At 44.5% G+C, this 132,531-nt stretch overlaps 2 protein-coding genes and 1 non-coding gene across 3 annotated transcripts; 2 read left to right on the top strand and 1 right to left on the bottom strand.

Annotated features, from left to right (window-relative positions):
• Nucleotides 1-2,320: 2,320 nt before the first annotated feature.
• Nucleotides 2,321-2,436, top strand: trnal-uaa (transfer RNA leucine (anticodon UAA)). Its single transcript has 2 exons — nt 2,321-2,358; nt 2,391-2,436. It is a non-coding gene; the product is annotated as a tRNA-Leu (tRNA).
• A 14,849-nt stretch (nt 2,437-17,285) lies between these two features.
• On the bottom strand, nt 17,286-33,095 carry LOC140722943 (uncharacterized). The gene is made up of 4 exons (XM_073037569.1): nt 32,743-33,095; nt 23,492-24,446; nt 20,314-23,059; nt 17,286-18,786 (listed from the first exon to the last, which is right to left on the bottom strand). Exons 2-3 carry the CDS (start codon nt 24,078-24,080, stop codon nt 22,572-22,574), a joined length of 1,077 nt encoding a protein of 358 aa, XP_072893670.1. The 5' UTR covers nt 24,081-24,446; nt 32,743-33,095; the 3' UTR covers nt 17,286-18,786; nt 20,314-22,571.
• A 7,976-nt stretch (nt 33,096-41,071) lies between these two features.
• LOC140722944 (NACHT, LRR and PYD domains-containing protein 3-like) lies at nt 41,072-98,128 on the top strand. Its single transcript, XM_073037570.1, has 13 exons — nt 41,072-41,192; nt 45,675-45,844; nt 52,380-52,598; nt 58,361-58,455; nt 60,691-61,050; nt 61,618-61,784; nt 73,800-73,971; nt 74,073-74,138; nt 80,887-82,624; nt 96,530-96,616; nt 96,770-96,940; nt 97,080-97,247; nt 97,394-98,128. Exons 3-13 carry the CDS (start codon nt 52,585-52,587, stop codon nt 97,506-97,508), a joined length of 3,153 nt encoding a protein of 1,050 aa, XP_072893671.1. The 5' UTR covers nt 41,072-41,192; nt 45,675-45,844; nt 52,380-52,584; the 3' UTR covers nt 97,509-98,128.
• Nucleotides 98,129-132,531: the final 34,403 nt, after the last annotated feature.

Below are 132,531 nucleotides of genomic sequence, written 5' to 3'. Positions count from 1 at the left end.
TTGAACGTGGTGGTGCGTGTCCTGAGGCTCTTGTACCATCTACCCGATGGCAGCAGCGCAAAAAGAGCATGGCAGGATGGAGATGACCTCTGACGGTGGATGCTGTTTTCCGATCACATCTTTTTATGTGGATCTGCTTAATGTTTGGGAGTGCATTTCCCGTGATGAACTGGGCCGAATTCACTAACTTTTTAAAGATTTTCCTTCAAAGGTACGGTATTTCCGTACCACGTCTTGTTGCGGACAGACAATATACTCTCTACGACACAACTATAGAAGCTCATCAAGGTTTTTGATGTCATGCTGAATAAAGCAGAGGAAAGAGTCATACCAACAATTTAAAGTTACTGACGCGCCCCGCCTCTGATCCTCCAAGGAGAACTGGCTCAAGGACCTCTGGTTTTCCCTCTGCTGAGGACAACAATCAGTCCTTGGTCTTGCCGACATAGAGTGGTAGGGTGTTGGCACATCTTGTTTATAACGATCCCTTCTTAGTTGAAATGTATGCCTAAGAGGGGATCGTTTAAAGACATGCAAACCCTGGAATGGAGATAACTTCTGCGTCCTCTACCATTATCTATGCTTCAAAATCTAAGAAACGTCTATTAGATTACCCCACACCTTTGATGATCCAGAGAAAAATAACAAGTTTGCCCAAACTTTCGCTATGGCCACAAATCAAATCTGAGGCCACAAACCAGGCACGCCCGGGATCCTCTTCAGTTTGCGTATAAGGAGAAGGTGGGAGTGGAGGATGCTATCACGTATTTGCTGCACAAATCACTCTCTCACCTAGATGGGGTCAGTGGTGCTGTGAGGATTACATTCCTGGACTTCTCTAGTGCCTTTAACACCATCCAGCCCAAGATCTTAAGGCACAAACTAACGGAGATGGGAGTAGACTCTCACATGGTGGATTGGATAGTGGAGTACTTGACAGATAGACCTCAGTATGTGCGGTTGGGAGACTGTAGGTCTGACACGGTGGTCAGCAGCACAGGAGCGCCGCAGGGGACCGTGCTCTCTCCGGTCCTGTTCACCCTGTACACATCAGACTTCCAATATAACTCGGAAGCCTGCCATGTGCAGAAGTTCGCTGATGACACGGCTATAGTGGGATGTGTCAGGAATGGACAGGAGGAACAGTATAGGAAACTGATACAGGACTTTGTGATATGGTGCAACTCAAACTACCTGCGTCTCAATATCACCAAGACCAAGGAGATGGTGGTGGACTTTAGGAGATCTAGGCCTCATATGGAGCCAGTGATCATTAATGGAGAATGTGTGGAGCAGGTTAAGACCTACAAGTATCTGGGAGTACAGTTAGACGAGAAGCTAGACTGGACTGCCAACACAGATGCCTTGTGCAGGAAGGCACAGAGTCGACTGTACTTCCTTAGACGGTTGGCGTCATTCAATGTCTGTAGTGAGAGGCTGAAGATGTTCTATAGGTCAGTTGTGGAGAGCGCCCTCTTCTTCGTGGTGGCGTGTTGGGGAGGCAGCATTAAGAAGAGGGACGCCTCACGTCTTAATAAGCTGGTAAGGAAGGAGGGCTCTGTCGTGGGCAAAGTACTGGAGAGTATAACATCGGTAGCAGAGCGAAGGGCGCTGAATAGGCTACGGTCAATTATGGAAAACCCTGAACGTCCTCTACATAGCACCATCCAGAGACAGAAAAGCAGTTTCAGCGACAGGTTGCTATCGATGCAATGCTCCTCAGACAGGATGAAGAGATCAATACTCCCCAATGCCATTCGGCTTTACAATTCAACCGCCAGGAGTAAGATATGTTAAAGTGCCGGGGTTAGGACTCAATGTATTTAAGTAAACTACTTAAGAACTTTTTAAAAGCTATTATTAATGCTTTTTAAGAGACTGATTTAGATGCATATCATATTTTTACTGAGTTAAGTATTGGTTGTAATTAGTTTTGCTACAATAAGTGTATGGGACATTGGAAAAAAATGTTGAATTTCCCCATGGGGATGAATAAAGTATCTATCTATCTATCTATTGCACAAACCGTCTAATTCAGGTAGCACCTTGGTGATGCTCTTCTGCACACTCTCCGAATCCGCGTCATCCTTTCTCTGGAGGATGGCCTGAACGGAGTGCAGCACAATTCCAGTGCTGTGATGCTGTACGCTCTGATTCCGCACATGCTCGGCAATCTGAGAAAATGCATCCCGTCCATATTCATTTAAAATCCCAGGATATAGAGTGTGTTTGTATGTATACCCGCTCAACAAAACAGTCATTCAGACTATTCCGAAATACAGCTGTTTATCTGGCATGTGGAGAGAGTACAACAGGGGCTGTCAGGGTGGCCGAGTGGTCTGAGGCGCCAGACTTAAGGCGAGTAAGTCGCTTCCTAGTAAACGCGAGTGTTCTGGTCTCCACCTGGAGGCGTGGGTTCGAACCCCACTCCTGACAAATACTCTGTTTTTCACGTGCTGTTATTTATAATGTAACCACTGTAATTTTACTGCAGCGATCAAAGCGTGGTCTGTTTGGGAGTATGAGAAAGACACAATTAAGATAAAGATTTTGTTTTATTCACAACAGAGAGCAGGACAACGGGTTACATGGGATTCAGGCTGCAGAGTTTGATGAGAAAGAGGCCTCGTTGGAGAGTGTCTGTGTCACCTTCTTAACCGTGGCTGTTGTTTGGACAGAATGACATTGGGGCCATTCAAACACGTTGTTGGTCTCTGTATTGAAACGACATTTTACATTGTTGTTCTTAAGCGTACATCTGCCGCAGAGCTCCGTAACGTGTGTTTAACACCTTTCTGGATTTGGGAATATCGGATTGATCATTCCGGACTAGATTATATTGAATTTCCGTTGTTTAACAGGCCACTCGTCCTTGTTTTGCAAAGCAGATATTTTAAATCGTACGGCATGGAAAATGGCCTTCGGCCCAATTGGTTCAAAGTTCAAAGCAGAAAGTAAATGTTGCATCACAGCATATCTATATACATATATCACCATTTGCAGCAATGGGATTGACATTCCTGCGGGCATCCAAGAAACACAATAAAATCCATGAAGGGCCGCACTAACAGGACGGTCAAAACACTCAATGTGTACAATACAGCAATCTGTGCAAAGTCAAGTGAAAGAATAATGATAATAGCAATATTAATCGTTATTTTACGCAATAATCCAGGGCGACTATGAAGCTCACTGGAGTTTGTTTAGATTTAACCTCTCTCAGAGACAACCAGATGAATTACACATTGACAGGATCGAATATGCACGATTTGAAATTATTCATGTAAAGCTGAAATACTTAATACAGATAGTAAATATGATTTCAAAAGTTATAAAAATAAAATCTGGACAAAATAAGTGTATTAGATTAAACGTAAAGAGAGTTGCAATTGATGTAGCATAATATGTAACAGAACTGCAGGATACAGTACAACTGATGGATGAATACTCTCATTTTATATGTTAATGACTTGGATGCTGGAATTGATGATCAGACGGACAGGTTTGCGGTCCAGATGAAGATAGGTGGAGGTGCAGGAAATCTGGAGGAAGTAGAAAGTCTACAAAATGACAGAGGAAGTGGAGGAAAATGGGCAAAGAAGTGGCAGACATAAAATACAGGCACGAAATGTATGGTGCTGCACTTGAGCAGAAGAAATAAAATGGAAGACTATTTTCTAATCGTAGAGAAAATTGGAAAATCTGAGGTGCAAAAGGACTCAACGTTGTTCGTCCAGCATTCCCTGAAGGTGAATATGCATGCTGCGAAAGTGGTGAGGAAGGCCAATGGGATGTTCGCGATCATTTCCAGAGGAATGGGGTATGGATGCAGCGATGGGATTTTCAGGTTTTAAAATGCACTGATGAGGCCTTACCTTGAGTACTGTGAGAAGTTTGGAGCCCCTTGTCTGAGACAGGTTGTGCTGTCACTGAAGACGGTTCAGAGGTGGTTTAGAAAATTATTCCCGGGTTGAAAGCTTTGTCATGCGAGAAGCATGTGTTGGTTCTGGGTCTCTGCTCAGGGGAATTCAGGAGAGTGAGTGGTTCGCGCATCAAATCACCCCTTGGACAGTCTCTAACACTCGTGTCACCCAGTTGACTACGGGACCGTCTCTCCCCGTGTCTATCACTCGTGTCACCCAGCTGACTACTGGACCATCTCTCCCCGTGTCTATCACTCGTGTCTCCCGGCGACTTAGGCGCTCCTGCTCCATGACTAAACTTAGCCTCCCTTAGTTTCATCAGCTGCGGATGAAAGTCAGGAACCCCCGCTGGAACCAGTCGGCGAGACCTCTCTCGGAAAGGGATGCCCTCGGTTCCTCTAATACTGTGGCAAGTACTCTTGGAGAAATCAAACTCAGAACTGCCAGTGGAAAAGGCGTCTTCGCGTTCCAACACGCTATCAGTTAATCTCCATTTCCATTCCTCGAACATTTCAGCAAATGTAGGGTTTCCGGTCGCTCTAGCTGCTCCCAGAATGTAACATGACAGGTTTAGACGGGATGCACCTCACAGTTCCTCCTTTCCGCTCATCATCCTACTTAGCAGAATCTTGCACCTTCTTAAAAGCAGCTCTGAACACATGGTCAATGGACAAGGTGTTCAAAAAGTTCTCTCTACTTCTCTCTGCTTGCTCCTTGGAACCTTCTCACAAGAATAAAAAGTTCCATCCGTTTCAATAGTCTCAGTTACTCCAACATCTGCTTCCATAAATGCCAGCTTCAACGAAAAGTAGCCATTGTATGGGTACTTATCAGTACTAAGCCCCGGAATTCCAAGGGCACTAACAGGCACCAATGGCAAGTACGTGGACACCGATTGTAAATGACACTAGCAGACACTAGACAACAGGATATGACAGCACAATACAGACCCTTCGCGCTCGATTTTGAGCCAAACCATATATTTCTTCAATCCATTTGCCTGTGCAAGAGGCTCTTAAATACCCCTAATGTTTTAGCCTCCACCACAATTCCTGGCAAGTCATTCCAGGCACTCACAACCCTCTGCGTAAAAAAAATTACCCCTGATGTCTCCCATAAACTTCTCTCCCTTAACTTAACTGTGTATGTATGCCCTCTGGTGTTTGCTATTCGTGCCCTGGGAAACAGGTACTGGCTAGCACCTTATCTATGCCTCTCATAATCATGTAGACCTCTATAAAGACCCCTCTCGTCCTTCTATGCTCCAAAGAAAAAAGTCCCAGCTCTGCTAACCATGCCTCATAACACTTGTTTTCCAATCCAGGCAATGTCCCTGTGAATCTCCTCTGCACCCTCTCCATAGCTTCCACATCCTTCCTATAATGAGGTGACCAGAATGGAAAACAATACCCTAAGTGTAGTCTCACCAAAGTTTAGTAGAGTTGCAACATGACCTCTCTACTCTTGAAATCAATCCCCCTATTAAAGAAGCCTGGCATCCCATAAGCCTTCTTAATTATTCTATTAATCTGTGCAGCGACCGTGAGGGATGAATGGATTTGAACCCCAATGTCCCTCTGTTCATACACACTCTTAAGTAACCGACCATTAACCCTGTACTCAGCCTTCTGGTTTGTCCTTCTGAAATGCATCACCGCACACTTAATCGGATTGAACTCCATCTGCCACTATTCTGGCCAACTCTGCATCTTGTACATACCCTCTTGTAACCTTCGACAACCTACAGCTCCATCCATAACTCCTCCAATCTTCGTGTTATTCCCAAACTTACTCACCCGTCCTCCTGCGTCTTCATCCAGGTCATTTATAAACATCACAAAGAGCAAGGGTCCCAGGACTAATCCTTGCAGCACTCCACTAGTCACCGACCTCCAGGCGGAATACGTTCCTTCCACAACTAACCCCTGCTTTCCTCCAGTAAACATTTTTTTATCCAAACAGCAAGGATCCACTGATCCCATGCCTCATGACTTTCTGAATGAGTCTCTCGCGGGGTACCTTCTCAAATGCCTTGTTAAAATCGATGTAGACGACATCTACCTCCCTACCCTCATCAATTTATTTTGTTACCTCTTCAAAAAACTCAATTGGGCCCGTGAGGCACGATCTTCCCTTCATAAAGCCATGTTGACTATCCTTGAGTAGACTGTACTTCTCCAAATGCTCGTAGATCCTATCCTTAAGAATCCTTTCCAATGGTTTGCAGACCACCAACGTAAGACTCACCGGTCTATACCAGGTTTCTTTGTTACCTTTTTTAACAAGGAAACTACATTAGCCGTTTTCCAATCCTCCGGCACCTCCCCTGCAGCCAAAGAGGATTCAAAGATCATAGCTACTGCTCCAGCGATCTCTTCTCTCACTTGCCACAGGAACCTGGGGTATATCTCGCCTGGACCTGGGGATTTGTGGTTTTTAAGAAGATCCAACACTTCTTCTTCCTTAATCTCCACATTCTCCAGCACACAGGCCTGTTCTATTTCGACCTCACCCTGATCAAGATCCTTTTCACTTATGAATACTGAAGCAAAGTATCCATTTAGTAACTCTCCAACCTCCTGCGCCTCCAGGCACATGTTGACCTCTTTATCCTTTTGCGGCCCCATCTTCATTCTTGTCATCATTGCTCTTCACATACGCATAGAACACCCTGGGGTTTTCCTTAATCCTAGATGCCAAGGCCTTTTTATGCCCCCTTCAAGCTCTCATAAATCCTTTCTTAAGCTCCTTCCTAGCTATCCTATATTTCTCATGAGCCTCTCCTGCTTCCTGCTTCTTCTTTCTAACATATGCTTTCTTCTTTCTCTTGACGAGTTGCCTCACATGTTTTGGCAGCCACGGTTCCCTTTTCCTACCACTTTTTCCTTGGCTCAGTGGGACAAACCTATCCTGAACCCAGCACAAGTGTTCCTTAAACTTTCTTCACATTACTTCTGTGCTTTCACCTTTGAAAATCTGTTTCCAATTTAATCCCGCTAGTTCCTGCCTCATCCCTTCAGTTAGCCATTCCCCAGTTACGCACTTTCCCATTGCCTGTTTTTATCCTTTTCCATAGCAATGCTGAAGCCAAGGGAGTTGAGGTCACTCTCACCAAAATGCTCTGCCACCTGATCAGGTTCATTACCTAGAACTCGATCCAGTATGGCTTCTCCTCTCATCAGCCGGTCCACATACTGTATCGGGAATCCTTCTTGAACACACCTGACAAATTCAGCCCCATCTATCCCCCTTGCAGTCAGGTGGTGTCAGTCAATATGAGGGAAGTTGAAATCACCCATAACTACAACCCTGTATTTCCTGCACCATTCTAAAATCTGCTATCTGCTCCTCGGTGTCCCGAGGGCTATTTGGGGGCATATAGACTACTCCCAGCACACGTGATTGTTCCTTTCCTATTTTGACTTCCACCCTGACCGACTCAATGAACACGTCCTCCCTTTCTATAGACGTGAAACTATCCCTGACCAGTAATGCTACTTCCCCCCGTCCACCCTCCCCTTTTCTACCTCCCATCCTATTCCTTTGAAAACACCTCAACCTCGGTACCTCCATCAGCCAATGCTGTCCTTCCTCCAGCCAGGTTTCAGTAACGGTCATAACAGTAAGTGTCATAACTCCACATACTGATCCATGCTGAGTTCATCCCCTTTATTCTGAATACTCCTAGCGTTGAAATAGACACATTTCAACCCCTCTGTGGCTACATTTATGTTTTATCACCTGCCTGTCCTTCCTCACTAACTCAGAACACATAGCATCATGCCCCTGTCCTTGTACCCTAATCTCTGCACTCACATTCTGATTCCCACCCCCTGCCAAACTAATTTAAACCCTCTCCAACAGCTCTAACAAACCTGGCCGCCAGGTCCCTTTCCAGTTCATGTGCAGCCGGTCCACTTTGTGCAGGTCAGACCTTTCCCAGAAGAGATCCCAATGTTCCAGAAGTCTGAACCCCTGTCCCCTGCACCAACTCTTCAGCCACCCATTCAACTGCCATGACTTCCAGTTCCTCCCCTCTCTGCCTCGTGGCACAGGCAGCAATCCTGAGATTACCACCCTTGCTTTTTAACTTTTATATTAACTCTCTATATTCCTTCTTCAGGACCTCATCCCTACTCCTATCTATGTCATTGGTCCCCACTTGGACCACAGCTGACTGCTCACCCTCTTTCCTGAGAATACCGAGAACTCGATCCAAGATATCACGGACCCTGGCACCAGGGAGGCAACACACCATCCAGGATTCTCGATCTTTCCCACAGAACCTCTTATCTGTCCCCCTAACTATCGAATCCCCAATCACTACTGCTCTCCTCTTTTCCCTCCTTCCTTTCTCAGCAAAGGGGCCAGTCACTGTGCCAGAGACACGACCACTACAACTTGTCCCTGGTAGGTCATCCCCACGAACAATATCCAAAACAGTAAACTTATTGTTGATGGGAACGGCCACAGGGGTGCTCTGCTCTCTCTATCAATTCCCCCTCCCTCTCCGGACAGTCACCCAGTTAGTTACCTGTCTCCTGACTTTTAGGGGAGACTGTCTCCCTGAAACTTTGATCTATTACTGCCTCTGCCTCCAGAATGATCCGAAGTTCATCCAGCTCCAGTTCCCTAACTCAGTTTGACAAGAGCTGAAGCAGGATGCTTCTCTTGCTGGTGTAGTCATCAGAGACAATTGTGCTGTCCCTGACTCCTACATCCTACAATCGGAGCACTGGACTGCCCTATCTACTGCTTCCATCACCAACTCCTAAGTTAATTAGATTAATTAAAGGACCTTAGCCGGCCTTACCCACTGGGAGCAAGTTTGTCCTCCGCCTCTGCTAGCCAAAACCTCTCGAGTCAAAGCCTCAAAGCTCCACTGCTGCTCTGGCCCCACTCACTCACTGGCCGCTCCGCTTGAGCTACCCCTCTTTTTATTTGTTTGTTGAGCTATTCAATTTACGATTACCCAATCAGACTGCTTGGTCACCTGACCTCGATTGCCCAATCAGCAATCGTTTTCTGTTTTCTGAATCTGTTTTCTGCTGAGTCTGATCTATTCAAATCTTTTCATTATTATTGTCCAAAATAACAAGAGTACATCGAAGTAAATAACACTTACAATGTGTCAAGTGTTACGTACACGTGACACGTGACAGTGGTACTTGTCACGTGACTGGGGTTGAAGTTATACTGGACATGAGGTAATGGTTTTGTGATGGTGGAGTGATGTCATTTTCCCGCCAGTAGAGGTCATGTGACAGGTTTTTTCTACAGGGTATAAAAGGGAGACCCACCCTGTCAGGTGGGGCAGTTCGTGGCTGGATTTGCCAAGATGACTTCATATCACTGTGTGATTTAATGTGATGACGCAGTTTAGTTAAAAATGAAGTTTTATATAATGCCTAAAGTTTAAAAGGTCAGAGCCAACGGTTTCTTTGCTAAGGGAGAGTGAAGTTTGGAAAATGGAGATCGAGGAAAATCGATTTTCGATGGATTGACTTCGACCTTGTGTGATCCTCATTCGGAAGGATTTCGTTTACTATTCTCATGATAGTCTCCGCTGTAAAAAGCGGGAGATTGAGAATATTGTGGAAGGAAGGTCAGTCACTTTAAGTTGTTATATTTAATAAAATTCGACGTGGGAGTTCGACGCTGGGAATCGAAGGACATCGACGTGGAAGAGAATTTACATCGCTTTAAAAAGTCTCTCCTTTTAAAAGTACCGTGAGCTTTTGAACTGTCGGCATATCGCTTTAAAGAACTGAGTTCTTTTCAATACTGCTTTAAAGACTGTTTGGGACTGCAACGCTATTAAGGACTGTTTGAGCAGCTGAGCTCGGATCATTGTTTGGGTTTGTTTACATTTGAAGGGGGTTTGTTATCAGTGTTTAATAAACGTGTTATTTGTTATAAAACCCTTCGTCTAACTCATCTATAATTATTGTTGCCTGAATACGTAACATTAATATGGGGGCTCGTCCGGGATTGAATTGTTTGAGTTTAATAAGCTTTTTGAATTTTGAATCGGTGTTTTGGTAACGGGGATTGCTCGATTTTTTTTGTTTGATTGGCTTGTGAGTGGTATTCGGCAACGATGAATATTGATGAGTTTCTGGATTCGCCAGTCGCGGATTTGTTAGCGAAGGCGAAAAAAACTGAAGTCTCTGAAATTGCTAATCGGTTGCATCTTAAAGGGATTTTGTCGACTACATCAAAAGCTGTAATACAGAGGAAAATCGCGTCTCACTATGTGGCTTCGGGTGCTTTTGAAGAATCGATTTTAGAATCGTTTCCAATAAGTAATCTGGAGATGCAGTTGCAAATCGAACAAATGATGTTAGAAAGGTGTAAATTGGAAGCTGAGCAAAAGCAAAGAGATTTTGAATATGCAATGGCGAAGTTAAGGTCTGTAGAACAGTCTGCTGATTCTAAAAAACCGTTTGTTGCTAGCCAAGAAATTAAATTGGTCCCTCCATTTAGTGAAACAGAAGTGGAGAGATATTTTCAACATTTTGAAACTATTGCTCAGATGTCAGAGTGGCCGAAAGATAAATGGTCAGTGTTATTACAGAGTGTAATCAAAGGCAAGGCACAACAGGTTTACACAGCTTTAACTGCTGCACAAGCATTAGATTATGATATTGTGAAAGAAAATATTCTTTTAAACGTACGAATTAGTCCCAGAAGCTTATAGGGAAAGATTCAGGAGTTTGAAAAAGTCCGTGGAAAAGACTTATGTGGAATTTGCCTATGATAAAGCTATGTGTTTTGAGAGATGGGTTTCTTCTAAAAATGTAAATGAGGACTATGAGACTTTGAAAGAGCTGATTTTGATGGAGGAATTTAAAAGAAGCATTCCTGTTGAAGTAAGGACCTACTTAAATGAGAGGGATACTGATAAATTGCGGGACTGTGCTAGATTAGCTGATGAGTATGTTTTAATCCATAAGAATAAATTTCCTCAGGGTAGAATTTTTAAGAGGAAAAATAATATGGAGACTCAAGGTAAATCAGAAATTAAATTAGAGGTTAATGAGAAAGGTAAGGAGGAAGGAAAACCTGTGAAGGAAAGACAGTTTGGTCTTATTTGTAACTATTGTAAGAAGCCTGGCCATGTAATAGCTAACTGTTTCAAATTGAAAAAGAAAGAGAAGGAAGCAGTTCCGGATGCTTGTGTGCAACATACTAAAGCACCTGTAAAGTTACAGGGTTTGGTAAACACAAATGAGGATTTGTTAGAGTCTGATAAAGTTAGAAAGGGATATGATCATTTTATAACTGAAGGGTTTGTATCCTTGAAAGAAGGATCTACTCTGGTGCCAATAAAAATTCTTAGGGATACTGGAGCTTCTCAATCACTGATGTTAGATAGTGTGTTGAAGTTTAATGAAGAGAGTGATACTGGTGAGGTAAATTACATAAGAGGTGTTGGAACTGATTTTATGCCTGTACATTTACATGAAGTAAATTTAAAGTCAGGGTTAGTTACAGGATTTGTTAAAGTAGGACTACAGCATAGCTTACCTGTGAAGGGTATTTCTTTATTGTTAGGTAATGACTTGGCAGGTGGACAAGTTTTTCCTGAAGTGCATTTGACAATGGAGTCAGAGGAACCAGAGGTGAATTCTAACACAGATTCTTCCTGTGTTGTGACTAGAGCTATGGCTAAAAAAAATTGATGTGCAGAATGAGGTTGTTACTCATGACTGTTCAACTCAGGATTTGAGTTTTGAGGATGTGTCAGAGATTTTCTTACCTTCGTTGTTTGAACAAGATTCTGGGAGTAAGTCTGACTATGAAGATTTATCTCTGTCTCGGAAGGAGATGATAGCAGAGCAGAATAGAGATCCTGAGATTGTAAAATTAAGGGAACAAGCTTTACTAGGTAGTGACATTGAGAAGGTGTCAGTAGGATATTATTTGGAAAAAGGAGTGTTGATGAGGAAGTGGAGGTCGCCTACAATTCCTGCAAGTGAGGAATGGAATGTTGTTTATCAGGTAGTTGTTCCTAAAGTTTATCGGAATGAGATTTTGACTTTAGCTCATAGTGTGCCTTTAGGTGGACATCAAGGGGTAAGGAAAACTGTGGACAAGATTTTAAAACATTTTTACTGGCCTGGTTTAAGAAAAGATGTGGCGATGTTTTGTAAGACGTGCCATACTTGTCAAATTGTAGGTAAACCAAATCAGGTTACACCAGTAGCTCCATTACAACCTATTCCAGCATTTGGTGAACCGTTTTCTAAAGTTATTGTAGATTGTGTTGGTCCATTACCAAAGACAAAAACTGGTTATCAGTATTTGTTGACTATCATGAGTACTTCGTCTAGGTTTCCAGAGGCAGTACCACTTAGGAATATAAAAGCTAAAACTGTGACGAAGGCTCTTATAAAATTCTTTACTTATTTTGGATTGCCTAAGGAAATACAAACTGATCAAGGTAGTAATTTTATGTCTGGATTGTTTCAACAGATAGTTTATAAATTGGGAGCTAAGCAAATTACTTCGTCTGCGTACCATCCAGAATCGCAAGGTGCCTTGGAGAGGTTTCATTCTACTCTCAAGAATATGATTAGGACATATTGTGTGGAGAATGAAGGTGACTGGGATGAGAGTATAAACTTATTTTTATTTGCAGTAAGGGAATCGGTACAGGATCTTTAGGTTTTAGTCCATTTGAACTTGTGTTTGGACATAGAGTTAGAGGACCTTTAGCTTTATTGAAGGAACAATGGATTAGTAAGGAAGTGCATACTAATTTGTTGGATTATGTTTTGAAATTTAAGGACAGGTTACATAAAGTTTGTAGTTTAGCCAAGGAAAATTTAAAGTTGGCTCAGGAGAAAATGGAAACTTGGTATGATAAGGAAGCTAGGATGAGGATGTTTAAGCCTGGAGATAAGGTGTTGGTTCTTTTCCCAGTGCAGACAAATCCTTTACAAGCTAGATTTCATGGACCTTATGAAATTGTGTCTAGAGTCAATGATGTGGATTATGTAATAAAAACTCCAGATCGCAGAAGGTCAACACAACTTTGCCACATAAATATGATTAAACCATATTTTGAGAAACAATCTGATACTGTGACTGTTGTGGTTAGTGAGAATGAGTTGGATTTAACTGGGAACATGATAGATGATTCATCTGACTTTCATTCTAAATCTAACATTGTTTCTGTTAGGTTACCTAATTCGATCATTTTGGAAAATATGGATGAGAAATTAGCACATTTACAGCTAGAGCAGAAACAACAGATGAAGGAATTGATTTTTAAGTATAAGGATTTGTTTCCAGATGTTCCGAGAAGGACTACTATAGCTTCACATGATGTAGATGTTGGAGATGCCAAACCTATTAAACAACATCCATATAGGATGAACATGGAAAAATGTGAACTTGCTGAGAAAGAAATTGAATACATGTTAGAGAATGATATTATTAGACATTCTAACTCGAATTGGAGTTCGCCATGTGTTATGGTGCCAAAACCTGATGGTAGTATTAGGTTTTGTACGGACTATAGAAAGGTGAATGCTGTAACGAAGACAGATGCATATCCAATTCCTAGAGTAGATGATTGTGTAGATAAAGTTGGGAAAGCAAAGTTCCTTACAAAGATTGATTTATTGAAAGGGTATTGGTGTGTTCCATTAACGGACAGAGGTAGAGAGATTTCTGCATTTGTAACTCCATCTGGGTTATATGAGTATAATGTTCTTCCATTTGGGATGAAGAATGCCCCAGGTACTTTTCAGAGGATGATTAATTCTGTGATTCAGGGTTTGAAAGATACTGATGCTTATATTGATGATTTAGTGACAGGAAATGATACTTGGGAAGCACACATTATTGCGGTGGAGAAATTGTTTGAAAAGCTTTCAAAAGCTAACTTGACTATTAATTTAGCCAAGAGTGAATTTGGACATGCTACTGTGACTTACCTTGGTTATGTTGTGGGTCAAGGTAAGGTAGCTCCTGTTCAGGCAAAAGTTCAGGCAATTTTAGAGATTCCCACTCCGACGGGGAAAAAAACTCTCAGAAGATTTTTGGGAATGGTAGGATATTATAGAAAATTTTGTAAGAATTTTGCTAATGTTGCCCTTCCATTAACTAACCTTCTGCAGAAGAATGTGAAGTTTGTGTGGACAGTGTTTTGTCAGGAAGCATTTGAAAAATTGAAAACAATGATATGTGAACAACCTGTGCTTAAGGCACCTGACTTTGAAAAACCTTTTTCATTAGCTGTGGATGCTAGTGATGAAGCTGCGGGAGCAGTATTGATGCAAAGGAATGAGGGTGATGAGGTTGATCATCCGGTAGCATACTTTTCTAAGAAATTTAATAAGCATCAAAGAAACTATTCAACAATAGAGAAAGAATTGTTATCTCTTGTTTTGGCTTTGGAATATTTTGAGGTATATGTTGGTACAACTCAAAAACCACTTATTGTTTACACTGATCATAATCCGTTAGTTTTTCTCAGTAAGATGAAAAACAAAAACAGAAGATTGTTAAATTGGAGTTTGATGTTACAAGAGTACAATATTGTGATAACTCATATTAAAGGTAAAGATAATGTGGTTGCTGATTGTCTATCTTGATGTTGAATGTACAATGTTTTTTTTGGAGTGGTTTTTTTTATTGTAACACTCCTACTGTATTGTATATTGTGTATGTTATATAATTTATACATTTGTTTTTTTTGTAAGTAATTGTTAAAATTTTTGTTCTTGTCAGACCAAAAATTTTTTTTTGGAGGGAGGTGTTACGTACACGTGACACGTGACAGTGGTACCCTTGTCACGTGACTGGGGTTGAAGTTATACTGGACATGAGGTAATGGTTTTGTGATGGTGGAGTGATGTCATTTTCCCGCCAGTAGAGGTCATGTGACAGGTTTTTTCTACAGGGTATAAAAGGGAGACCCACCCTGTCAGGTGGGGCAGTTCGTGGCTGGATTTGCCAAGATGACTTCATATCACTGTGTGATTTAATGTGATGACGCAGTTTAGTTAAAAATGAAGTTTTATATAATGCCTAAAGTTTAAAAGGTCAGAGCCAACGGTTTCTTTGCTAAGGGAGAGTGAAGTTTGGAAAATGGAGATCGAGGAAAATCGATTTTCGATGGATTGACTTCGACCTTGTGTGATCCTCATTCGGAAGGATTTCGTTTACTATTCTCATGATAGTCTCCGCTGGAAAAAGCGGGAGATTGAGAATATTGTGGAAGGAAGGTCAGTCACTTTAAGTTGTTATATTTAATAAAATTCGACGTGGGAGTTCGACGCTGGAAATCGAAGGACATCGACGTGGAAGAGAATTTACATCGCTTTAAAAAGTCTCTCTTTTTAAAAGTACCGTGAGCTTTTGAACTGTCGGCATATCGCTTTAAAGAACTGAGTTCTTTTCAATACTGCTTTAAAGACTGTTTGGGACTGCAACGCTATTAAGGACTGTTTGAGCAGCTGAGCTCGGATCATTGTTTGGGTTTGTTTACATTTGAAGGGGGTTTGTTATCAGTGTTTAATAAACGTGTTATTTGTTATAAAACCCTTCGTCTAACTCATCTATAATTATTGTTGCCTGAATACGTAACACAAGAAAAAAAAACATTGTTTTAAAGATTGAAAAATATGGTGACACAAAAAAAGGGAAAAAAAACACTAAAGCAAAGAAAAGTGAGGAAAAAAAAATATTAAGAACTCAACCCCGGAGCCATGCATCATACAAAAAGCTTACAAAGATACCCATCAAACCGCCAGCAAAGAGAAAAAAAATACAATTAGGTCGTGGAGAAAATTATCAATTAACTCAAATGGTAATAACGAGAAAATGAACCCCTTCTTTTCTCAAAATCAAACACAGTTTCAAAGGTTCAACTTCTAATTTTCTCCAAACTAAGACAGAGCATCACTTGGAAGAACCATTGTAACAGAGTGGGAGCCGACGTATCTTTCCACTTCAACAGAATGGCCCTCCTAGCTATCAATGTAACAAACACAATAACATGTTCGTCAGACAAAGAAATAGCTTGGATATTTTGAGGAATTATTCCAAAAAGTACAGTTAATTTGTTAGGTTGTAAATTAATTTTAAGTGCTTTAGAAATTGTAGAAAAAAACTGACTTCCAGAACTGTTCCAGTGTAGAACAAGACCAAAACATGTGTGTCAGTGCAGCTGTCTCAGTTTTACATCTATCACAATAACTATCAACATCAGGAAACATTTTAGACAATCTCTCCTTCGTCAAATAGTAATGATGTACAATTTTAAATTGAATCAGTGCATGACTAGCACAAATCGAAGAAGAGTTAACCAACTTCAGAATCCATGTCCAGTCCTCCGTCAAAAAAGTCAAATTAATTTCCAATCTTGTTTAATCTTAAATAAAGGACACTTATCCCATTGTGATAGTAATTTATAAATTCTTCCAATGGAACCCTTCATCAAAGGGTTCATACTTGTAATAGTACCTAACAAGCTGGCATTCAATATGTAAGGAAAATTAGTTAAATGTTTTTGAAAGAAATGTCTAACTTGAAGGTATTGTAAAAAGTGTGAGTACGAAAGAGAATATTTATCAACTAATTGTCTATCTTCTTTAAATAGATCCAAAAAAGAATTAATACCTTTATTTTCCAAAGTGAAAAAATTGGATCACTCAAAGAATGCTTTAAAAAATCATAATAAATTAAACTACAAAGTTTACATTTTTTAAGATTAAAAAATTACGGAACTGGAGCCAAATTTGTAAAGAATACTTAATCACAGGGTATAAATTTAAATTAGCAACTTTAGCTAATTGTATAGCCAATTGTAAAGCAGCTCCAAATAACGAGGTTAAATAAAACTGTTTCACAGCTTTCAATTCCAAATCTACCCAAATTGGCCGTTCCTTCTTATCAACCCAGTGTAACCAAAAGGACATATATGGCACATTAACAGCCCAGTAATTCATTCTTAAATTAGGTGAAGTAAGATCTCCATCCTTTTTCAATTTTTGTAAGTGACATTTACTAATTCTTGGTCTCTTATCATTCCATATAAAAGATGAGATAATAGAATCAATCCGATCAAAAAAACATCTTCGTCAAAAAAACAGGGATATTCTGAAATAAATATAACAATTTTGGTAAAATCAGCATTTTGACTATATGGATGTGACCAACAAGTGAAATTGTAAGTGGGTTCCATCCACTAAATAAATACTTCATAGAATCTACTCAGGGAACAAAATTAGCTTTGTAAAGATCCTTATTTTTTTTAGAGATTATAACGCATAAATATCTAAAAGAATCCATAATGTTGAAAGGAGTATTACCATATATAGAAACAGATTCATTTAAAGGAAACAGTTCATTTTTATTAAAATTTATTTTATATCCAGAAATATCTCCAAATTCATTAAATAATTTTAGCAAGGCAGGGAGATTCCTTGGGATTAGATACATAAACCAGAAAATCGTCAGCGTAAAGAGAAATCTCATTCACAAGAATCCCATGAATATCTTTAGCTTCACGAAGAGTGATACCAAGGGATTCTAATTTTAAGTTAAATATCAAAGGACTTAATAGACAACTTTGTCTTGTCCTCCGTGAAAGCTGAAAAAAGAGATCTACAATTATTAGTAATAACAGAGGCAATAGGAGTTTTATATATCATTCTAATCCAATTATTTAAATTAACACCAAAACCAAATTTCTCTAAAACATTAAATAAATATTTCCATGCAACTCGATTGAACGCTTTTTCAGCATCGAAAGAGATGACACATTGTGGAGTTTTAAAAGAAGATGGGTATATAATGTTAAATAATCTCCAAACATTTGAAAAGGAATAACGGCCGTTTATAAAGCCTGTTTGATCTTTAAAAATAACTTTACCCAAAAACTTTCCAACCAATTGGCCGTTATCTTTGACAGGATCTGAGCATCAACATTCAATAATGAAATAGGTCTGTATGAGGCACAATCAGAAGGACCTTTATTCATTTTAAGAATTAAAGCAATAGAAGCATCTTAAAAAGTAAAGTGTAAATCGCCTTTCACAAAAGAGTCCTTAAACATTTCCTACATATACGGAGACAGCAATTTTCCAGTTTTTTAATAAAATTCTACAGGGTACCCATCAAGTCCAGGGGCCTTACCAGATAGATGGCATTGAAAAAATAGCTTTATGAATTTTGGCTTTGGTAATTTGGGCATCAAGAGTTTTTTGATCATTAACAGAAATTCGAGGAAAAACGATCTTTCGTTAAAAAAAAATCATTTTAGAAGAATCTACTGGAAATTTAAATTTATAAAGTTCAGTATAAATATCTTGAAAAATCTTATTAATATCTTCATATTCCCAAGTCAGGGTACCATCTTTCCTACAGATTTTCAACATTTGCCTTTTGGCTCTGGCCGTTTTTAATTGAGATGCAAGCAGTTTGTTATTTTTATCTCAAAACATATAAAATTGACTTTTTAGCTTAAGCAAATAGCCTTCAATAGGATGAGTTAATAATAAATTATATTGTGATTGAAGTTCCATCCTTTGTTTAAATAAGTCAATATCTGGGGAAATCACATAAATATTATCTAAGTAACTTGTTTTGTAATCTTATCTAATTCTACTTTAGTCTGTTTTTTCTGGTTAGCAGAATAAGAAATGATCTGACCACCTGAAAATGCTTTAAACGTATCCCATATGATTAATTTAGATGTAGCCCCTATAACATTAAAAAGAAAAAAATTATTTTACCTGGTTTTCAATGAAGCTAACAAAGTCTGAATTCTGCAATGATGTCTGAGACAGGCGCCAAGGTGGGTGGGCAAGGATGGCATCATCAAATTCGAAAGACAAACTGAAAGCTGCATGAGCAGATACAGCGATAGTATCACATTCACAATTCTTAACAGTAGGCAAGAAGAAAAGGTCAACTATAATATAATCGATCCTTGAATATTTTCTATAAACATGTGACAAAAAAGAATATTCTCTATCATCAGGGTGTAAATATCTGCATAATCCAATCCAAAAATCAGTCAAAAAGGAATTAATAAGTAATGAGGAGTGATTTGGAAGTTGCTGGTTGGTTGAGCTCTTGTCAATCAAAGGATTTAAACAACAGTTAAAATCCCTGCCCATTACCAACATATATTCATTTAAATGAGGCAGTACAGCAAATACATTTTTTAAAAAAAAGATCATCTAAGTTAGGACCGTACAAATTGACCAAAACAGCTTTTCTGTTACAAATTACTCCTTTAACAATTAAAAATCCACTAAAGAATCTGACTTAATATCCTCTTGAATGAACAAAATACTGGATTTAACAGACACTCCTTTAGTTTTACTTTGAGAAGTGAAGTGAAATTGCAAAGTCTTCCACAATCCAAAAAACCTATTTTGATCTCCCTCCTTGATATGCGTCTCCTGGGCAAAAATTGTATCAGGTTGAAATCGATTAATGATTTTAAAAGTCTTTTTTCATTTGATAGGATGATTCCAACCATGTACATTCTAACTTATTACATTAATCTGTTTAGATTCCATACTATAATTTTAGTCTACTTTACACATACCAATTGGCACATACCAATACGGGATGGTCAAAAATGGTGGCGATGGAGAATACAACACACAGAAAACACACATGCTCCGGAACCACCCAATGGGAAAAAAAACCCTCATTCTAACTCCATCCTACTCCCCCCACAGCCCAGAAAAAGCAGGCACCCTATGATAGAAAACACAGGCAAGACTGCTCTGTCTGTCCGAAAAAAAAGATTAAAAAAGGTTCTCCATCCCTCCCCCAGTTAAAAAATGAAACCCACTGACCTTGTAAAAGGAACGACAAAGTCTCAACAAAGGAAAATGTTTACATTCCAGCATCTACAAACTATCCCATGTTTATATTTAATCTTTTTTTAAACAAAGAGGAAACCAAAAAATTGTTATCTCTTAAAAAGTAAAAAACAGCTCCATCTTAAACTTAATATTAAAACCCCCAAAAAAGCTTTAAATTCAGTTATAAGATGCAATAATATTCATTATATAAAAACATATTAATATATTGAAAAGAATTTAAAAAATAAGCAGTTATTAAAATCTAAAACATATTACCTAGAGAAACCAAGCATAGTGTTTAATAACAGATCAACACAATCTTTAAAACTAATATTATACAAATAATTGAAACCTCCGCTATGAATATATAAGAGAACGAAATAGCCCCATTAGTTGGAAGAACTACCAGTTAGTTAATTAAGAAAAAAACACAAACAATATCAAACCAGCTATTAGGTTAAAGGAGTAAGTCCTTTTATGTTCTTTTTCTACATTGAATGTCCAAATAACCATTTAAACAGTCATACTTGAACCATAAATCTTCTTACCAAAAACACCAATGATATGCAATAATAAACAAGTCCCCTAATGTTCTTTTAATAGTCTCTCAATGAAATGTCCAAGTAGCCTTCATAAATCTTCTTTCCGAAATGCTATTATGCAGATAATATGCCAGACAGTTCAATCGGCGGTCACAGCAGGTATAGTTTAAACAAACGGCAGTGCAACTTTAGGATCACAAAATGTACGAGGAGGAGAATCAGGAGGAAAAACTTTAATCCTTGTTGGGTGACGCAAGGAAGGAAACAATTTCTTATCATATGCCTGTTTCATTCCCAGAGCAATTTTTAATCTTTGTTCCATTACCTCCTTAGAAAAATCTTCATAACAACCGAGCTCAGATGTCTCAAATCTAAAAACTCTGTTGTCTTGCCTGTCGCATTATTTGACTTTTAATCCTAAAATAATGAGAACAAACCAGAACAGCCCTTGGTTTATTTGGATCTTGAGATCTCGAAGTAAAAGTTCTGTCTGCTCTTTCTACAGTAGGCGGCTGTGATAATATAGAAGGAAATAAGGTATGAAAAAGCTTACCAATGTAAGCAGTTTAATCTCCATTTTCAACTCCTTCCTGCAGCCCAACAATTTGTATATTCCTTCGGCGAGACCTAGTTTCCAGGTCTATAATCTTATTTCGATATCATTCCAAACGAGTTTTACTTTATTTTACTTTCAAGCAATTTTTGCTTAATTATCTTCAATTCCTCTTTGTGTATAGTGACTTGAGCTTCCAGATCCTTAAGTTTTCCCAGAAATGACATCATTTCATTACTATTCTTTTCAAGTTAGTCTTTAAATGAACTGTGTCCAAGCCATATCTTCAGCCCACAATGGCATTTCATCAGATCCTTCCTTTTGCATCTTTCCTTTCCCGTTGCCTTTATCGCTAGGTTCAGACAAGTATTTCCCACTCCTCAAAGACATATGGTTCCCATTCAAGAATCAGCAACTGAAGATATTAAATTCGGTTTAAACTAGGGGGAAAGGGACAAAACTAAGAGCAGCTCAGAAACTGCTGTTACTCCATTCACAGACAGGCGCAGCCTCCAGGAGCTATTCAAATCTTGATTGACTTGATTGCACAATCCATCTGCCAAAACTACTTGAGCCAAAGCCTCAAAGCTCCACTTCTTCACTGGCCACACTCCACCCCAGTCAATATTAAACTCCAGTCCCATTAAAGGTGAATATGCAGTAGAAGAAACTCCTCCCATGCCCAGAACTGGATGTGGTGAGCAGCAGCAATCATTGCAGAGTTCAGCACCGATAGTCACTCTCAAAATAGCTTTAGCAACAGTGATGTACAAATATCCAGCATGCAGCTTATTGAAACTTTCTCCCCAGTGTGAACCCGATAGTGTGTCACAAGTAGAACATGCTGTGAGATTTCACTGCTAACGTAATGGTCTCTGTTATGTTTCACTGCTGAGCTAATGGTTTCTCTGCAGCAGCAATGTTTAGCTTATGACTGGAAATAACAGGGTTTTGGGGTGCCTAGCTATCCAATGGGAGAGATATTGTTCTTTCCTGTGAGTCTGGAAGGTAGATTTTCACGGTCTTTTGCCAGGGAGAGATGAGAAGACATGAGTGAAGAGAAAGGGCCCTTTTTCTTTGTTTTTGATTCCTTTACTAATCCTATAGTCAAAGTAAGAATTAAATAGCTCAATTGTTTAATCGCAGATTGTGTACGATTTGTTATTTTTGGGGTACTGATTTGTAACAGGGGACACATCATGCAGCATTCACACAAACGAGATTGCTTATATTTGGCCAAGCTCAGGGGCTATCACCCCCTATATTAAGTTGCTAGCTGAAGCAAGAGTTACATAAGGTTAAATGACTGAGTGAATCGCTCCCCACATTCACAGCAGGTGAACGGCCTCTCCCCACTGTGAACTCAATGATGCACATTTGGTTGGTTTTGCTGACAGAATTACTTCCCAAAGTCTCAGAGGCTGATCGGCCTCTCTCCTGTGTGAACTCAATTGTGTGTCTGTAGATGAGATGACTGAGTCAATCCCTTCCCACACACTGAGCAGGTAAACGGCTTCTCTCCTGTGTGAACTTGATTGTGTGTCTGTAGATGAGATGACTGAGTCAATCCCTTCCCACACACTGAGCTGGTGAACGGCCTCTCCCAGTGTGAACTCGCTGATGTACCTTCATTTGAGATGAACAAGTGAATCCCTACCCACAGTCTGAGCAGGTGAACGGCCTCTCCCAGTGTGAACTTGCTGATGTACCTTCATTTGAGATGAACAAGTGAATCCCTATCCACATTCTGAGCAGGTGAACGGCCTCTCCCAGTGTGAACTTGCTGGTGTGCCAATAGGATGGATGACTGAGTGAATCCCTTCCCACAGACTGAGCAGGTGAATGGTCTCTCCCCAGTGTGAACTCGCTGATGTACCTTAAGTTTAGATGACTGAGAGAATCCCTTCCCACAGTCTGAGCAGGTGAACGGCTTCTCCCCAGTGTGAACTCTCCGATGTGTTAGTAGGTGAGATGACAAAGCAAATCCCTTCCCACAGTCTGAGCAGGTGAACGGCCACTCACCAGTGTGAACTCGCTGATGTACCTTCAGTTGGGATGAGCAAGTGAATCCCTTCCCACAGTCCGAACAGGTGAATGGCCTCTCTCCAGTGTGAACTCGCTGATGTACCTTCAGTTGGAACGAAGAAGTAAATCCCTTCCCACAGTCTGAGCAAGTGAATGGCCTCTCGCCAGTGTGAACTGACTGTGCATCATTAGCTGAGATGACTGAGTGAATCTCTTCCCACACACTGAGCAAGTGAACGGACTCTCTCCAGTGTGAACTCGCTGATGTACCTTCAGTTGGGACGAAGAAGTGAATCCCTTCCCACAATCTGAGCAGGTGAATGGCCTCTCCCCAGTGTGAACTCGCTGATGTACCTTCATGTGGGACGAAGAAGTGAATCCCTTCCCACAGTCTGAGCAGGTGAACAGCCTCTCCCCAGTGTGAACTCGCTGATGTACCTTCAGTTCAGATGACTGAGTGAATTCCTTCCCACAGACTGAGCAGGTGAATGGCTTCTCTCCAGTGTGAACTCGCTGATGTACCTTCAGTTCAGATGACTGAGTGAATCCCTTCCCACAGTCTGAGCAGGTGAACGGCCTCTCCCCAGTGTGAACTCGCTGATGTACCTTCAGTTGGGACGATCAAGTGAATCCCTTCCCACAGTCTGAGCAGGTGAATGGCCTCGCCCCAGTGTGAACAGCCCTGTGCAAGTGTAGGTGGGATGATCGAGTGAATCCCTTCCCACAGTCTGAGCAGGTAAATGGTCTCTCCCCAGTGTGAACTCGCTGATGTACCTTCAGTTGGGATGAGCAAGGGAATCCCTTCCCAGTCTGAGCAGGTGAACGGCCGCTCGCCAGTGTGAACTGACTGGTGTCTCAGTAGGTGAGATGATTTAGTGAATCCCTTCCCACACACTGAGCAGGTGAATGGCCTCTCTCCAGTGTGAGCTCTCTGATGTACCTTCAGTTTAGATGAGCAAGTGAATCCCTTCCCACAGTCTGAGCAGGTGAACGGCCGCTCGCCAGTGTGAACTCGCTGATGTACCTTCAGTTTAGATGAGCAAGTGAATCCCTTCCCACAGTCTGAGCAGGTGAACGGCCGCTCGCCAGTGTGAACTGACTGGTGTCTCAGTAGGTGAGATGACTTAGTGAATCCCTTCCCACAGTCTGAGCAGGTGAACGGCCGCTCGCCAGTGTGGGCTTGCTGGTGTGCCATTCGGTCAGATGACTGAGTGAATCCTTCCCCACAAATTCAGCAAATGACCAGCATCTGCCCAGTGTGAACTGACTGGTGTGTCCACAGGTGGGATAACTGACTGAATCCCTTCTCACACTTACAACAGGTGAATGGCCTTGTCCGGTGTGAACTTGCTGATGTACCTTCAGTTGAAATGACCGAGTGAATCCGTTCCCACTGTCTGAGCAGGTGAATGCGTTCCCCCCGTGTAAAATGACGGGCACGCCAGTTGGTCTGATGACCGAGTGAATCCCTTGCTCCTCTTCTTAAATATCTGGACAGAGGCAGCAAAACTGCTGTATTGTGTTTGAGATTCCAGTAGACAAATTCCTTGTCATATTTAACCTGTAAAAAGATTTACAAAATCGATCAATGGGTGTGGGACAACATTTCAGATGAGATCACTTGAGTTGGCAAGGTGTGAGCTGACATCACACTGTTACAGTGAAGTTCAACCCAAGTTGGAGAGAGAAATCATCTTCTAACTGGGCACAGTGCTGGTATCTGGAATGACCATCAAACTCTCTGATGCTCTTCCTGTCTCTATAACATAGGGGCAGTTCTGCCATCTCCAACCTGTGATCTGGCTCAGTTGTCTCTCTCCATTGGTATTATTCCCTGTCCCCAATGAGCTGCATGGGTGCCTGGTCCCACAGGAACTGAAACACTCTCCACGCACCCACCACTCTCTGTGTAAAAAAAACTTATCCCTGACATCCCCTCGGTATCTACTTCAAAGCACCTTAAAACTATGCCCCCTTGTGTTAGTCATTTCAGCCCTGGGAAAGAAACCTCTGACTATCCACACGATCAATGCTCCTCATCATCTTATCCACCTAACAAAAAGGCTCTAAACATAAACAAGGAAATTATACATTGTTTTGAGGATTTATTAGAAGTCTGCAAAACTATGAGGGAAACGATAGGTTAAATGCCAGCAGCTCTTTCCACTGAGGTTGTGTCGGACGACAACCAGAGGTCGTGGGTCAGTGGGGAAGGTGAAAATTTAACGAGAGCATGTGGAAAAGCCCTTCACTGAAATGGTCGCAAGAGTGTGGAATGAGATGCCAGCACAAGTGATGAACGTGAGCTCGGTTTCACCATTTAAGAGAAGTTTGGATGGGAGCCTGGATGGTAGGGGTATGGAGGGTGATGGTCCCGGTGCAGGTAGATGCATTAGTCACCTTAAATGTTTTTTTGGCATTGACTATCTGGGCCAAATAGCTTGTTTCTGTGTTGAACTTCTCCACGTTTCTATGATGGAAAAGCTGGTCTAACTTGCTTCAAAGGGAAAACCAGTAGGCGTGACAATGGAACAGCAATGGCTGGAGTTTCTGGGAGCAACTCGGGAGTTGAGTGATCAATACTTACGAAAGAAGTGGAAGCATTGGAAAGGCAGGAGGACACAACCATGGCTGAAATGAGAAGCCAAACAGAGGGCAAACAAAAGAGCAAAAACTATTGGGAAGCTTTTAGGAACCAACAGAAGACGACTAAAAAAAAGTCAGATGAGCTCAGGAATTGGAATGATGATTAATGAGTCAGTCGTTAATGAGTCTTGGCAGCACCCAACAGTCTGAGGCATTTAGAGGAACAAAATATCCGGGGCCTCAATATCTCCTGAAAACCAAGGTTCCCTGCACCAGTTACCTTTCAACTTTTATTTTGACAGGCACATACAAACTCTACACCCTCAAAATTTCACTTCTGAAGGCCTCCCACTTAGCAAGTACTCCTTTGCCAGAAAACAGCTTGTCCTAAACCACACTTGTCAGATCCCTTGTGATACCATCAAAATTGACCTTTCTCCAATTGAGAATCTCTACCCGTGGTCCAGACCTCTCTTTTTCCATATTTACTTTCAATTTCATGGCATTATGTTCACTAACTTTTGTCACTAGCCGTGGATCATTTCCTAACAGCTTATAGTACATTTATACATCTGGAATTCTACGTACTGATTAAGGGCACATTTGACAAACTCTACCCCATCTATTCCTTTCACAGTATGGGAGTCCCAGTCAATATATGGAAAGTTAAAATCACTTACTAAAACCTTTGTTTCTTGGCATGGTCTGCAATCTCTCTACAAATTTGTTCCTCTAAATCGCTCAGACTGTTGGGTGCAACCAAGTCCCAATAATGGCTAGAATATCATAATTCCCTGTCCTCAGCTCATCTGGAATCTGGATAGAAGGAATGGAGACAGGCTAACCCCTATTGACAACAATGGATCTGGGGTTGAGAGGGTGAACAACTTTAAGTTCCATGGCATAAACATCACCAAGGATCTCACATGGTCTGCATATACTGGCTGTGTTGTGAAAAAAGCACAGCACCTCTTTCACCTCAGATGGTTGAAGAAGTTTGGGATGGGGACCCAAATCCTAAGGACTTTCTACAGGAACACAATTGAGAGCATCCTAACTGGCTGCATCACTGCCTGGTATGGGAACTGTACTTTTCTGAATTGCAAGAACCTTTACTGTAGAGGGAAGAATGGATTAAATTAAATACCAGCAAATTCTGGAAGCAAACATCACACTGTCTGTATAGTGGGAAGTGAGAATTCCCAGTTGCTTGTGTTCGAAGGTGAGTTAAAAGTTAGCGAGGAGTTAAGAGGTGATGAGGTGAATATTATTATTGAAGGAAAAGGGAAAAGTGTAGTTCCTAAATTGAATGAAGAAAATTTAAAGTCTGGATTGATGTCAGAAGCAGCAACCAGGCTACAGAGACAAAGGCTTAGTGCCTGCGAATCAATTACAGGTTGAGTTGGAATGTAAAGGTGCCCCACACGCTATTGTTATTCAAGAGTGTGGTGTGAAAAAGCAGAATTCGAAATGCTGTTTGAGCAAAGAGGGATCGTTTGCAGATCTTAAATTGAGAACTAATAGCATGAAGGGTCCTGAAGAGAAAACTAGCAACTTGCTTAAAATTAAAGAATTGTGTGGAAATTCAGAAAATGGTCTAAGTTTGGAACACATTGTTGATAAAATAACTCCTTTGAAAGGAACCTATGAAAACCTATTCCACACTGGTGCACAAGCTCACCACGTGGGAGTTAACTGGAAAAGGGGCGAGGGTTGATGGGATGCCATTTTAAATAGCAGGATCCGGTTTTAAGGGATTTCGTCAAAGCATGTGAATAATAAAGACAACCCCCATGGAAGATTGACTGTTAAGTTTGAAAAGTACAATAAAGATGAGTATTTGCATGAACTTTTGTAGTATACACGTAAGATAAGATCACAACTCTGTAGTTTTTGTTTGCTGGAGAAAAGGAAAATAAAAATAGGTAGTTATTAAATTGGTCTGATGCTACAAGACTTTAGTAAGGTACAAGATGTTAAGATATTAAAGGAAGTGACAATGTAATCGTTAACTGTTTAGATGCTGAATTGAATGTATGACTGTATTACTTTATTTAAAAAAAACTCTTTTTTATTGTGTTAGATTCTGAAATCCTGTAAGACTCTGTATTAATTCATTTTTACCGATGGTAAAAAAGCTTTGAAGGAAGGGGGTTTTACGAATGTGCCACAACTCTGGTTGGTACAAAGTACAAAGTACAAAATACAAAAAGTAGCCCCCTCCTTTTTGAGAATCGCAAGATCGCTATTAATTCGGGTCTGAGACCCAGGAAATGAGAGAGAGACGTCCAGAATACACAAGGCTTGGAATGTGTCCTGGCCTCAGCAAGACAGAATCACTGATAACGGCCATTGTCAATTGGAAACAGAATTGTGTATTGAGTACTGTACCATTCATTGAAGCCCTCAGGGGAGGACCAGAGTGGGCTGGTTGAGGGATTGCATCATCCCAACCTGACTGACATCTGAGACCCCGTGAGTAAGGATAAAAGAGGATCTGGGGAACAACCCCTTTAGACGCACCAGGAGAAACGTATGAGACCAGTGGGGACTTGTGTGTGTGTCCATCCTTGCCTGGAACATAGTGGCATAGTGGAACAAGCCAATGGTACTTTGAAAGATAAGTTGGCAAAACTTACACAAGAAACTAGTACTACTTGTTGGTGTAACCAGAATGAGAGTGCACCCTATCAAGTGGGAAATAGTAACTGTACCGAGAATCAAACATGATACCCTTGAACCACTAAATGGAACTTATTGGGTTTGTGGAAATGGGGCCTATCCCTGGCTGCCGGGAGAAAGAACAGGGCAGCGGCATGGAACCACACCCTACCAGACGGGTTCTTGAGGGGGGACGAGGGTTGGAGTGGTTGTTGCTACTTGGCCGACCTTGTGCCACACTTGAGGATCCAGGCTCAGCCTCAGGATCACCCCATCGGAATAGGCAACGAAGGGGTATAACGGAATCTGAGAGATTTCGGATGATTGCCTCTCCCTCCTATGGGGTAGCCAGAAATTCCAGGGAAATAATTAATTTAGCAGCCGCTGTAGAAGAATTGGCCAATAATACAGCCGGAGCAGTGATTGATTGATTGATTGATTGATTGACACTCAAGCACAGGTAACTGAGATGATTGCAATTGCAATTCACCAAAATGACAGAATCAGATGGCCCAAGTCTTTATATTAGCAGAAAAATGAGGGACCTGTGCTATCATAGGTAAGGAATGCTGTACTTATACCCCGATGAATCTTCCAATATTACTGACTTGTCTAAACACATACCCAAGAGATTCAGAAAATTCAAGATGTTGGCAGTAAGCTGCACAATTTTGGACCAGTAAGGCAGGGGAGGGTGGCCCTGGCCCTTCAATATATCCGGGGACTTCTGGAGGTTGTTTTTGCATTTTGGAAGTCTGATTGTATTAATTTTGTTTATTGTCTGTATCCTACGGTGCCTTTGGCCATGTTTTCTATCATGTTGGAGAAGCAACAATCTGTTTTGAAAGGTTATAGTGCAATAATAAAAAGGAGGAATGATAAAGTTTTAAGGGTATTGGGGGATGTAAGAAATGATTCTTGGACTCTTGTAAATAACGGGTTAAAATTAAGTGCGAACTTATGTGTGCTCTGTTCTGGATAGTGTGCAAATTTCTGTTTTGTCCTTCATTGAAGAATCTGCTTGCAGCTTGTTTAGATTAATGACTCACAGATGTCTCTTGGGAACATTATGTGGAGTTGAGTTCTCATGAGACACGAAATGAACTGAGTTCCCTCCTTTCTCTAACGAAGGAGAATAACTGTTAAGGATTGGACAGAACATTCATTTCTAATTAAAACCCTGATTTAGTGGACTCTCTAATCTAAGAAATTACCGGTAAGTTTTGTTCCGACAGACTTGCTGGGAGTACCGGTTGAACTAAAGTGCTCTTTGTTTCCTAGTTCTATAAACTGTAATGCTTCTGCATGTTACACAGAGGTTCGTCACGAGCCCCCAGAGGGAGAGGAATTCTGTCTCTCTGATGCTTGGCTCCGAGCTTCTCAGCGGCTGAGTTCAAACAAATAAACTGGTCATAAGGATAAAGTAAAGAGCTGCTTGTGGTGTGGTTATTGGTCCGGCGAATTTAAGTTACACCATTAAAAAGTATCTCACCCGGATACATCACACCTTTGTGTGGCTACTCTCTTCTTTTGAATTCAAGAAATAGCAGAGAACTGTGGACTTCGCTGAGCACGTCATGGAAACAAGCCTCCCCTCCATGGACTCGCTCTATACTTCCTGCTGCCTCAGTAAATCAGGCAACATAATTAAAGATTCCCAGAACTCCAGACCAGACATTCTCAATTCTCAACCACCCATCGGGTCGAAGATAAATGAAAACAGAAAAACAGAAAACGTACCACCAGGCCTAGGGACATTTTCCATTCTGCTGTTATAAGCAAACTGAATGTTCCTCAGCATTATAAGATGGACTCTTGACTTCACAATGTAACTCGATGTGACCTTGCACCAGATGTCCACCTGCAGTGGATTTTCTCTGTGACCATAATGCTTTGTTACACTCTGTTAAAGTTTTACCATCATCTACTGTTGTAATGTGCTGATCTGAGAGGATGGTATGCAAGACAAGATTTTCACTGAACCTCGGTACATGACAATAATAAACAATTCCCCACTTTAACTGTGTGGGAATATTAGACAGACTGAGCTTCTCCTCTGGAACTTCTGGAGGGAGATTTCACTGAGGTGTACAAATGTTTGAGAAGCCCGGAAAAACAGAAAAGGCTTCCCTCTTGCATTAATCGGGTTATATACCTCGAAACACTGGCTGCAATTCGGCAATTTGTAACAGTGGAATGGAGACGATAGAAAAAAATGCCCACCCACAATGAGAGGACGTGACAGATTTGGATCTCACTCCCTTGTCTGAACTGAAGAAAGATTAAACTGCACAACCACGAGAAATAAACCCACAGACGTAAGGAACCACACACGTGATGTCAGACCCCGGTGTAGCAAACCCATGTATGACATCAGGCATGTGGAGGGGGGAGGGAAGAGGAGGGAATAGGATTTTTGGTTCCATGGCTCTCTTCCAGGGAAGGTGGGACCTGTACAGAAGGGACCACAACAAGACTGAAAGTATTCTATGTAATTAGTTTTGCTACAACAAGTGTATGGGACATTGGAAAAAAAGTTGAATTTCCCCATGGGGATGAATAAAGTATCTATCTATCTATCTATCTTTGGAAACTGAAGATCTGAAGGCAGATCAGTCACCTACACCAAATGGTTTACACACACAGTTCTGAAAGAGGTGGCCGGAGAGATTGTGGAGGCATTACTAATGATCCTTCAAGAATCACTAAATTTAGGAATGGTTCTGGAAGACTGGAAAATTGCAAAAGTCACTCCACTCCAGGAAGGGAGAGAGGCAGAAGAAAGGAAACTATAGGCCACTTAGTCTGACAGTGGTTTGAAAGATGTTGGAGTCGATTGTTAAGGATGTGAGTTCGGGCTACTTGGAGGCACACAAGTATCTGGGAGTACAGTTAGACGAGAAGCTAGACTGGACTGCCAACACAGATGCCTTGTGCAGGAAGGCACAGAGTCGACTGTACTTCCTTAGAAGGTTGGCGTCATTCAATGTCTGTAGTGAGATGCTGAAGATGTTCTATAGGTCAGTTGTGGAGAGCGCCCTCTTCTTTTTGGTGGCGTGTTGGGGAGGAAGCATCAAGAAGAGGGACGCCTCACGTCTTAATAAGCTGGTAAGGAAGGCGGGCTCTGTCGTGGGCAAAGTACTGGAGAGTTTAACATCGGTAGCTGAGCGAAGGGCGCTGAGTAGGCTACGGTCAATTATGGAAAACTCTGAACATCCTCTACATAGCACCATCCAGAGACAGAGAAGCAGTTTCAGTGACAGGTTACTATCGATGCAATGCTCCTCAGACAGGATGAAGAGGTCAATACTCCCCAATGCCATTAGGCTTTACAATTCAACTGCCAGGACTTAAGAACTTTTTAAAAGCTATTATTAATGCTTTTTGAGATAGTGATTTAGATGCATATCATATTTTTTACTGAGTTAAGTATTGTATGTAATTAGTTTTGCTACAACAAGTGTATGGGACATTGGAAAAAAGTTGAATTTCCCAATGGGGATGAATAAAGTATCTATCTATCTATCTAAAATAGGCTGGACTTTGCATTGTTTCCTCAAGGGAAAATCTTGCCTGATGAATTTGGTGGAAAGCTTTGAGAAATAATAAACAGGGTAGACAAAGGAGAGTTGGTTGATATTGTGTACTTGGAATTTCAGACCTTTGACAAAGTACCACACATGAGGCTCCTTAACGAGCTCTGAGCCTGGTTGGGCGGCGATGAGGAAGGAGCTGATCTCGGGTTTGTGTAAATCGAAGGGCGGTTGCAGTGGGACAGGGCCGGGACTGAGTCAGACGGCTGGACAGTCTGGGCCAGGAATGTAGGATCAGTTAGTTCTGGTTCCCCAAGCTGTGAGAGTGGATGTCGGTGACGAGGATCTGTCTACATGTATCGGTGTGGGGTAAATGGTGGGAAAGTTGTGGGGTTACTGGCGGGGTAGAGGGAGGTTGGGGATGTGGGTTATCGGACACAGTGTGACCCGGGAGGATGGGTCCTAGGGCAGATTTAGTTGTAAGCAAAGGAGGATCTGGTCCATTTCATCAGACAGCTTTTACGAAGCAACAAATCTTTCTTTATATTAATCAGTCTAATCTTGTTGCTAACATTGTGTTTGTCACAGAGCCTAGAGTCTGGGAACAGCTCGACGGTAGGAAGCAGATGGTGATGATGGGAGGTTGTTTATTGGAGTCAAGGCCCGTGTCTCCTGGAGCTCCCCAGGGTAACACCCATTGCTACTTGTCATCTACATTATGTCAATAATCTGGTTGAGAATGTACAGGGTCTGGGTAGTGAGTTTGCAGCAAGTAATTGCAAACAATTACTTCTTTTTGCAAAATAGTAAATATAAACACCCCTCTTTCCCTCTCCACACTCAGAACCGACCAAAAGCTACTTCAGAAGATGCAAGCTCTTCAAATGAGCAAACACTGAGGGAATGTGAGTGACTTTAAAGAGCTGGGATACTGACAGTACATTACAGACCTGGAGTGATTGCAACTGGGTCTGACAGACTTAACTGATACATTCATTCTCACCTCAACTATTCCCTACTTTATTTTGTACAGTATGTAATTTCTAAAGGACCAGTGTTTGAGTAAATGAGACTCACCAAACTTGCTCCTGACTGAATCAATGGAAACCCTGAGTCCCAGAACCACTGAAACCCAGAAACACTGGGTTTCTCTCCAGTCAGTGCTCTCAGTCCTCGGGCTGGTTCACATGTTGCTGTTCCCTCGTCTTCAGTCGCGGTTTGCTTCCAGTTGTGGGTTTTTATTCAGATAAATCTCTCACCACAGGTCTAACTTTAACAAGAGAGATAAGGAACCATGTTAACAATACAAAGCAGAACAAAATATTCCTGCTCACTGAAATCTAAACAGTGAAGACAAATATAACGATCTCAGTGAACAAATCTGTAATTGTCCTCGCACGTCACAAAACCTGATATGGGATAGGAAGGAGTCATCGTTCAGTCATGGTAAGATACAAGATGCAGGAACAGAATTAGGTGATTCGATCCATTGAGTCTGCTCCACCACTGAACCATGGCTGAGATTTATTCCAACACCATATTCCTGCCTTCCTCCTGTAACTCTGAAGCTACTTAGCAATCATGAACATATTAATCTCTGCCATAAATATACCCAAATGACAGCCTCAGCCAACCTCTGTGGCAACAAATTCCACAGATCAGACATCTTTTGGCAGAAGAAATTTTTCTCATCTCAGTTTTAAAGGGAAGCGTCTTTATTCTGAGACTGTGCCCTCAGAACCCAGACTCTCCATCTAATGGAAACATCCTCTCCATGTCCACTGTATCCAGGCTTTTCAGCATTCGGTAGGTTTACTTAACCACCCCCTCCCCTTTCACCCCCGTCTGAACTCCATTGAGCACAACCCCATAACCATCAAATGCTCCTCATACATAAAGCCGATCATTCCTGAGATTATTCACATGAACCTTGTTACTAATCCCTCCACCACCCCCACCGTCCCTCTGAACTCCATTGAGCACAGCCCCAGAACCATCAAATGCTCCTCATACATAAAGCCGATCATTCCTGAGATTATTCATGTGAACCTTGTTACTAATCCCTCCACCACCCCCACCGTCCCTCTGAACTCCATTGAGCACAGCCCCAGAACCATCAAATGCTCCTCATACATAAAGCCGATCATTCCTGAGATTATTCATGTGAACCTTGTTACTAATCCCTCCACCACCCGCACCGTCCCTCTGAACTCCATTGAGCACAGCCCCAGAACCATGAAATGCTCCTCATACATAAAGCCGATCATTCCAGAGATTATTCACGTGAACCTTGTTTGCACCAACTGCACTGAACACATTTCCAAGTATAACAGACAATCAGGAAATTTAAACCATTCCAGAGTGAATGTAATAAAAAGAAACCGGAATTACCAGAATCGCTCAACAGGTAAGGAACTGCTGTGAAGAGAACAAAAAATTTAACGGTTCAGGTTCACAATCTTTTGTCAGAATGGATTCAGAATTTTTCATTTTTAGTGCAGATCTCCAGCAACTTGAGTTTCTGTTTGATTTCCACTGTCTGACAGACAGGTGACAGCGAGGAGGAATTTCCAAACACTGTTTGAACACTGAACCCCCCAGGTCTATTTCTACTGGTTCAAACACAGAACAACCCATTTACTCACAGCCTCTCCTTGAGAGGGATGGAATACAAACTAATTCTCTCCTCAGATTAGCAGTCATTGCTTCCAAAGGAACTCCAGAAACAAACATTTGATCCCAGAGCAGAAATACTCGCTCAACACCTCGTAAACCCGGGCAGCTTGATCCCCGGGTCCATGTTAGTTGGCTCTAAACAGGGGTGCAGTGCTGCCGGATCTCACCGGAGCACCACTCCAGTACCTCTGTAAAAAAAAAAAGACAAAATGAAAAAGCAGGGAATTTAACAGCCGCCACATATTAAATAGAAGGAATTTTACGGAAGCATGGATTAGCGAGAGAGGTTGGGAGCCGGTGGGGAAAATACCACTAATAACATTAGGATAGGATATTTGATTGTTTTTGGTGAAATCCTGGATCTGTGACTGTGGTGGTCCATCGATTACTCACTAAAACAAAAGTAAATTTTCCTCACTAACAACCCTATGGCTTCTAAGCAAAACGTTGCTTCACTTGCTTGATAATTATATGTTATGGTAATTAGTAAATGCAACTGTGCAATACTTTGTCATATTATTAAATTATTGTACCAGTTATATACTGAAAGGCAGTGATTGGCTATAATCTTGTTAATGTCTTAATTATCACTATTTCTGTGGAGCCTCTGGAATTCATATATTTCTTTCATCTTGGTTTAGTGCTTGACATAATAAAACGCTCTAATCATATATATTTACACTCAATTTGTGTACTTGCTCATCACATGAATGGGGCAAGGAAGTTGCCCAGTACATGAAATGAGCAGGTTCATAAATTAGGTGTGACATACGAGGGCTGATTGATAAGTTCGCGGCTTATGGTGGAAGGAGTCGATTTTAGAAAACCTAGCAATTTTCAATTATCTGAAACAGAAATACCGCAAAAGTTATTAATTTCAAACTTTCTCCATTATCACTCAAAGAGTTGAACATGTACATGTTCCGGTACATGTACCGAGAGCTGTATAAGTTTAGGCCTTCTAAATTGGGCCACGAACTTATCAATCACCCCTTGTACAGCTCCGTCAGCTAAAAGATTGGCACTGTACCTCCTGCTCCAGCCGTCCGGCAGAACTCGGGCCCGGCCCAGATTTACACAAACCCGCCGGGATCAGCCCTCACTCAGCACCGCTCGAATCGGAGACCCGACAACGCTGCAGTCTACACTGCGCATGCGTTTAACAGGAGGTTCTCCGCAGCACCACAGGCGGCCGGAGGTCTACGCATCGTCGCCAGTGGCCGGAGGTCCGTACAGCGACACCAGCGGTCGGAGGTCTGCACAGCGCCCCCCTCCCCTCCCCCCCCCCCACCCCCACCCCAGTGCTCGGAGGCAGGAGGGACAATGGAGTGGTAAATCACAAACGCGACAAAGTCTGCAGATGCAGGAAATCCAGAGCAACACAAACAAAATGCTGGCGGAATTCAGCAGGCCCGGGAGCTTCTATCGAAAAGAGTCGACAGTCGACGTTTCCAGCTGAACCCTCCTTCAGGACTGAGATAGAATGGTGAAATATCTGAATAAAATCGGGGCGGGCAAGGAAATGGCTGGCTGGATGATGACAGGTGAAGCCAGGTAGGTGGGAAAGCTCAAGAGCAGAAGAAAATAAAATCTAATAGGAGAGGAGAGTGGAGAATCGGAGCAGTGGACCCAGAGAGACGTGATAAGCACGTGAGAGGACGTGAAAAGTCAGAGACGAAGACAGGGAGTGGGAGTGAGGATTGTTCACCAGAAGAAGAAATCGATATTCGTTCCATCAGGTTGAGGGTGTGGGGGTACTCAGACGGCTTATAAGGTGCTGATCCTGGATCCTGAGGGTGGCCTCATCTTTGCAGAAGAGGAGGCGATGGGTTGACACGTCGGAACGGGAATGGGAATCGGAATGAAAATGTTTGGTCACGGGGAATTCCCGCTGGGAGCGGATAGTTCAAAGGTTAATTTATTATCAAAGCAGTTATCCATAAACAACTTTTTAAAAAATTATTGAGTTTTCAAATGATTACAGAAAGAAAAAAAAATCAACCCTTCCCCCTCCACTTAACCACTCCCCCTAACATATCCCTATAGAAACAAAGAAAGAAAGAAAAGAAGAAAAAAAGAAAGAATGCCTGGATATCGGAAGATCCCCACATGCTCCATGGAGTTCATAATAGCTTTAGCATATATATTTATTTCTTTCCCCAAATAACCAGTAATTTTATCTTTGGAGCACCTATATATTTAATCCTATCTGTTGTAAATAAGGGCGCCAAATTTTCAGAAATGTTTCATATTTATCTCTTAAATTATAAGTAATTTTTTCAAGTGGAATACAGCTGAAGATTTCGTTCTTCCAACGATCTATGCTTAAGTATGAATCCGATTTCCAAGTAACTGCAATAGCCTTTTTGGCTACTGCCAATGCAATTTTTATGAATTCTTTCTGATATTTATTCAATTTGGGTTTCGGTTTTATCCCTTCAATATCGCCTAGTAAAAATAATATTGGATTGTGTGGAATTTGTGTTCCAATAATTTGTTCCAGTAAAACTCTTAAATTTGTCGAAAAAGGTTGAATTTTAAAATAAGACCAAGTGGAATGTAAAAAAGTACCAATTTCTTGATTACATCGGAAGCATTGATCAGATAAATTTGTGTTTAATTTATTTATTTTTTGTGGTGTAATATATAATTGATGTAAAAATTATATTGCACTAATCTTAACCGGACATTTGTTGTATTTGTCATACTGTCAAGACATAGTCTTGACCAACTTGTTTATTCAGTTTTAATATTCAAGTCAATTTCCCATTTTTGTCTTGACATGAATTCCTTGTTTAATTGCCAGTTTTTGAATCAAACTATACATACAAGAAATAAAATTTAGAAATAAATACAAGAAAGGTAAGATGTCAAGAATATCATTGGAAAAATTGACATGGAAATTTGATCTAGGAGGGTTACAATTTCCAAACTTTAAGAATTATTATAAAGCAAATCAACTTAGATTTATTGCATCTTTTTTGATGAAGATAAGCCGGCATGGATTAGAATAGAACTAAATAAAATAGGAGAAAATATACCAGAAGATTTTATATATAAGTGGGAATCTAAATGGATACGGGAAAAGAAAGAATCTCCTATATTAAAACATTTGATTGATTTATGGAATAAGATAAATGTTGACGATGAGATAAGGAAATCTTAATTAGCAAAGAGACCTTTAATTCAAAATAAACTTATTCCTTTTACAATGGATAACCAATTTTTATTCAACTGGTTTCAAAAAGGGATTAGATATATAGGAGACTGCTTTGAAGTAGGTATATTACAGTCATTTGATCAATTAAAGAATAAATACAAAATATCAAACAACACTCTTTTTTGTTATTTCCAATTAAGGGCTTATTTAAGAGATAAACTGGGTCAAACAATGTTATTGCCAAAACCTAATAAAATAGAAATTTTAATTCAAAAAGGAAAAATCATAAACAACTCTTGAGTTTTTTTTCTCCAGAGAACCACAAAACAAAGAAAGAGCATGAAAGTCGTTCAGAGAGAAAAATCAAACTCCCACCCCACCCCCCGCATCAAAAGGGAACAATAACATCAACCCCCTCCCCCCAAAAAAAAAACAACCCTACCCCGCACAACTGCGGAAGAGCTGGTGTCACCAGTGTAGAGGCGGCCGCATCGGGAGCAGCGGACACAATAGGCGACCCCGGAGGATTCACAGGTGAAGTGTCGCCTCACCTGGAAGGATGTTTGGACAACGGAGAGAGTTCGGCCGTCCGGCCCTTTCACTGTGACACCCCGAACTCCACATCAAATCCGTCCAAACGAATCTGGGCGAACTTTAATGACCGATAAATATAATTCCCCTCAGCGATCAGCTGTCTGAATGGATAACTGACTTTAAAGAGGAAGGGGTATCTATGGTCCACATTGTCAGGGTGTTGAGTTTACCAGGAGACAAAGACTGCAGGGATGAGAGGTTTTCTGTTGACTAATACACTGCGTGTGGACCCCGCTGGCAATTCTAGTGTTGTGACCCGAATCGAGACAAACACCACGCTGCCCACTCCACCAACAACACGGCACAGCCGGACACATAACAGGGGACTTTACATCTCACAACACTGGATTCAGTGATGAAACCCGTGATTAATGTTGTTGTACCACTGAAATCATAAGAAACGTCCATTTATGTGTTTTTTTTTGTGTTACTAAGCTTTATGTTATCCCATTTGATGTCAGATATAACCTGAATGAAGGAGGGTACAGTCCACTGTAATGCCTTAAGTAAGTGGACACTAAATTACAAAATAATTCTCTTTGTAGTCTCAACGTTCCTCCATACAAAATGCAATGTTAATTTACCATGGATGTAAAAATAGCCCATGGCTACAGGAAAGAGTGTCTCAATAACATACTTAAACCAATGACAGCTTCCACAGTGACTAGTGATAGTTACACAAAGTAAACTGCAGAGCTGCTGCTATTTAGTGAAATTTATTCACAATTAGTAAAAGTGAAGTAAAAGTAAAAGCGTCTTTATCAGCACAACGGAGACTGATATAGGAAAAGGCACTGTGATGATCTTTGCAGAGTGGAGCACATTGAACTTCCAGGTGACACAAGAGAAATCAGCTTCGCTGAAAAATATGATGGCACTGTATAAGACTACTCCTGATCTCGAACAGGGATAATTTCTTCTGTCACAAAAAAATTCAACAACCTCTTCCTCCCAATCATCAACTTTACTGTCCAGATCGTCAGTGTCAACACCTCCACGGAGCTCTAAACGTTGGAGGAGTTGGAGGAGCCAGACGAAGGTTCCGGTGATCCCGAAGGCTTCGTGGATGATCTCTCCGACGATGAATTGCTGGGTGATATTTTAAACGATCAACGTCGAGATTCTGTTATTGTTGTGGATAATGTACCACAAGTTGGACCAGATCGGCCAGAGAAACTTCGAAATGTTATCCAGAAGAAATTTTCCAAGTTTGGGGAAATTACAAATGAATTTTACCCAGAAACAGATGGGAAGACTAAAGCGTACATTTTCTTGGAATACAGTTCACCAGCTCTTGGTGTGGATGCTGTAAAAATGCTGACGGATACAAATTAGACAAACAACATACATTTGGCGTTAATCGCTTCACAGACTTTGATAAGTACATGGATATTAGTGATGATTGGGAAATTCCAGAGAAACAGCCTTTCCAAGATTTTCGGAATCTTCGATACTGGATAGAGGATCCAGACTGCAGAGACCAATGCAATATTATCTGTAAATCCGGAGACAGAACACAATCTATCTTGTGGAATGATATAAAAGAACTAGTCATCATTGAAGAGCATGCGCGCTGGACAGAAACATGGTCGTTGGTCTCCCAAAGGCACATACTTAGCAACAGTCCATTTATGTGTTTTTAAATACAAGCACTCCCCCCACAGGTGACGTCACACAGGCGCACTCACGCACCTGACGTCACACATGGGCTCCCAACACCGGAATCTGCCCACACGTGCGCGGTGTCTTACGTCATCCACGCACTGGTGAGCTCGAGCTTTATCGGTTTAACGGCTGCGCTACTAATCACGAGACCAGCCCTTTTTCCCCGCCGCTGACAGCCGACGCAGAAGGAGCTGCGCTATTGCCATTGGTGCGCAGGAATGTCAATCACTGGTTACACCCAATAGAGGAGGCGGACCAGCGGAGAGGGCGTTATCCCCGCTGAGTTCGTCTCCCGCTCAGGCGCCGAACTTCCCTCAGAGCGGAACGAATATCAAAGTAAATGTGCCGCTCTTTGAGTTATTTCCATTTCCCTCCGAGGGAAGCTGGACCGTTTGTGAAGCGTCTCTTGCGGCCGGAGTCTGATATATCGCTGAGAGGTAGGAGCAGACCGTTCGGCCCGTCGGTTTGATGCCGGTTCCCCGGGGGGGGGGGTATTTTTTTGAAAGCATAAAGATGTTGTGAGAGGGGGCGGACAGGATGTTTGTCCCGGTGGGGACAGGAGGGGCTCATCTGTGGAAATGTCTGAGCCCACGGTGGAGCCGAGCAGAGGGATTCACCACATTGGGGGGCAAACACCGGCAGACTGTTGCCCTGCAAGCGGGGCCAATGGTCCGGCAAAGTGACAATTATTTGAGATTTGTTGAGACTGTACCTGGAATATGGTGTAAAATCCCGCTCCCCATACTAACACGGGTTATACAGACCAAAGAACAAACTGCCGGAGGAACTCAGTGGGTCGGGCAGCATCTGCGGAGGGAAATGGACCGTCAACATTTCTGGCCGAGACCCTCCCTCTGGACTGAGAGTCAACGGGAAATAGTCAGAGAAAAGAGGTGAGGAAGGGGGATGGGGCAAGAGCTGGGGATTGAGAGGTGTATCCAGCTGAGGGGGGAGTTGGTAAGTTGGAAATAGTGACAGGGGTGGGAGGTGAGTGGTTGGGGCAACACGGGGCTGCAGTAGATGGAAATTAAATCCATGATCGAGGAAATGAGGATCGGGCAGAATCATGTGTCTGAGATGGGAGAGTTGTGAAATAATGTGCTAATGGTTTGGGCAGCGTGTGAGGGGCGAGGAACAATCACCGGGTCACGTGGGCGACCCTCCACCGTCACGTGATTCTCTTTTACCGCAGATCGGCAACATCTGCGGGTTTGTCTCCGAGGCCCCGCCCCTTCTGAAGACGCATTACGCACACTGCGCATGCTCACAGCCCCGGATGGCCAGCAACTTTTTTTCCCCGTTCTTGTTGAAGAGGGTCTGGAGTGGCGGATCGTCTGCGGGATCCGGATCGCGAGGGGGTCCTCGCCCCCTCGGGCCGGGAGCCGGGGGTTCGGATCATTCTCTCCGGAGCGAGACCGACAAGATCCATGCGGTGAGTACTGTATCCCGAGCGAAGTTGTACAGTCCGGTTAAATTTCCCGAACTCGCGGTCTCACCCCGTTTCCTGGACAGAAGCTGCCGGGGTCGATCCCAACCTGGGGATACTTGCCATGGTGTTTGATAAAAGATATTTCGGAGATAAGGGTTAATGCCAAAGTTCCTGTTGTTCTATCTTTGTGATTTTAGTACATAGTAGTATGTACTGTTAATTCAGTATCTGTGTATTGCTGGAGGACCATCATTGATCGTCCTTGATCCCTCTTCCCACCTGGTTCTATTTGCTCATTCCCTGTCCATCTTGTTCAATCTCTGTCCGGTCTCCTAACCCCACCACCTCGATGATAAATATCAACAATATCTCTTCTACCGTTGCTTTCATTGTGAAGTACTTTGCTTTACTGAGTTATTTCTGAAATCAGTGTTTGTTACCTGAATTACCGGAGGATTTATTTAATGCAGAATGGGGAAGGATAAAGACAGTCACTACAATTTTAGTTTCAAAGTTACCAAATGGCCGCTGTGTTAATGTTTTCCAGACAGAGACTCTCAGCGTTTAAAGTTGAGTCTGCTATTTCCTGTTTTGATCATTTTTGGAGAGGCAATTTCTGGGAACAGCCACAGGATCTGCAGGGAGTGGTGCACATTCACTTCCGCTCATTGAGAGTTAGTAACCTCAGGAGCAGATGTAACAGACTGATAGTTGGGTGGGGAGGATGTTGTGAGCATTGACTGTATTAACCCTGTGTTGGAATGAAGAGAAAACTAATCAATGTGGGCATCACATTTGTGAAATTGTGTTCAGACCGTCACAAGCATCTTGTAATCAGTCAATAGTTGTTCATCATTTAAAGTAAAAGGAGAAGATGCTGGAAACGTTCAGCAGATCGGGCAGCATCAGTTCTGATATTGAGTCATCCACAGTTTCTCTTTTCACACATCCAATCTGATGTACCGAGTTTCCAGCATTTAATTTCAATTTGAAATGTAAAGACTTCTTATTCCTGTTAGCCTACAGGAAATGCTGCAGCCAATTGCGTTGGGCAAGATCCCATTTAATGATATAATGATAAAATGTGTTCAGTTTAGCTGCTGGAGACAATGTGAAACAAATCCATGCCTGCTGGTGGCCCATGCCCAGGTTTTCCAGCCCAATATCTGGCCCAGCCAGTTCTGCAGTGTTAGTTATTGAACTCTGAACGGCCGACACTCTGCAGCGTGTTACTGGCAGCAAGGAGTCCTGGGAAATGCTTGGAGTCCAAGGAGTGCTTGGACTGCAATCCTGGGATGCAGACTCCGGGAATATGGAACTGTCAGAATTTGGGATTTGATTGATGTACCATCAACAACTCTCTGAGATGGAAGGCAAAAGTTAGGCTTTTATTAGCTGCCAACGTGACCACGACATCTTGGAGACTGAGGGAGGAGCAGTGCCTCCAATCGCCTTTATACAGGGGTCTGTGGGAGGAGCCACAGGAGCAGTCAGCAGAGGTGCGTGTCCAGGACAGGTATACACATAGTTTAGCACATTCACCCCCCCGCCTTTGTTTTGAAAGAGAGTCCCCACGGGTGAAGTTTCTCACAAGTATATTTACAGGTTAAGTCTATCATGTGGTCGAGTCTGTTGCTGCGATCTACGTAGCACCGGTGGTGATTGCACCGGTGACGGTGGTTGTGCTGGCTCTGGCCTGACTTGAGGTGCCAGCCCGTTAGGCGTCAGTAATCCCTCATGCGTGTGCCTGGCGCCTGGTATGGGAGTGTCGCGAGGAGTCTGTGTAGGGCTTGGTGTGCGTGTGGGACTCGGCTGAGAGGGGAGTGTGCGCGGGGTCTCGTGGGTATATATATATATACATCGGTGGGTATGGCGTTCATAGTCATCGTGGAGTGTTCGGGGTAGGGGTCTGGTCCTCCTGCGTGCGCCAGGTCGCGGACGGAGACCGTGTCCTCCCACCCATCAGGTAAGACCACGTAAGCATACTGGGGGTTCGCATGAAGTAGGTGAACCCTCTCGACCATCGGGGAGTATTTATTGCTCCTCGCATGTTTCCGGAGCAGCGCTGGCCCTGGGGATGTCAGCCAAGCCGGTAGGATGGTCCCAGTGGCAGACTTCCTGGGAAAAGAAAAGAGTTGCTCATGAGGGGTGGCATTGGTGGACGTACATAACAGGGAGCGGAAGGAGTGGAGTGCCTCGGGGAGGACCTCCTGCCAGCGAGAGGCCAGCAATCCCTTTGAACTAAGGGCTAAGTGTATGGCCTTCCACACCGTGGCATTCTCCCTCTCCACCTGTCCATTCCCCTGGGGATTATAGCTCGTGGTCCTACTAGTAGCAATGCCCCTAGCCAGCAGGTACTGGCACAGCTCGTCACTCATAAAGGAGGACCCTCTATCACTGTGGATATAGCAGGGATATCCGAATAGAGTGAAGAGCTGACGCAGGGCTTTTATGACGGACGTGGAAGTGGTAACGGGGCAGGGGATGGCAAAGGGGAACCGTGGGTACTCGTCGATGACTTTGAGAAAGTACACATTGCGGTCGGTGGAGGAAAGGGGACCCTTAAAGTCGACACTCAGTCACTCAAAGGGGCGGGTGGCCTTGATACGTTGTGCCTTTTCAGGATGGCAGAAGTGCGGTTTGCACTCAGCGCAGACTTGGCAGTCCCTGGTCATCGTCCGGATGTCCTCAAGGGAGTAAGGCAGGTTCCGGGCTTTCACGAAATGGTAGAGCTGGGTGACCCCTGGGTGGCAATGATCTGCATGGAGGGCGTATAGCCGGTCGAGCTGCGCGCTGGCACACTCTCCCCGGGATAGGGCATCAGGGGGCTCACTGAGCCTCCAGGCCAGTACTGGATGTCATAGTTGTAGGTGGAGAGTTCTATTCTCAACCTCAAAATTTTATCATTTCTGATTTTGCCCTGCTGTTAGTTGCTGAATATGAACGCAACTGACCGCTGGTCGGTCAGCAAGGTGAACCTTTTGCCAGTGAGATAATGCCTCCAGTGCCTAATAGCTTCCACTATGGTCTGGGCTTCTTTCTCCACCGCGGAGTGCCGAATTTCAGGGCCCTGAAGGGGCGAGAGAAGAATGCTACCGGCCTTCCTGCCTAATTGAGGGTAGCAACCAGTGTGAAGTCGGAGGCGTCACCCTCTACTTGGGAGGGAATGGTCTCGTCCACCGCATGCATTGTTGCTTTGGCAATGACCCCTTTAATGCGGCTGAAGGCCGCGCGGGCCTCGGCTAAGAGGGGAAATGCGGTGGACTTGACCAGGGGGCGGGCCTTGTCTGCGTAGTGGTAGACCCTTTCGGCGTACTCAGTCTCCAATCGCCTTTATACAGGGGTCTGTGGGAGGAGCCACAGGAGCAGTCAGCAGAAGGGCGTGTCCGGACAGGTATACACATAGTTTACCACATTGACCAGGTCTGTACTTCTGTAGATGGGGCTGAATGTTCCTCCTTCCACAATGAATCAGAAGCCTTGGGTTGCTGGGCATTGGTTGTGGGGAAATCCCTAATGTGGGGAGGATGTGTGAGGATTCTGGGGTCGGTAAGTGGCACGTTCAGCTGTGTGACCCTATCACAGATTTTGACCCTGCTGAAATGGATCTGTGGATCAAGCTGCTCGGGCTCATGAGGTGTTGAGCGAGTGTATCTGGTCTGGTCTCAGTTGTTTCTTTCTGGAGTTCCTTTGGAGGCAATGTGTGCTATTCTGAGGAGAGAATGAGTTCCTTTACCATCCCTCGCATGAAGAGGATGTCATCAAATGTTTGCAGCAGTAGAATTTGACCAGGGGTTCAGTGTTCAAAGTGTGTTTAGAAATTTCCCCTCCCTGTCACTTTTCTGTTAGTCAATGGTCCTGGGTCTATACTCAATGGAGTTCAGAGGGTCGGTGGGGGTGGTGGTGGTGCTTGTTTAAGGAAACCTAACAAATGTTGAAAAGGCTGGATACAGTGGGCGTGCAGAGGATATTTCCATTAGATGGAGAGTCTGGGTTCTGACAGCAAAGTGTCAGAATAAAGAAGCTTCCCTTTAAAATTGAGATGAGGAGAATATCTTAAGTAAAGTGTGGCTGATCTATGGAACTTGTTGCCACAGAGGGTGGATGAAGCTGCCATTCGGGTATATTTATGACAGAGATTAAAATATTTGTGATTGTTCCAAGTAGCTTCAGGGTTACAGGAGGAAGGCAGGAATATGGTGTTGGAATAAATCTCAGCCATGGTTGAATGATAGAGCAGACTCGATGGATTCAATCACTTAATTCTGTCCTGTGTCTTACGTCTTACTATGACTGAGTGATGGCTCCTTCTTATCCCATATCGTTTTGTGACATGCAAGGGACAATTGCAGATTTGTTCACTCAGATCATTATATTTCTCTTCAACGTTTAAATTTTGGTGATTTTTATTTTTAGGAACATTTAGCAGTAATGTTTTGTTCTCCTTTGTATTGTTAACGTGCTTCATTAACTTTCATGTTAAAGTTGGACCTGCGGTGAGAGATTTATTGGAAGAAAAACCCACAACTGGAAGCAAACCACGATTGAAGATGAGGGAACAGCAACAAGTGAACCAGCCCGAGGACTGAGAGCACCGACTGGAGAGAAACCCTTCTGACTCACGGTTTCCATTGATTCAGTCAGCAGAAAGTTTGGTGAGTCTCATTTACTCAAACACTGGTCCTTTAGACATTACATACCTGTACAAGGGAAGGTAAGGAATAGCTGGAGTGAGACTGAATGTGCCCTGAAGTACCAGTTAGGTCTCTGTCAGACCCAGTTATGATCACTCCAGGCCTGGTAATGTGCTATCAGTATCCCAGCCCTTTAAAGTCACTCACATTCCCTCAGTGTTTGCACATTTCAAGGTCTACGCATCTTGTGAAGTTGCTTTTGGTCACTTCTGAGTGGGGAGATGGAGACAAAGGGGCGAGCTTATACTTAACATCTTTCAAAAATAATGTAATTATTTGAACTTACTTGCTGCAAGCTTGCTTGACCATTTCCACTTGGAGTGATGGAAAAGGAGGGGTGAGCTGATAGAGGTGTATAAAATGATGAGAGGCATTGATCATGTGGATAGTCAGAGGCTTTTTCCCAGGGCTGAAATGACTGACATGACGGGGCATAGTTTTAAGGTGCTTGGAAGTAGGCAGAGGAGGGATGTCAGGGGAGTATTTCCACACAGAGTGGTGGGTGTGGAATGCATTGCTGGCGTTGGTGCTGGAGGTGGACACAATAGGGTACTTTAAGAGACTTTTAGATAGGTACATGGAGCTCAGAAAAACAGTGTTATGCAGTTGGGTAATTCTAGACAGTTTCTAGAGTAGGTTACAAGGTCAGCAGAAGATTGTGAGCTGAAGGGCCTGTACTGTGCTGTGGATTTCTATGTTCCATGTTCACACTTACTACCTAAACCCTACATGATTGATGACAAGTAACAATCGGTGTAACCATGGGGATCATCACTAGGCACTGGCCGCAAGTCCAGTAAACAGCCTCTCACCATCACCCTCTGTTTCCTGCCATTCAGCATTTCCCAGACACTGGGGCTCTGTCACAAACATGATGTTCAGGAAGATTAGTCAATAATTAACGTGAAAAGAGAATTGTTGCTTCCTGAAAGGTCACGTATCCTGTCTGATTCAATGGACCAGCTCCTCCCTTGTTTACGACTTAATTTATCCTGGGACCTATCCTTCTGGGTCACGCTGCGTCTGATAACCCACATCCGCGACCTCCTTCCACCCCGCCAATGGCCCCACAGCCTTTCCGTCATTTACCCACACCCACACACGTAGACTGATCCACATCACCCACATCCTCCCTCCTAGCTTGGGGAACCACAACTAATTGATCCCACAGTCTCGGCTCGGGCACAAAACTAAACCCAGAGCCGTAAGACCAGCCAGCCTGGACTCTCCAGCCGTCCGGCTCGGTCCCTGCCAACTTCCACTGCAGCCGACGCTCAATTTATGCAAACCCAGGATCAGCCCCTTCCTGACCGCTGCATGAAGAGGAAAACTACCGACATCAGTTGGAGTCTGCTGCGATTTGCTGAACATGATGTTGGATGGACAACACAGAGGATTTGGCTGACCCATCCTTTCAATGTGACACCCCTGAACTCCACATCAACTCCATCCAATTATATCTGGCTGAACTTCACTGACCAACAAACATAATTCCTCTCAGTGATCAGCTGGTTGAATGATGCACTGACTTAGAGGAAGGGGAATCTGTGGTCCACATTATCAGAGTGTTTAGTTTGCAGGAGACAAAGATGGCAGTGACGTGAAGTCTTCTGTTAACATACGTATCTGTGTTTACACTGCTGGCAATTCCAGTTTACATCAATAAAACCATTGTTTATGAAAATAGTAAACAACAGCATACTGCACTGACTGACCCACCCCAAACCAGATCACCCTGGAAAGTCCTTCCCAAAAAATCTGGGGTTTTGTGACCCAACTCGAGAAAAAGGCCACAATGCCCACTCCATCAACAATACAGCAAATCTGGGCACATAGCAGGGGACTTTACCTGACACAACACCAGATTCAGTGATGACATCTGTTATGTTTCCCTCGTTATCCCCGTGAAAGCATTAAAAACGTCCAGTAAACAGCTTTTAAAATTATGTTCTTACCCACACGTGATGTCACTCTGTGCCCACACATGCCTGATATCATGTGTGGGTTCCCCACATCAGAATCAGACATCACTCTGCGCCCCCACATGCCTGATGTTACGTGTGGGTTCCCCACACTGAGATCTGACATCACTCTGCATCCCCACACTGAGATCTGACATCACTCTGCATCCCCACTCACCTGATGTTACGTGTGGGTACCCACACTGAGATCTGACATCACTCCGCATCCCCACACGCCTGATGTTACGTGTGGGTTCACCACACTGAGATCTGACATCGCTCTGCATCCCCACTCACCTGATGTTACGTGTGGGATCCCCACACTGAGATCTGACATTACTCTGCATCCCCACACGCCTGATGTTACGTGTGGGTTCACCACACTGAGATCAGACATCGCTCTGCATCCCCACACGCCTGATGTTACGTGTGGGATCCCCACACTGAGATCTGACAACACTCTGCATCCCCACTCACCTGATGTTACGTGTGGGATCCCCACACTGAGATCTGACATCACTCTGCATCCCCACACGCCTGATGTTACGTGTGGGATCCCCACACTGAGATCTGACATCACTCTGCATCCCCACACGCCTGATGTTACGTCTGGGTTCACCACACTGAGATCTGACATCGCTCTGCATCCCCACACTGAGATCTGACAACACTCTGCATCCCCACTCACCTGATGTTCCGTGTGGGTTCACCACACTGAGATCTGACATCGCTCTGCATCCCCACACGCCTGATGTTACGTGTGGGATCCCCACAGTGAGATCTGACAACACTCTGCATCCCCACTCACCTGATGTTACGTGTGGGATCCCCACACTGAGATCTGACATCACTCTGCATCCCCACACGCCTGATGTTACGTGTGGGATCCCCACACTGAGATCTGACATCACTCTGCATCCCCACACGCCTGATGTTACGTGTGGGTTCACCACACTGAGATCTGACATCGCTCTGCATCCCCACACTGAGATCTGACAACACTCTGCATCCCCACTCACCTGATGTTACGTGTGGGTTCACCACACTGAGATCTGACATTGCTCTGCATCCCCACACTGAGATCTGACAACACTCTGCATCCCCACTCACCTGATGTTACGTGTGGGTTCACCACACTGAGATCTGACATCGCTCTGCATCCCCACACTGAGATCTGACAACACTCTGCATCCCCACTCACCTGATGTTACGTGTGGGTTCACCACACTGAGATCTGACATTGCTCTGCATCCCCACACTGAGATCTGACAACACTCTCATCCCCACTCACCTGATGTTACGTCTGGGTTCCCCACATCTGGATCTGACATCACTCTGCACACTCACATGCCTGATATCATGTGTGGGTTCCCCTCACCGGTGTCTGGCATCACTCTATATGCCCCCACATGCCTGATGACATGTGTGGGTTCACCACACCGGGATCTGACTTCACTCTGTACCCCCTCATGTCTGATGTCAAGTGTGGGTTCCCCAAACCGGGATCTGATGTCACTCTGCATTGCCACATGCCTGATATCACGTGTGGGTTACCCACACCGGTGTCTAACATCACTCTGTGCTCCGACGTGCCTGATGTCATGTGTGGGTTCACCACACCGGGATCTGATGTCACGTGTGCTGTTTCTTACATCACACTGGCGCAGAGACGGTTGAACTTTACCGGCTGAGGTAACAATTACCTGACCCACCAACCCCACCCCACAGTCAACAGAGGAGTTACTCTCTTCCCATTGGTGAGAATCGACGTCAATCACTGGTTACACCCAAAAACAGAGATGAGCCAGCTGAGAGGGCATTAGCCCCACTGAGGCCATTCCCTCCTCGCGAATTGAACTCTCCGTCAAAGTGGAACAAACCTCAAAGTAGATGTCCAGCTTTTTAAATTATTTCCATTTCCCTCCGGGGAAGTTGGGTGCACTTGTGAAGTGACTTCTGCGGCCAGAGTATAAGGGATCGGTAGGAGGAGACGGCTCATTGCTTGATGCAGGCATCTTGCAGACTGAGTGTTCCGGCAGAAAGACGTGGGTGAGGGATTTTACTGAGAGGACCAAATTCAAAGTTACCAAGTCTGCTCTTGAAAAAATTATAGATTTATACATTGTTATTGACAGAAAATGTATATTTATGATTATTGACACAACTTATATATTGTATATTGTTAATGACATAAAACTTGAATTTCTATATTGATAATGATACAGAATTGTAAAAGTTAAGTACAATGTGTTTTCTGAATGTACTTGCCTGTGATGCTTCTGCAATCAGTGTTTCTCTTTACTTGTATTGTCCAATGCATGCACACATGTCAATAAATTCAACAAGTCTCAGACAACTGAGATTTGATTAGTGATGATCATCTTGGTATCTCGGTAGGTCAATTATAAAGATAAATACAGTGTCGATGAGCAGAGGGATGTTGGAGTCCCAAGTTCATCTCTCCCTCAAAGTGACTACGCAAATAGACAGGGTGGTTAAGAAAACAAACAATATGCTTTCCTTTATTAGTCATATATTGCATTGAAAATTCAGTAAGTTATGTTACAGCTTCATAAAACTTGAAAGAGGCCACATCTGGAGTATTTCATACAGTTCTGGTTGCTTCATTCTAGGATGGATGTCAATGGCCCTGAAGAGGGTGCAGAAGAGGTTTACCAGGATATTGCCTGGATTTGAAGGCATGAGCTATAACGAAGGTTGGACAAACTTGGGTTGTTTTCTCTGGACTCGCGCAGGCTGGTGTGAGACGATGGAGGTTCATAAGGTTACGAGACACATAAATAGAGAGGATGGAGAAGAACCTTTTACCTGGGGTAGAAATGTCTAAATAAAGATGCATACATTTAAAGTGAGAGGGGGTAGTTTGAATGGACATGTGAAGGGCAAGTGCTTTTTTTACACAGAGTGGTGGGTTGCTGGAATGTACTGCCTGCTGTGGTGGTAGTGGCAGATACATTGGGGACTTTGAAGAGATGTTTAGATAGACACATGACTGTGAAGGAAATTTGTGCAGGAAGAAGAGATTAATTTCATTGGCAGTTTGATTAACTGAATAGGTTGAGTACAACATCGTGGGCCGAATGGCTTGTTTCTATGCTGTACCGTTCGGTGTTCTGTGTCTCTTGACGTAAGGTTTAGATGTTACGGAGGCAAAATAAGTGAATGGGAACAATAGGTTAGCTGGAGTCCAATCTGAGAAATGTGAGATGGCCCACTTCTGTAGGACAAACCGAAATCCTGAGTGTGATTAAATGGAAATGGACTGAGGTGCAGTGGATAGGGAGGGAGGTCAAAGGTACATTGTGTTTATCGCAAGAGTTACTTGGTATAAGAATGAAACTGACGAACAATTATTTGGGCTTTGTTGAGATTGTACGTGGAATATGGTGTAAAATCCCGCTCCCCATACTAACACGGGTTATACAGACCAAAGAACAAACTGCCGAAGGAACTCAGTGGGTCGGGCAGCATCTGTGGATGGAAATGGATCATCAACATTTTGGGCCGAGACCCTCCCTCTGGACTGAGAGGGGACGGGAAATAGTCAGAGAAAAGAGGTGAGGGGTTGGGATGGGGCAAGAGCTGGGGAGTGAGAGGTGAATCCAGGTGAGGGGGGAGGTGGGGTGGAGATAGTGACGGGGGTGGGAAGTGAGTGGTTGGGGCAACGAGGGGCTGCAGAAGATGGAAATTAATTCCATGGAGGATTAACACAGGGGTTAGAGAGTATTTGTTATAGAGAGTGCAATGAAGATTCACCAGATTGATCCCTGGAGTGGTGGGGTCATCATATGAAGAAAAATCAAATGCGATAACCCTTTCATTTAGAGAATCGAGGACTGAGAGGTGAACACATTGAAATGTACAACATCGGTTGAACCAGGGATCCCAGTCTCTGGAAAAGGAGGGGGACTGTCCGAGACTAAGATGAGGGGAAATGTCTCCACTCTGAGGGTGGTCAATGTCTGTAAATCCCCACCACAGAGGGCGGTGAAGACTCAGTGATCGTCCTCACAGAATAAAGAGGCTGGTGGATGCGTGGAGAGAGAAGGGAACGAGGCAATGTGGATTGGGAAGAAATGTGGCTGAGATGAGAGAGCAGCTATCATATTGTCTCTGGTTGGAGGGGCTGAATGGCCTCCTCCTGCTGTTTCTCACTTGATGTTTCAGTGTTCCTGTCCAGTGAGCCCAGAAGAATGTGAACAGAGATTAGTGTTTGTAAACATAGAAGTGATTTGAATGAAACCTGCGCAATTCCTTTTTGGGTCTGAATTATATGTTGGACAGTAATGGGAATCAAACCTGTATTTTCTGTGACCTAGGGGGTGCAGGTATGGGAAATGGAAGATGCAGAGAGAAAAGTTTAAAATGTAGCTGGTGTAAATTTGAAATCTGGAAAAGGTGGCAGTGTGGCAATGCGGCAATATGTGAGGATCGAGGAGCAGAGTCACGGGTTTAAATGAGAGACTCTGCACCTATCACATGACCCTGTTTCCCACTCATTTTTTTTACTGCAGATTGACAGCACCTGCAGGTTTGCTTCTGAGGCCCTGCCTCCGGTCTATGACGCACGATCACGTTGCTCATGCTCAGTCCCGGGATGAGCAGTGATTTCTTATGGATGGATGCGGCGGATCATTTGTGGGGCTGGGGTCGGGAGAGTGACCTCACCTCCTGGGGTGGGCAGTCGGGGGAAAGATCATTCTCTGTGTGGCGAGACCAATGAGATCCCGAAGGTGAGAATTGAGGCCGGTACCTAGCGATGTTGGGCAGTGATTCCCGTTATTTCCCTGAACAGCCGGCCTCCCACCGATTCCCGGACAGAACCTGCTGGGTGGATCCGGGTTGTGGGACTTCTGCACAGAACCTCCTGAGATCAGCTGCCGCTCAGACCCTAGTGCTGTGGTCCTAGGAGTGGGATGAGCTGGTGAGGCTGGGACTGAACCCATCCATTGAGGTGTATCCTAGGAACTTTATCTCCATTACCTAGCCCGGTAGCAGATCCAAACTTCACCTGGATGGATGTCTGGGTTTGATAACTGTTTCCATGTGTCTGGAATTTATACACTTTACTTAACTCTCCCTGCAGCAGATCCAACCTGGCAGCCCAGACTGTCTGATAATCTCCACACCATTAAAATGGGAAATCTGTATATTATTGTCATGTATTGAGGTTCACTGAAAATCTTGTCCTGCATACCAACCGCCCATGTCAATTCATTAATCAGTACATTGAGGTGACAGAAGGTAAAACAATAAGTGCTACAAAGCATTGTGGTTCCAGCCAAAGTGCCATGGAGAAAGTGTCAGGTTACTTCAAGTTAACACAGTGTGGTCAGCCGTACATCTTATCACACTGGGACTATTCAGTTTGCTTATAACAGCAGAATGGAAACAGTCCTTGAGCCTGGTGGTACATGCTTTCAGGTTTCGTAGCTCCTCCCCGATGGGGAATGGGTGAGAAGTGAGAATGCCCCAGGTTGTGGGGATCTTTGAGTACACGGCCAGCTTTACTGAGGCAGTGGGAAGTGTAGACAGCGTTCATGGAAGGGATGTTGGGTTCTATGATGTGCTCAGCTGAGTCCACAGATCTCTACATTTCCTTGTGGTCATGGGCAGAGCAGTAGACAGATGAAGATGTCAAGTATCTGGATAACAGATAACATAGTGCTTTGATAACATTTGGTTTGGAGAGAAGGGTATATGCCAAACTTCCTGTTGTTCTATTTTGGTCATTTTAGAATCTTCATACAATTGTATCTACTATTAATTCAGTATCTGTGTATTTCTGGAGGGCCATCAGTGACCCCATGATCCCTTCTCCCATCTGGTTCCATCTCCTCATCCACTGCCCATCTTGTTCAACCTCTGTCTGTTTGTATCTCATCACCTCAATGATATTTATCAACCATTTTGTTCAACCTCTGTCCAGTCTGTATCCCAGCACCTCAATGATAAAATATCAGCTATCTCCCTTCTGCTGTTGTCTTCATTGTGAAGTACTTTGTCTTACTGAGTTATTTCTGATATCCGTGTTTGTTACCTGGAAGTACCAGTGGATTTATTGAATGCAGCATGAGGTAAGGTAAAGACACCCATTAAAATGGCATTACAATTTTAGTTACAAGTTTTCCAAATGGTCGCTGTGCTAATCTTTATCAGACAGAGACTCTCAAGGTTTAAAGTTGAGTCTGTTATTTCATTTTTTGGTCATGCTTGGAGAACCACTTTCTCTGTTGCCAGGAACAGCCCACAAGTTCTGCAGTGAGTGGTGCATTCTGCTTAGTCAGTGCCACTCAATGAGAGTTAGTGGCCTCAGGAACAGATGTAACAGATCGATACTGGGGTGGGGAGGATGTTGTGAGTATTGACCGTATTAACCCTGTATTGGAATGAAGGCAAAACTAATGAATGTGGGACTTACATTTGTGCAACTTTGTTCAAATCCTCACAAACATCTTGTAATCAGTCAATAGTTGTGCATCATTTAAAGTAAAAAGAGAAAATGCTGAAATGGTGAGCAGATCAGGCAACATCTTGGACAGTTCCAGTTCTGATACTGGTTCTTCCACAGTTTCTCTTTCAACACATCCAATCTGATGTACCGAGTTCACAACACTTTAATTTCAATTTTATGTTCAAAACACTTTATTCCTGTTAGCCTGAAGGAAATGTGATGATCGTATTGGGCAAGATCCCATTTTCTTCAACTCCAGATATGCCACCAGATCTGAACCCACTGTAAGGGCATTTATATCTCACAAACCCTTGTCCTTCTCTGGTGCAGAGGTCACTGACACCCCCTTCCCAATCTGCACTCGCAGCCTATGCTGGTGACAGCTGTTCCCAGACTCTGGGGCTCTGTAGCAAACACGATATTAACAGCAAGATTAGACAGTAACTAATATGAAGATAGTATTGTTGCTTCCTGACAGGACATTGCAGCTGAGCTGTCTGATCCAATGGACCACATCCTCCCTTGTTTACATCTTAATTTGCCCTGTGGCCATCATGCCCGCGTCACACAGCATCTGATAACGCTCAGTATCCCTCCCTCCCTCTACCCTGCCAATCACCCACATCCTTCCCACCAATTAGCCTACATCCGAACACGTAGACAGATCAACGTCACCCACATGCACCCTCCCAGCGATGGGACCCACAGATAACTGATACTGTACCACAATCACAGCTCAGCACAAAACTAAAACCGGGGCTGCAAAACTGGAGAGCCTGGAGCCTCTGGCTGTCCGGCAGAGCTCGGACCAGGACATTTCCCACTGCAAACCACTCTCGGTTTACACAAACCTGATGTCAGCCCCTTTCTCAGAAGGAGAACCACCGGCGACAGCTGGTGCCGGCACCGCGTCTATGATTTGCAGGAGATCGCAAGGTCAGAGCACCTGGCTGGATGGTTCTTTCACTGTGATACCCCACACTCCACATCAACTCAATCCAAACAACCCTGGGTGAACTTTAATGATCAACAAACATAATTCCTGTCAGCAATCAGCTGTCTGAATGATTTACTCACTTTTGGAGAAAGGCGTACCTACGGTCGACATTGTCAAAGAGTTTAATTTCTCAGGAGACAAAGACCATGGACAAGAGGTCTTCTGTTAACTGATATGAGTCTGTGTTTACCCTGCTGGCAATTCCAGTGTACATCAATAAAACTGCTGTTTATGAAATTCCTGAACAACGTGACTCTGCTCTGACTGCAGACACTCCATCCTAAAGCAGATCAGCTTTGACAGTCCTCCCCTCTGATGACACATTGATCACATTACGCATGCTCACATTCCTGAATGGGTGGTGTTTCCCCTCTGTATTCTTTGTTGAATCGGTTTCGGGATCAGGAAAAGGCCCTTGTACCATTGGTGGGTGCTGGGGGATGAATGACTGAGTGCGGTCTGAAGACATAAAGCTCCTATCGGTGAGTGTAGAGACCAGTCCTGAGTGAGGAGGTCTGATGCTGGGCAGTGAGTCCAGTTAACTCACTCGAACTGGCAGCCTTCGCCCCGCTTCCTGGACAGAAACTGCTGGAGTCGGTCCGGGTTGTCGGACCTTCACACTGAACCGCCTGGGATGAGCTGACGCTCAGCCCCTATTGTTCTGCTCCTCGGGAGGGGTGGGGATGAGGCGGTGATGCTGGGACCACACCCATCTTTCACCCGTTTGGACAAGGCAGTGAGATCTACATCTGTCACGTCCTTTTGTTGTGGGTGGGGAATATGTTTTTCCTGACTACATTCCACTCTTACTACCTGTCGAAATGCAGCCAGTGTTTCTGGGTATATTACCCATTTTTTGTGAGAATTTATCCTTTGCTATTTTTCTGACGTTCTTAAAAATGTGTACACTTCAATTAAGTCTACCTCCAGAATTTCCGTTCAGTCTGATATGTCCACACAATTAAAATGAGGACCTGGTTTATTGCTACAGGAGACCCTCCACCTGTCACAGGATCCTGTGTCCCCCTCTCATTTTACCGCAGATCTGCAGCATCCACGTGTTTCATTTCAAGGCCCCGCCCCCACACTGATGATGTAACAATCACTGTGCATGCTCACTATTCCTGAATGGGCAACCGTTTCCTTTGGATTCTGTGCTGTGATTGTCTGCGGGGTCGGGATTGGAAGAGGATCCTCATCCCCTGGGGCAGTGAGCCGGAGGAAGCTTCACCAGCACAGGTTGAATTAAATGCAGCACGAGGCAGGATAAAAGGAGCCATTATAAATTTAATTTCATTGTTACAGAAATTAAACTCACAACATATGACAATGAGCTTTGTTTTTCGCTTTTTCGGTTATTTTTGGTGAGCCACTTATTCAGTGACAGCTGACGAAGGAGTGTTGCATGTTTTTTTTTCGTTCTCTGATGACTACCCTCAGTGAAGAGACAAGTGACCTCAGGAGTAGATGTTACAGGTTGACAGTGTGGTGGGGAGGGAGGAAGAATGTTTTGAACATTGTCTGTAAGGAATGTATTGGAATGAAGAGAAAATTAACGAATATGGGCATTGCATTTCTGCAAAATCTGTTCAGGATGTCAGAAGCATCTTGAAATCAGTCGGTGTCTGTGTATTATTCAAAATAAAAAAGTGGAATTACTCCAAGACCTGACAATATGTGTAATGGGATCCTGGATTTCCTTGCCTGTAGACCCCACTCAGTTCAGATTCACAATCTCCATCAGCATAGGAGTACCACAGGGATGTGTACTTAGCCTCCTGCTCTATCGCTTTACACCTGTGACTGTGTGGCTATGTACAGTTCATCACTGTACATAAGTTTGCTGATGATACCTCTGTTGTGGACTCTATCAAAAGGGGCAGTGAATCAGCAAACAAGAGGGAGACTGAAAATTTGCTGAGTGGTGTAATAACAACAACCTCTCAGTCAATATCACTAAGACCAAAAAAATGATTGTAGAATTCAGGAGAGGGAAGCCAGCTGTCACTGCGCCAGTAATCATTGCAGGATCAGAGTTGGAGGTGGTCGGTAACTTTAAATTCTTGGGGGTCACTCTCAGAGGTCAGGTACTGGAAACATCATATAAATATAATTGCAAAGAAAGTACCACAGTGCCTCTACATCCTCAGGAGCCTGTGGAGATTCGGTATGTCATCAAAAACGTTGGCAAACCTCTATAGATGTGTGGTGCAAAGTCTGCTGACTCTCTGCATTATGGACTGGTCGGGGAACACCAATGCCTTTGAGCACAAAATCCTACAAAAGGTACTGAATTTGGCCCAGTATGTCACGGGTAAAGCTCTCTCAACCATTGAGCACATCTACATAACATGTTGCTATAAAAAGGCAGCATCTAACATCAAAGATGCTCACCGCCCAGGCCATGTATTTTTCTCACTGCTGCCATCAGATACAAAGTACAAATGCCTCAGGACGCGCACCACCAGGTTGCAGACCAGTTCATATTCTACAAACATTTCAATGTGAATGTACAAGGCTCAACCAGTAAGTTCGCAGATGACACAAAATTAGTAGATGGTGTTCACGGTGAAGATTATCATAGCTTATAGGGGATCTAAATGGGCACGGGACTGGTAAATAGGTTGGAAAACCAACACGAGCAACAACGGTTCCATGCAGAGGCTGGTGATTATGTGGAGGGAAGTGCCAGAGGAAGTGGATGAGGCAGGCACGATTGTATATTTCCAGAAGCAGTAGGGATGTGTAGATGGAGTGAAGAGGCCGGGAGGAAATGGGCCGATCACAGGAAATTGGGACCATCTCAGTGGGCACTGTCATCAGCATTGTCTCGTTGGGCTGAAATGCCGGTATCTGTGCTCTGTTACTCTGCAACTCTATCAGTAGATGCACCGGACAGACATACAGACATGGTGTGGTAGTTGATATTAACAGGGAATGTTTCGTCCCTATGCCAACTGCTGCTCTGATATAGGGGATGGAGATACTGTAATATTTACAAAGTATTCATTGTCTAACTGACTGTCTGCTTGTTTGTAATACAGGGCATCACCGGGAGGTGGAGCTTTCCCGCACCGGGACCAACGTGTAAACAAGAAGACGACAATCAACAATCCTGTCACAATCAGAATGGACACAGGTATCATCACTAGGATCTTTATAATTAAACTTCGGTCTCTTTGGCGCACTCTAGTACTGATGAAGAAACTTACATAGTTGTTAACTGGGCACAAAAAACTTTAATCAAGCAGTGTCATTGATCCTACTGGCAAAGCAGCCTTGAGTAATGGATCAATCTAACAGTTCCAGCGCAGGGACCTGACATGGGTAATGGTCGAATCACTGCACTCACCATGCAAAGCTTCACCTGAGTGAAAGGAGCAGGAGATCCTGAATCAGGTGGCTGTGAGTGAAACACAGGAATGCAACAGCGAGCTTGTGGGTTATGTAAAAATCAGTTTCTGCTTCACATCTAGACAGGCCCTGATGTATAAGTTATCTCCAACTTTCATTTAGAAATTTCAGAGCCAGATGGTAGGAGCATTTCCCGGAATTCAGAGGTTGTGTGTTAACAGAGCATTTCAGGTCTTGGAAGGGCAGCTATCACTCCCTCCTGGTTTTTTCGGCTGTTGCAGAAAGGAGATGTGGGCAGCTTCCAAAATCTATTTTCTGTTACCGAGCTGAAAAACATTGCCAGTGTTGGGAATGGTTGAGGATCAGAAGACACTCATTGTAGATAAATGTACTGTCTGCTTGGGTGTTTTAATACCCAAATCTATGTCTGGGCTGTGGACAAATGGTGAACGTAAGGTCTCAATATTTCACTATCAAGATGATCTGCTACCTGGATTTAAAATTCCCAGGATCTCTGATAGGAAACCCAATATAACCAATGGCCAACTGCCTCTATCTACTATAGGCATTGTGGTTGTGCTTAACTCTGTGAGTCCAGGTGGAATAAAACAGAGGTTACAGACTGGACACAGGTCCTTCAGCCCAACCAATTCATGCTGATCTAAATGTCTTTTGAGCTTGCCCCATTTTCCCACAGCTTTTCCCAAATTTCCCTTATAGACTTATTCTATCCTTTTCCCTGCCCACATCTTCTCAACTTTGTAATTTTATTTGTGTTTGCAGCCTCCTCTGACTGCACGTAATTTATACCCACCACCCGCCACGTGAATGAATGCCACTTCTGTCCCTTTTAAATCTCTGCACTCAAGTTTTAGACTCCCCTACCCGGGGAAAAAGACTGTGATAATTCTACCCTATCTATGCCCCTGATTATTTTATGCACATGTGTAAGGTCACCCTTCAAGCTCCCGTGCTCCAGGGCAAACTGTCCCAGCTAAACCATTTCATTTTCAGTTTTAGAATCTTTTTATTGATACGTAATCATCAACAGCTATAAAATGATACAAAACTTTAACAGATTAATATGTATACAATTAATAAAGCTGAAGAAAAGAAAAAAACTGATCTTGAAATATAAAACCGGATTTTTTTATATATAGAAAAAAGAAGGAAAAAAAGAACCCCATCTAACGAAGGAAAAAAACCCACTAACTATATAAAAAAAACATTAGGAATCAACCCCCTGGAGCAATACGTTTGACCATCAACTAAATTTATATATAAAAGGTCATCAACCATCATTTCATATTTATATAAAAATAAAATTGGAAGGATACCATATAACTTAAATTAAATGATAATATTTGGCAAAAGAACCCCATCTTTCCTCAAAATCAAATTGAGGATCAAAAGTTCTACGTCTGATTTTTTTCCAAACTAAGACATAACATCACTTGAGAAAACCATTCAATTAATGTAGGGGAAGAAATATCTTTCCATTTTAATAAAATAGCCCTTCTTGCCAGCAGTGTAATAAATGCAATTACGTGTTGATCTGAAAATGAGATACCCTGAATATGATGCGGAACTATTCCAAATAGAACAGTCAGTCTATTAGGTTGTAAATTAATTTTCAAAGCATTAGAAATTGTAGAAAATAAATATTTCCCAAATGATTTACTTTTGTTACAAAAAGAGAACCTATCACTAAAGATTAAACAAGATTGGGAGAGAGAACTTAATATGACCTTTGTTAGTGAAGATTGGCTTCGAGTTTCAAATAAAGTAAATTCTTCTGTATGTGCCAACCATTGTTTAATTCAATTTAAAATTGATGTGTCCACTCACCGGCTTATCGGGATGGTCACCTGGCAGGAAGTGTGGTTCACATTCACTAGCACAGTCCCACTCCAGATCTGGTCAGATAGAGTCTCTGGTCCATTGCACCCACCCAGTCTCAATCAGTTGCGCTCAGCTCTAAATCACTCTGGTATAACCTGAACTTTATCGATTATTTCAGGTGGGAAATTAAATCGGGTACGGAAAGTACTCAAGAGGCTTTTACCAGGCAACTCACCAAGAGAAGATGATCGGGACATGGGAAGCAAGGTTCCCAAGCAGCATCTGATTGAGAGCAATATCCCAATAGAAAGCGGTCCAGCCGGAGAGGAGGAGGAGCAAAGCCAGCCCAGAGACAGTGGCGTCAGAGACACCAATCAGGACCCTGGGACCAACACAAGTGAGGCGACTGTCTGTCAGCCCAGAGACAGTGGCGTCAGAGACACCAATCAGGACCCTGGAACCAGCACAAGTGAGGCAACTGCCTCTCAGCTCAGAAGGTCATTAAACATGGAATTGTCAAGTCCCCTACAAGGAGCGGGTGAGTGAAATATGAGGGTGATGGGTTCGCACAATCTGACAGGGAGGAGGGTAAATGTGAGGCCTTGCTGGAGGGTTGGTCAGAGGAGAGTGGGGGGGGGGAATGTGTGGGTGTGGTACATGTGGTGTAGTGGGTAGCTGTTACCCCACTGCAGTAAATGTGCTACCTGCTCTGAGGATTCCCAGGATGTGTATTGGAGGAAATGCAGTGTTCCAGGTAAGATTCCTAGGATGTGAATTAAGATAAATGTATCCACAGGATGGAGTGAGTAACTCCGGGAAGTGACTATCATTGACCGTCCCGACATTTATTGCTCATCATAAGCTGAAATAGATAAGTGGGTGAGATAGGAGATCGACTGGTTCGCATTAAGTGTGGTCCTTCTGGTAACATAATATCCAGAGCATTGTTAGGTAGATTTTAAAGCCAATTTTGGGAATTGGTAATAAATATATTTTGGTGGCTGAAAGCAGGTGAGCACTGAGGTTCAAGATTTGATTTGTTTAATGATTGGGGTGACAGTGCTGGAGACGAGTTCATGTCTACATTCTCTTCCAATATTGACAGAGCCAGAGTTTACAATCTCTGATCTCCTGGCAGAGGGGGAGGAGTATCGACTGTACCAACTGACAAAGTTCTATAGAGACAGACTCAAACAAGCGATTGAAGAAAAGGTTGAAAGACTCGGTTGGATGTTGACAAAGGAGGGACATTTCAGTAGAGAAGAGAATGAGGTGAGTGTATTGTTACCAAACTGCTGGTATCAGAGGGAATAGTGATCGATATTAATCTCCTGCACATTCTAAGAGTTCTACATGGCAATGGAGACTTTGATGGCTGACTTGTCTCCAGCAGATCTGGTCTCAGCTGTTAAGGTGGGAAGCATTGGGAACTACAGGATCAGTGTCACCTTTTCCTCTCACACCTGCTGTATTTTTCAGTGTGATACAGGAACAGTGGCTGCATATCTGGACTGTTGATCAAGCAGTCAGTCTAAAACATATTTCGCGACTTATCTGGACCGTCGGTTAAATTCACGTGAGCTCATTAATCCAGGACTGTCAGATTGTAAATTGGGCCAACTGGCTTCACTGCCGTACTTGAGGGAGGGAAACCTGCCAACCACAGCTGTTCCCGAACAATGAGTGTCTGATGTAACAGCCATAGAAGAGTACAGTACAGAAACAGGCACTTTGGCCCATCTACTCCATGCCGGATTACTGAAACTGCCTATTCCCATTGACCTGCAAAGGGCCATGGCGTTCTATACCCTTAACGTTCGTGTATCTATTGTTACGAAATGTTATGGCACGGCAACCATAATTATATAATTGAAACAGGTCTTTTATAACAAATAAAACATTTATTTAAAACACAGCACAATAACAAATGAAAAGTAAACAAAGGACTAACTTAACTGGAAGTTAACTGCTATACAGCAACTCAAATATTTCTTAAAGTGATAATGTAAAAAGTCAAGTGATTTATACAGTCAGTTAGGAGAGACTTCCCCTGAAGTAACGAATTCCTCTAAGTCACGACGATAGTACTGATCCCAACTGAAATATGCCTTGCCCGAAGGATTTACAATGAAGGAAATAAAAACGGCTTAAAGGTACTGAACTTTTTCCTTAGCTGAATAACACACTGCCCCAGCCCTTTCTGCTTTCACAATTCAGCAGCAAACTTGGGTTCAATTACCACCTTCTGAATGAAGATACCTTAAGGTCGATCCTGTATTACCGCCGACGACACGAATTTCGCTCAATCCTTTGGCTTCCCGAACTTCGATAGTTCTTCACTCTCCAGCTAGACTTTAACAGGCAGCAATTTTCAGAACTGCCGGCACAACGATTCTTACAGTAGAAATTAAAACGCCACTTTAAAATGAAACTGCGTCATGAAACCAAATACACAGCAGAACGGTGTCACTGATGAATTAAACAATGAACTGACCTGCGTCACATCAAGGCGTTCCCCTTTTATACCTGCCGAAAGAGTTCATCGCATGACCTCAAACTGGCAGGAAATTACATCACCTCACCATCAGAAGACCATTACCGTAGATTCCGGATTATAAGCCGCTACTTTTTTCCCACATTTTGAACAGCTTTGAACTCTGCGGCCTTTAATCCAGAGCGGCTAATACATGGTTTTTTTTCATGCCGCCTCGTAAACATTTTGCCTCGTAACAGTAGACCAATAACATTGATGAGTAGTTCACAGAGGTCCAATGAAATTGTACGATAAATCAAGCGCACTTTCACAATTAAATTATTGTAAATCAGTCATTTGTACTCACCCTCATCAACATGGAAAATACTCGAAGAAAAGCAAGACCCGAGCGCGTCAGACCCGAGCGCATCAGACCCGATTAGACCCGATCGCGTTACGCAAGCGCGTCAGACCCGAGCGCGTCAGACCCGATTAGACCCGATCGCGTTACGCAAGCGCGACAGACCCGAGCGCGTCAGACCCGAGCGCATCAGACCCGATTAGACCCGATCGCGTTACGCAAGCGCGTCAGACCCGAGCAAAAACGCTGCTTTTAAGTTAAAGGCGATCAATAACTTTTCCTGGTAGGCTGCAGTATATATATTTTTACCAGTAGCTAGGCGATATTGGAATGTTGTTCGTGCTGTTCAGTAAAAAAGTATATGCAACGTAATTTGTGTTACCGATATGTATGTATATTTAAAAGTAGCGGTGCGGCCTAAAATCCGGTGCGGTTTTTACAATTAAAAAAATTGATTTTATTTCTAAAATTAGAGCCAGCGGCTTTTAATCAGGTGCGCTCTGTAGTCCTGAATCTACGGTACATTGTGCTCAACAGATACTCCATTACATCATGGTCAAATGACAGTCACAAGATACCCACGGGGTATGTAACATCTCCCTCCAACAAAAAAAAAATTGTTGGTCTGTCGAGCAAAATTTTAACAATTAACTATTTGCAATAAAATAAAGATGTCTAAAATTTAGAACATACGCAATGTACATAGTATTATCACACAGCACCTTACAAATGACCATACAGTAGAAATGTTACAAATGTTAAAATATCACTCCATAAAAAAAATTACATTGTGCAGTCAACATCTTGATAAACAATCAGCAATCACATTAAATTTATGTTTAATATGAGTTATCAGAATATTTTACTCCTGTAACATCAAACATTTGTTGTCAATGTCTGTAGTGAGATGCTGAAGATGTTCTATAGGTCAGTTGTGGAGAGCGCCCTCTTCTTTGTGGTGGCGTGTTGGGGAGGAAGCATTAAGAAGAGGGACGCCTCACGTCTTAATAAGCTGGTAAGGAAGGCAGGCTCTGTCGTGGGCAAAGTACTGGAGAGTTTAACATCGGTAGCTGAGCGAAGGGCGCTGAGTAGGCTACGGTCAATCATGGATAACTCTGAACATCCTCTACATAGCACCATCCAGAGACAGAGAAGCAGTTTCAGTGACAGGTTACTATCGATGCAATGCTCCTCAGACAGGATGAAGAGGTCAATACTCCCCAATGCCATTAGGCTTTACAATTCTACCGCCAGGACTTAAGAACTTTTTAAAAGCTATTATTAATGCTTTTTGAGATAGTGATTTAGATGCATATCATATTTGTTACTGAGTTAAGTATTGTATGTAATTAGTTTTGCTACAACAAGTGTATGGGACATTGGAAAAAAGTTGAATTTCCCCATGGGGATGAATAAAGTATCTATCTATCTATCTATCTAATTTGTATTTTAATTTATTTCCTTAACCATATTCATAAACCAAGCCCAGACCTACAACATAACCAAGATAAGTCATAGTGGCATTACCAAAAATTACCTAGCTAAATTTACTTTTAGTTAGGTTTATAGTTAACTTAGCTTTTGAAAGCCTTTCAAATAGTTTCTCCACTGCAGTGATGTGTGCTTCCCAAGTATCATTTCCTGTAACTGAATCACAGAGTTAATCATCTGCTGGACAGTACCTGGGGCATTCTTCATCCCAAATGGAAGAACATTATATTCATTTAACGCAGATGGGGTTACAAATGCAGAAATCTCTCTACCTCTATCCAGCAATGGAACACACCAATACCCTTTCAATAAATCAAACTTTGTAAGGAACTTTGCTTTTCCAACTTTATCTAAACAATCATCCACACTAGGAATTGGATCCATATCTGTTTTCATTACAGCGTTCACCTTCCTATATTCAGTACAAAACCGAATACTACCATCTGACTTAGGCAGCATAACACGAGGTGAACTCGAATTCAAACTAGAATGTCTAATAATATAATTCTCTAACATTATACTTAATTTCATTCTCAGCAAGTTCACATTTTTCCATGTTCATCCTATATAGATTTTCCTTTATGGGTTTGACATGTCCAGCGTCTACATCACGTGAAGCTATTGTGGTTTTTCTAGGAACATCTGGAAATAAATCCTTATACTTAAAAATCAATTCCTTCATCTGCTTCTGCTCTGGATGTAAATGAGCTAATTTATCATCGATATTTTCCAGAATTGTTGAGTTTGGTAATCTGGCAGAAACAATGTTGGGTTTAAAATGAGTTTCAGATGAAACATCCACTAAGTTCCAAGTGAGATCAGACTCAGTATTATTGACAACAACAGTCATAGTAGCAGACTGTTTCTCATAATATGGTTTTATCATATTTATATGGCAAAGTGTCGGCCTTCTGCGATCTGGAGTTTTTATCACATAATCCACGTCATTAACTTTAGACATAGTTTAATATGGTCCATGAAATCTAGCTTGTAAAGGATTTGTTTGCACCGGGAAAAGAACCAAAACTTTATCCCCAGTCTTAAATTACCTCAGCCTAGCTTCTTTATCATACCAGGTTTTCATTTTCTCCTGAGCTAATTTAAAAATTTCCCTGGCTAAGCTACAAACTTTATGTAATCTGTCCTTAAATTTTAAAACATAATCCAGCAAATTAGTGTGTACCACTTTATTAATCCATTGTTCTTTTAATAAGGCCAAAGGTCCACTAATTCTATGCCCAACTACAAGTTCAAATGGACTAAAACCTAATTAAACCTGTACCGACTCCCCCACTGCAAATAGAGGTAGGTATATACCCTCATCCCAATCATTTTCATTTTCCACACAATATATCCCAATCATGGACTTAAGGGTAGAATGAAATCTCTCCAATGCTCCTTGCGATTTTGGATGGTATGCAGATGAGGTAATCTGCTTAGTTACTAGTTTATAAACTATCTGTTGAAACAATCCAGACATTAAATTACTACCTTGATCAGATTGTATTTCCTTTGGCAACTCAAAATAAGTAAAGAACTTTTTAAGTACCTTTGTTACAGTTTTAGTCATTATATCTCTAAGTGGTACTGCCTCTGGAAACCTAGAAGCAGTGTGCATGATTGTCAGCAAGTATTGATGGCCAGTTTTAGTTTTTTGTAATGGGCCTACACAGTCTATCATCATTTTGGAAAGTGGTTCATCAAATGCGGGGATAGGTTGCAGTGGGGCCAGTGGAGTAAATTGATTAGGTTTACCCACAATTTGTCAGGTATGACACAATCTGCAAAACGTCGCCATATCTTTTCTTAAACCAGGCCATAAAAATGTTCAGAATCATTGTTCACAGTTTTCTTCACCCCTTGTTTTCCACCCAATGACACACTATGAGCTAAGGTTAAAACCTCATTTTGATAAACTTTAGGAACAACTACCTGGTGCATAACCTTCCATTCATCACGTGCAGGAATTGTAGGTGGTCTCCACTTTATCATTAATGCTCCGTTCTCAAAATAATATCCTACAGACACCTTATCAATTTCACTATCCAGATGGGCTTGTTCCTTTAATTTGATAATCTCAGGGTCTCTACTCTGCTCTGCTATCATCTCTTTATGATACAGAGACAAATCTTCAAGGTCAGACTTACTCCAAGAATCTTGTTAGAACAATGAGGGTAAGAAAGTTTCTGACACATCCTCAAAATTCGAATCTAGAGTTAAAGAATCATGGGTAATAACCTCATCCTGCATATCACTGTTTTTAGTCATTGCTCGAGTTACAACACAGGAGGAATCTGTGTTAGAATTAATTCGTGGTTCCTCAGACTTTATTGTCAAATACATTTCAGGAAAAACTTGTCCATCTGGAGAAGGATATCGAATGGTGTAAGGTGTGGGAAGCAAGTAAGGAAGTTATGGAACCTATGACAATTAAAGAGGTGGAAGTACTGGCGCTTTTAAGAAATTTAAAAGTGGATAAATCTCCGGGTCCTGACCGGATATTCCCCAGGACCTTGAGGGAAGTTTGTGTAGAGATAGCAGGAGCTCTGACGGAGATCTTTCAGATGTCATTAGAAACAGGGATTGTGACGGAGGATTGGCGTATTGCTCATGTGGTTCCATTGTTTAAAAAGGGTTCTAGAAGTAAGCCTGGCAATTATAGACCTGTCAGTTTGACATCAGTGGTGGGTAAATTAATGGAAAGTATTCTTAGAGATAGTATTTATAATTATCTGGATAGACAGGATCTGATTAGGAGTAGCCAGCATGGATTTGTGCGTGGAAGGTCATGTTTGACAAACCTTATTGAATTTTTTGAAGTAGTTACGAGGAATGTTGACGAGGGTAAGGCAGTGGATGTAGTCTATATGGACTTCAGCAAGGCCTTTGACAAAGTTCCACATGGAAGGTTAGTTAAGAAGGTTCAGTCGTTAGGTATTAATGCTGGAGTAATAAAATGGATTCAACAGTGGCTAGATGGGAGATGCCAGAGAGTAGTGGTGGATAATTGTTTATCGGGATGGAGGCCGGTGACTAGCGGGGTGCCTCAGGGATCTGTTTTGGGCCCAATGTTGTTTGTAATATACATAAATGATCTGGATGATGGGGTGGTAAATTGGATTAGTAAGTATGCTGATGATACTAAGGTAGGAGGTGTTGTGGATAATGAGGTGGGTTTTCAAAGCTTGCAGGGAGATTTATGCCTGTTAGAAGAATGGGCTGAACGTTGGCAGATGGAGTTTAATGCTGAGAAGTGTGAGGTTCTACATTTTGGCAGGAATAATCCAAATAGAACATACAGGGTAAATGGTAGGGCATTGAGGAATGCAGTGGAACAGAGAGATCTAGGAATAACAGTGCATAGTTCCCTGAAGGTGGAGTCTCATGTAGATAGGGTGGTGAAGAAGGCTTTTGGAACGCTGGCCTTTATAAATCAGAGCATTGAGTACAGAAGTTGGGATGTAATGTTAAAATTGTACAAGGCATTGGTAAGGCCAAATTTGGAATATTGTGTACAGTTCTGGTCACCGAATTATAGGAAAGATATCAATAAATTAGAGAGAGTGCAGAGACGATTTACTAGGATGTTACCAGGGTTTCAGCACTTAAGTTACAGAGAAAGGTTGAACAAGTTAGGTCTCTATTCACTGGAGCGTAGAAGGTTGAGGGGGGATTTGATCGAGGTATTTAAAATGTTGAGAGGGATAGATAGAGTTGACGTGAATAGGCTGTTTCCATTGAGAGTAGGGGAGATTCAAACGAGAGGACATGATTTGAGAGTTAGGGGGCAAAAGTTTAAGGGAAACACGAGGGGGTATTTCTTTACTCAGAGAGTGATAGCTGTGTGGAATGAGCTTCCTGTAGAAGTAGTAGAGGCCAGATCAGTTGTGTCATTTAAGGTAAAATTGGATAGGTATATGGATAGGAAAGGAGTGGAGGGTTATGGGCTGAGTGCGGGTAGGTGGGACTAGGTGAGATTAAGAGTTCGGCACGGACTAGGAGGGCCGGAATGGCCTGTTTCCGTGCTGTGATTGTTATATGGTTATATGGTTATATCTGCCAAGTCATTTCCTAACAAAAAAGCAATATCATGCACAGGTAAGCTACGTCGTAATCCTACTTTAACAAGTCCTGAAACTAACCCTGACCTTAAATTCACTCTATGCAAATGTACAGGCATAACGGCACACCCAACACCTCATATATAGTTTACCTCACCAGTGTCAGACTCATTATTAAATTGTCTAATATCAGTGATTGAGAAGCTCCAGTATCCCTATAAAATTTTCTTGGCACCGGAGTGGCTCTCTCTTTCAAGGATACAAATCCTTCAGTTATAAAATGATCATGTTCCCTCTTAATTTGGTCAGACTCTAACAAAGCTTCATTTGTATTTATCGAACCCTGTTGATTTACAGGGGTTTCAGTATGTTGCACACAAGTATCTGGGACTGCTTCCTTCTCCTTTTTCTGCAATTGGAAACAGTTAGCTATTACATGTCCAAGTTTCTTACAATAATTACAAATGGGACTAAACTGTCTTTCCTTCACAGGTTTTCCTTCATTCTTAACTTTCTCATTAACTTCTGATTTAATTTCTGATTTACCTTGATTCTCTGTGCTGTTTTTCCTTTTAAAAGTTCTGTCCTGAGGAAATTTATTATTGTGGATTAAAGCAGACTCATCAGCTAATTTAGCAGAATCCTGCAATGCAGCAGTATCCCACTCATTTAAGTAGGTCCTTACTTCAACAGGGATGCTCCATTTAAACTCCATTAAAATCAACTCTTTCAATTTATTATAGTCCACATTTACATTTTTAGAGGAAACCCATCTCTCAAAACACACAACTTTATCGTAGGCAAATTCCACATATGTTTTTCCACTGATTTCTTCAAATTTCTGAGTCTTTCTCTATATGCTTCTGGAACCAGTTCATACATCTATAATATCTACTGCTTCACAATATCATAATCAAGTGCTTGCTCAGCAGTTAAAGCTATATAAGCTTGTTGTGCCTTGCCTTTTAATTACACTTTGTAACATCACTGGCCATTTCTCCTTCAGCCACTCTGAAATCAGAGCAATAGTTTCAAAATGTTGAAAATATCTCTCCACTTCTGTTTCATTAAATGGAGGAGCTAATATAACTTCTCAACTAGCAACAAGTTGTTTCCTAGAACCAGAGAACTGATTTTCAGACTTTAATTCTGGCATCACAAGATCAAATTCCCTCTGTTTAATTTCAGCTTCTAACGGCCGTAGTTCCGAGTTAGCTTCCAATGGTTTCTTTATATTTTCACTTTCTAATCGACTTAGTTGCAAGTTAGCTTCCAATTGCTTCTGTTTTAATTCAACTTCTATTCTAAACTTTTCTAATGCAACCTATTCCAAGTGTAACTGTATCACTGCTTTACTTACAGGGTCCAGCATCATTCCATCAAAATACTCGAATCTATGTAGAGTTCTGCAATTTACCTCTGAATTACAGGCTTTGTTGTAACCTTTGAAATACCTTTAATTCCAACCTGCTAGCAATCTCAGATACATCACCTTCGCGAATAACTCCGGGTCTGGTGATGCCAGAAAGTCGTCAATATTTATTGTTGCCCAATACCACTCAGAAACCAATCAAACAAAGGAATCGGGTATTTCCCTTTCCAAATCAGATCGATAATTAAATAAGCATATAAACTCAAAAACAGAACACATCCCACGAGCCCCCAAATGTTATGAATTGCTATGGTCACCAGCAAGAATGAATATAGAATTGAAACAGTTCTTTTTTATAAGAAATAAAACATTTATTTAAAACACAGCTCAATAACAAATGAAAAGTAAACAAAGGACTAACTTAACCGGAAGTTAACTGCTATACACCAACTTCAATGGCTCTTAAAGCGATAATGCGAACACAGTTCTTGAAGTGATAATGCAAAAACAAATCTTAAAGTGATAATGCATAAAGTCCAAGTGACTTATACAGTCAGTTAGGAGAGACTTTCCCTGAAGTAATGAATTCCTCTACGTCGTGATGTTACTGCTAATCCGAGCTGAAATATGCCTTGCCCGAAGGATTTACGATGAAGGAAATAAAAACAGCTTAAAGGCACTGACATTTTTCCTTTGGCAAATAACACACTGCCCCAGCCCTTTCTGCTTTCACAATGCAGCAGCAAACTTGGGTGCAATTACCACCTTCTGAATGAAGATTCCATAAGTTCGATCCTGTATTACCACTGACGACACCAACTTTACTCAATCCTTTGGATTCCCGAACTTCAGTAATTCTTCACTCTCCGACTGGACTTTAACTGGCAGCAATTTTCAGAACTGCCGGCACAACGATTCTTACAGTAGAAATTAAAACTCCAATTTAAAACGAAATTGCGTCATGAAACCAAATACGCAGCAGAATGGAGTCACTGACTAATTAAAAAACGAACTGACCTGTGTCACAGCAAGGCATTCCCCTTTTATACCTGTCGAAACAGGTCATCGCATAACCTCAAACTGGAGGGAAATTACATCACCCCACCATCACAAGACCATTACTTCATGCTCACCAGATACTCCATTACATCATGGTCAAAGGACAGTCACAAGATACCCTCGGGGTATGTAACACTATCCAGATTTCTCTTAACATCTTGTACAAGGTGCTGCTAGCTCGTTCCATACTCTCACCACCCTCTGAGTTAAGACTTATCCCTTCATGTACCAATTGAACTTTGCACCCTTCATCCTTTACCAAAGACCTCTTTTTGTAGTTCTTTTTGCTTTGGTGCAAAATGTCTGCTTACATTTTCCTTACCTATACACTTCATAATTTTGTGTACCTCTATCAAATCTCCCCTCAATTTCTACGTTCCAAGGCATAATGTGTTCAATCATTTCCTATAACTCAGGTCGTCCAGTCCCCACAACATTCTTGTACATTTTTCTGTATGCTTTCAAACTTTGTTACATCTGTCCTATAAGTAGGTGACCGGTAATGCACACAGTACTCAGAATTAGGTCTCATCAATGTCTTATACACGTTCAACATCATATCTCACCTCCTGTACTCAATATTTTCATTTATGAAGCTAGTGTGCCCAATACTTTCCTATCTATCTACCTTTGCTGCCACTTTTAATGAATTATGGACCTGTATTCCCAGATCACTTTGTTCTACTCCTCAGTGTCCTACTGGTCACTGTAGAATATCGACCCTGCTTGGTCATTCGAAAGGGGAACATGTCGCACTTGTCTGCATTAAATTGCATCCACCATTTTTCAGCCCATTTCTCAGCTGGTTTAGGCACCACTGCAAGTTTTGGTAGTCTTCCTCACTCTCCACTTCACGTTCCCACTCTTGGTGTTATCCGCAAATTTGCAGATACAGTTAACCACATTTTCATCCAGATCATCAATACAGATGACAAACAACAATGGACCCAGCACTGATCCCTGTGGCACAATATGAGTTACAAACTCCCAGTGAGAGATTCAGCAGTTTATAACCACTCTCTGTCTTCTTCCAAAAAGCCATTGTCTAACCCAATTTACCACTTTACCTTGAATGCTGAGCAACTGAGCTTGCTTGACCACTCTCCTGTGCAGAACCTTGTCAAATGTCATGCCAAAGTCAATGTAGACAACACCCACTTCAATTCACCAACTTTCCTAGTAACTTCCTGGGAAAACATTAAGATTGATTAGACATGAACTACCATGCTCATAGCAATATCACATTATACCAAAAATCAATAGGTTTTCCTGAAAGGGCGTATACATCAGACAAACCTTTTGCTAAGCTATTTTACATTATTAGCTAGTCTACGTTCATATTTCATATTTTCTGTACATGGCTTTTTAATTGCTTTCTGTTGGTTAATAAAAACTTCACAGTTCTCCAGCTTTCCACTATATTTTGCTATATTCTATGCCCTCTTCTTTGCTTTTGCGCTGGCATTGACTTCCTCGTCAGCTACGGTTGATTATCCTTCCTTTGGAATAACTTGTCATCTTTGGGATTATCTACCTCTACCTGCGCCTTCTGAATCGCTCCCAGAATCCTCATCTATTCCTGTTTTGCTGTTGCCTCTGCTAGTGCCCTCTTCCAATTTATTTTTGCCCAGCTCCTCTCTCATGCCTCTGTAATTCTTTTATTCCACTCTAATACGGATGCGTTTATCTTTATCTTCTCCCTCTCAAATTGCCATGTGAGTTCTGCTATTTTATGATCATTGCCTCTTAAAGTTTATTTACCTTACGCTGCCCAATCAAATCTGGTGTAATACACAAGGCTGAATCCAGATCCACCTTTCCTACCGTAGGCTCAACCATAGACTTTTCTCAAAAGCCATCTCATAGGCATTCTATAAATAACCTCACTTGGGATTCAGCACTGATCTGATTTTCCAAAGCTACCTGCATATTGAAATTCCCCATGACTATTTAACATTGACCTCTTTACACGCCTCTTCTCTCTGCCACTGCAATTTGTAGCCGACATCCTGGTTATTGTTCCATCAGGGTCCTTTTTTCTATGCAGATTCTTAGCCATACATCGTCCAATCCGATATCACCTTTTTATAAGGACTTTTATTTTTCTGTGAGAACGAAGTCAACCCAACCCTTTCACTCACCTGTCTATCCTTACGATTAAATATTTATGCTTTGATGTAAGCACCCATATATGATCTTTCAGCCACAATACTGTGATCCCACCATCCATTTTTGCTCTCTTGCTCTCCCCTCTGTTCTTGTAGTCACATCTTTTTGATCTAATGTTGCATATTGATGACAAGTAAATTAATCACATTGAGTATACTGTAGGGTGAGAGTAAATCCTTATTCTTGCTCAATTTGGATTTAGAATTTCCATGAGTTACTGTTTCTCTGTTAATGACTGAACCCAATGACGATGAGGCAACAACTGTCCACTCCACAATAAATTCATTGTTTGCATTTATAGAAAGTCACTGAACTGACAGAGAAGGGAAACCAGGCAGAAAGTTCCAGACTCTTCTTCAGTTTGGTGATGGGCAAAGGCTCCCGGGCCCGGAAGGCGATGTGGCAATCCCTTGTGACGTGGAGGACTGAGTTACCGAAGTTGGACAGAATACTGAAGGAAATACAGGAACTCGGTATGTAAAAGCCACGCACTGAACACAAAGGCACATTAAAATAGCCAGGCTTAATTATTTTAGTTCTGTTTTCACGGATGTGTTTTTTTAAATTTAAACAGGTCCTGATCCACAGGAATACATAAAAATCGTCCAAGGGTTATCTGAGTTACCCACTGAACTGATCGGTGAGTGATAAAATGCACAGTTCAAACCACATCTCAGGTGTTATACTGTGACTTGGCAGAATCTGGGAATGAAAATTCACCATTAAACACTCGTTGATCTGTGGATTCAGGTTACAATTCAGATAAACCCTCATTGCAGCCTGAATATTCGAAAATGTATTTTTCCAGCTGTTGCTGTACTAATCCAGCTATTGGGTCTGATGAACCCTTCACTTCAGTTCATACTGCTCAGAGAAACCCCACAGATGCCAGACAGGCACCTGATACACTGTATGACCCAGTCCAGGTGACTTTTCTATCTTTAGACCTTTCTGATTCCGAAGCACCTTCTCCTCCTTAATAGCAGCTGCACGCAATTCTGTTCACTGATGCTCTTTACATTTTGTAACTCCGCTAGTGACTTCCCCAGAGATTGTCTGGTATTTCCTTTTCACCCATTACTACACCTACAACATTATTTTTTAGCGGTCCAATGTTGGCCCCCTCCTTTTTTTGACTTTATTTATCTGGGAAAGAAAAAAAATACCTTTGTATCCTCTCTTATATTATTGACCACATCCTTGCATTTCCTGCACATTCTTGTATATCTAGGAGCATCAATAACATACATGCCTCCAACATGACCCAGGCAGTAAATTCCAGGCACCCACCACCCTGTGAAAAAATCTACCCATAAGTATTGTAAATTTATCTCATCTCACCTTAACCAAATGCCATCTGGTATTAGACAGCAGTCCTGTGTGAAATACAAAATACAGACTGTCAACCCAAACTTTTATATATCAATCTTATACAGATCTGTCAGATCTCTAATTTAACTGCCGAGTAAACAAACTAAGTTTATCAAGCCTTTACTTGTAGCACATCCCACCGAATCCAGGCAACATCCTGATGAACCTGTTCTGCACCCTCCCTTATCCTTCCAACTGCTGGACAATCAGAGGTGAATACAATACTCCAGATGCTTCCTAAAATCATAAGACCTAGGAGCAGAATTAAGCCAGTCGGCTCAGTGAATTTGCTCCGCAATTCCTCTCAACCCCGTTATCCTGCCTTCTGAAAATGTTGGTGCTCTTCCTAATCAGGAACATACCGACTTGCATTTTAAATATATCCAGTGACGTGTCTTCCTCAGCCATCTATGACAATAATTTCACAGATTCACCACCCACCAGCCAAGAAATTTCTCCCAGTGTGGGTCCCCGCCAGTCAGGACAATTCACCACAGTTCCCAAGCATATTAATTTTCTGTATGAGTCTCCCATGTGAGACCTTATCAAAGACTCTACCAATATACAAGCAGCCAACATCCATGTGTAACATCATCCATCACCTTGTCTCCTCCTGGAAGTACTCAAACAAGTTGGCAAGACTCTAACCCCGCCCAAAGCCTTGCTGCTGAACCCCAAACCACCTCAAACATTCTCTCTTTCATACTCCGATAGGACAGAAGATATAAAAGGCTGCAGGTATGGACCACCATCCTCAAGGACAGCTTTAATTCTTCATTTTAATAAAGAGTACTGAATGGCCCCTACTATGTTATTATTGGCTCTTCATAATAATAAGACTATATGTATATATATATATATATATATATATATATATATATACACACACACACACACACACACACACAATTGTAGCATCGTGCATGTCGTAACTAATAACAATTCACTTAGGAGAGCAGAGGAAGAATACCATTCAGGGTTGAACAACAGGTTATGTAATTCTATTTTAAACCCTGTGCGGAAAGTAGAAACCTTTCAATGTTATATTGTCTATCAGAAAACAATTGATTCTCTCCCTTCCATGGTTAAGAGGTTCCAAATGAATATAAAATTCATCCAATAATTGTGAAATTTCTACAACATCTGATGAAGCATTGGTGTACAATAATCTCCCTATTAACAATCACAAAGGAACAAACACCATTATAAAAATAAACAGCGATTTTCCAGAGCGACTCACTAAGCCCAGTGTGGTTTTGTCTAGCTTTAAACTAGCTCATAATTTACTGAAACAGACAAAAATCAGGTATCAAATCAGAAACAAATATGAATTATACCTTGACACGTCTATACATTGATGATATGAAATTATTTGCTCTTGCATCAGTAAAACTAAAACAAAGAACTCAAACAATGGAACTAATTTCCAGCGATATAAGCATGAACTTTACACTAGAAAAGTACAGAACATGAAACATAAAGAAAGGTGCAATAGAGCCAGTAGAATATCAAACAGAGCATCAGGATACAAGGCAACAGAATAGGAAACATATATTTAGGATATCAATAAGCAAAGAAAATAGATAATTGTGTGATAAAGAAAAAAAAACTTCTTACAAAATTTACTTCAAGGCTGAAGAAAATCTGAATTTACATCAAGGATCAAGAAAATCTGCCAAACAGAGCTGAACAGGAAAAATATAATAAAGTTAGTAAACACTCACTGTGACCATATTGATGTATAATTTTGGTATAATATCCTGGTCTGAAACAGACCTGGAAAATATGCAAAGTAAAATAAGAACTTAAATAACAGTTTCCAGAAAACAGCTTGTGCACTGGAGTGCACTGAGATTGACATGAACGATGACAGTATGAGGATGATGAACAAGAGATACTAAACAAAAATGAGACAACAGCCAGATAAAAATTCTCAGAATCAAGGTTAATATCATGGACATATGTCGTAAACATTGTTTTTCTGCGCTGGCAGGGTAATTACAATAAAACGTGCGGTGAGCGTGTATTTATGTATACAAATGTAGAAATAGAATTGTATTAGCGTGAATTGATCAGTCTGATGGCCTACTGAAAGAAGCTGTCACGGAGCCTGTTGGTCCTGCATTTTATGCTGTGGTATCATTTCCCAAATAGTAGCGATCTGACAGGAACTCCAGGATCCAACTGCACAAGGCAGGGTCAAGGCTAAGGTCTCTGAGCTTCTTGTCAAGCCTGGAGGGAATGATGGTATTGAATGCTGAACTGTAGTCCAAGAACAGCATTCTCAGATAGGGGAACATCTCTTCCCCAGATAGACAATAGACAATAGGCAACAGACAATAGGTGCAGAAGTAGACCATTTGGCCCTTAGAAAGTGCACCACCATTTTGAGATCATGGCTGATCAATTACTATCAATACCCGGTTCCTGCCTTGTCCCCATATCACTTGATTCCCTTATCCATAAGATACCTATCTAGCTCCTTCTTGAAAGCATCCAGAGAATTAGCCTCCACTACCTTCCGAGGCAGTGCATTCCAGACCCCCACAACTCTCTTGGAGAAGAAGTTTTTCCTTAACTCTGTCCTAAATGACCTACCCCTTATTCTCAAACCATACCCTCTGGCACTGGACTCTCCCAGCACTGGAACATATTGCCTGCCTCTATCTTGTCCAATCCCTTAATAACCTTATATGTTTCAATCAGATCCCCTCTCAATCTCCTTAATTCCAGCGTGTACAAGCCCAGTCTCTCTAACCTCTCTGCGTAAGACAGCCCAGACATCCCAGGAATTAACCTCGTGAATCTACGCTGCACTTCCTCTACAGCCAGGATGTCCTTCCTTAACCCTGGAGACCAAAACTGTACACAACTCCAGGTGTGGTCTCACCAGGGCTCTGTACAAATGCAAGAGGATTTCCTTGCTCTTGTACTCAATTCCCTTTGTAATAAAGGCCAACATTCCATTAACATTCTTCACTGCCTGCTGCACTTACTCATTCACCTTCATTGACTGATGAACAAGGACTCCTAGATCTCTTTGTATTTCTCCCTTACCATTGATGAGTACAATGTCCATTCAGAAACTAGATGGCAGAATTGTTCCTGAATTGTTGAGCCTGCACCTTACTCCGATCCTGTACAGTAGTCCCCATGAACCAGACAGTGATGCAGCCAGTTGCAATGCTCTGCAAGATACACCTGTAGAAATATTAGAGTGATGTTGGAAACTCCTGATGAAATACAGCCACTATTGTGCCTTCTTTGTAGCTGCATCGATATGATGGATCCAGGTTAGATACTCAGAGATATTGACATCCAGGAACTTGAAATTGCTCACTCTTTCCACTTCTTATCCCTCTAGGAGGAGTGTGTGTGTTCCTTCATCTTGCCTTTTCTGAAATCCACAATTAGCTCTAAGGATATATTTTCATCAACATAAGCAGAATTCAGCACTCCATACAAGCATATTCAATTTTAATAAGGGGTACACATCACTGAATGGAAATGAAAGTATCACCTATAAAAGTGAAGAAACTCTCAATAATAGAAGAAAGTTACCCAGTGGAAGAGTCTGACTCTCCATGGAAGACATCCACACCATCTCAGCTGACTAGATGTTGACAAGGAAGCGTTAAGCCCCTGGCTCAGATTTGGAGTCCTCTTCCCAGAAACAGAAGTGATCATTGTAGCAATACTGGGCCAGGTTGTTAAACATGTAGTTATCACTAAAACAGAATAAAAGACCAATAGGTTCAAGAAAATAAACGTTGAAAATGACAAGAGAAACCAGAAACAATCCAGCATTTTACAGGATCCTGCAGTAGTTTAACGGAATCTCATTACTTGTACAAGCACAATCCAATGGTGGACAACATTTACAAAAATCTTGCTTAAACTATGATTGATGAAAAACATCATAACTTACTATAAGTACAAGCCTGCTCCACTTTCAGAGTTAGAGTCCTTCATATCCATACTGTGACCGATCATTATTTCAGATAGCATAATCCATGATAATCGTTCGGATATAATTATACAGGATAAACACGCAAAAACAACTTTTTAAATATACATAGCCATTCCAAACACACATAACTTACAGAAAAGAATTAGTAAAAACACCAGAAAAATGCTGAATTAAAAGGGGAAAATTAAAGACTATGGAACACGAACAGGGTATTCATTATCCCAATCATAATGTTGATAACTGGTATCATCCCAAAGGCTTTACACAATAGTATTAATAAATTAGGCTAACACGAGAATAGGCTAACCACGAGAATAGTCTGAAATTTCCTATGAATTCAGTCATGAGTGTGCTTGGCTATGTCCATACATCAGTTTTATCAGTTTAGGCTAAGAAAATTACAATAATAATAACCTATTTATAAAGCACCTTTCATCCAGACGATGTCGTTCAAGCCGCACCACAACGGGATAAAGTGCAATTAGAAAATAAAAGACAAAATGTTGTCAGTCGTAATATACACCTCAAACTTCTGCACAGTACTGTAGTTTTCGGTGCTGAATTCTACAGTTTAGGAGCATAGTTCCAAAAAAAAACCCTGACCTCCCAACGATCCACTGGCCTTCTACCTTGTTGTCTGCCTGCACTGCATTTTCTCGGCAACTACAGCACTGTTTCCCTGTACTGTTCTGTTTTTCCTTGTACGACCTCATTGTACTGATGTGATGTAATGATCTATTTGGATTGCATACAGAAATATTTTCCATTTTACCAAGGTGCTTGTGACAATAATAAACTAATTTATCGATGTATTGTTGTCAATAATACAGCGCCCCTTTGTTTCTTAAGATTGTTATACCCAGGGTTGGTATTGGGGGAAAGCTGTCACGACCTATTAAATGATCCCAGTGGCGTTCGACTAAAATAGCCTCTGACAACTAAGTCCAGCTCCTGGCCTTCTCGGATGATTTAGCCACTAAGCCTATGGAAGCGTTTCTTCCGACAGGAGAAGGGGCAAAGGTGGGTTGCTGGTACCTTACAACCAGTCGCTTTAGGCAGATGGGGCTCATCGGCCATGACTTGGCAGCTCACCCAGGAGTAGGAAAACTCAAATCTCCACTGCCTTGCAACTCTACCCTTCATAGGGAAGACGTTGGGAGTAAATCCAATGGGAAAATTCTTGACATGGAGCCCCTAGACAATCTTAAATGGTGTTCAACACAGACTGGCATACCCTGCGACACCTCTGGTCCCAAGCTGTGTCAATCTCTGCCGTTCCTTTGTGTTCATCAGATGCATGGAGAGAGGGGGCTCGCTACTTCGGCAAAAGCTTCCTCTCCGTATCGTAGTTGGTGCCCCACACCCCCACAGCAAGACTGATGAGTAGCAGTTGCCAAGACTTCACCACCCTCTCCCACAAACACGATGTACATCACTGAGACAGACGCTTGTGGTTTCTTCCATTAACGGAGATTTCATCTTACCACCAATTCTCCATCACAACGATTGAAAACTACACATTTTCTTTCTTGTTAATCCAATGAGTTATCGATTCACAATCTCACTGTGAACCTCCCCCAGATGCTGTCCAACTTGAGTATTTCACGCATATTCAGCTCCTGTTTTGATGTAAAACAGCAGTGGACACCTGTGACTCCCCAGTGTGCAGATCCGCCAAAATGCACAGTGTCCTGCTCTCCATATTTCCACACCAGATCTACATTAACATTGTTAATGATGCAAACTATGTTTAAATATAGTGAAATACTGTTGTAACGGGAGTGCAGTCAGGATTGCAATAGGATATAAGGGGAATGTTCACCTTCACAAGTCATTAGTACCAGAATATGAAGATTGGACATTTTCTGGGACATTCATCGCCTTCAGTTCCAGTGTCTGTAACAGAATTTTACGTTCTGTCCTAATATCGATGGAAGCATTGAATTAATTCATGTAATCTCAAAGACTGAATGTTGAAATGCAGTTAAAAAATCTTTGTCCGTTGAGCCATTTAACATTTTGACTATGTTCTCTGTTCCCATGGAAGATGTTCAACAGAAACACAGGGAAAGTCTGCGGGCACAAGCTGAAACACTGAGAGTGAACACGATCCTGATGACGGAGAAAGTGAAGGTTTTCCTGCTGGATGATCGATACGCTGAGCTCACGGTCACTTCTGCTGTTCGAGATCGGAGACTGGTGGAACATGAGCTGCTGGCAAGAGGCAGAGAACATGAGGATTATAGAGGGAAACAACTCCGCGGAGAGCTAGAAAAAATTAGGACTGATCAGTTATTCCATAGCAGCTTTTCTCGGAGTAAATCCAAATCTGGGAGATCGGCAGTAGTGGCCGGAGTCCCAGGAATTGGGAAAACCACAATGGTACAAAAGATTGTTTATGACTGGGCCACGGGGAAAATATACCAACAATTCCAGTTTGTCTTTAGTTTCAAATTCCGGGATTTAAACTCTATTAACTGCAGAATAAACCTGAGGGAACTGATTCTGGATCAGTATCCTTACTTTGGGAATATCCTAAGAGAGGTCTGGAAGAACCCAGAGGGATTGCTGTTTATATTCGACGGTTTAGATGAATTCAATGTCAACATTGATTTTGCTGACAGTCGGAGAGACACAGAACCCAAGCATCAGTGCCCAGATCCAGAGTGGTGGTGTGAAGTGTCGGATATTGTGTACAGTTTAATGCAGCACAAGCTGCTCCCAGGGTGTTCAGTGCTGGTGACAACCCGCCCCACTGCGTTACATTTATTGGAAAAGGCTGATATCAGTGTCTGGGCTGAAATCCTGGGATTTGTTGGTGAGGAACGGAAGCGATATTTCTTCAGGTACTTTGAAGATCAGACGGTGGCAGCAGCCGTTTTCAAACACGTGGAGGAGAACGAGATCCTGTACACCATGAGCTACAACCCCTCCTACTGCTGGATCCTCGCACTGGCACTGGGTCCTTTCTTCACACAAAGAGTCAGGGACCCACAGCGAGTTCCCAAGACCATCACCCAACTATATTCCTACTATATTTACAACATCCTGAAAAACCACGGCCGTGAGATTGAGAACCCCCGTGATGTGTTACTCAGAGTTGGTCAGATGGCCTTCAGAGGTGTGTCCCAGAAGAAGATTGTGTTTACAGATGGAGATTTGATCAAGTTCAATCTGCAGCCTTCCCAGTTCCTGTCCGGGTTCCTGATGGAGCTTTTGGAGAAAGAGGATTCTGCCCGGAGTGTGGTGTACACATTTCCACACCTCACCATCCAAGAGTTTGTAGCTGCAGTCGCACAATTCCTGAATCCACATCGCGGGGATATCCTGAAATTCCTCACTGAAGTCCATAACACGACCGATGGGCGATTTGAAGTATTTCTCCGTTTTGTCGCTGGTCTTTCCTCCCCAATGACAGCTCGGGGCCTGGAGGAGTTTCTGGGTCCATTTCCTCATGAAACAACCTGCCGGGTGATTGACTGGGTGAAGGAGGAGGTTAAACGCCAGAGTGGAAACACAAGGAGTGAAGCTGGTAAAAGGAGCCTCCTGAACACTTTGCACTACCTGTTTGAGTCTCAGAATTGTGGACTGGCTCAGACCGTGCTGGGATCGGTGGAAACACTTTCATTCCATGGAATTAAACTGAACCCGATTGACTGTGCGGTCCTGTCTCATGTCATCGGACTCTGTGATACAATAAAACACCTCAACCTGGAGACCTGCCACATTCAGTGTGAAGGAATCCAGCGGCTGGGTCCCGGGTTGCACAAGTGCCAGGAGTTGAGGTAACTTGATTTATCTCTCACTCTGAACTGTGAAACTGTTCCATTGTGCTGTTTCAATGTAAAGGAATTTGGGTAAAACTGTAGTAAATCAGGTTGTGAAAAATTGTGACAAATGACCAGGGGATCAGTAAGTAATTCCCCAAAGATGGGAAGGTGTTGTGGGTCTTTGTGAAGGTATTTTGGGAAGTTCATCAGATCAGTGAACAATGGCCATTGGTTTAATGGTAGTAAATCACAGGAATCGCCGTGTTTCTCGCTGCCTGTGACACGGCGATTCTCGCTGTTACTGACACCCAGACTGAACTGACTGCAGCAGTTGCGTCACAGATTCACAGCTCTTTCCCGGTGAGGGTCAAGAGACTGTCACTAGACTGTCCCAGTGAGAAGGAAAGAAATACCATTGTGAGATTATCCTCCCCTGTTCTTCCCCATGTGTGATTATCACTATCGGTCGACTGTGCTCAGACCCCATGGGTGTATGTTCTGTCTCGATTATGATCCTAGGTTCATACACTCCCCTCCCGTACAATCTATTACTGCATCCTGTACCATCTATCTTGTAGGATCATTTTTTCCCCACCAACCCTCCTGTGGTACATCTCTACCACATCCCCCTTCCTCAACCACTTCCTCCTGTCGGATCACTCTTCCACACCCCCCTTCCTGCTGCGAGATCTCTCTTCACATTCCCCTTCCTCCTGTGGGCTGTCTCTTCCCCTACCCCTTCCCCCTGTTCGATCTATCTTCCACATCCCCTTCCTCCTATGGGATCTATATTACCGATCCCCCTTCGTCCTGTGGGATCTCTCATCCCCATTCCCCTTCCTCCTGTGGGATCTCTCATCCCCATCCCCATCCCCTTTCCTACTTAGGAATCTCACTTAGACATCTGGCTTCATCCTGTGGGAACTCTCTTCCCCATTCCCCTTCGTCCTGTGGGATCTCTCATCCCCATTCCTCTTCCTCCTGTGGGATCTCTCTTCCCCATCCCCATTCCTCCTGTGCAATCTCAATTCCCCACACACCTCACTCTTGTTGGATCTCTCATCATACCCCTACCTCCTGTGGGATCTGTCCTCCCCATCTCTTTTTGTTTTCTTTTTGTGATCTCTTATCCCCATCACCGTCCCCCTTCCTCCTGTGTGATTTCAATTCCCCACACGCCCCACTCTTTTCGAATCTCTCATCATTCCCCTACCTCCTGTGGCATCTCTCCTCACCATCCCCTTTCCTACTTAGGAATCTCACATAGACATCTGCCTTCATCCTGTGGGAACTCTCTTCCCCATTCCCCTTACTCCTGTGGGATCTATCTTCCACATCCCACTTTCTCCTGTGCAAACACGCTTCCACATCCCAGATCCTCCTCTGTGATCTCCCCACCCCAATCCCCATCCTCCTGTGTGATCACGCTTCCCGATTCCCACTTCCCCCTGTGGGATCTCTCTTCTCCATTCCCCTTCCTCGTGGGATCTCTCTTCCCCATCCCCTTCATCCTGTGTGATCTCTCTTCCCAAGTCCACTTACTCTTGTAGGATCTGATTTCCACATCCCACTTCCTGCTCTGGGATCTCTTTTCACCATCCCCCTACCTCCCATGAGATATCTCCTCCCCATCCCCTATCATTCTGTCTGAATTCTCTACCTGATTCTTGCTTCCCCCTGTAGCATCGCTCTTCCCCATCCCCCTTCCTCTTGTAGGATCTCTCATCCTAAGCTCACTTCCTCCTGTGGTATCTCTTTCCTAGCTCCCTTCCTCCTGTGGGATCTCTTTCCTAGCTCACTTCCTCCTATGGAACTCTCTTTCCCATCCCTGTTCCTCCTGTGGGAACTCTCTTACCCATTTCCCTTCCTCCTGTGGCATTTCTCTTCCGCATCCCACTTCCTCCTGTGAGATGTCTCTTCACCATCCCCTTTCTTCCTGTGGGATCACTCTTTACATCCCACTTTTTCCTGGGGGATCTCTCTTCCCTATACCCCTTACCCCTGTGGGAACTCTTCCCATCCCCTACCTTTTGTGGGTACTCTCTTCCCATCCTGCTTCCTCCTGTGGGATCTCTGTTCCCCAGCCCCATTCCTCCTGTGGGATCTCCCTTCCCCATCCTCTTTCTTCCTGTGGGATCTCTCTTTACACCCCACTTTCTCCTGTGGGATCTCATGTCCCCATCTCACTTTCTCTTTTGGGATCTCCCTTCCCCATCCCCTTCCCCCTGTGGGATCACTTCCCCAACCCCCTCCCCCCGTGGAATCACTTCCCATTTCCTACCTCTTGTGCGATCTCTCTTCCCCATCCAGCTTCCTCCTGTGTGATCTCTGTTCCCCATCACCTTTCCTCCTGTGGGATATCTCTACCCATCCCTCCTTCCTGTAGGATCGCCATTCCCCCTCCTCAAGTGAGATCTCTCTTCCCCATCCCCCTTCCTCCATGTGGGATCTTCCCGCGTGTGGGCTTTCTCCGCTTGCTGATGAAGAAGGCGGCCCAGCGCCATTTTGTGAGCCGCTTCGCCTGTGCAGAAAGCGGGTCGTCACATAACGCCCCCCCCCCCTCAGAACCGGCGATACACCCCCCAATGTCCACAGTCTGGATCTGTCTCTGTTTGGGCGGTTTGCCTCTGTGCCGCGGTGCAGGAACCTTGACTGGCTGCGCCAAGTCCACATGGGCTGGTATGAATCGGTCCACTGTGAAAACCTCCTCTTTCCCCCAATGCTCAGACTGTACCTGGATCCGTTGTTCTTGATCACCTTGAACAGCCCCTCGTACGGCCGCTGTAGTGGTTCCCGGTGTGCGCCCCTTCATACAAACACAAACTTACAGCACGCAGGTTGGGATCTGTCCGTGATGTGAAATCGGTACAGGGGAGGCTTTCGCATAATCTGTCCAGGACTGCTGCAGGTTCTTCTGCTTGGCTCCTTGGGGCCGGTATGAACTCTCCTGGGACGACCAGCGGTGTGCCGTCCACCAGCTCGGCCAACGAGGTGTGCAGATCCTCTTTGGGCGCTGTGCAGATTCCAAACAGGACCCAGGGAAGCTCGTCCACCCAGTTAGACCCTCTCAGGCGGGCCGTGAGAGCCGACAAGTGACGGTGTAAGCGTTCCACTAGTCCGTTCGACTGTGGGTGGAGGGCAGTTGTGTGGTGTAGCTGCGTTCCCAACAGGCTGGCCACAGCCGACCACAGGCTGGAGGTGAACTGGGCGCCTCAGTCGGAGATAATGTGGGCCAGTACACCGAAGCGTGCTACCCAGGTTGCAATCAGCGCTCGCGCGCAAGAATCGGCGGAGGTGTTGGTGAGCGGGACCGCCCCTGGCCATCTCGTCAACTTGTCTACCATAGTTAGGAGTTACCGCGCTCCTCGTGACACTGGCAGGGGCCTATCGATATCCACATGAATGTGGGCGAAACTCTGGCGGGTGGGTTCGAACTGCTGCTGTGGGGCTTTAGTGTGCCGCTGCACCTTGGCTGTTTGGCACCACGTGCACTTTTTGGCCCATTCGCTGACCTGTTTGCAAAGTCCGTGCCACACAAACTTGCTGGAGACCATTTGGACGTTTGTCCTGATAGATTGGTGTGCCAAACCGTGTATGGAGTTGAAAACTCGCCACCTCCAGGCTGCCGGGACGATGTGGCGAGGTTGGCCGGAAGCCATACCATACAGGAGGATCCTCTCACCTGGGCCTACAAGGAAGTCTTGCAGCTGCAAACCCAAGACTGCGGTCTATAGCTGGACATCTCATCGTCTGCCCGCTGAGCCTCCGCCAGTGCTGCATAGTCTACCCCTTGGGACAGAACCTGGATAGCTATTCTGGAGAGTATGACCGCCACGACGTTCTCCTTTCCTCAGACATGCTGGATGTCTGTCGTGTACTCGGAGATGTAGGATAGATGTCGCTGCTAGCGAGCCGACCAGAGATCGGACACCTTCATGAACGCGAAAGTCAACGGTTTGTGATCCATGTACGCGGCCTTCTAAGAAGCACCTGAAATGCCGGATTGCCAGATATAGAGCCAACAGCTCCCGGTCGAAAGCACTGTACTTGAGTTCGGGTAGTCGTAGGTGCTTGCTAAAGAACGCCAGGTGTTGCCAGTGCCCCTCGATGAGCTGCTCCAGCACCCCACCGACTGCTGTGTCGAATGCGTCCACTGTGCGGGCGGTCACAGGATGCTGGGTTGCACCAGCATTGCGGCGTTCTTGGCTTCCTTGGCTTTAACGAAAGCGGACGCGGCCACTTCATCCCAAGTAATGTGCTTGCCTTTACTCGACATCAGGGTGTACAAAGGGCACATGATACGGGCTGCTGAGGGGAGGAAACGATGGTAGAAGTTCACCATACCAACGAACTCCTTCAGGTCTTTGACTGTGTTGGGCTGGGGAAAGTGGCGGATCGCGTCTACCTTGGCGGGCAGAGGTGTTTCCCGTCTTTGGTAATCCTGTGGCCCAGGAAGTCAATAGTATCGAGACCGAACTGGCATTTGGCCGGGTTGGTCGTGAGGCTGAAATCACTCAGGCGGGAGTAGAGCTGGCGGAGGTGGGGATAGTTGCTCATGACGACTACTGCTGGCTATGAGAATGTCGTCCAAATAGATCAACACAAAGTCCAGATCGCGTCCCACCGCATCCATTAGCCGCTGGAACGTCTGTGCGGCATTCTTCAGGCCGAACGGCATTCCGAGGAATTCGAACAGGCCTAACGGGGTGATGAGTGCTGTTTTGCGGATGTCTTCAGGGTGTACCGGGATTTGATGGTATCCCCGGACGAGGTCTACTTTGGAAAAGATGCTTGTTCCGTGCAGGTTCGCTGCAAAGTCCTATATGTGCGGCACGAGGTAGCGGTCTGGAGTTGTAGCCTCGTTCAGTCTGCGGTAGTTGACGCATGGTCTCCAGCCCCTGGCTGCGTTGGGCACCATGTGCAGTGGGGAGGCCCATGGGCTGTTGGACCGCCGTACGATCACCAATTCCTCCATCCTCTTGAACTCCTTCGCCAGGCGGAGCTTGTCCGGGGGGAGCCTTCATGCGCAGGGCGTAGAGGGTTGGTCCCTGGGTCGGGCTGTGGTGCTGTATTCCGTGTCTGGGCATGACTGCCGTGAACTGCGGTGCCAGAACCGATGGAAAGTTCACCAGGATTCTGGTGAATTCGTTATCAGACAGCTGATTCAGTCCAGGTATGGAGCCGGCAACTTGGCGTCACCTGGAGAGAACGTCTGGAAAGTCTCGGCATGTACCAGTCTTTTCCATTACAAGTCGACCAGCAGGCAGTGAGCTCGCAAGAAGTCCGCCCCCAGGAGTGGTTGGGCCACGGCGGCCAGTGTGAAGTCCACGTGAAACGGCTGCCGCCGAACTGCAGCTGCCAGGTGTCATAGGTCCGTACCGTGCTGCCGTTTGCGGCTCTCAGGGTGGGTCCCGGCTCACTGTTGCAGGTGTCGTGCCCCGTCGGGGGTAAGACGCTGATTTCCGCCCCAGTGTCGACCAAGAAGCAGCATCCGTACTGTTTGTCCCAGACGAACAAGAGGCTGTCATGGTGGCCAGCCGCCGTAGCCATTAACGGCAGCTGGCCCTGGCATTTCCCGGGAAATTGCAGGGCAGGTGACAACGGCAGGCTTCTGTGCCCCACCGCTGGTGGTAGAAACACCACTGTTCACTGGCTTCCTCACTTCTGCCTCTGTGTTGTGCGCTCCACTGCAGGGCCTGGTCTGGCCTACTGTCTATCGGACACCCCACTCTCCGTCTTGGCTTTCCACAGGACATCTGCCCGGGCCGCCACCTTCCAGGGGTCACTGAAATCTGCATCGGCCAGCAGCAGATGTATGTCCTCGTGCAGTTGCTCTAGAAACGCCTGCTCAAACATGAGGCAGGGCCTGTGTCCTTCAGCCAGGGCCAGCATCTCGTTCATTAATGCTGATGGCGGCCTGTCTCCCAAACCGTCCAGGTGCAGCAAACGAGCACCTCGCTCACCCCGTGAGAGGCCAAATGTCCCTATGAGCAGCGCTTTGAATGTTGCATATTTGCCTTCTTCCGGGGGTGCCTGTATGAAATCCTCAACCTGGGCGGCTCTCCTGGTCAAGTGAGCTAACCACATAATAGTAAAGCGTGGAATTGGAAGATATCTGCCGAATCTGGAACTGGGCTTCTGCTTGGTCAAACCACACGTGTCCAGAAAGTTGGCAGTTTAAGCAAAACTGCGTGAACAGATGAAGAGTTGATCATTGTTCCAAATCCCGTTTTAATCGTCGGGGTCACCAATGTAGCAATGTGCTACACACAGAGCTAGAAATAACGACACGCAGTCAGTAAGTTGCACTCGGGACTAGTTTATTCAAACTTCGCGGCATGGCTTTTACGCAGTCCCGTACCCACCCTCTCCGGGCGGAAATGATGTCAGTGGTGCATTACAAAAGTCTCTTCCTGCGCACGGGCTTTGTCGCCTTTGCGCACCATTTTGTGAGCCGGTTTGCCTGTGCAGAAAGTGAATCACCACACCTCCTCCCTGTAGGATCTCTCTTCTGCATTCATCTTCCTCCTATGAGATCTATATGCTCTATCCTCCTTTGTCCGTGTAGAATCTCTCTTCCCCATACACTTACCTCCTGTCGTAACTCTCTTGCCCATTCTCCAACCTACTGTGGGATCCCTTTTCCCCAGCCCCATTGCTCCTGTGGGATCTCTCTAGCCCATCCCCCTTCCTCCTGTGGGATCTCTCCTCCCAATTCCTTTTCCTCCTGTGGGATCTCTCTGCCCCATCCTCCTTCCTCCTCTGGAAACTCTCTCTTCCCCATCTGCCTTCCGCCTGTGGGATCTCTCTTCCCCATCCCCCTTCCTCCTGTGGGATCTCTGTTCCCCATCTCCCTTCTTCCTGTGGGATTTCTCTTCCTCAGCCCCTTCCCCCGTGGTATCTCGCTATGCCATTCCCCTTCCCACTGTCGGATCCCTCTTTCTGATTTCTCTCTTCCATCATCCCACTTCCTCGGGGGATTTTTCTACCCATCCCTCCTCCCTGTAGAATCTCTCTTCGTCATTCCCACTCCCTATTCACCTTCCTCTATGAGATCTATATTCCCTATCGTCCTTCATCCGGTGAGCTCTGTTTTCCCCATTCCCCTTCCTCCTGTTGTACATCTCTTCCCCATTCCCCAACCTACTGTGGGATCTCTTCCCCCCGCCCCATTCCTCCTGTGGGATTTTGCTTCCCCATCCCCCTTCCTCCTGCAGGAACTCTCTTCCCCATCCCTCTTCCTCATGTGGGATTTTGCTTCCCCATCCCCCTTCCTCCTGCAGGAACTCTCTTCCCCATCCCTCTTTCCCTGTGGGATCTCTTCCCATCCCATACATCCTATTGGATCTCTATTCCCCAGTCCCCTTCCACCTATGAGATCTCCCTTCCCTATCACCATTCCTCCTGCGGAATCTCTCATCCCCATCCCCCTTCCTTTGGTATTTCTCCATCCCCCTTACCTCTGTGGGACCTGTCTTCCTCACCCCACTTCCTCCTGTGTTATAACTCTAATCATCCCTCCTCCTTGTAGTATCTCTCTTACTCATTCACCTTCCTCCTATAAGATCTATATTCCCAATCGACCTAGGTCCAGTGGAATCTCCCTTCCCCATCCCCTTTCCTCCGGTCGTACCTCTCTTGCTCATTACCCAACCTACTGTGGGATCTCATTTCCCCATTCCCCCTTCCACCTGTGGTATCTCTCTGCGCCGTCCCGTTTCCTCCTCTCAGATCCCTCTTCCCGATTTCCCCTACCCCTTTGGCAACTCTCTTCCACATCTCACTTCCTCCTGTGAGATATCTCTTCCCCATCCCCCTTCATCCTGTTGGATCTCTCTTCCCCATCCCTCTTCCCGCTGTGGAATTTCTTACCATCCCCTACTTCCTATTGGATCTCTCTTCCCCATCACGCATCCTCCTGTGGGATCTCTCTTCTCCATTCTCCTTCCTCCTATGGGATATCTCTTTCCCAATCCCATCCCGCGGTTGTATCTCTCTTCCGCATACCAAAGCTCCTGTGGGATTCCTCTCCCCCATCCCCCTTTCTCCTGGGGTATTTCTCTTCCACATCCCACTTCCTCCTGTGAGATATCTCTACCCGTCCCTGCTCCCTGTAGGAACACTCTTTGCCATTCTCCTTCGTCCTGAGGAATCTCTTTTCCCCAGCCCACACTCTCCTGTGGGATCTTTCTTCCCCATTCCTTTCCACCCATGGGATATTTATTCCCCAATCCCATCCCGCGGTGGGATCTCTCTTGCCCATCCCAAACCTCCTGTGGGAATCCTCTCATCCATCCCACTTCCGCCTGTGGGATCTCTCTTCCCCATCCCAGTGCCTCCTGTGGAATATGATTTCCCCATCCTCTTTTCTTGTGGGATCTTTCTTCCCCATCCCGCTTCCTCTTGTGGGATTTCTCTTCCACATTCCCCTTCCTCCTGTGAGATATTTCCCCATCCTCCTTACTCCTATGGGATCTCTCTTCCATATCCCACTTCCTCCTGTGGGATCTCTATTCCCAGTTTCCCTACCCCTATGTGATCTCTCTTCCACATCCCAGTTACTCTTGTGGGATCTCTCTTCAGAATCTCCCTTACTCCTGTGGTATTTCTCTTCTCCATCATCCTTCCACATCACCCTTCCACCTGTGGGATCTCGTCCCATATACTGGCTCCTGTGGAATCTCTCTTCCCTATTCCCCTTCCTCGTGGGATTTCGCTTCTGCATCCCACTTCCTCCTGTGAGATCTCTTCCCCATCCCCCTTCGTCCTATGGGATCTCATCTCATCCCATTCATCCTATCGGATCTCTATTTCCCAGTCCCCTTCCTCCTTTGGTATTTCTCTTCCACATTCCCCTTCTTACTGTGGGATCTCCCTTCCCCATCCCCTACCTCCTGTGGGATCTCTCTTCCCCATTCACCATCCTCCTATAAGATCTATATTTCCAATCGTCCTTGGTCCAGTGGAATCTCCCTTCCCCATCCCCTTTCCTCCGATAGTACCTCTCTTGCCCATTCCCCAACCTACCATGGGATCTATCTTCCCCATCCCACTTCCACGTGGTATCTCCCTACGCCGTCCCGTTTCCCCCTGTCGGGTACCTCTTCCCGATTTCCCCTACCCCTATGGCAAATCTCTTCCACATCCCTCTTCCTCCTCCGCGATATCTCTTCCCCATCCCCCTTCCTCTTGTGGAATCACTTTTCCCCATCCCCTTTCCTCCTGTGGGATCTCTAATCCCCATACCTTTCCCTACTGTGAGATCTCTCTTTCCCATTTCCCATCCTCCTATGGGACATCTCTTCCCCATTCGCCCTCCTCCTATGGGATCTCTCTTCCTCATCCCCAGTCCCCTATCCTCTAGATAGAAACCTAGAAAGATAGAAAGCCTACAGCACAATACAGGTCCTTCAGCCCACAAAGTTGTGCCGAACTTGTCTCTACCTTACAAAATTACTAGGCTTACCCATAGCACTCAATTCTTACAAGCTCCATGTATCTATGTAACAGTCTCTTAAAAGACCCTATCGTATCAGTCTCCACCACCGTTGCCAACAGCCCGTTCAAGTTATACTCTGAATATTAGCCTTACCCCTGATATGTCATCTGTACCTACTCCCCAGCAGCTTAAACCTGTGTCCTCTTGTGGGAAAAAGCCTCTGACTATCCACACGATCAATGCCTCTCATCATCTTAAGCTGCTCTATTACGTCACCTCTCATCCTCCGTCACTCTAAGGAGAAATGGCCGAGTTGACTCAACCTATTCTCATAAGGCATGCTCCCCAATCCAGGCAATATCCTTGTAAATCTCCTCTGCACCTTTTCTATGGCTTCCATATCCTTCCTGTAGTGAGGCGACCAGAACTGAGTACAGCTCTCCAAGTGGGCTCTGACAAGCGCCCCATATAGCTACAACATTAACTCTCGGCTCCTAAATTCAATCCCACGATTGATGAAGGTTAATACGGCATACGCCTTCTTAAGCACAGAGTCAAACTGCGCAGCTGCTTTGAGCGTCCTATGGACTTAGACCCCAAGATCCCTCTGATCCTCCACACTGCCAACAGTCTTTCTATTAATACTATATTCTGCCATCATATTTGACCTACCAAAATGAGCTATTTCATTCTCCTCTGCCACTTTTCAGCCCAGTTTTGCATCCTATAAATGTCCCACTGTGATCTCTGACAGCCCTCCACACTATCTACAACTCCTCCAACATTTGTTTCATCACCAAACTTACTAACCCATCCCTCCACTTCCTCATCCAAGTCATTTATAAAAATCACCAAGAGTAAGGGTCCCAGAACAGATCTCTGAGGTACACCACTGGTGACCGTCCTCCATGCAGAATATGACCCGTCTGCAACCACTCTTTGCCTTCTGTGGGAAAGCCAGTTCTGGATCCACAAAGCAATTTCCCCTTGGATTCCATGCCTCCCTACTTTCTCAATAAGCCTTGCAAGGGGTACCTTATCAAATGCCTTGCTGAAATACATAAACACTACATCTACTGCTCTTCCTTCATCAATGTGTTTCGTCGCATCTTCAAAAAATTCATTCAGGCTCGTAAGGCATGACCTACCCTTAACAAAGCCATGCTGACTGTTCCTAATTATATTATACCTCTCCAAATGTTCATAAATCCTGCCTCTCAGGAACTTCTCCATCAACTTACCAACAACAGAGGTAAGATTCACTGGTCTATAATTTCCTGGACGATCTCTGCTCCCTTCCTTGAATAAAGAAACAACATCCGCAACCCTCCAATCCTCCAGAAACTCTCCCGTCCCCATTGCCGATGCAAAGATCAGCGCAAGAGGCTCCGCAACCACCTCCCTCGCACCCACAGTAGCCTGGTGTACATTTCATCCTGTCCCGGCGACTTATCCAACTTGATGCTTTTCAAAAGCCCCAGTACATCCTCTTTCTGATAATCTACATGCTTATACTTTTCAGTCTGCTGAGAGTCATCACTATAACCACCACAATCCTTTTCCATAGTAAATACTGTGATAGAGTATTCATTAAGTACCTCTGCTATTTCTTCCGGTTCGATGCACTCTTTCCCACTGTCACACTTGATAGGTCCTATTTTTTTCACGTCTTATCCTCTTACTCCTCACATACGTGTAGAATGCCTTGGGGTTTTCCTTAATCCTGCCCGCCAAGGCTGTCTTGTGACCCCTTCTGGCTCTCCTAATTTCCTTCTTAAGCTATCTGTTTGCCTTATCGACTTCTAGATCTCTAACATTACCTGGCTCTCTGAAACTTTTGTAAGTTTTTCTCTTCTTCTTGAGTAGATTTACTACAGTCTTTGTACACCACGGTTTCTGTACCCTACCATAACTTCCCTGTCTCATTGTAACGTACCTATACAGAACTCCACACAAATATCCCCTGAATATTTGTCACATTTCTTGCATACTTTTCCCTGAGAACATTTATTTCCAAGTTAAGCTTCCAGTTTCCTGCTTGATAGCCTCACAATTCCCCTTACTCCAAATAAACACTTTTCTAAGTTGTCTGTCCCTATCTCTCTCCAATGCTGTTGTAAAGGAGACAAGCTTCCTGAACTTACCTGACAAACTCCACCCCATCTAAACCCCATGCTCTAGGTAGATGCCAATCAATATTTGGGAAATTAATATCTCCGATCGTGACAACTGTTATTATTACACCTTTCCAGGATCTGTTTCCCTTTCTACTCCTCCATATCTCTGTTACTATTGGATGGCCTATAACAAAACACCCAGTAAAGTTATAGACCCCTTCGTGTTCCTAACCTCCACCCACAGAGACTCCGGAGACAATCCCTCCATGACGTCCACCTTTTCTGCAACCGTGACTCTATCTCTGATCAACAGTGTCATGCCCCCACCTCTTTTACCTCCTTCACTGTCCTTTCTGAAACATCTAAAACCCAGCACTTGAAGTAACCATTTCTATCCCTGAGCCATCCAATTCTCTGTAATGGCCAGCACATCATATATCTAAGTACTGATCCACGCTCTAAGCTCATCTGCTTTGTTCGCAACACATCTTGCATTAAAATATACACATCTCAAACCTTCGGTGTGAGCGTGTCCCTTCTCTATCACCTGCCTGTCCTCCCTCGCACACTGTCTCCAAGCTTTCTCTATCTGTGAGCCTCCCTCCTCTTCCCCAATCTCTTCAGTTTGGTTCCCACCCCGCAACAATTCTAGTTTAAACTCTCCCCAGTAGCCTTAGCAAACCTCCCCGCCAGGATATTTGTCCCCCTGGGACTCTTGCAACCCATCCTTTGTGTACAGGTCACATCTGCCCCAAAAGAGGTCCTAATGATTCTGAAATCTGAATCCCTACCCCCTGCTCCAACCCCACAGCCACACATTTATCCTCCACCTCATTCTGTTCCTTATCTCACTGTCGCGTGGAACAGGCAGTAATCCCAAGATTACTACCTTTGCAGTCATTCTTTTCAACTTCCTTCCTAACTCCGTGTAATCTGTTTTCAGGACCTCTTCCCTTTCCAATCTGTGTCATTGGTATCAATATGTACCACGACCTCTGGCTGTTCTCCCTCCCACCACAGGATATCTTGGATGCGATCCGAAACATCCCGGACCCTGGCACCTGGGAGGCAGACTATCATTCACGTTTATTACCTGCGTCCACGGAATCACCTGTCTGACCCCCTAACTATAGACTCCCCTATCTCTGCTGCCGTCCACTTCCCTTCCCTACCGTTCTGAGCCACGGGGCCGGACTCTGTGCCAGAGGCACGGCCACTGTCGCTTCCCCCAGTTAGGCTGCTTCCTCCCCCCCCACCCCCCAACAGTACTCAAACAGGAGCACTTATTGTCAAGGTGTACAGCCACAGGTGTATTCTCTAGTACCTGACTCTTCCCCTTCCCCCTCCTGACTGTGACCCGCTTGTCTGTCTCCCATGGCCCGGGTGTGACCACCTGCCTGTAACTCCTCTCTATCACCTCCTCACTCTCCCTGACCAGGCGAAGGTCATCGGGCTGCATCTGCAGTTCCCCAATTCTGTCCCTTAGGAGCTGCAGCTCGACACACCTGGTGCAGATAGGGCCATCCGGGAAGCTGGGGGATTCCAGGGCTTTCCACAACTGACACCGAGCACAGAACACCTGCCTCACACATATTCTTCCTTACTGCAATTAACACAGGTAAGCCTACCTCGCTTCTTTCCGTTACCGCCTAAGCCCGTTGAGCCAAAGCCCTATCACTCCGTTGGCCGCTGAATATGGCTGTCTTCTTTTTAATCCTTTCGCGCTTTACTGGCCGATGTCACACATCTTTTACCCCAATTAGTAAAATCTGCCTTTGCTCTGAAAAATCAGCCGTTCACTTGCAGCCTTCTTGCTCTGAATCCTGATACCCCTTCCTCCTGTGTGATCTCTCTTACCCATTCCCCTTCCTCCTATTGGAACTCTCTTCCCCATTCGCCATTCCTCCTGTGGATCTGTCTTCCCCAGCACCCTTCCTCCAGTGAGATCTCTCTTCCCCATTCCCCTTCCTCCTGCAGGTTCTGTCTCCTTATCCCTTTTTCTCAGGTAGTATCTCTTCCACTATATCCCATCGACATCTTCCCATTCACAAATCTTCCTCACTGTGGGACTTTCTTCTCCCATTCATCCCTAACCCTTCCGACCCTCTCACATCAGGAACAGTTTTCTAACCATTGGGGAATGAGACAGAATATGTGGAGATTACAGGGTCACACCGACAGACTAAATTACTGACATTCAGTAAATCCCCTGGAGCTGGGCAGTGAGGGTCATTGACAGTGAAGGGAACTTCGATCAGTGATTTACTGAAAGGTTTAATGTTTCCAGAAATATCTGAATGAGAGAAATCCCTCAGAACCACGGTTTGCATATCTTTATTCATCAATTTGTCTGTTTGTGTGTAGAGTTGGGTGGAATAAACCGGGAGATTCAGGAGTCAAACTAGTGTCTGCAGCTCTGAGGAACCCGGAGTGTAAAATACAGAAACTGTGGTAAGTGCAAAACTGTGGGAGATTGTGTTTACAGTCACTGGGTGTCTGACACAGAACATTAATGTGATCAGTAATTGAGTTGCTGATAAATACTGCGGATTCAGACCTTTCCCTGTTAGTGTCCTTCACCCCTTCTCTCTCTCTCAACTCCAGGCTGCGGGATGTTGGTCTCACAGATTCTGGTGCTGAGGATTTCGCCTCTGCTCTCAGTACAAACCGATCACTGACGGAGCTGAACTTGAATGATAATAAACTGGGAGACTCAGGGGTGAAACTAGTGTCTGCGGCTCTGGGGAGCCCAGAGTGCAAAATACAGAAACTGGGGTAAGTACCAGACTGTGGGAGATTGTGTTTACAGTCACTGGGTGTCTGACACTGAACATTAATGTGATCAGTAAAACTGGGGATTTGTACTGTCTCCTGTCTCTCTGTGTCCTTCACCCTCACTCTCTGTCATTTACAGGCTGTGGAAAGTCGATCTCACAGATTCTGGTGCCGAGGATCTCGTCCACGCTCTCAGTACAAACCCATCACTGACATGGCTGGACCTGAGATTCAATTCACTCTCAGACCGATCTGTCCCCGCTCTCCGCCACCTCATACTGACCCACCGGAGTCTGAAGTGGATCCAGTGAGTGTTTGCGTTAATGTTCAATGTGATAAAATATCACTGTGGGTTTTTAGGTGATATTTGTCTGTGAGTGTTGTTGAAACATTAACCCCAGTCCCCTGTTGTGTAATCGGTTGAATTCATTTTTATTCTCCTATCTGTTTCAGCCTGTGGGACAATCAGTTCAGTGAGACCGGGAAGAAGACACTGGAGTCTCTGCGGGAACCCAGACCCGGACTGAGAGTGACCGTTAACATCAGAATGTGTGAACATCCCCGCTGATTCCCCGCACTTCCCTTTAACTCCCGCCCTTACCTTTTATAGCCGCGCTCCAGGTTTAATTCCCAATGGTTTTAACAGAACTGACTCCTGTCCCACACTCTGTCTATCATTGTGCTCCTGCAGTGACGCATTTCCGCCTCCTGTCCAGTAGCGCTGCTTCTGCCGGATGTTCGCTTTCGACACCCCCCACGTGACACCCTGGGGAATGTCATAGACAGGCAGATCCTGAAGATGGCGGTTTTGTTTCTGGGACCCCGGTGTCCCGGAGTGGGATTACCCCGAGAGAGAATCCTTTTGCTTCCTTTGCTGAGGACGGTGCATTCGGCAGACAGGCTGATGTAATGATGTTAAATAGACAAGTACTTCAACAGTGACCCTGGATCTACAGCGATCCCAGACACGACCCTGAAGTGTGATTTTATAATCATCAGTTCCCCGATGCAGAGTGACAGTGAGAAACGGGACTCATTATTCAACCGGTCACTCGTTGTCACTGGTCCGTTATTTGTGTGTGACAGAAAGTGAGTCGGGAGCAGCTTATTTATTCCCGCTCGTCAGTAGCTCAAATATTGTCTAATTTAAATTTGTCATGATGAAATCGATAAACCGCTGTAACTTCCTGTCGGTGTTGGACTTGAGTCACAGTAAAGGAAAAACAGTGACCTGGGGTTACCGCTGACCCCCGTACCCGGTGAACTGAAATAATGGGTCTGAGCTCCTCATACTAGTACAGCAGCATCTCAGAGTCTGGGTGCCCAGGGTCTCATCTCGACCCTACCGCCATTGTGGTTAATTGACCCCGCAGACGGTTAAAATCGACTATAATATCAGACGTGATTTCACTTGTGTCCCGAGTGCGATATGGATGGGGAAGGAATACTGGCGTTGACCCACATCATTCCATCACAGACTCCTAGGGTCAGACACAGAGTGATTCTCTCTCCACACCGTCCCATCACACACTCCTGGGGACAGACACGGGAAAAAAAAAACGTCTGTTTTTCTTGAGTTGAAACAGATTACGGAGGAGACTCTCATTGTGTTCTTCTTGGAACTTTAGCACAGGGAACCACAAACAGACAGACACACACACGCGCGCAATGAAGTGGCCACAGAGACGGGGAGGTATGCGGTGTGCATAGACCAGGAAAGGCTGGGAGGGTGCACAAATGGGCAGGGGAGTACAGATGGGATTCATAAGCGTAGCGGTTAACAATCACATTTGACTTCTAGGGTCGAGAGTTAGCCCAAGATGAAATCGAAGTTGAGGATAATTTTGCAGAGTGGGACTCCACCCCTTCCTGTCATCTCCCACGGACCACACTCCTCACAGGATGCCGTCCCTTCCCGTCTATTCACACGGACCGCGATCCCAATCAAATGCCAATCGTTCCCATTCATTTCCACCATCTGCACTCCCAATGGACCCCACCCCTTCCTATTCACTCCACTCACCCGCATTCCTAACGAGACGCACCCCTGCCCATTCGCTTTCATCATCCAAACTTCCAATGCGCCCGCCCCTTCCCATTTACCCCCACCGTCTGCACCGCTTCCTTTTCACTCCTATCGTCCGCTCTCACAGTGCGATCTAGCCCTTCCCGTTCACTCCCACGATTTGTCTCCCAATGTGACAACTTTTAGTTCATTTCCAACAGGAATGGGATCCTGGAAATTGGCGGGAACGCCTGAATTCTGTATTTGACAGAACTCGGAGCGAGGTTTACGAAATTTGACCAGAACGCCGATGGGTTTATTAGCTACACGGAAAGTCGAGCGTCGTGTAAATGTTGACGGCTTTGTAAAACTGACGATGCTCTATCTCCTGGAGGAGACGGTGTATACGATTGGACGGAAGGACCTTTGGCACGCCTTCCTGAAGGTCGGAGAGGAGAGATGCGTGTGAGAGAGCTTTATGGTTTCCGTGTCACCACGCTGGGAGATTCATTGTGCCCGAGTCCCAGTGTCCACATTCCACACTGGAAGTTATTCAAGGTGCAGTTCCCGGTCTCCATAACCCAAACTGGGAATTTTATCAGGCACGGTTCCCGATCTCTGTCTCCACACCGAGAGTTTTACTGCGGATGGTGTCGGGTCTCTGTATCGATACCAGGAATATTGCCACACACGTTTCCTGGTGTCTGTATCCTCCGCTCTCCACGGCACTCGGAGTGATAACGCACAGGATCCGGAGATGAGGATGTCGGATCGGTCTCTACTGTTTGTGATAATTTTATTATTTGTGATAAACAGTTTGCGCAATCGAGTGGAGGGTGGTCGAGAGTGTCAGTCCTGCAAGGGGCTCATTGGAAATGGTGACTAGAGAGAGAACGACAGAAGGATTTAGAATGGTCACTACAGAGGGAGTGAAAGGTTGACTCCAGAGAGAAAGTGATGGTCTGAGTGATAATGGGCTCCAGGGAGTGGGCGTGGGCGAAATTAAGATGGCCGGGGTCACCTTGTTTCTCATGGCCGGCAGGGAGGGAGTGATACACTGACAAGAGAGTGGGAGTGACAGGCAGAGTTAAAATGACCGACAGGGTGGGGATGATGCACTGATTGAAAATTATCACCAGGGAGGGAGTTATGTGCTGATTACAAATAGGATTCTTGATTAAAGCCAGACTATAAAATTATCACCAGGAAAAGAGTGACACGCACATTGAAAATGGTCACCAGGAAGGGAGTAACACACTGATAAGTCAGACAGAGTGTCGGCCCGACCTGAAATATTCCATGATACCTTTGTTACAATGGCCGACAGGGAGAGAGTGATGGACAGACTTCAAATGGCCAACCGGGAGGGAGAGACCCACCGGGTAAAATGGCCGAAATGGAGACAGTGGCACATTGAGAAGAGAGAAGGTCGATGTAAAATGATGTATTGAAAGGGAGGGACACTCTGAAATAAAACGGCAGCTGCTTCGCTTAAACTGTCTGACGGGTCAGTTTAGGGTTAGTGATACCTTGTTTAAAGTGAGCACCGGGAAGGGAGGGATTCACCGATTGAAAACGGCCGTAACCATCGTTGATTTTGTTGAGGAAAAGGTAGAGATGTGGTGACTGAAGGAGACCCCGTTCGGCCGGGTTGAAAAGGGACCAAGGAGGGTGCGACGCCTTGGTTAAAGTGAGCGGCAGAGAAGGTGTGAAGGATACGTTGACTTCAAATGACTGACGCTTCACTAGAAATGGCTAATGGGGAGGGAGTGACTGCTCTGGTAGAAGTTAGCACAAGAGAGGGAGGGACGCGCTGATTTAAAATGTGCGAATCCTTGGTTAATGTGACGGCCAGGGATGGAGTGAGACACTGACAATGAGACAATGTGCGTGTCACTCCCGGGATCGAGTATTTTATTGATTGTAATGACAGTATTTTAATTTGTGTTTTATATCGTCTTGGGTATTGTATATAGGTTTTAATTCTAATAATTTTGTCAATGAATAAACTAATGTATATATCTCAGCTATTCATACATACACATATACATGTGGGTTTTGGGGAGGAGGGGTGAAGAGTTTGGGAGGGAGAAGAGTGATGGGACGAGGAGTGGACTGATGAGACGGTGAGCGTGGCGTGGCGAAGTCACTGACTCAATAGGGGACGAAAAAGGGAGGGGCGAAAGTTCCTGTCACAAACCGGTGGCCGACATAGATAAGGTAAAGACGGGGCGAGGAAGAGTGAAACAACAGGAAGGGAGCGGGAGTGATGGGACGGGGAGGCAGAGAAAGTGATGGGACCGGGAGGGAGGGGAATTTATGGGATGGGAAGGGAAAGGATGTAATAGGACGGAAGGGTGTGGTCTGATTGGACAGGGAGGGAGAAACAAGATGGGGAGCGTGGGGGAGTGACGTTTTCAATAGTGGAGGAAGGATGGATGGCGACTTTTCCTTCTCAAATAAGAGGAGCTGCAAGAAAGGTGTGGACGGGGGAAAGGGGGAGCAAGGAGTCGGGACGCGGTCAGGGCTAATGGGATGGAGAGTTGAGTGTCTCAACGGAAGGAGAGGGGAGCGACTCACTCAACGACCGAGGGAAGGAATTGGGTGTGGGAGCGAAATTTCCCATCAGAAAATGTTCAGCACCCAGAATGTGGTGGATGGCGGGAGAAAGAACAAGGGGACAGAGAGGGAAGGGTGCCTGGAGTAATGGGGTGAGCAGGCGAGTGACTCACTGGGTAACAGACAGAGAAGACGATGAGGAGAGGCGAAAATTGGCATCTCAAAATGGCAGCCAACGAGCATAAGGTGTACAACATCGAGGTGGTGGGGAGAGTAAAGCTGGGAGATGGAGGGAAGGGGTTTGCGGGTGATGGGACAGGAACTAGGGTGAAAAGACGATGAGTGTGTGGAAGTGACACAGTGGTGGAGGAAGTAGGAGGCAGTGTCACAGCCTGTCACAAAATGGCTTTCGGCCATTGTGAGGGCGGGCAGCGAGGTGAAGGAGAGGAGGGAGGTGGACTTGAGATTGAGTAAACAAGGAGGGAAGTGAGTGGAAGGTGAGGAAAAGGATGTGACTATTCCTACAATGCTGGGAGAGCGATTTTCAATGGTAACCATCACAAAAAGGCCGCCAGCCAGGGTGAGGTGGGCGGTGATAGGAGAGCGAGGGAACACAGAGCGGAGAGTTTCAGGAGTTACGGGATAGTGAGGGTGAGAGTGGGCGACTCATAACACGGGAGCTGTAACTGGGGGTTTCCATGGGGAGGAATGTAGCTAGGGGTAGAGTCTGGCACCGTTACCCCCTCCACGTCTACAAAATCCCGCCTGAGGGATCCCACCCCTTGCCATCTCTGCACTCCGAACAGGTCTCCTTGCCCCATCATTCTCCCTACCCCTCCTCTTCTCTTGCTCCCACCCGTCTTTTTCTACCCTGTTTTACTCCCTAGGCCCCAGTCTTTCTACACCTCCCCCCGCCCTCCACCAACGCTTCCTCGCCCCATCTCTATATCCCCGGTCTCATCCCAAATATCTCCTCACCTCGTCTGCTCTCTCATCTACGATTTTTTCTCCCTCTCGTCCTGGTCTATCTCCCGTCTTGGACTTTCCTTCTCCCTCATGGCCTTTTGCCTCGCCTCAGTACCTACCTCCCCAGTCGTTCTCTCTCCGCACTCCCAAATTCTCTCTCTCCTTGATTCCCTATCTCCAACAGACTCTTACAAAATTAGAAAAGGAAATTTATTATGAAAGTACATCTATGTCACCATATACAGCGCTGAGATTCATTTTCTTGCAGGCATACCCAGAAAACCAACATAAAATAATAACCATAATAGAATTAATGACATATATATATATATATATATATATATATATATATATATATATATATATATATATATATCAGTCTCTCTGCCTCAGACTCTCTACCCCAGAGCTCTTTCTTTCTCGTCTCTCGCTCTGCTGTCTCCCTCCCTCCCCCTCCCATCACCTCGACTCGACTTTCTCCTACCATTCTGTCTCTCTCTCTCTCTCTCACACACAGACACACACACACACACACACACACACACACACACACACACACACACACACACACACACACACACACACACACACACACACACACACACACACACACACACATTCTCGTACCGTCCCCATTCTCTGTGTTCCCGCAGTGCCTTTTTCTCAATTCCAAACCCCAGACATTCTTTCTCCTATGGGAGGAAGAGCGAGGAGGCGAGAAGAGAGAGAACAATTGTGATAGAGAAGGATTCAGAGGGAGTGAGAAATGAAAGAGGGACAGCCAGACAGGCGGACAAATACGGGAGAGGGACAGAAAAAAAACAAAAAGCAAACCCGAGAGGGAGAGAGTAAGACCGAGAGAGAGAGAGAGAGAGAGAGAGAGAGAGAGAGAGAGAGAGAGAGAGAGAGAGAGAGAGAGAGAGAGAGAGAGAGAGAGAGAGAGAGAGAGAGAGAGAGAAAGACACAGAGGGGTCAAATGAATGAGAGTGAGAGACCGAGGCAGAGAGTGAGAGTAAAAATAAGTGTGCTAGTTAAGGAGACAGAGGGAGAGAGACAGAGAATGGAAGGAGAAAGACAATGAATGTCAGGATCAGTGTCAATCGGAGAAGAGATTCGGACGGAACAGCGACGCGTAGCAGTTTCCATTCTGAGTAGCAGAAACTTGCACCGAATTTCGGGAATGGGGGAAATGGCGAACAGACTGAGAATGAGGAATCTCAGACCCCTTCTCTTGTGATGCTCTGGTTACTGACTGTAGGCCTGAGAGAATAGAACTTCCCAAACTCCTCAATCTACCCCATCCTCCGCACCTGTCACCATTCTCACGTAGCAGTATTTCAGTAAATTTTCAGAAAAAAATACGGAACACCTTTAGAATAGTCGGAAAGTTCCAAGGAATTGAGAAATAAGAAGACAAAAATACGACTGCAGATGCTGTGGATCAAAGAATACGTATACAACGCTGGAAGAACTCAGCAGGTCAGGCAGCATCCGTAAGAAAAGAGTAGCCAACGTTCCGGACGGAGACCCTTCATCAGGAAAGTGGGGGTGGGGGGAAAGATGTCCGAAGCCCAGTAATAGAGATAGGGGAGGGGGTAGGGCCTAGAGGCGCCAGGTAGAAAACCAATCAGAGGAAAGATGAAGGGGGAGAGGGAGGGGATAAGCATGAAAGAACTAGAGATAAAGAACCAGAAAGTTGAAAGGGAAGAGAGGCATAGAGGGACCTGGGATAGGGTGAGGGTGAGGGAATTACCGGAAATTGGAGAATTCAATGTTCATGTCACCAGGCTGGAGGCTACCCAGACGGTAGATGACGTGTTGCTCCTCCAACTTGAGTTTGGTTTCATCATGGCAGAAGAGGAGGCCATGTATGGACATATCTAGATGGGAATGAGAGGCAGAGTTGAAGTGGGTGGCAACCGGGAGGTCCTGTCTATTGTGAGGGACGGAGCGTAGGTGCTCGACGAAGCAGTCCCCCAATCTGCGTCGGGTGTCACCAATGTAGAGGAGGCCACACCAGGAGCACCGGATGCAATAGACAACTCCAGCAGACTCGCAGGTGAAGTGTTGCCTCACCTGGAAGGACAGTCTGGGGCCCGGAATGGAGGTAAGGGGGAAGGTGTGGGGACAGGTGTAGCTTTTGCCTTGCAGGGATAAGTGCCAGGTGGGAGTTCTGTGGGGAGGGACCTGTGGAGCAGGTAGTCACGAAGGGAACGATCCCTGCGAAAAGCTGAGTTGGGTAGGGAGGGAAAGGTTTGCTTGGTGACGGGGTCCTGTTGAAGGTGCCTGAAGTTGCGGAGGATAATATGCTGGATCCGGAGGCTGGTGGGATGGTAGGTGAGGACAAGGGGAACCCTGTCCCAGTTGTGGTGATGGGAGGATGGGTTAAGGGCTGAAGTGCGTGAAGTGGAGCAGATGCGGGTGAGGGCATCGTTGATGACGCCAGAAGGGAAACCACGACCCTGAAAAAAAGAGGACATTTGAGAAGTCCTGGACCGGAAAGACTGAGAAATACGTGTGCCCGTACCTCTAGTTTTATCAGCTTTACACGAGAAAAACAGAATAACACATATTGACGTGTATAACACAAATATCGGATAATAACTGGAAAACATACAAAGAAAAATAAGGACTGAAATGAGGTATTTTAGAAAACAAGATGCACACTCGAACCCATTTACATTAACTCCACCTGGGAAAGAAGGATGGACAGAATAAGATATAAATAATTTATACAAAAGTCAGATAAAACTTTAAGGGTAGATTTTCATCAACGAAAGCATAATTAACCACTCCAACAAACCATATAGCCATATAACAATATACAGCACGGAAACGGGCCATCTCGGCCCTTCTAGTCTGGGCCGAACGTTTATTCTCACCTAGTCCCACTGGCCCGCACTCAGCCCACGACCCTCCATTCATTTCCTGTCCATATACCTATCAAATTTTACTTTAAATTACAATTCCGAAACTGCCTATACCACTTCTACTGGAAGCTCGTTCCACACAGCTACCACTCTCTGAGTAAAGAAATTCCCCCTCGTGTTACCCCAAAACGTTTGCCCTCTAACCATCAACTCATGTCTTCTTGTTTGAATCTCCCCTACTCTCAATGGAAATAGCCTATCCACGTCAACTCTATCTATCCCCCTCATAATTTTAAATACTTCTATCAAGTTCCCCCTCAACCTTCTTCGCTCCAAAGAATAAAGACCTAACTTGTTCAATCTTTCCCTGTAACTTACGTGCTGAAACACAGGTAACATTCTAGTAAATCTCCTCTCTACTCTCTCTATTTTGTTGACATATTTCCTATAATTCGGTGACTAGAACTGTACACAATACTCCAAATACGGCCTTACCAATGCATTGTCCAATTTTAACATTACATCCCGACTCCTATACTCAATACTCTGATTTATAAAGGCCAGCTTACCAAAAGCATTCTTCACCACCCTATCCCATGAGATTCCACCTTCAGTGAACTATGCACCATTATTTCTGGATCACTCTGTTCTACTGCATTCTTCAATGCACTACCATTTACCATATATGTCCTATTTGGATCATTCCTACCAAAATGTATCACCTCACACTTATCAGCATTAAAATCCATCTGCCATCGTTCAGCCCATTCTTCTAACTGGCCTAAATCTCTCAGCAAGCTTTGAAAACATACTTCATTATCCACAACGCCACCTACCTTAGTATCACCTGCATACTTACTAATCCAATTTACCACCCTATCATCCAGATCATTAATGTATATGACAAACAACATTGGACCCAGTACAGATCGCTGAGGCACACCACTAGTCACCCCGGCCTCCAACCTGACGAACAGTTATCCACCACTACTCTCTGGCATCTCCCATCCAGCCTCTGTGGAATTCATTTCACTACTTCAATATTAATACCTAACGTGTGAACCTTCCTAACTAACCTTCTGTGCGGAACCTTGGCAAAAGCCTTACTGAAGTCCATATAGACAACATCCACTGCATTACCCTCGTCAACTTTCCTCGTAACGTCTTCAAAAAATTCAATAAGATTTGTCAAACATGAGCTTCCACGCGCAAATCCATGCTGACTATTCCTAATCAGACCCTGTCTATCCAGATAACTATATATATACCATCTCTATGAATACCTTCCATTAATTTACTCACCACTGACGTCAAACTTACAGGAAGGTAATTACTAGGTTTACTCTTAGAACACTTTTTAAATAATGAAACCACATGAACAATATGCCAATCCTCAGGCACCATCCCCGTTTCTAATGACATTTGAAATACTGCTGTCAGAGCCCCTGCTATTTCTACATTAAATTCCCTCAATGTCCTAGGCAACATCCTATCAGATCCCGAAGACATATCTAGTTTTATTTTCTTTAAAAGTGCCAGTACTTCCCCTTCTTTAATCATCATTGTTTCCATAACTACCCTACTTGTTTCCCTTACCTTGCACAATTCAATATCCTTCTCCTTATGGGATACCGAAGAAAATAAATTCTTCAAAATCTCCCCCAACTCTTTCGGCTCAACACATAGATGTCCACTCTGATTCTCTAATGGACACATTTTATCCCTTTTGCTACTGATATAACTGTCGAAACCCTTCGGATTTATTTTCACCTTACTTGCCAAAGCAACCTCATATCTTCTTTCAGCTTTTCTAATTTCTTTCTTAACATTCTTTATATTCCCCGAGCACCTCATTTACTCCACGCTGCCTATATTTATTGTAGATCTCTCTCTTTTACCGAACTAAGTTTCCAATATCCCTTGAAAACCATGGACCTCTCAAACTTTAAACCTTTCCTTTCTAACTAACAGGAACATAAATATTCTGTACCCTCAAAATTTCACCTTTAAATGACCTCCATTTCTCTATTACATCCTTCCCATAAAACAGATTGTGCCAATCCATTCCTTCTAAATCCTTTCGCATCTCTTCAAAGTTAGACTTCCTTCAATCAAAAAACTCAACCCTGGGTTCAGTCCTATCCTTCTCTATAATTGTACTGAAACTAATGGCATTGTGATCACGGGACCTGAGTTGCTCCCCGACACATACCTCCGTCACCTGACCTATCTCATTCCCTAACAGGAGATCCAACACTGCCCCTTCTCTAGTACGTACCTTTATGTATTTCTGCAAAAACCTTTTCTGCACACATTTTACAAGCTCCAAACCATATAGCAATAATAATTACAGCACGTAAACAGGCCATCTCGGCCCTTCTAGTCCGTGCCGAATAAACATCCAGCCCTTTTATAGAATGGGAATCTCTGTCTATGTGTGGAAAATTAAAATTTCACATAATCAAAACCTTGTGCTTACTATAAACATTTGCTCCTCCATATCTCGCTCCATATTAGGTGATCTATAATACACCTAACACATTTCCCATTCCTCAATTCCACCCAAATAGTCTCCCTAGACGAGTACTGTAATCTATCCTGCCAAAGCACAGCTGTAATAATTTCTCTGACAAGCAATTCAACACCTCCCCTCTTGCCCGTCTGATTCTACCGGAAGCAAAGAAATCCAGGAATATTTAGTTGCCAATCACACCCCTCCTGCAACCATGTTTCACTAATAGCTACAACATCATATTTCCAGGTTTCAATCCATGCTCTAAGCTCATCCTCCTTTCTTGCAATGCTCCTAGCATTAAAATAGATGCGCTTAAGAAATTCTCCATCTCTTACTCTTTGTTTATCCCTAATGGTGCAAACAACTTTATTGTATTTTTCTTCCTGCTCCCCTACATCTTCGGTCGGAGGGCTCCCCTTCTCTATCACCTGCCTATCCTCCCACAGACAGTGTCTACCAGCTTTCTCTATTTGCGAACTAACGTCCTAACTCCTACTTTCCAGGTAGACCTATTGTCTCAGCTTGCTCCTGCCCCACTGAACTAATTTCTGCATACCTTGACACTGTCTTATGCCCCCTTGTTCAATCTCTTCCCACCTATGTTCGTGACTCTTCTCATGCTTTGAATTGTTTCAATGATTTTAGGTTCCTTGGCCCCCACCGTCTTATTTTCACGATGGACGTCCAGTCCCTATGTACCTCCATCCCCCACCGAGATGGTCTCGAATCTCTTCGCTTTTTTTGGATTCCAGACCTATCCTCCAATTCCCCCCTACCACCACTCTCCGCCCTCTAGCGGAATTAGTTCTTACTCTCAATAATGTCTCCTTTGGCTCCTCCCACTTCCTCCAAAACCAAGGGTATAGCCATGGGCACCCGTATGGGTCCCAGTTATTCCTGCCTTTTTGCTGGCTTTGTGGACCAGTCCATGTTCCAAGTCTATACCAGTATCCATCCCCCTCTTTTCCTTCGCTACATCGACGACTGCATTGGCGCTGCCTCCTGCACGCATGCTGAGCTCGTCGACTTCATTATCTTTGCCTCCAACTTTCACTCTGCCCTCAAATTTACCTGGTCCATTTCCGACACCTCCACCCCTTTCTTGATCTTTCTGTCTCCATCTCTGGAGACGGCTTATCTACTGATATCTACTAGGAGCCTACAGTCTGTCACAGCTACCTGGACTATTCCTCCACCCTGTCTCTTGCAAAAATGCTATCCCCTTCTCACAATTCCTCCGTCTCCGCCGCATCTGCTCTCAGGATGAGGCTTTTCATTCCGGGACGAAGGAGATGTCTTGCTTTTTTTAAACAAAGGGGCTTCCCTTCGGCCACCAACATCTCTGCTCTCAAGCGCATCTTTCCCATTTCCAGCGCATCTGCCCTCACCCCATCCACCAGCCATCCCACTCGGGATAGGGTTCCCCTTGTCCTTACCTACCACCCCAACAGCCTCCAGGTCCAACGTAAAATTCCCCGTAACTTCCGCCACCTCCAAAGGGATCCCACTACCAAACACATTTTTCTTTACCCCCTTTCTGCTTTTCGCAGGGATCGCTCCCTACGCGACTCCCTTGTCCACTCGCCCCCCCCCCCCCATTCCCTTCCCACCGATCTCCTTCCTGGCACTTATCCTTGTAAACAGAACAAGTGCTATGCCTGCCCTTACGCTTCTTCCTTCACCACCATTCAGGGCCCCAGACAGTCCTTCCTGGTGAGTTGACACTTCACCTGTGAGTCGGCTGGTGTGGTATACCGCGTCCGGTGCTCCCGGTGTGGCCTTTTATATATTGGTGAGACCCGACGCAGACTGGGAGACCGTTTCGCTGAACACTTACGTTCGGTCCGCCAGAAAAAGCAAGATCTCCCATTGGCTACACATTTTAATTCCACGTCCCATTCCCATTCTGATAAGTCTATCCATCGCCTGCTCTATTGTCAAAATGAATCCAAACTCAGGTTGGAGGAACAACACCTTATATACCGGCTGCGTAGCCTCCAACATGATGGCATGAACATTGACTTCTCTAACTTCCATTAATGCCCCTCCTCCCCTTCTTACCCCATCCCTGACATAATTAGTAGTTTGCCTGCTCTGCATCTCCCTCTGGTTCTCTCCCCCTTTCTTTCTCCTAGGCCTCCCGTCCCATGATCCTTTCCCTTCTCCAGCTCTGTATCACTTTCGCCAATCACCTTTCCAGCTCTTAGCTTCATCCGGTCTTCTATCATTTTGCATTATCCCCTCCCCCCCACTACTTTCAAATCTCTTAGTATATTTCCTTTGGTTAGTCCTGACGAAGGGTCTCGGCCCGAAACGTCCACAGCGCTTCTCCATATAGATGCTGCCTGGCCAGCATTTTGTGTGTGTTGTTAACTCCTACTGTCTTCAATTTGATTCCCACCCCTCAACCATTCTACCTTAAAGTCTTCCCAGTAACCGTAACAAATCTCCCGCCAGGATATTGGTCTCCCTAAGATTCAAGTGCAACCCGTCCTTGTTTTTACAGGTCACACCTGCCTCAAAAGAGGTCCCATTGATCCAGAAACTTGAATCAACTCCCCACTGCTCCAATCCCTCAGCCACGCATTTATCCTCCACCTCATTCCATTCCCTTTCTCACTGTCGCGTGACACAAGAGGTAATCCCGAGATTACTACCTTTGCGGTCCTTCTTCTCCACTCCGTTCCTAACTCCATCTATTCTCCTATTAGGAGCTCTTCCGTTTCCCTACGTATGTCACTGGTACCTATATGAACCACGATCTCTGGCTGCTCATCCTCCCACTTCAAGATATCTTAGACGCGATCAGAAAAATCCCGAACACTGGCACCAGGGAGGAAAACTACCATCCGGGTCTAGGTCTAGGTCTAGGAAAACTACCATCCGGGTCAGGAGTACTTATTGTCAAGGGGTACGTTTGGTGGTTCAGTCCGAAGACCGTGGTCCGGTCCGCGGGCTCCGGACTCCGGGTTTTCCGGCGGTCCCTTGCAGCGGTTGGAGTTAACTAGAAACACTTGAGGCTCATATTGGAACTGTGAATATAAGTGGACCTGGTATTGAGTGTGGTTGGAAGGGGACGGGGCGGGACGGGACGGGACGGGACGGGACGGGACGGGACGGGACGGGACGGGAGGGGAGGGGAGGGGAGGGGAGGGGAGGTTGTCTTGTCAACATACTCATGGCACAGATCGCTGGAGGAAGGCTAGAACGGACTCTTGCCATCTTTGGGGCCGCGTTGGCGAACAACGGTTTCAGGGAGCCTTGCAGGCAGTAGTCGGAGAGAGCATTGCGGGATGGATTCAGCTGTCTCCCGGGCCAGCTGGGTGGCCGTCAGCCACTCCGAGCTAGGTAGGGATCCGGTTGCTTCCGTAGCCAGTTAAGGCTGCCGGCCGTAGCGGCTACCAAGAGCTACCATGATGTAGAGGAGGAACTGTCTGTTGTTCCTTGGTGTTTGTCACTTCCTGTCCTCGCCCCCGTGGGGTAAGTCCAGCAGTTCTGCCGTTGCCGTGCGGGAAGGGGTGTTTCTGTCTCGCCTTCTCCTCGCCTCCATGGTGTAAGTCAGGCCGTTCTGCCGATGCCCTGCGGGGCGAATCTGCCTTGTCTTGTCTTTTCCTCCGTCGGGAAGGTCAGGCCGTTCTGCCGTTACCCGAAGGATGGTGCTGCCCGACCTTGGTGTGGAGTTATTGAAGAGTCCCGGCTTGTCGGTGGATAAGTCCCGGCTTGTGAAGGATAAGTCCTGGCTTCAAGTTCCTAGTTGCCCTTAGCTCCAGCCTCAAGCCTGGAGTCAAGCCTGCAGCCTGCAGCCTCAAGCCTCGACCCGACTGCAGTCTCAAGCCTCGACCCAAGCCTGCAGCCAGCAGCCTCAAGCCTCGACCCAAGCCTGCAGCCTCTAGCCTCAAGAGTCGACCCAAGCCTGCAGCCTCTAGCCTCAAGAGTCGACCCAAGCCTGCAGCCTCCAGCCTCGACCCGACTGCAGCCTCAAGCCTCGAGTCAAGCATTCAGCCTCTAGCCTCAAACCTCGACCCAAGCCAGCAGCCTCTAGCCTCGAGTCGACCCAAGCCTGCAGCCTCTAGCCTCAAGAGTCGACCCAAGCCTGCAGCCTCAAGCCTCGACCCGACTGCAGCCTCAAGCCTCGAGTCAAGCATTCAGCCTTTAGCCTCAAACCTCGACCCAAGCCAGCAGCCTCTAGCCTCAAGAGTCGACCCAAGCCTGCAGCCTCTAGTTTCGAGTCAAGCCTGCAGCCAGCAGCCTCAAGCCTCGACCCAAGCCTGCAGCCAGCAGCCTCAAGCCTCGACCCAAGCCTGCAGCCTCTAGCCTCAAGAGTCGACCCAAGCCTGCAGCCTCCAGCCTCGACCCGACTGCAGCCTCAAGCCTCGAGTCAAGCATTCAGCCTCTAGCCTCAAACCTCGACCCAAGCCAGCAGCCTTTAGCCTCGAGTCGACCCAAGCCTGCAGCCTCTAGCCTCAAGAGTCGACCCAAGCCTGCAGCCTCAAGCCTCGTGTCAAGCCTGCAGCCTCAAGCCTCGACCCGACTGCAGCCTCAAGCCTCGAGTCAAGCATTCAGCCTCTAGCCTCAAACCTCGACCCAAGCCAGCAGCCTCTAGCCTCAAGCCTGCAGCCTTTAGCCTCAAACCTCGACCCAAGCCAGCAGCCTCAAGCCTCGAGTCAAGCCTGCAGGCTCTAGTTTCGAGTCAAGCCTGCAGCCTGCAGCCTCAAGCCTCGACCCAAGCCTGCAGGCTCTAGTTTCGAGTCAAGCCTGCAGCCTCAAGCCTCAAGCCTCGTCAAGCCTGCAGACTCAAGACTCGAGTCAAGCCTGCAGCCTCCAACCACGAGTCAAGCCTGCAGCCTCTAGCCTCAAGCCCCGAGTGAAGCCTTCAGCCTCAAGCCTCGAGTCAAGCCTTCAGCCTCAAGCCTCGAGTCAAGCCTGCAGCCTTAAGCCTCGTCAAGCCTGCAGCTTCAAGCCTCAAGCCTCGAAACAAGACTGCAGCCTCAAGCCTCAAGCCTCGACCCAAGCTAGCAGCCTCTGGACTCAAGACTCGAGACAAGCCTGCAGCCTCAAACCACGAGTCAAGCCTGCAGCCTCTAGCCTCAAGCCCCGAGTGAAGCCTTCAGCCTCAAGCCTCGAGTGAAGCCTTCAGCCTCAAGCCCCGAGTGAAGCCTTCAGCCTCAAGCCTCGAGTGAAGCCTTCAGCCTCAAGCCTCGAGTCAAGCCTTCAGCCTCAAGTCTCGAGTCAAGCTAGCAGCCTCAAGCCTCAATCCTCGACCCAAACCTCAGGACCTCAAGTCCCTTGCCAATCCTCGTCACGTCCTCGCCTGGGTTTGGGGGTCCGTGCCAAATGCAAGACACAGTTTCTGGATCCGTGTCCAGTCTCCGGCTCGCAGTCCACCTTAGGCTCCTTGTTCCTATTCCCTCGTCCTGGTTCTGTTTCCCCAGCCTAGTACTGCATCCCTGAGCCCCTGCGTTCTGTTTCGTCCTGTTTCCGGGACTCCATTGTCTGTGTCCTGCAGTTGGGTCCTGATTCAACACCCGACATGACAGAACGACCTCCGCCCCCCATTTAGGGAACCAGCAACACAGACACTGGCGTCTAACTCTCGTCACCCTGGGGTCCTCGCCCTGATTGAACATCCCCCCTGCAGCCCGGCCATCCGCAGTCCTGGAGAGCCTCTATGGTCGCCTGTGGTGGTTCATTCCGAAGTCCATTGTCCGATCCGCGGATTCCGGACTTCAGGTCTCCCGGCCGTCCTTTGCTGTGGTCGGACTTAACTAGAAACACCTGAGGTTCATACTGGAACTGGTAATAAAAGTGGCACTGTTATTGAGTGTAGTTGGAGGGTCGTCTTGGCAAGATACACATGGCACAGATCGCTGGTGGAAGGCTAGAACGGACTCTTGCCATCCTTGGGGCCGCGTTGGCGAACAATGGTTTCTGGGAGCCTTGCTGGTAGTAGTCGGAGCGGGAATTGCGGCATGGATTCAGATGTCTCCCGGGCCAGCTGGATGGCCGTCAGCCACTCCGAGCTAGGTAGGGATCCGATTGCTTCCGTAGCCAGCCAAGGCTGCCGACCGTAACGGCTACTCGGAGCTACCCCGATGTAGAGGAGGAACTCTCGGTCATTCCTTGGTGTTTGGCACTTCCTGTCCTCGCACCCGTGGGGTAAGTCAGGCCGTTATGCCGTTGCCCTGCGGGGGGATCTGTCTTGTCTTCTCCTCGCCTTTGTGGGTAAGACAGGTCGTTCTGCCATCTCCCCACTGGCCACTGATTCCCAAAGTGAAAGAGGCCAATTTACTCCCCATTTCTGTCTTTGACCCGTTGTGAATTGTCAGTCCACACAAGCACACATTACCCAGAACTCCAGGTGCTTATCCGTATTTCACTTAATTTCCACCTACCGCTGATTCATCGTTCCCCATTTTTCCATCTGATTGTCCTTTTCTGCACCACACCGACTCCGCCAACCTTCATGTTACAGTCTTCCCAAAACCCTGCCTGGGTAAATGGGGTCTGGGCCTGTGTGTCTACCTGTAGAACAGTGATACGGAATGCAATGGAAATATTGACCATCTCTGTTTCAGTGAAACAGCTGTATTGGAAATGTGTATCTCGTGTTTGGGCACAGTATGTGGGACTGAATATCTCTTCAGTCTCTGCAATCCAAAAGCTGTCAATATCTCCATGTTCTCTAACACAAGAGAGGGGCGGCTGTTCTGTACCTTATGCCTCGACATAAGGAAATTCGGAGGTGATTGAAGTATTTCCCTGTGGGTAGGAGCAGGAAAGTGGGTCAATGTGGGGAGGTAAGTATCAGACGGCTGTGTGAAGTGACCGGTGCAGACAGTGCCAGTGTCAATCTGTCTGTCTGTCTGTCTACTGGACTCAGTCTTTCTCTTACATACAAACCTGAAATTTTATCTGATGCTTGAGATTCAAGCGTCCCTGAATCTATTCATCTGTTCTTGATATTTAACCTGCCTACCATTCCTTTGCAGGTCGAAAGATTTCTTCGCAATATTCGTTTGACCTCTAGCAGATGTGAGATAACATAAAAGTCTATGATATCAGCAACATTTAAAATGCTACAGGAACTCAGCCGACGTTTTGACGCATTATGTCTGTGTGTTGTCCTCGATTCCAGCATTTACAGCTTTCCTCATGTCTGTATATCAGCAACGTGGTATTCTGTGAATGTGGGTGCTCCGTGAGAATACTCAGTCCATAACACTTTTCCACAAGATCAGTCACAGCTGAGGTAATGCACCATTATTTCGATGCGGTTATCTTCAATCAGCCCAGTATTTACATCAGAGTCAATGGTGTAGAATTAAAGTGTTTGTTCAAGTACTGTAATGAAGAAAGTTACTCAGGGGTTTAATCGTATCTTTGGAGACCGATCCTCAGTATAAATCAGGACTAATTATAACGCATAGAATCAGAGTGACTACCGGAGCTGTAGATTCAGGAGCAACAGCAGTCACATATTCTCACTGAAATGGTGTATCCAGTCATCTGGCGTATAGAGGACGTCTACTATCCTTTTATTTCAGCCTTTGGAATTCTCGGTAAGTCACAGTGTCAGCTGCCGTTCGTGGGACATGATGCTTAATTCCAATATTGTGATTGTTTATGACGCTGGTTTCCACTAGTTCGTGTCCAGTCCTAATATTCCGCTTTTCAGCAATGGAATGTGAACACAAGGACTGTGGATTCTGGGATCTGGATCTAAAGACCGCTGCATAAATGCTGAGATTCCACCAGCAACTGTGGAATTCAAAGGGTCCGGCAGCACTCTCCCAGCTGTTTGTGTTCAATGATGTGAACAGCATTTTGAAATGTTGTCACGGGGATATCATCCACTTTGGAAGGAATAAAAGAGGAGCAGATTACTATTTAAATGGTGAATGATTGCAGCATGCTGTTGCACTGAGGGACTTGGGATTGCTTGTACATGAATCGCAGGAATTTGGATTTCCGGTACAGCAGGTTATTAAGAAAAACGAAATGTTGGCCTTCACTGAAGAGCAGGGATGTCATGCTGAAACTCTACAGGGTACTGGTGAGGCCGCACCTGGAGTACTGTGTGCAGTTCTTGTCTCCATACTTGAGGAAGGTTATACTGGCTTTAGAGGCAGCGCGGAGGAGGTTCACCTGGTTGATTCCAGGGATGAAGGGGTAAGCCTCTGAGGACAGATTGAATCGCCTGGGACTATTCTCTCTGGAATTCAGGAGGGCATCTTATAAAAACATACAAAATTTTGAAATGGGTAGCTAAGATAGAAGTAGAAAAGTTGTTTCAATTGGTAAGTGAGATTAGATCTAGGGAACAATGCCTCAAGATTCAGGGGAAAAGATTTCGGACGGAAATGATGAGAAACTGTTTTTTTTTTCGAGAGAGTGGTGAATCTGTGGAATTCTTTGCCTCGGGAAGCAGTTGAGGCTTCTTCACTAAATGTATTTAAGATACAGTTTACATGTGATACAGGTTTTTACATGGTAGGGGAATTAAGGGCTCTGGTGAAAAGACCGACTGATGGAGTTGAGTTTACCGTCAGGTCAGCCATGATCTTTTTGAATGGTGTGACAGGCTTGATGAGCCTTTCGTTACATGCACATGCAGGACAACTCTTTGAGTGATTATGCAGAGAAGCTTATTAACACTCGTATCAGGAGCCTCTCTGAAAACAGATCTGAGGAAAAACCAACAGTTTTCCACATGTTTTGTTTTGTCTGAATAAGTGATTGGTGTATTTCCTGTTTTTGTTCTATCACTCTGCTGTTCTGTAGCTAACTTTTTTCCTCTGATCTTATATACATGCCTTCTAGTATTTTGTGGGCATCTAGTACATGTTCGGCCGAATGGCCTGTACTGTGCTGTATTGTTCTTTGTTCTTTAGTAGAAGACATTTTACTCCTGTGAAAAATATTACTGACAGTGTGCACCAACTATGTCCTGCAAAATTGTATAAATTTCTGTCAAATCTCTCCTGAGCCGACGACACTCCAGAGGACAGTGTTCCAGCACGTCGAGCCTCGCCTCACCTCACTCCTCCTCCAGACATCCTGGTTAACAACTTCAGCAACTGCTCCAAACCTCCACATACTTCTTATAATGGGGTGACCAGAACTGAACACTATTATCTCAGTGTGGCCGAACCAGCATTTTGTAAACTGTAACATAATGTCCTGTAGCTTGAACTAAATTCCTTGCCTGCAGAAGGCAAGCATGCTATACACTGGCTTTACCACCCTGTCAACCTATGCTCCCAGTTTTAGGGAGTCTATCTGCCTGGACCTAACATTCTTCTGTATGCCAATACTGTTAATGTTCCTGCCATTATATCTGTACCCACCCTTTATGATGGATCTCCCAATGTGCAGCCGGATTAAACTCCATCTGCCACTTCTTAGCCCATATCAGCAACCGACCGAGATCCTGCTGTTTCCTTTGGAACTCTTCTGTGCAATACACAGTGCCACAGTTTTTTTGTCATCTGCAAATATACTTACCCACACTACCGCATTTTTATCCACATCGTTTATATAATGAAGAACTGATGTCCCAGTTCAGTCCTCTGTGGATCACTGCTCATCACGGTCCTGCACCCAACAGGAACCATGCAACACTCCCCTTTCACTTCCACAGGGAAGTCAATAAGCCATATCACCTACATTCCTTGTTGAGCCTCCGATGTGGGACCTTGTTGAACAGCTCACCTTATTTTATTTAAATTTCCAAAGCCTGTCATATGCTTCTCCTTGAGTAAATGAACTTCCTCACTCATCATCCAATGTTTCTGCCGTCCTTGACCCTTCCTCTTACTGTAACAAACTAGCCCGGAAACACTGTACAGCTGGACTTTAAACAAACCCCATGTTAGATGTTGATTTGCCTCAAAATCCATCGTTACGGTCTTGGTGTGCATGGCATCTAAGTTGGCTTCAATATCTCCATTCAGTGACTGGTGTTCTGGTTCACCTCACCTTCATGTATCCTTCCTGGACAACAGAAGTTCTACTCCACCAAACCCTTGGCACACCAGCCGTCCCAGTCAATATGCTGGAAGCTGAAATGCCCCTTTCTTAAAAGCCTATGGACTCCTCTTAATACTGCCGAATATTTGATGTCCTAAAATACAATCCCATTCTTTATTTCAATAGTACATGTACGATCCCCAAGAAAACATCTTCTAAACGTTTTCCACGTGGTGGAGTTGGATATAACAAGAGACGCCTGGATAGGTAAATGGAGCTTAGAAACATGCGAGTAACCCTAGGTAATTTCTAAATTAAGTACATGTTGGGCACGACATTGTGGGATGAACGACCTGTGTTCTGCTGTAGATTTTCCATGTTTCTAAGTACCACTGAGATGTTCTTCCTGATCGAACACATCTCTCCTTTCTCTCTTCTCTCCATCCATCGTACGTGAAGCATTGATATTGTTAAAATTTAGTTGCTGGTCCTGCCCCTTCCACAATCATTTTTCTATGGCGATATAATATCCCACCCTCATGCATGGATCCATGGACAGTGGCCATCCTCTGTTCAGAGAACATGGCATAGTACAGTAGTAGAAGACATTTCAGTACTGTGAAAAATATTACTGGCTGTCTACACCAACTATGACACGCAGATTTGTTTAGTCTTCTATAAAATTTATGCTGAGCCGATACCATCACATGAAAAGTTTCCAGCATGTCTAGACTCTCCTCACCATATGCCTCCTCCAGACATCCTGGTAATCCTGCTCTGCCCCGCTCCAAAACCTCCTCATACTACCCACAATTACGTGGCCAGAACTGAACACTATACTGTATTCTCAATGTGGCCTGACCAGCATATCCTGCTGCTTGAACTCAATGTCTTGTCTGATGAAGGCTAACATGCCATACACCGTCTTTTCCACCCTGTCAACCTCTGCTCCCGGTCAACCTCAACATCCTTCTCTTTGTCGATACTGTTCATGTTCCTACCATTAACTATGTACTTGCTCTCGATGTTGGATCTCCCAAGGTGCAGCCCTGGGTAACCTTTTCACCACAATGAATGTACAGAATGCATTTGGCTTACCTTTAATCCTGCTTTCCAGAGAGTTTTCATCACTGTTTCTAGTTCCCCAAATGTTTTTGAGTTTCCTTCTGTATTTCTTTTAGTATAGTCCTCAAACATACTGTTTGAATCCAGCTTCCTCAGCCTTCCATATGTCTCTCACTCTTCCTTGACTAAATTTACTTCCTCTCTCATCATCCAAAGTTCCTGAACTTTGCCATCCTTGACTCTCTGGAACAAACTGGCACTGAATCACTGTGCAGCTGGTTTTTAAACAAACTCCATGTCAGATGTACATTTGCCTCAAAATCCATCCTTACAGTATCGCTGTGCATGGCATCTAACTTAGCTTCAATCCCTCCTCTCAGTGACCGGTGTTCTGGTTCACATTTCCTTGCCAATCTCGTTTCAACTCTCCCAGGAAGCAGCAATGAACCTCGTGATACTGACCGACCCTCCAGTGAAGGTGCAAACCTTTTTTAAAAGTCACCTCGGGACCAGAAAAGTTTCCAGTGATCCAGAATCCTGATACCCTGCCTCTGAACCAGCTCCTCAACCACGCATTTATTTGCTCTTACTTACTGTTCCAACCCCTACTATCACAGAGCACTGGGAGTAACACAGAGATTACAAGCTTTCAGGTTCTGCTCTTTAACTGGTTCCGGAACTCTCTATATTCACTGTGAGACATCATCCTTTTTCTACCAGTCCATTGGTACCGATGTGAACCACCACCTCTGGCTGAATGAACACTGCTCGGTAGCTGCTCTGTGACGTCCCTGACACTCAGAGGATTTACAAAACTTTTGAAACCAACGAAAAAGTCATTACGAAAGGAAAAGGATGGAATATGAATGCCAGCTAGCCATTCCGATTAAAGAGGATGCCAAAAGTTTCTTTAGATATACAAAGTGTAAAGGACAGGCAAAAGTAGATATTGTTTATTTTAAAAGATATTACTGGAGAGGTAGCAATGGGGTAACAGGGAAGCGGCAAACAAACTGAAGAAGTATTGTACTTTAATCTTCCGGCAGTCTGCTGGAAATTCAAATGAATCAGAGGGCAGAAATGAGTAAAGTTGCCATTACTGGAGAAAAGCTGCTTGAGATACTGAAAGATCTGAAGTTAGATGAATCAGCTGGACCAGATTGTCTCCACCAGTGCTATGAAGGAGGTGACTGAAGAGATTGTGGCTGTTGTAGTAAAAATCTTTCTATAATCCCTGGATTCTGGTATGGTCCGGAGAAAAGGAAAATTGCAAACGTCATTCCACTCTTGAAGAAGGGGAAAAGGCAGACAAAAGGAAATCATAGGCCAGTTAGTCTGACCTCAGTATTTGGGAAGATGATGGATCCGATTGTTAAGGACGTATTTTCGGGCTACGTCGCGACACATGACGAAATTGGACAAAGTCAGCGTGGTTTCCCTTAGGGGATATCTTACTTGTCAAATATGTTGAAATTCCTTGAAGAAATAAGCAGGAAAGACAAAGAATGTGTGTGTGTGTGTGTGTGTGTGTGTGTGTGTGTGTGTGTGTGTGTGTGTGTGTGTGTGTGTGTGTGTGTGTGTGTGTGTGTGTGTGTGTGTGTGTGTGTGTGTGTGTGTGTGTGTGTGTGGTGTAATTGGATTTTCAGAAAGCCTTTGCAAGGTGCCACACATGAAGCAGCTTAAGTTAAGAGCCATGAAACAGAATGACACCACCATGGATAGAGTAATGGTTGATTGACAGGAGACAAGGAGTGGAATAAAAGGAGACTTTTCTGGTTGACTGATGACTAGTGGTGTTTTTTGGGATTGCTTCTTTTTATGTTACAGTATCTGCCAATGACTTGGATGATGGAATTGATGGCTTTGTGGCCATTTGCAGTTCAAAATAGGTAGGAGGCAGACAGTGCCGAGGAAGCAGAGAGCCAGGAAGATGATGATTGTTTAACGGAAGAATCCCGCTCTCAGCGTCCAATTCCTTCAGACGAGATGCGGGGGCGCCGGTAGAGAATATTCCATCCAGTATTCACTCTGAGGAGGTAGATACCCAGTTCTGACTTTCAAAGTCACTTCACATTTCAGTCATCAATAAGGAATTCGTCATCAGATCGTATTGATATTATTTTACTGTGTAAACTCCTCTGTCTCCGCCAGCTCTGCGACATCTCTCGACATTTTCACCGCTAAAGGCAACAATAAAGAGAAAATATGACAGGAGCCGCTCACACTGCTGCATTGACTATTGCTCAGTATTTTCTCCACCTGTTTTTGACTGTCTCTCTTCCAGCGAACTTGGTGGCGATTCTTATTCTATGCCGGGGTAAGTGCGGTCTCACCAAATGTGTCACTCGCTACATAATGGGAATGGCAGCGGCCGATCTCCTGGTCGTTATCTCGGATCCACTGCTGACGAGGACAGCTGGAATTTATTTTCCGGGATCAGTGCTGCGGATCACTGCTGTGTGCAGACTCAGGTTCTGGTTGGTTTTTGCGAGCACTGCGACCTCTGTCTGGCTGACTGTTGCTTTCACCGTCGATCGATTTGTGGCTATTTGCTGTGAGAAGCTGAAAACAAAATATTGCACCGAGAGAACGGCGGCTGTGGTTATCGGGACTGTGAGTGTGCTGGCCTGTTTGGAGTGTGTCTCCTGGTGCTTTGTGTATGAGTCTGGAGAAGTAATTGATGGTGTTCCCTGGTACTGTGTTCATACCGCGAACTACAAAAACTCTCCCTCATGGGCGGCATTTGCGATATTTCACCGTATGCTAACCCCTTGTGTCCCATTCTTTCTGATTTTGCTGTTCAATATTCTGACTGTCCGGCGGATTCTAGTGTCCAGTCGAGCCCGCAGGGGGCTCCGGGGACAAAAGAGTGGAGAAAATGAGAAGGACAGGGAGATTGAAAACGGCCGCAAATCTATCGTTTTGCTTTTCAGCATAACCGGTAGTTTCATATTGTTGTGGGTAACACAGGTGGCATTTTATATCTATCAACGGATTTCAAATAGTTTTGTTGATTCTGTTACCGATCCCCATTATATCACAGAACAAACATCGATAATGCTGCAGGTTCTCAGTTCCTGCACCAACACGTGTATTTACGCACTGACTCAGAGCAAATTCCGAGAGGAACTGAAGAATGCCGTGAAATACCCAATAAGTCGGATTTCGGAATTTATTAAACGTTAGAAACAAATGGTGTACGTTATGTTGTTTCAGCTTTTTTCAGGTTCCCTATTCTGCACCCCCAACCCACCACTTGTGGATACATGTAAACAATGATGAGCAGAGTAACAAAACAAACGCGAGAAAATCTGCAGGCGTTTGAAATACAAAACAACCCGCGCAAAGTCAGAGTCCTGATGAAGCGACTCGGCCCGAAACGTCGACTGTCAATTTCTCCAGCATTTTGTGTCTGTTGCTTAGAGTTTGCAACAACTGTTGAAAGCCGATCCCGACGGCATCCCTGGCCCTAGCATCCCAGAGTAATCCCCTTTACCCCACCCCGCCCCCAACCTTCCGATCCCATTAAACTGAAGTTTGGAGCTAACCTGTTACCGGTAATTCACGGTTCTATTGAAGCTGCCTAATCTGGAGTTTATTTCCGTCTGTAACGAGCGCTCCTGCTCCCGCAGAGACGGTTCATTCCTGCACTCATCTTTTCACCTCTTCCTCTACCGGCAGGCGCTCCTTCTCTCTGTCAACTTGAAGTAATAGAATTCAGAACTGTTTCATACATGACGACAAGGTATCACTGACTTGCTTTGTAACTGTGAGACAGAGAGAGAAGAGAGGGAGAGAAAGAGGAGAGAGAAAGAGAAAGAGGAGAGAGGGAGAGAAAGCCGTAGCGAGAGAAGCATCGCGCAGCAAAACCGCCAAAGTGACACCATAAGGCAGAGCGTGAGAGGCAGAAACAGAATGGGATATTGCGAAGGAGAGCGTAAGAGCGAATCAGACATTGACAAGCAGAGCGCACGACAGAGAAACAGATAGAGAAGCAGACATTCGGGGGAGAGAGGCAGTACGAGCGACTAGAGCGAGTGAGAGAGATAGAGAGATAGGGACAAAGAGAGACAGAGAGAATGAGAGAGAGAATAAGAGAGAGAGAAGAGAGCAAGCGGAGAGCAGGGAGGGTTCGAGAGAGAGGGTGAGAGGGAGAGAGAAGGAGAGCATGAGATAAACAAGGAGAGATTGAGAAAGAGAGCGAAAGGGAGCACGAGGATCGAAAATCGAGAGACAGTGAAAGAGCAAGAACGAATAAAACATCGCGATGGAGAAATAGAGCAAGAGCAGCACGACTGATAACGAGAGATCGAGAGGAGAGAGAACGAATGCGATCGCGAGAGGGAGAGAACGAAAGCGAGAGAGTGAGACAGACAGAGCGCAAGAGAGATAGAGAGAAAGAGAGAGGGAAAGAGCGAAAGAGGGAGAGAGAACGAGAGTCACGAGAGAGATATGCAGACAGACAGATGGACAGACGGACAGACAGACAGACGGACAAACAGACAGCCAAATAGACAGGCAGATATTGATGTTTTGCACCTAACAACAAAAGACACAGTGAATAGAAATGGGATCTAATATGAACTTTTCCAGATCAGTATAAACGTGATATTTGGCGGTGCCAACACTGTTCCGACCGTGTGCAAATTAATAGCTGAAATAATGCTGTCTGGTAGATAGCAAAAAAAAAAAACAACTACCAACAAACAAAGAAACAAAGAGAAACAGAAACATGATCACAAACAAGAGGAAATCTGCAGACGCTATAAATCCGAGCAACTCTCCCAAAATGCTGAAGTTCCGCAGCAGGCCGGGCAGCATCTAGGAAATGTGTGCAATCGCGTGGAACGTCTACTGAGTTCCTGCAACATTTTGTGTGTTACAAAAGAAACAAGATAGTTAATGGACCAATGGTTCTGTTCATCCTGAAATCACGCGAGTTGGAGATAATTAGAAACATGGCACAATAAGCAGCGATTTATATACAGAACGACCTGCTCGAGATGAAGGTGATTTGAGGAATCGTTCTCCAAGATTTTCAGTAATGGTTCTGTTCTTCACTAGTTGGTCCCTGGACTCCACTCAAGTTTATCCAGAACGGGTGATATCTAAACATTCACTTTAAATATAAGCTTCAAGAAGGAGAAGTACGCACTTGAATGTATTTCTGAGGAGGCGACAGAACGAATTCATGAGGGCCGAGCGGTGGATGATGTGTAAAAGGAATTGCGTGAGGCATTTGACCAGAATCCTCATTATCATTTTCTCCAGAAAACAGAGTGAGGAAGTTGCTGATGATGCAGTGCTTCTAAGAGATCTGTTGTGTAACCGTGTTATTTCTGATAATTTGTAAATTACCTGAAAGAGGAAGTGGATAGATGGATTGATAATTTGCAGGTTGAAGCGGCACGGGCGGTAGTTATTACAGAGACACTATTCCAGCTCCGGTCTTTGTAAATTGGAGCTCAATGCTGGCTTCCTCTGCAAGGAGATTGTACGTCCTCCCCGTGATACACTCAATATAAATCGTCTTACTGGTAAGCTTGGATTAAATTGGAGTTGCCGTGCGCGAAGCCAGTTTTCCCTAGGAGAATACACAGAAATCCATGGCCTGAGGAAGGCTTTCGACCAGAAACATTGAGTGTTTACGTTTGTCCGCGGTTCATATCTGGTATATTGAGAAATATTGGCATTGAGATCAACAGAACAGTTTTATACAGCTGATCCCGACTGCATCAGTGGCCTGAGCGTCCCAGAGACATCCTCTTTTCACCCCACCAGATGCCCCGATTAAACTGAAGCTTGAGGCAAACCTATTACCCGCTTCCCCGTTCTGAAAAAAAAATGCAGATATTGGAGTACATTTTCGGCAGCGTCAACCACTGCTGCTCCCGTACAACCCGTGCTTTCCTTCACGCTCCTTCTCTCTACGATCAAATTCAAAACTGGAAGACAATTAATCTTCTCGTAACACAGTTTCAACTGTTTCACAAATGACACGAGTGCCGTTCCGTTTTGAGTAGCTGTGAGAAACCATTGAAACACCTTCCTCCAGTGTGAGATTTCCCTGTAGCCAGGGTTTCTCGAACAAGTTGCTGTCCCCGATGAGCTCATCTCACGGATTCCCCTACGCACAGTTGTCTGACCGGGCATACAGTGCTGTGACGAATTTATTTAGGGTTATATTTAGTGATGTGTCACATGGGTCAGTTCACGAACATTTGTTGTATGAACTTTATATGAGTGATTTTGATGTGGAAGTACTAGGCTAATCCGTTTGCAAATAATGCTGGAAAAGATTGTGTTGGAAATTGTGTAGACGGCTATGAAAAAATGATGCTGATCATCTGGCAAGTTGGGCCTTCAGTCTAGATAAAGGTGAGGTATTGTATTTTGGGAAAAAAAAAACAAGTGTAGGATGTATACAGTGAAGTGTGGAGGCCTGGGGAGAGTCATGGAAAGGAGAGTCCCAGGAGTGTAAGGACATAGTTCAGTGACAGCACCGTCGGATGTAGATAGGGTGATGAAGAAGATATTTGGTAATGAGTATAAGAAATAGAAGTGTTGTTGCAGTTATGGAACACGTGGCTAAGGTGGCCCTTGGCGTATTCTGCAGAGATTTGTTCATTCTGTTTTAGGAAAAATGTTATTAAATTATAACCGCGTCGAGAAACAACTTATCTGGATGTTGCTGGACTTGGCGACCTAAATTATAAAAGTATTGCATATTGCCTGGAAGGTAGAAGATTTGGGGATGATCTGACAGAGGCGCAGTATGTCAGATCATGAGTGGCATGGAGAAGGTGAAAGCATGGCTGTCTCTCCAGAAAGGAGATGATTAGAACGAAGGAATATCGGTTTAACAACGGAGCCGAGAGATTTTTAGGATTTCAATGTTGAGAGATATAATAAGATTTCTTTTGTGTGTAAAGTGTGGAGATGGAATGTTTGAAATGCATCCAAGAGAGCTTTAGTGCTGTACGTAAATCTTTCCAGCGGACATTGAGCAGGGTGGTCGGTCAAGTGCCAAAGAATGAGAACATTGGGATGTTCCAAATTATATCTGGGATAGGGAGATGGATAGCCTGAAAATGTTCCTCCATTTCATTACCATAGACATAATCCGACAAGTGCAGATGTTGTGATGGTAGATTGCCTTTGAAAAAATATTCAGCCATTTAAACCTTTTTTCACATACCTGAGTACTACAACCAGGCATGTGGAGCAACTTAACTGAGAATTTTTATTTGCGAAGTGTGATGTGTTCTGGCAGTGTGCTTTGGTTTGTTCTCCTGCTGAAAGACAAACTTCCTCCCCGATGTAAGCTTTCTAGCAGGTTTTAACCCAGGATCTCCCTGTATGTCCCAGCATTCATCTTCCCATCAGTCCTGAAGAGAACCCCTATCGCTTCAGGGGAAACGTACCCCATAGCTCTACCATGCTTTACACTGGGAATGGTATTACCTGGCTGATGTGCAGTCTTAGATTTACACTGCACATACAACTTAGTGTCAGGCTGGGAAGTTCACATTATTCTCATCGGACCACCGTACCTTATTTCATAACTTTATAGTATGTTATAAGTAACGCTTTATAAAGTCGTCACAGACAAGTATATGTTTCTTTTTTTTGTTTGTTTCTGGGGTTTTTTTCTTAGCAGAGGTTCTTTCTCGTCGTATCCTATAGGAACCTTAGCTCTAGCAAACACAGAGATTATCAAATTTTGCCTAGTTGCAGCAATTACTTCTGTTGTAACTCGGAGCGTCTGTAATCGTCACCGTGGGCTCACTATCAAGTGCCATTCTTCTCTGTTCATGATGTTTACAGGGGGGTGCTGAACCATGTAGTGTGGCTGTGATTTCATATGCTTCCCACTGTTTTTTCCTCAATGAACTGCACTGATCTCTGAGTTATCTTCGGTGCCCATGAGATGGTTTTGTACCCTTCCTCAGAGCTGTGTTTCCCTGTCATGATATCTCTGACTTTTCGGGAATGTTCAGTTAACTTCAACTTGGTTTAGATTGTTGAATAGCTAGAATAGTGGACATTCTGAAGAGAGAATCTCCCGACATTCACTGAACACAGGTGATCCTCCAGTTTCCGGCATCAGCAAATTATATGAATTGTTCAGATAATACAGCTGCACCCGGGGAAAGTTGACGTTGTAGTTACATAGGACATTATTGCATTTTCAATCTCACAATGTTACTTTGATTATTTCATTAATTGTTGATAGGCTTTAGAATTTTTCTTTTGATTTGACATGATGGACGACGTTTTATGGATTAGCTCAATACGGCTTAATTCAATATATGTTCTTTAAACTTAGAAAATTAATTATGCAGATTTAAAAAGGGATAGCAGCCGCCATGAATTGTGGGTCTCAAGGAGTACTGAGGAAAGATGCTTAGAAAATAGGACACAAAATATAATCAGGTCATTTGGCACTTTGAGTTTTCTTCACCAATTTATGCTAGCTTGTTTATTATGTCACAACCCATTCTTTTGCCTCCGCCCTTTATTAATCAAGAATATATCAACATCCACTTTAAAAATGGAGTGACGTGGCCTCCGCAACTGTGTTTGGCAATGAGTTCCGCACATTCAACACCGATCAATAGGTTATGCCATCTGGTCCCAGAATCCCCATTATAGGACACATTCTCCCCATTTCCGCGATAAATATGTTTTTAAATCTTCGATAGGATTCAATCTGATCCCCTCTGATTCTACTGAATCCATACAGATCAGTCTATTTCATCATGATCCCCCAAGTACCCTGAAATGTCATCTGTAATCACTGGCTACAACACATACCAAACAGTAAAGTCAGACTATCTCACAACCTATAATTTTCTTTTTTTGTCTCCCACTTCATACAGAGTGCAGGACATTTGCCAATTTCCAGTTCTTGGGAACAAATCTAGAATTAAGAGATTATTGAATTGTCATTGCTAATGCTTCCACAATCTCTCCAGCTACCTCTTTCAGAAACATATGGAGAACACAATCTTGTCCACGTAGCTAATCTGACTTCAACACTTTTAGCATCCCAAGCACCTTCTCATTAGTAATAGCAACTGCACACTTTTCTGCCTTATGACGCTCCTGAATTTTAGCTACAGTACTGGTGTCTACCAAAGTGAAGACTGAGGCAAAATACTGATAGCGTTCGGCCGCCAATTCTCTGTTCTGCATTACTTGTTCTCCACCGTCATTTTCCAATGGTCCAATATCCATTCTTCTCTCTGTTGTACTGATTATGCTGTATACCTGGAAGAATTGCTTCTTCGTTTTATGCTACCGGCAAGATTACACTAATGCTTCATCTCTTCTATTCTTGCTGATACAATTTTGCTGCATTCCAGATTCAGATAGCTGAGAACGTATCGAAGAGGCACGGCCTAGGAACTAAGATAAGGAACGAATCGAGATTAGGACAATTTAAGTGCCGGTCCTGATTGAAAAGTGTTGGGGTTGGATGTGAGGGACGGATTGCATCTACTTACTGTTTATCGAGGTTTTCTCGTCTCCGCGCTAGCCTGCAAATAACGGGATCGTGAATCAGCTGCATGAATGACTGGATTCGTGGCTCTGGACTCCCTTTCGATGCCTTCAGGTCTGAATTTTATTTGCTTACTTTTATTGTCTGCACATATTTGTTTGACGGTCTCACTTTAGTAATCGGTTCCATTGGGGTTTTTTCTTTTGTGGCTGCCTGTATGGAGACCAATTTTAACGTTGTAAGCAGATTTTTTCCTTTAAAATAATCCTTCTTTTGGGATATATCTAACCCATGGCTTCTGAATTGCTTCCAGCATTTAGAGCATTGGCGTACAGGTGAGGAGAACCATGATGGTGCAGAAATAGGTAGATATAAAAGCATGAATTGAATACTTTTTTACGTGAGACTGATCAAGTGTTTTGCCAGAATAAAAAAAAAATGTGCCAGTTTTAAAAGTCTGCACGGTTCTGGTGCCACAGTATACAAAGAGTGACATTGCTTTGTGGAAGAGATTCACCAAGACATTATGGGTGGATCTGAGCTACAAGGAGAGACTAGTTTTCACCCTGAAGGTTGAGGGGTGAACTTAAAAAGGAGAAAAAATCGTGAGGTGCAGCGCTATTGTACATGGCATGAGACGTTCCAAGCACAAAGTGTGTAAAAAGGAAGGGAATAGATTTCGGGTAAGTAGACACAGCTTGCAACGGGACCTGAGGAACAGCGTTTCTAACACTGACACTAGCAGCTTGTTTTACTTTTTCACCGCCCTCCAACTGAGGAAGATTCCCTTCATGTTCCCTTTAAATATTTCACCTTTCCCGCTTAACCGCTAGCTTTCGTCTTACACAACCTCAGTGGAAAAAGCTTGCTTAGCCAATGAATATCCCTCATAATTTTATGCATCTCCAGAAGTTCTCCATTGCTGTCTTATGCCCAAGGTAATAAAGCCCTAACCCATTTAACTTTTCCCTATCGCTCAGATCATCAAGCCCTGGAAACATCCTTGTAAATTTTGTCTATTATCATTCAATCCTATTGATATATCTAACCGGAACTGGACACAATATCTTAGTTTGGACCTCATCGATGTCGTACGCTACTTTAACATAGCACTCCAATTCCTGCACTCAATACTTTGATTAATGAAGGTTTATGTGCTAAAAGATCTCTTTAAAACCTGCTCTACCCGTGGTCTCTCTGTTCTGCCACACTTCTCAAGTTTACCTTCTACCCAAGTTTATCCTCTGCAACAACGGACAACTGCCAGTACTAAATACCACCTGCCAAGTTTAGAGCTATTGCCATTTATTCCTTGGGTTTTCTCGTAACTTTAATGCAAAATCTGTAGTGTGGTACCTCCATTCCTTTCATGAACAGAGAATTCCACAGGTTCAGTACTTTCTGGGAGAAATAAATTTTCCTCATCTTCATCTTAAATCAATTTCCCTGGATCTTGATGCTGTTTCACAAATGTTATTCTTACTTACCACACGCCAGTGAGGGTAGAAACATAATTATTTGGCAGATAAATCTGTGTCTGAGGAGTTGGACCAGGGAACAAGGCTTCAGATTCTTGGATCATTGTGATTTCTTCGGATGATGGTATGACGTGTTCAAAAGTGACGGGTTGCACCTGAACCAGAGGGGGAAACAAAATTCTCACATCAGGTTTGTTAGAGATGCTGAGGAGAGTTCAAATAAATTGTGCAGGTGGTGCGAACAGGAGTGATGGGACTCAGGATAAAACACATGGTAAAAATTAAACAGCGTGCAGTCAGTTCAGTGTTGGGTCCATCGTTATTTGTCATCTGTATCGATGATCTGAATGAAAATGTGGTAAATTGGATCAGCAAATGTGCTGATTATACAATGATTGGAGGCATTGACTGGACCAGCTGGAGAAATGGGCTGAAAATGGCAGATGGAGTTTAATACAGACGAGTGTGAGGTATTGCACTTTGGAAGGAAGAAACAAGTTAGAAAATACAAGCTAAGTGTTAGGGCACTGAGAAATGCAGTGGAACAGAGGGATTTAGGAATACCGATATAAAGTCCCCTAAAAGTGGCGTCACAGGTAGATAGGGTAGTAAAGAGAGCTTTTGGTACATTGGCCTTTATAAATCAAAGTATTGAGTATAAGAGTTGAAATGTTATGGTGAGGTTCTATAAGGCGTTGGTGAGGCCGAGGTTGGAGCATTGTGTGCAGTTTTGGTCATCGAATTACAGGAAGGATATGAAAAAGATTGAAAGAGTGCAGAGAAGGTATACAAGGATGTTGCCGGCACTTGAAAAACTGAGTTACAGAGAAAGGTTGAATAGGTTAGGACTTTATTCCCTGGAGCGTAGAAGAATGCGGGGAGACGATAGAGGTATATAAAATTATGATGGGTAGAGATAGAGTGAATGCAAGCCTGCATTTTCCGCTCAGGTTAGAGGAGAGAAAAAAAAAACAACCAGAGGACATGGGTTAAGGGTGAAAGGGGAAAAGTTTAAAGGGAACATGGGGGCAGGGGACTTCGTCACACAGAGAGTGGTGAGATTGTGGAATGAGTTGCCAGATGAGGTGGTAAATGCGGGCTCACTTTTAACATTTAAGAAAAACCTTGGACAGGTACATGGATGAGAGGTGCATGGAGAGATATGGGCCAGGTGCAGGTCAGTGGGACTAGGCTGAAAAATGGTTCGGCACAGCCAAGAATGGCCAAAAGGCCTGTTTCTGCGCTGTAATGTTCTATGGTTCTATGGTCAGACTGCCGGGGAGGGCAGCCGATAGGCTGAGTATTAAAACATTAGGAATGCAGAATCAGAAAGGATAGTAAATACGTTGGTCAAGTTGTTGCATCTAAATGAGCGTAGTATAAGAAATAAGGTGAATAAAATTGTTGCATTATTAAAGATGACCAGGTATGATGTTGTGGCCATAACTGAATCGTGGCTGAATGATGGTTGTAATTGGGAGCGGAAATTCCAAGGTTACACGTCATAACGGAAGGATAGGAAGTAAGGCAGAACGGGTGGTGTGTCTCTACTGGTAGGGAAAGGCAGCAAATCAGTAGAAAGATGTGACGTAGGATCGGAAGATGTTGAACTCTTGTGGGTTAAGTTAAGAAACTACAAGGGTAAAAGGACATTGATGGCAGATATATAAAAGCCTCCCAGCAGTGGCTGGGAGATGGACCACAGATTACATTCTGTTTCCTTTTTTTGTTGCCAATGGCATTAAGCTGATACGCACCAGGACATGTGATTGTTCACCCTCTGCTTTGAAAAATCCCGCAGCCACTCTAATATATCCTGGACCGTAGTGCCCGGGAGGGCACACACACAAACTGGTGACAGTTGTGCAATCACAGAATCTGCTGCTGTTCCGTAACTGCTGGATCCCCGATCACCACCGCACTGTTTACCCTTCCCTGCTGAGTCTCCGAGCCGGCCACAGTGCCACCAGCTGCTGCATTGCCCTGCTGGGTCATACCCCCACCCAGAGCTGTGTCCAAAAACTAGCTGCTGAGGATAATGGCCACAGGGGAAACATAAAAAACCATATAACCATATAACAATTACAGCACCATATAAACCATATAACAGGCCATCTCGGCCCTTCTAGTCCGTGCCGAACGCTTACTCACCTAGTCCCACTGATCCGCACTCAGCCCATAACCCTCCATTGCTTTCCTCCATATACCTGTCCAATTTTACATTAAATGACAATACCGAACCTGCCTCTACCACTTCTACTAGAAGCTCGTTTCACACAGCTACTATTCTCTGAGTAAGGAAATTCCCCCTCGTGTTACCTTCAAACTTTTGCCCCCCAACTCTCAACTCATGCTCTCTTGTTTGAATCTCCCCCACTCTCAATGGAAAAAGCCTATCCACGTCAACTTTATCTATCCCCCTCACAATTTTGAATACCTCTATAAAGTCCCCGCTCAACTTTCTACGCTCCAAAGAATAAAAACCTAACTTGTTCAACATTTCCCTGTAACTTAGGTGCTGAAAACCCAGGCAACATTCTAGCAAATCTTCTCGGTACTCTCTATATTTTGTTGACATCGTTCCTATAATTTGGTGGCCAAGGCTTTCTTAATCTTGTTTTGATTAGAAAGGCATTCACAGAATCATATCCAGTCAAAG

Source organism: Hemitrygon akajei, unplaced genomic scaffold (genome assembly GCF_048418815.1).
Source record: "Hemitrygon akajei unplaced genomic scaffold, sHemAka1.3 Scf000094, whole genome shotgun sequence".
NCBI classification, from domain to species: Eukaryota; Metazoa; Chordata; class Chondrichthyes; order Myliobatiformes; family Dasyatidae; genus Hemitrygon; species Hemitrygon akajei.
This window is presented reverse-complemented; position numbering and strand designations above follow the sequence as displayed.

What these genes read in the sequence shown, in the direction of transcription:
- LOC140722943 (XM_073037569.1), bottom strand. Translation starts at nt 24,080, where the DNA reads ATGGCACACCAGCAAGCCCACACTGGCGAGCGGCCGTTCACCTGCTCA. An exon ending in CTTGATCGTCCCAACTGAAG is followed by an intron (nt 23,060 to 23,491) that starts GTACATCAGCGA and finishes ATGCACAGTCAG; the next exon opens with TTCACACTGGCGAGAGGCCA.
- LOC140722944 (XM_073037570.1), top strand. An exon ending in CACAATCAGAATGGACACAG is followed by an intron (nt 58,456 to 60,690) that starts GTATCATCACTA and finishes CGATTATTTCAG; the next exon opens with GTGGGAAATTAAATCGGGTA. An exon ending in TCAGTAGAGAAGAGAATGAG is followed by an intron (nt 61,785 to 73,799) that starts GTGAGTGTATTG and finishes TTGCATTTATAG; the next exon opens with AAAGTCACTGAACTGACAGA.